Consider the following 129,986-nt stretch of genomic DNA (forward strand, 5'->3'; position numbering starts at 1 on the left):
TATCCATGTTCAGTAAAAGAACTTGAAATCCCAGGATTAGGGTTAAATAGTTTTGCCCAACCTCACAAGCAGAAATCACACTAAGACTCCTGTACCTTTCGTTTCTGAAGCTACTGAAGCCAGCTTGGGCTCCACCCTTCTTATTTCATTGATCTTGATCGGCTCTGTGCTGTCCCCACAAACCTAGCACATATTCTCTGTCCTTCCGCCATGCTCACTCTTTCATGTAGCTTTGAATGTGTCACTGCCCTGCTACACAGAGACTTGATTCCTGCCAGTGTGATAAAGGCTAGCCTGATGACTCATATGTATCTGAAGCAAAGGGTTTGCAAACACTCACCCCAGCCTGCCTTTGCAGTCATTTTCTAGCCTTCTATTTTGCTAGAGCTCTTAAGATTGTACAGGTTTACTTAGTATTTATAAATGAACTCTACTCTCGGGTTCCAACCAGTCTGTCCAAATCATTCATCTTAAGACCAAAGAAAGGCTGCATCCTCACCAACCCTTTCCCCAACCACTCTGCCTTAGGTGGGTGATTTCATCCTTCTGTAGTTAGGAGAGATGTTACTGGCTGTGGAATTAATGCGTCAATAATGGCATAGTCTTTTCTTATCTTCATTACTAAAATGATGTGTCCTTTCTTTCCATCTGATTGTAAAATCATTTCCATTTTACAGTTTAGATAGGTGAAGTGATGAGCTCATGGTTAAGCATCAAGGAAGTAGTAGAGCTGGAACTTGAGTTCAGGCATTCTGACATTAGAGCATGTGTTATTAAGCAGGATGCTGTACTGGTTGTACTTAGAGGAAGGTACAGTATTACTGTTTTATTATATTAATATCATTATTGAGATGGTACCTGAGTTTATGAATTGAATTATGAATTTAGTGTCATTTCTGGAGCCATATGGATGCTTTACCAATTCTAGAAAAACTAATAAATTTTGTCTCATATACCAGAACTTGCTTTTGTATGAAGCTTTTAAAAGTACAGGGGCCAACTTTTACAACTTAATAGTAAAAAGACAAATAATCGAATATACAAGTATATAATAGACATATCGGCAAAGGAAATATAGTGATAACCCATTAGTACAATATTGTTAACCATTAAGGAAATGCAAATAAAAACACAGTGAGATACTGGTTCACACTCTGAGGATATGCATAGATATTAAGTGTTGGCAAGGGTATGGAAATATTATAACATTCATACTTTGCTGGTTGTAATGTAAAATGGTGCAGCTGCTTTGGGAAAATAAGACTGGCAGTTCCTCAAATAGTTAAACATAGGGTTACCATGTGACACAGCAGTTCCACTCCTAGATTTGTACAAAAAAAGGAAAACATGTTCTCCCCAAAGCTTGTACATGAATGTTTATAGCAGCACAATTCATAATAGCCCCAAATGGGGAACAACCCAAGTATCCACTGATGAACAGATAAACAATAAGTACTGATATATGATACAACATGCATGAATCTTGCGAACACTGTACGAAATAAAAGAAGCCAGACACAAAGGTCACATGCTGTATGATTCTGTATATATGAAATATCCAGAATAGGCAAATCTGTATACAGAGACAGAAAATAGATTGTCTAGGTCTGGGCATTAGGGGAAAAAGATGAGGAACTGCTAATGGTATTGAGTTCCTTGTTGGACAATGAAAATGATCTAAATTTAGATTGGTGATGGTTGTACAACATTTTGGATATATTAAAAGCCACTGAACTGTATTCTTATGTAAGTTTTATTATATTTATATCAACAAAGCTGTTACAGAAAAATAAAGCACAGAGATTATTAGATTTTCCTCTCATTATACCATATTGGGATGGAGATATACAAGTTATTGACAACAAAAAACCAGTACTGAAAGCATGGTGTTAGTATCTTGGGGGCTTCTAATTCTCTAGAGTATTAACAAATACATGTGGCAGAGATAGATGAATTTGAGTGTTAGGATTTTAGATCAAGTTACATTGAGAAAGAGATGAATCATAGGATTTTCAGGCTTGCCCTAAGGCTTATTTTTATCTTAATTTTTCGATTTCTCTTAATTTTTTCCTTTTTTTTCCTGGTTTCTGGGCTGTGAACCCAGAAATATTTTACCACTGAGCCATTCCCAGCCCTTTTTGTAGATTATCTTGAGACAGGTTCTTGCTAAGTTGCTTAGGGCCTAAGATGATAAGACTAGCCTTGAACTTGTGATCCTCCTGCCCCAGCCTCCTAAATCACTGGGATTACAGGCATGCGCCATTACACCCAGCTTCCCTCTTGATTCTTAAAGGAGATTTCTAAAAACTATAAATTACAAAACCAGTTTTGATGATAACAGAGGACAAGATTTTGATTCTGACTGAAATTCTAAAAACAAGAATTTTGTTCATTTCTTTGTTTACATATCTTTGTATCAGCTTCCTTTTAAAAGGAAAATTTTTAAAAGTTGTATACATATAATTTGTCCTGGGTAAAAACATTCATTTCTATGCTAAAAATGTTTTGATGGCAAGAGGAATCACAAGCATTTTTTATTGACAAATCAGTTTTGTGATACTATCAGATTTGCTTATTTTGCTTTAGATGCTGTTAGAGAAATTTGTTGAAGAATGCAGGTTCCCTCCAGTGCCAGATGCTATTTGTTGCTATCAGAAGTGTCGTGGATATTCCAAAATCCAGATATACATAACTGATCCAGACTTTAAGGTAAAAAATGAAATATACAATGGAACATTAACTTGCAAATTCATGCCTTAAAAATGAATCCAGAATAAATTCTGTAATTGGAGGCACCCAAGTTGTCACCTTGCTTGCCCCTTACCCTGGACTTTTTTAGGTCATCTCACATGGGAAGCCAGGGACACTGAAATAAATGTTTGGGGCTGGTGTGGTGACCATAGATGACAGGCTAGCTAATTTTATTTCTTCCTCCAGCCATGTTTTATGTAACTGCTTCTTCCTTAGGAACATAGAAACAAAGTGAGATTGTTACCTCTAATTTGTTGGATTTCTAATGCCTTGTAAAAAATTGAGTCCAAGAATATAAAGGCCAGTGCAATCACTGAATTAAACCCAAAAACCTAATTTGTGCTTAATTAAGTGATTAACTTTTTGGTTTATTCAAGAAGATAACTGTCCTACTCTTAGATTAGTAGATCAGATGAAATGTTTGTTAAGATATTTGATATTCTGTAAAGGATAATGCAGATGTCAGCTGTGGAAATGAAGATTTTTGCCAAGTTCTGTATCTATAGAACTCAGCATTTTGTAATACAGAGTATTTTATCCCTCTTCAAGGAGATAGATTATGTAGTTATATCTGCCAAGTGAATGCAACAGTTCTTTTTATCTTAATATGTGTGCTATGAGGGAATGAGTAAGTGTATGTGCATAGACATCTTTAAAATGTGAATTAAAATGTTTTGAAATCCAAGGTTTTATACGAATCAGCTGTTGCCAGTATTGTAAAATAGAATTTCACATGAACTGCTGGAAGAAGTTTAAAACAACCACCTTTAATGATAATTGACAAGGTAAGCCACAATAAAGATTGTCTGGATTTTTAAAATATGTATATTGAATGTTTAAAAAAATTTAAAATGTCTTCAAGTGAATATAAATTCCTTCTTGAGGATTCTAAACTTCATTAGAAAGTTTTAAGTTATGATTTTAACAATAAAGTGGAAAATGTGTTTTTAAATTTTATACAAGTATGAAGGGAGTAACTGTAGAGGCCTTTAAAAATTATTTAACTAACTTTTGTATTGTGATGTTATAATCAGAAATAAAAATTTAATTTTTTCTTGTTTTAAAATACAGATCTTAAATTATGCACTGACAATTTAGCTCATCATAGATTGAAAGCGTTGATGTAGAATTAAGGTTCCAACATTTTAGTTTTTTACCAAAATTGGTTAAGGTAATTTGTCCTAAGAAATTAACTTAAATTTTATACTGCCATTTCTCAGGGGTTTATTCTTATTATCAATATAATGATTAGTTAATCCATTAGTTAGAATACTTTGGAAGAGGGCACAATTTTACAGTCTTATTTCTTTGTTACAATGTTTATTTCTGATATATATAATCTGTGGACTTAAAAAAAAGCCTTTTTTAATACTGTATAGCCCTATGCAAACCATTATCTCTAGTGGGAAAAATGTGATTATATTAGGTGTCTTTTAGCAGTTGGAATTATTTGTTTGGTAGAAACTAATTTTCACATAGATAGCTAGAGATATAACTGTAACCCTGGAGCCACTTCTACTGTCTTTTTACTTACATTGAGTTTTGTAAGCTATGTACTCTCCATTAGTTGTCTTAACCATTTCCAGAATTCTAAATACCTTCTATTAATTAGTCAGCTTTCACTATGATATGCTGAAATAATATACAACCTAAATATTATGACTAACAATGAGAGGGTCTTTTCTTGGTTATATTACTTGTCCTGAAGTTTTGTCGTTGTTGGCCAGGATTGAGCTGCAGCCGGGTCTATTCTCTGTGGCCATGTTCTTTATTTCCAAATCCAAGTTGTACTTTTTTTGGAACATGTTTCTTTAACAGAGGGAAAAGAACAATAGCCAGTTCACACTGTGTTTCCTAGAGTGCTCATTTAGACCTGGTGTATGCTATGGCAGTTTGACTTCCTTTACCACAAAGCAAGTCACAGGGACAGGTTTGCCCCATACATGTGGATACAGTCTTCCTATAAGAAGGCTCTGAAATAGCAGCAATCAGGCACTTTGGTTGCCTCCCTAAAGGAAATTTCATAGTATATTTTGAATGTACTTTCTGGTTAAAATAGTATATGTGTTGGGGCTGGGATTGTGCCTCAGTGGTAGAGCACTCACCTAGCAAATGTAAGACACTGGGTTCGATCCTCAGCACCACACAAAAATAAATAAATAAATAAAATAAAAGTATTGTGTCCATCTACAGCTAAAAAAGAAGTTTAAAAAATTGGTATACATGCATAGATTTATCCCTCCTACACATACCATTCTTCTTTTAAATCAAATAGGATTTTCTACAAGGAATTTGTCTTACCCCTGACTGTGAAGGTATCATTTCTAAGATTATCATCTTTAGCAGTGGTGGTCAAGTTAAATGTGAAGTAAGTATCTAATAAAGGAGAAACTTTATTAAATTTGTAACCAAAATGTTTACACCTGTTAAAATGTTTTAAGTTTGAGGAAGTTGTGTGATTTGAATCTTGTCTTTTGTAAGAAAAAAAAAAGTTATATCATTTTAGAAAATAAATATTAGGACATGCATTGCAGTGAAGCATTTTCACATTCTTTTATTTCCTCCTAGGAAAAGCATACTTTTTATATTTTGGTTTTACTCTTTTTGATAACTTCCATTTTATTAATACCCCAAAAGGGATAGTGGTGGAGGTGTGGGTTTTGGAGAAGGGGAAGAGTGCCTTGAGGGATTACCTTTAACATCACCATCTGAATGTGGCAGGAGTGGGTAATTATAATATATATAATTTATTGGATCTTCTGCTTACCCTTAATTATTTAAAGTTTCTTCATAAAGTGTGTCTACTCTCTTGTTCCTCTTTTCAGTAAATTATTTTGCTAAAGCTTTCTGGGCTTTTGTCTGGGTCAAAACATCATCACTGTTCTGTATCAGATTGAACATTGTGTGTGCTTCTGAAATATTTGTTACTTGTGGTTTTGTGCTTTATGTCATGGGAGTATGAGACAAATTTTGAATGTCTTTGTTTTATTTAAAGTTTGAACACAAGGTCATAAAAGAAAAGGTTCCTCCAAGACCTATTCTGAAACAGAAATGTTCTAGGTAAGATTTTTAACAATCAATCAGTAGTTTTTATATTGTCTCTTAGTATATAACTCTGTTAAATGCAGATTTCTAAATTGTGCTATTTTTTTAAAATTGGCTGTGTACACATATATAAATAAGTATTTTAAAAATTATTTTTATGGATATTTAAAACAGAACTAGCTTTAGAATGATTAAATACTGAAAATTTGAAAAAGTCACTATTTAGTGGTTGAACTTGTAAGTAAAATTATAACATTTCATGTTATGAAATTACTTATCAACAGATTTGGCATTCAACAAAAATTATATAGTTAGCTTTTGGCTTTTAATTTCAAAAGCATTTTTGCTTTTTTATGTTTCTCCACTTTAAACATTTTGAACCAATGACTTTCTTACCTTGAAATACTTAGTGTATTGTCAAAATTATTCACCTCTGTATCTTTCTGTTCAGATCAAATAATTCTAATCCTTTTTTCTTTTCTTTTCGGTCCTGCTTCTTGTTTTTCATCCTAAAAAGTGATTTTTTTTCTTATAATTTGTGACCAAGAAAAACCAAAAGAAAAGATGTATAGAATTATTTGTTGAAAAGGAATCAGTGTAACCAAATCAACCAAATTCCCATGTTGTTATTGGGTGAAAATAATATTTTATTATGGGATCTTGCTTGCAGAGTACATGTACTATTGTTATTTACCCTACACAGTAATTTATATATATTATGTACATGGAAATAACATCTATACAAATTATACATAGCTTTCTTAATTAAAAGTCACAGCCTATTGCTTGGAGAATGGTTTCTATAGTAGGCAACAGAAAGTAGTTCATTGAGCAATTAACAAAGGTAAATTGTCACTAATTGTAAATGTTTATCAGCCTAGAGAAGCTAAGACTGAAAGAAGACAGAAAATTGAAAAGAAAGATCCAAAAAGAAGCAAAAAAATTAGCACAAGAAAGAATGGAAGAGGACTTAAGAGAAAGTAATCCACCCAAAAACGAAGAACAGAAAGGTATGCAGAAGTCCAAACATGATAAGAATAGTATGCATTTGCTTAAACGTACAAATACAGAATTATGAGGCTCATATTATTATTTAATTGAAGTATAGATTTCAGTTAGTATTTTCATACTATCACTAAAATATAGAATTCAGTTAGTGCGGCGCTCCCAGGGTCCTCCGGGGCTCACAGGAAAGGCTGCACACACCCAGCGCGCGGGGCGGAGCCTCTTGCAGCCAGATGGGGGGCCAAGTGCCGGGCTTCTTAGTAGCCTTCAAGGCGAAGGGCCAACCGGAGGCGATGAGGACGCTTGTGCAGGAGCAGGACTTACAGCAGTGGGGCCTGACAGGTAAGTGGGCTGCAGGAGAAGGGCTGCCCAGACGCGCCACCTGGTGCACACCAGCTTTTGGGGAGCTGGGTCTCCAAGGAGGTTTTCCCCGTGGGCACCGGTAGGGGGTGGGTGGAGCTCTTCCTGGGGCACTTCCGGGTAGCCGGCCGTGGGCGAGGAAACGTGCCTGGTGGGGCACTAAGCCCCGGTCCAGGCGCTCCGGCTGTGCGGGTGGCGCTGCTGTCAGACTCAGAAGACGCACCGCCTCTTTGACTCTCCTGAAGGAGCCTGCGCGCCCCGCAGGTGGCTGGCCGCTGGGTGGTTGTCCTCCCTGCACGTTCGGAACACGCACGTTCGCGCCTTCTTGCGCGGTCAGTCGGGGTCCCGTCCTGCCCTGGGGAGCCACCGCAGTGACCCTCCCAGGCCTGGAGGGGGGGGCTGCGCGCCCGAGGTTCCCGCCAGGAGAGCAGCGCGTCTTGGTGGAGAGCGCTGGCCCGCCCCGGCGGTTCAGTGGCTCTCGGGAAAGGAGGCGCTGCAGGCTTCCCTCAGAGGGTGGTGGGCGGGTGGAGAGGGGCCTGTGTGCGAGGCTGGTCCGCAACAGTGACCCCGAGAGACTGCAGGGGACTACAGAGGTGGCAGGTCGCCGGGGAAGCCTTGGGAAGAGCAGTTGGGGTGTAAACTACCAGGCAGTGCAGGGAAGAGGGGGAACACTGGACATCCTGTTTGTTAAAGTAAATGGATATTTTGGGAAACTGTTTGTGAGCTAAGATTTCTCTTTTCCTGATTCCAGCAGTCGTGTGTGTTCTTTGTAAAACATTTGGGGAAATAGCCTATGCCTTTGGTGGGTTCCTGGATTCCTGGTCCTGGAGGTAGATACCATTGTCATGAGCCAGTTCTGTGATGGTTATCCAGCAGTTGTACCAGGAAGCTAAACCGGGGGCTGCTTTTCCAGCCCTTCCTACAAAAAATTTTATGGTGACCTAATTCCCTATATTAAATCCTTTTCTGTCTAACTTCTTTTTGGATAATTTTTTTTTTTACTTTTGCAGTCATCTTCTAAGTATTAAATATTGTAATCTTTGTATAGTTTCATATCATTTTAACTAAACATGTTATTATATACTAATTATAGATTCACATGCAGTTTTAAAAAAAGAGATCCCATGGAACCTTCCTCAGTTTCCCCAGTGATAATATCTTGCAAAACTTCTGTAGAATATCATAGTCCAGACATTGACTGGAGTTTTAGAACAGAGGCCTGACTCTGGAGAGCCAACAGATCATTTAGAACAAGAGGAAGCTTCAAACTGCAAGGCATCCTGATCTCACAAGAGGGGAAGGTTAATCATGGCAAGGTCTTTTGGGTGGGGGTACCTGGACTGCCTCATTATAGTCACCTCCTCCTAATCACATCTGGTAAAGGGTGAGTGATTAGATTGGGTAATCTAGGGTAACTCAGTATTGTCTCCCCACCTCCAGGCCCTCAACCTTAGTCAGGGCTGTGGAGTCCTTTTTGCCAAATAAGGTAACATTCACTCATTCTGAGGTCTGTGCATGAACTCTTTGAGGGTCACTCTTTATCCAACCACTTTAACCTTTTACTTTTTTAAATATATATCTTTATTTTTACTTATTATTTTATGAGGATCGAACCCAGGACCTCATATGTGTGACGCAAGTGCCCTTTCCACTGAGGTACATCCACATCCCATCAACCTTTTACTTTTGACTATTTTATAGATATAATTATAAATATATATAACAAATATTTATAGTGTCTTGCCATCCTTGTTCAGTTTTAAACACCCTTTATGTAGCAGCATCTCCATTCTTAACCCTGTATCTCTGTTGGCGCACAGTGTAGTCTTGTTTTCATTTTGTCCTTTAGCAGGAGCAGTCCACATCCCAGTTGTACTAGGTTGTGGGGAGGCCAAATAAGGTGCTGGAGACAGCATGGGAGACATGGTTTATCTGGGAAAGTTTCTAACAGATCAGTGATGGTTCCAGGAAGAGTTCTGTGGCAACAGACTGAACAGATAGCATCTGGGTCCCTGAAGGTGCTTCTCCAGGCAGTACCTCTCTTGCTCCTGGTGTTTTGCCTGGTGGCTGTGGCCAAACAAGTGATATGTATCCTTTCCACAGAGCCCTCAGTTCTCTGCCCAGCCCCATTCAGGGAGGAGGCTTACATGTTAGACTGAGGAAGCAGTGACATCAGCATTAGTTTGTGTGTATGACCAGCATACATGCAAGAAAGTAGTTTTTTACAGATAACACTAACTTGCCCTAGTGCCCAGTGTGCATAGAGAAAGCCAGTGTCCTTCAAGATGATATGTATCTGGACTTTCCAGCCTAGGCTTGATCTCATTGGTCCCTTAATTTTGCTAGGTTTTTGTAAACAGAAAGGGAGCATTCAGGATCATGATGTTTTACTGTCCCCCTTTTCTTTAAGGGACAATATAGCAGGAATGGCAGATTTAGATGAGTGCCATTAAGCAAGCATATGAACAGTCCATGTGTTGTTTGTCACATCACTTCCAGGAATACTTATTTCCAGAAAAGGACAGTGGCTTGAGACTGGGTATTATAGAACAAATCCCAGGCTGAGTTTCTCATCGATCAAGAAGATTATATAACAGTGACTGGCTATTTCAGGGCTTTGAATGGTAACCCAAGTCTGCCCAAAAAGAAATTTGGAAATCAACTAATGTTTGTATACATAGAACGTCCCAATAAAAGATAGAGCCAATAAAGTTTGACATTAAGGGAATGTAAGCCATGTTTTTCATTCAAAGCCTTAGAGCTTAGCCCACATATGTGCTGAAATGTCTGCTCTCTGGTTTTGCTCTCTTTTTTATTTCTAGGAGTTCATTTATGCCCTTATCAACTGAAGGGAGTCAACTAGCTAGCCCAGGGATTCCACTGTCAAAATGGCTGCATCCTGGGAGATGAGATGGGCCTTGGTAAGACCTGCCAGGTATGTTACTTTGAAGAAGCACTGTTTACCTACACCGAAACACCTCCTCATAACTCATTACCATATATATATTTGGTACCCCAGATTGAACTCAGGTGCACTTAAAAACTTAATCATACATCCAGCCCTTTTTTGTATTTTATTTGAAGACAATGTCTCACTTAGTTGCTTAGTGCCTCGCTAAATTGCTAAGATTGGCTTTGAACTCATGATCCTCCTGCCTTAGCCTCCGGAGCCAATGGGATTATAGGTATGTGCCACCACACCTGGCTTAATACCATCTTTAAGTGCTGTTATATATGTGTGTGTGTGAGGGTGTATGTGTGTGTGTATGTATATATATATACTAGAATGTGAAATGCTTAACTTTTAAGAGATCACAACCTTTGGATTGATTTTTCTAGTTGTAGGGGTAGTTATTAATTATGTCATTACCTTTATATGAGCATTGACATGTGTCTGTGAGAAAAGTTACTTGAGTTACAAGTGCAGTTAATGGGCCCAGGTTTAGGGCTTTTCTCTGTGTGAAGCATGTATACCTGCCCAAGGACCAAATTAACTGTGCTCCTTAGTAACACTATATGAAGTTAACTGTATTGCTTCTAATATTACTCTCTCTTTCTCAGTGGGGGTGGGTTGGGGTCGGGCTGCTATCCATTTTTCTACAGTGATAGAGAACTATGGAGGAAGTACCCTATGTTTTCCAAAATAAAACTTAGACTCTCTGACCTTAAAAGGGGAGAATGAGATGTGGCCCCCTCGGGCACTGATCTAGTGATTAATGGTGGAGTGTTGAAATTGATGCTTCTGCGAGAATAATAAGCAATACTGCCCTGGGTTGACACATGGCCTTGGATTAATGGAAAATTCAGTCACAACACCTCTTGGGTTAATCACATAAGGATTACTTATCTGAAGGATACAAAAGATATCCTGGTATAATCATGATATATGTCAGAGGCAGCTTGATCAGAAATCAGGAAGATAAAAACTTTTCAATCCCAGGAAAGTTTCACCAGTGGTCACTGGAGAGAATGAGCAAGGGTCTCATCATCCTTTTAGAAGTTCAACTGTCCCCTCCAATGCTCACTATATATATAAACTTTAAGCTGGAGCAGCGGTGCACATAGGCTAGTCTGATCATATGTTGAAGCCTCCTTTACTTAGGCCAGATGTACCTCATCAATCTTGGCATTATTCAGAAACAATGCAACCACTTATATAAGGTCCCCTGAGATTCATCACTTCTCTCTCTTGGGCAAACAAATCTGTTCCTGGTATATTCCTGAACGAGAAATATGAAACTAAAATCAGTTTCCTGGAGGTATCCTCCCTATAATCTCCTTTGTCTCAGTCATTGAAATTGTCCTACTGACTTCACAGAGAGCCAGCAAATTCCACTTGTCCTTTGCCTTTCCACCTCTACTTTAAATTCTCTAAAAATATACCAACTCCAAGTCTGTTTTGGTAAAAGAATGTTTAGAAATTTTGCATCTATATTATGAATGATATTGTTTTATGATATTCCTTTTTTATACTAATTTTGTCTGGTTTTAGTATTTGGGTAAAGCTGGCCTCATAGAATATATTGAAAAGTATTCCTCTTCAATTTTCAGCAAGAGTTTATGTAAATTTGTTCTCATTTCCATTTTAGATGTTTGATAAAATTCACTAGTGACTCTAAATTTATTTGGTAGACACTTCTGATTTGTGGTAATAAAAGACAAACTTTCTCTAAATTGCTTCTTCAGGGAGCACTCAACAGAATGGTTTTAATCCAGTTAAGCCGCTTATTAGAGGGATGCTCTGGGCACAATTTGGGCTGGGATAGTTAAATGAGAAAATCATTTCCTTTATAAGATTAATATGATTGTGTAAAAAAAAATGAACTGCCACTCTGTCATCACAGCACTCTAACCACAGCCATAAGCAACAAGGTATGTTTTACATCATTGAAGTTACAGTGCACGCCTAGCCTATATGGTTTCTATTCATTAATGTAACATTGGCACTGTAGTTTTGCATTTTATTATATTCACAATCATTCAACTGGCATCGAGAATTTATAATTTGCTTAAACGTCCTATTGATGAGGAATCATGAGTTCTCCCTTTTTGGGGTTACTTAAATTAATTTTGATGTGAACACCTTTGAGCCTATAGTTTTCTCAGGATTTTGAATTTGATCCTTAGGGCATATTTTTTCCTCAGAAATAGCACAGTATTTGGGGATGCAAGCTCTACACGTGTTTTTGTTTGTTGAGAGCAACTTTAGAGACATAAGTGTACTCAAACATGTCCTGAAGTATGCACATTTGGCTTTGCAAAGTTTCATTTCATACTCCTACTTCTTGTGATAATGATTTATTGTCTGTTTTCTGCATTTGAATATGTGTTGTAGATATATGCATGTATAACTATGGCATATGGATCTCGCTATACAGTATGATTATAATGCACCCATTATGAAAGACCAAAGGTTGTATCTGTTTTGTTCACATATAACTTGAGCTTAGAACTTGAGCCAGTAGAAGGCACCCTCTAAATGGTTATAGAAGGAGGGAGAAAGTTGGGGAAGAAGGAAAGCACTCTCATCAGAGCAGCCGAGCCAAGGGCCAAGGCTGTGATGTGCGGGTACTGTTTGCTGTCAGGTCTTAGCACTTCTGGCTTAATAGTTTCAAAGTACTCCTGCTGTTTTCCAACAGGTGTATTGGTTTCATTGATTTTTATTCTTTCCTGATGTTTTTCCCTTTGGTTCAGTTACATAAATATTGAGCCTCATTGCTCGTTAACTCTTGAAGTAATTGAACACCATCAATTTCCTTAGCAAAGACACTGAGCTTACCTGATGTCGTTCTAAGAACGTACTAGATTCCTAATATGTGGAAGATTGTATGGAATTTCTTTATAAAGCAAGTCATGTATAACAGTTTGTGTTCTCTGCCTATGGTTGTGGGAACTTTATGGTTGTGTCTCCTGGAAAGGTGATCAAAACTGCCTGCTTTGTTTCAGACGATTGCTCTCCTCATTTACTTGACGGGAAGGTTAAATGATGAAGGACCATTTCTGATTCTTAGCCATCTGTCTGTTTTGGACAACTGGAAAGAAGAAATGGAAAGGTACAGAGTAGATGTAGCTGAACTTGTATTGTTTATGTTAAGATATTTTTCTAGATGATGGATAAAAGATCATAAAGCAAAATCTTGTCATATTCAATGATTTTATTCCAGAAAGGTTGAACTGAAACAGTGTAGGCAAGACACAAGATCTGATAGGGGAGGATCCAGTGGGTGTTACTGTTACCCTTCTACAATTTAAAGGCTAGTACTTATTTTCAGTAAATTTTGCTGATGTAAAGGAGAAACTGTCCTACTCACAGTAACATAGGAAGTAACTAAAGTGAGAAACATCATTGCATTTTTAGTTAGCACAAGACCCTCTTAGACCTGATCCTTCTCCCTGATTAACACAGACCTTATCCTGGGGTTTAACCATTATTCTAGGTACAGTTCTGTGACCAGCACCTAATGAATGGCGTCTGCACACTGCAGTCCATCCATGACATGCACACACCATGTCATGGCTGTGGCATTTGTGTTCATCTGATTCTTTCCTTGGATTTAGATTTGCTCCAGGTCTTTCTTGTGTAACATATGCAGGGGACAAGGAGGAAAGAGCCCATCTTCAGCAAGACCTAAAACAGAAGTCACGTTTTCATGTGCTGCTGACTACTGATGAAGTATTCATTCGTTTCTCCTAACCTGGGTCCTTAGAAATTGTAGAACCCACTGAATTATATTGACTTTTTTTTTGAAAGCACACATTTTTCTAGGAAACATCCACCTTCATCACATTGTCAAAGAGGGACTGTGACCAAACGAAGTGCAGGATCACTGTGCTTCAAGGTAGCTAGACATATTTCCCTCTCTACTGGTGGATTAAGTGGAAAGCTTCCCAGAAAGTGGCACTTTAGCCCTCTTTGTTGATGAACAGGAGGAGTCAGGTAGCAGGGCAGAGGGTTTCATGTACAGAGGCATCATGTCTGATAACCGGGGGATAGGAATGCAGTATGCCTAGTTTCAGTCTTGTTTTAAATCCTTATCTAAGTAAGTCCTCCCCCCAGCTCTTCTTGGCTACTTAATATCCAACTTGCCTTGTTTTGAAGTCTCTACTTAACCATAACTTCTATCTGTTTGTGTGATAGTGCTACTTAGAAATTGTGCTTAGTTTTTAACTTAGTAAACAAGTTAAAGGCTTAGATCCTGTGGTTTAAGAGAGTTAACAAGAAATAATCAGAATTTATCAATACCAGTCTTTATTTTTTTAATTCTAACTTTTTTTATTTTGGTACCAAGGAATGAACCTAAGGGTACTTAACCACTGAGCCAATCCTCAGCCCTTTTTGTTTTTGAAGACAAAGTCTCAGTAAGTTGCTAAGGCTGGCTTTGAGCCTGCCACCTTTCTGCCTGAGTCTACAGAAGCTGCTGGGATTCAGGTGTGGGCCACCATGCCCAGCAATACCAGTCTTTTTAATGTGTCTTCCTTAATTTTTCAGATTTGCTTGAAAGATGCACCGTTTCTAAAATCGTGAGTATACTGTACCTTGTCAGAAACTGTGCTGAATGTGTGGAAGTCTTGTCTTTTCTTACATTTTTTTGATACTTGGCCTCTTTCCTGATATGTCTGGTCTGTCTTTGGGTCCTGTGGATGTACAGGCAGGCATGGTGGGAATTCTGTGATCTAACCTTTACTCATTAGCTCTGTGTTATTGGGATGGTTTCTTAATTTCCATCAACTTCAGTGTACTCATCTGTAAACTGGGGGTAGTTACCTTTTTTACTTTGGATGACTGTTGTGACAACTGAGATTAAATCTACATGGTTGATGTTTAGCAGATTACTAGAGATTTTTATTACTAGCAGATTTTTATCATTTTTTGGTTTTATTTTGGTACTGGGGATTGAACCCAGGAGTACTCTACCACTGAGCAACATCTCCAGTCCTTTTTATTTATTAATTTTTTAAATTTTGAGACAGGGTCTTTCTGAGTTGCCAAGGAAGGCCTTGAATTTGTAATCCTCATGCGTCAGCTCCCAGAGTCTCCAGGATTACAGGTGGACCACTGCATCCAGCCTGGAAACTGGATTCTTTACACTGTAACTTGCACAGACACTTTCTCAGGACTGCTGCTTGAGATTTCACTGTAGTATAGGAGCCTTTTCCTGGCAATTACCAAGCAGCAGTCAGTGCTGTAGAACTGACTATTTGGAAAAGAAGCTTGAAGTATACTTGTAATTTGTCCATTTAACTATGTCTTGGTACTGGGGATTGAACTCAGGGGCATTTACCACTGAGCTGCATGCCCAGTCCTTTTCATTGTTTATTTTGAGATAGTCTCACTAAGTCATTGGGATGGGACTCAAATTTGCAATCCTCCAGCTTCCCAAGTAGTTGTCATTGTAGGTGTGCCCCATTGTACCCTGTGTGCATCTTTCATACTCAGAAGGTTTTGTTCTCAAAGGGCCTTATCAATATTTTAAATATTTTTTTCTCATCTAGATTGTTGTGAATGAGTTTCTGTTTTACTCTTACTTTGATGACTGGGCCCAAGATTTTATGATTCCCTCCGGTATTTTGTTTTACTTAATTTACATTTAAATGAGCATATAATGTGTTCCCTCTTTTTCTTTCTTTTTACTTTATTTCATTTTATGTTGTGTCACGTTATTTCATGTCATTTCATTTTATGGTTCTGGGCATTGAGCTGAGAGCCTCCCAACTGCTCTTCCACTCAGTCCTTCCCCCAGCTCTTCTTGGCTACTTAATATCCAACTTGTCTTGTTTTGAAGTCTCTCCATGGAAAGGGAGAGTTACTGGTAATAACCAGGAAAGTAAATTATAGAGCTGCCCCATGGTCTGTACAATAGAGGGATGAGGAGTACAAAGATATCCATGAAACATGGTACTATCTGGCAGGTCTCAGAAGGTAATAAGATTGGGACATAAATGTTCTTGGGTACTTTATGTAAATTGTCCCATTTTGGTTTCATGAAAATCCTAGTAGGCAGAGATTATTATTCATTTTACAAATGAGGAAATTAAGAGATTAAGAATCCAAGTAAGGCAGAGCAGACATTCAAACCCAGCACTTGGTGCTTTGAGCCTCTTTTTTTAATGTTTATTTTTTAGTTGTAGTTGGACACAATACCTTTATTTTATTTATTTAGTTTTATGTAGTGCTGAGGATCAAAACGAGGGCCTCGCACATGCTAGGCAAGTGCTCTACTGATGAGCCACAGCCCCAGGCCCTGGACCGTGTTTTTAAGAGAGTGTCTCTAAGTAGGTAGAAGCATTGAAATGTCACCTTATTCAGTAGAAACACATTTTTACATTTCAGTCTGTTCTGAATGCATTTCTGGGTGGATTTAAGAGCCTTAGTAATAAAGAGACATTTATAATATTGACTCATATCAAGAATCCCAACAACATAGTTGTTTCTTTTAGTATGTTTGTTAATGTTATATTTCTCCATTGCTATATTTTACATTCTGAAAATAGGCAATGTGATAAAATCTGCACTCAAGAGGTTTATGAAGGCCATTTAAAGTTGTATGTTATCACCATGAAATATTGAAATCTTTTGGACAACAGACAGTAGACTTATAAAATCTTGGATCGAGAAGATCAGGAGTTCCCTTGTTGGACTCTCCATTCTTGTGTTGGAATTCCCTCTACTTTCATTTCTGGGAAACAATCTTTAATTTCCTTTGATGAGTGATTCAATCCACTTTCACTCATTGAACCAAAATCCACTTCACTTAGCCTTTTGCGTTAAATAAGCATTTTTAGATGTTTGTGTATACACATATCTGTGTCTAGTCCTTCCAAAGGAATAAGACCTAGTCTGTTTTGAGTGGAACTATACTGTGGACGCTCACCACCTATGTCATAACTACTATCCAACCTCATGGGGACCCTGTCTCCTTATAATCCTAAATATATCCCCTGCTTATTCTGCCCAGTACTCTCCTTGGACTTCCTGCCCTCTCTTTGGATCCCCAGTTCAGTCTTCTCCTACTCCACTCTCATTAGCTGAGTGTCTGTCTCTGGCTCTCTTCCTCTCAATTTTCTCAATTTTTCTTCCTCTGAGGAGGAAGGCTTCCTTTTTTTGTTGTTGTTTTTCTGCAAATATTTATTGAATCATGGTCCAGATGAGGCCATAGGGATAGAGAAGATTAAGACATTGACCTTGACTTTCAGGGGTGTGTAGTCTTGTAGCAGATGCAGACTAACAGAAACAAAGGCAAAAGTGTGGCATGTGCTCACCAGTAGGTAGAGTGCCAGTGTATTTATTAACCTGCCCACCGCCTATACTGTGAGCCTCTGTGATCAGATTTCCCACATTTAATTCCTTCCCTCCAAAATTCCTCTTACAGTGCTTGTGGGACACAAGAACTGTGTAAACATATTTATTAAATGGTTTAAATAAGAGGGAAAAATGGGAGATGCTTAAAAAAGAGTTGAGTAAAAGTGAGGAAGAAGATGATATTATTAACAGCTAGTACTTATTGAGATTTACTGCTATAGTTTGGATCCTATATATCTCGCAAAGGCTCATATGTTAAAGTCTTGGTCCCCAGCATGAAACTGGTGAGAGTGTGTGGAACCTTTGAAAGGTGAGCCCTCATGGGATGTCTTCTGGTCATTCATTTAGGGTGTGTCCTTGTAATGGGTAGCAGGGATCCAGCCTCTTCTTTGCTCTCTCTGTCCCAGCCTTGAGATAGCTGGCTTGCTCTGCCATGCCCTTCTGCCATGGTGTGCTTAACAGCAAGGGGTCCAGCTGATGGTGGACTGACCCTCCAAAATTGTGAGCCAGAGTAAAACTTTTCACTTTATAAACTCATTATCTCAGCTACTTGTCACAGTAGCAGAAAGCTGACCAACACATTCATTATGGGTTAATTATCTTTCTTTGTATTAGTTTTTTTATTTATGTATGAATACATATCACATATATAGAGCACGTTGTTTTCATATCTCTGGTTTTATACACAGTATATTCACTCCATTCATGTCTTCATACATGTACTTAGGATAATAGTGTCCATCACATTCTATCATCACTTCTAAACCCATGCCCCCTCCCTTCCCCTCCCACCCCTCTGCAATATCTAGAGTTTGTCTGTTCCTCCAATGCTCTCCCTCCCTACCCCACTAAGAATCAGCCTCCTTATATCAAAGAAAACATTCAGCATTTGGATTTTTGGGATTAGTTAACTTCACTTAGCATTATTCTCCAACTTCATCCATTTACCTGCAAATGCCATGATTTTATTCTCTTTTATTGCTGAGTAATATTTCATTGTGTATGTTTGCCACGGTTTTCAATCCATTCATCTACTGAAGGGCATCTAGGTTGGCTCCACAGTTTAGCTATTGTGAATTGTGCTGCTATAAACTTTGATGTGGCTGTGTTCCTGTAGTATGCTGTTTTTAAGTCCTTTGAGTATAGACCGAGGCGTGGGATAGCTGGGTCAGATGGTAGTTCCATTCCCAGCTTCCAAGGAATCTCCATACTGCTTTCCATATTGGCTACACCAATTGCAGTCCCACCAGCAGTGTATTTTCTCCCACATCCTCGCCAATACTTATTGTTGTTTGTGTCCATAATAGCTGCCATTCTGATTGGAGTGAGATGAAATCTTAGAGTACTTTTGATTTTTATGTCTCTAATTGCTAGCGTTGATGAACATTTTTTTTCATATATTTGTTGACTAATTGTATATCATCTTCTGAGAAGTGTCTGTTCAGGTCCTTGGCCCATTTATTGATTGGGTGGGTTGGTTGGTTGGTTGGTTATTTATTTATTTATTTATTTATTTATTTATTTATTTATTTATTTATCTATTTATCTATCTATCTATCTATCTATCTATCTATCTATCTATTTATTTATTTATTTATTTTAGTGTTTAGCTTTTTGAGTTCTTTATATACCCTAAAGATGAGTGCTCTGTCTGATATATGAGGGGTAAAGATTTGCTCCCAAGATGTACACTCTCACAAATTGTTTCTTTTGCTGAGAAGAAACTTTTTAGTTTGAATCTGTCCCATTTATTGATTCTTGATTTTAATTCTGGCACCAAAGGAGTCTTATTAAGGAAGTTGGGGGATAATCCCACATGATGGAGATCAGGGCCTACTTTTTCTTCTATTAGATGCAGGGTCTCTGGTTTTATTCCCAGGTCCTTGATCCATTTTGACTCGAGTTTTGTGCATGGCGAGAGATAGGGGTTTAATTTCATTTTGCACGTGGATTTTCAGTTTTACCAGCACCATTTGTTGAAGAGTTTATCTTTTCTCCAGTGTGTGTTTTTGGTACCTTTGTCTAATATAAGATAATTGCAATTTTTTGGGTTAGTCTCTGTGCCCTCTATTCTGTACCATTGGTCTACCAGTCTGTTTTGGTGCCAATACCATGCTGTTTTTGTTACTATTGCTCTGTAGTATGGTTTAAGGTCTGGTATAGTGATGCCCCCCTGCTTCACTCTTCCTGCTAAGGATTGCTTTAGCTATTCTGGGTCTCTTATCTTAGCAGATGAATTTCATGATTGCTTTTTCAGTTTTTATGAGGAATGCCATTGAGATTTTGATTGGAATTGCATTAAATCTGTAAACTGCTTTTGGTGGTATGGTCATTTTGATAAAAGATTAATTCTGCCTAACCTAGAGCGAGGTAGATCTTTCCATCTTCTAAGGCCTTCTTTGATTTCTTTCTTTAGGGTTCTATAATTTTCTTTATACAGATCTTTTACCTCTTTCCTTAAGTGGATTCCCAAGATTTTTGTGTGTGTTCTGGGGTTTTTGTTTTGTTTTTGGTTTTGTTTTTGTTTTATTTTTATTGTTGTTGTTTTGAGGTTATTGTGAACGAGATAGTTTTTCTCATTTCTTTCCAGAGGCTTTGACACTGATATACAGAAATGATTTTGACTTATGATGTTGATTTTATATCCTGCTACATTTCATTTATTTACTAGTTCTAGAAGTTATCTGGTGGAACTTTTAGGGTCTTCTAGGTGTAGAATCGTATCATCATCAAATAATGCCAATTTGAGTTCTTTTCCTATATGTATCCCTTTGATTTCTTTCGTCTAATTGTTGTGGCCAGTGTTTCATGTACTGTGTTAAGTAGAAGTGGTAAAAGAGGGCATCCCTGTCTTGTTCCAGTTTTTAGAGGGAATGCCTTCAATTTTTCTTCATTTAGAATGATGTTGGCCTGGGGCTTAGCGTAGAGAGCCTTTATGATGTTGAGATATGTTCCTGTTATCTTTAGTTTTTCTAGTGTTTTGAACATGAAGGAGTGCTGTATTTTGTCATATGCTTTTTCTGCATCTATTGAGATGATTACATGATTCTTAACTTTAATTCTATTGATGTGATGACTTACATTTATTGATTTCTGTTGAACCAACCTTGCATCCCTGGGATGAATCCCACTTGATCATGGTGCACAATCTTTTTGATGTTTTTCTATTCCATTTGCCAGAACTTTATGAGAATTTTTGTATCTTGTTCATTAGAGATACTGGTCTGAAGTTTTCTTTTTTTGATATGTCTTTGCCTGGTTTTGGAATCAGGGTGATATTGGCCTCATAAAATGAGTTTGGAAGTGCTCCCTCTTTTTCTATTTCCTGAAATTAATTAAGAGTATTGGTATTAGTTCTTCTTTAAAGGTCTTGTAGAACTCGGCTGTGTATCCATCCAGTCCTTGGCTTTTCTTGGTTGGTAGACTTCTGATAGTATCTTCTATTCCGTCATTTGAATTGTTTTTTTAAGAGAGAAAGAAAGAAAGAAAGAGAATTTTAATATTTATTTTTTAGTTCTCGACGGACACAACATCTTTGTATGTGGTGCTGAGGATCGAACCCAGGCCTCATGCAAGCCAGGCAAGCGTGCTACCACTTGAGCCACATCCCCAGCCCATCGTCATTTGAAATTTATCTGTTTAAATTGTGTATTTCATCCTGATTGAATTTAGGCAAATCATATGACTCTAGAAATTTGTCAATGCCTTTGAGGTTTTCTATTTTATTGGAGTACAAGTTTTCAACATCATTTCTGATTATCTTCCTGTTTGTCTGTAGTGTCTGTCGTGGTATTGGAAGGAAGGCTTCCTTTTTATAGGCCAGCCTTTACACAGACGTTTGTTTTAATTTTTCAGGTATTGTCCTTCCTTACCCACTTTTTGTTTGACACACTTAGTTTTACAAGTGCAAAAATAATGCAGTGGGATTCCATAATGTTTACCAATAAGATTAAAAACTTAAAAGTCTTATAACGCCCACTTTATTATCTTTTGCATGATTTTCACATTTTTAAAAGGATATTCAATATTTATACCTTTTTCATTATTGTATTTTGCAGCTACCATTTATCATTTTATCACCTATTATTAGATAGTTTATTTTCATTTTTTTGCTATTTTAAGTTAATGCATCTAGAATATCATCCAATCTTTTTCCATATTTTGGATTTTTTTAAACAGCTTTCCACCAGTAGCATCTGTTAAAAATATGATTCTAGTACTGAAACTTCTTGAGAAATTGCTCTCGTGACATACCATACTATAAACTTGCTGTGGCAGCAGCCCCCAGTGACCTCCACGTTAACAAGTCCAGTGGCTGCATCATCCTGGACATCTCCGTGATCCTGTTCACCACTCTCCCATTTTAAAGTCCTACTCCTTTAGCTGCTGTGACATCACTGTCTCCTGATTTTTCTTATGGGTTTGAATCTCTGCTATGCTCTTATGATCTTTACCTAGTTATCTAGCCTTTCAGAGTTTTAGTGTCCTTGTTGGCACGATTATGGTTACTTGTCTTATTCCTTGGATTAAATTGCACACAAAGCCACAAGCACAATGTCTGTTACAGAGTACAATATGATAAATGTATCCTTCCATTTCTGTCTCTGGCTCCTTACTTTCTGCATAGAGCTCTCTCATATGAGGGGAAAACAAAGCACATGGTTACCTTTCCAGATAGGAAGGTCATGATGCCAGGTATGCTTCTATCAGAGTGGGCTGTTAGTTTTTCTAACAAGTCATAATTGTATAGTAAGATGTGGTTGTGAAATATATTTGAGCTACACGAAGCTGAAAGTTTGGATTTTCTCTCACAGCTTCTCCTAGAGTGTTCTTGTTGTGGATGAAGCCCACAGATTGAAAAGCCAAAGCTCTCTGCTGCATAAGACACTCTCAGAGGTAAACTCAAAGGATAGTCTTAGTTTTTACACACCCTCCTTCCTTTTTTAATAGACTTTATTTTTTAGAGCAAGTTAGGATTACAACAAAATTGAATAGAAGGTAGAGAGTTCCCATATATCCCCTGCCCCTTTACAAGCCTAGCTTCCCCCATCTCAGCCTCTCCCTGAAGAGAGATGTTAAAACTAATGAAACTACATTGGCACCGCAGTGTCACCAGAGTCCGTAATGCTGGATTCACTCGCTGTTGCATGTCCTGTGAGTTTGAACAAACAGGTGATGGCATGTTTCCACCCTATAGTATCATGCAGAGCAGTTTCCTGGCTCAGAAATCCTATACCCATCTGTTCACCGTTCCTTCTCCCCTCTAACTCCCCTTTAAAACCACTTAGTTTAGTCTATACAGAGCCAACTAAATTGAAACTTTATTATTATTATTCTAATTTGTAATATATGATAGCAGAATGCATTACAATTCACATTACCCATATAGAGCACAATTGTTTATATCTCTGGTTGTACACAAGTAGAGTCACACCATTCGTGTCTTCATACATGTACTTCGGATAATAATGTCCATCTCATAGATTAAAACTTCTGTATTAAGACTTCTGTAGAGCTAAATAAACCTATTTTGGAGGGCAATGACAAAAGTAGTATTTAATATGGCTAATTACTATTCCTTTCTCTTTTATATAGAAGATAACATTTACTAAAATCTAGTTATCAAATGAGTCAGACCCTACCCCAATAAAATGCATTATATTTTTGGAGATGTTTCAACTCTCTTTTGAGTGCTTTTAATTTTTCTCTCTCTCTTTTTTTTTTTTTACAAATAAAGATCTTATACTCCTGTCTGCAGTTGTAGACTTATGCCTCCCCCAATTTACCTATTTAGAAACTTACCTTTCATGTGGAGTCATGAAGAGACCAATTTCTTACAGCATATTGCCTTCAGTCTCTCGTCTGTTGTATTTTTAGTATGATACACTTGATTGCATTCCCTTCTCTTGATCTCTTGTATCATTCAGCAAAGTAGATGAGAAAGATCATTGTGGCCTGGAGCTGCCCTTGTTTCTGAGAAGCCAATGAAATGTGAAGTACCTTGTTGACTTGAAAATTTGCTCATTCATGAGACCACACTTGTTAATTTCTGAGATAATCAAAATTTGGTCCTCATCCTATAATAAATCACTTAAATTTAGAGGTCATTTAGAAGAAAATCTTAGACCTGGATTATGTATTTTAATATTTATTGGCCTAAAAGTTGCAGTGTTTAGAGTTTTTACTGAAGATATCATCATTTTTATTAGTTTCAAATATTGTTATTTCCTGCCTGGTAGGGCATCCTCTATCTCTGCTGTCCTCTTTGCCTTTTTTTAGGGACCCTTGATTACATGTCCTTCCCAAGAGTTTGTACTCTATATTTAAAATAATACACATGCATAGGATGTGACTTTTCCACATTACTTAATTCTGCTGGTGTAAGTTCTTGTTAATGTCAGCTCAGAAGTTGACCTTGCTTGGCCTGATATCTGTTGTTACTGTTTTTCTTCCTTCATTAGTCTCTTATCCTCCGTGTTCCTATCTGTTTCTCCGTGTTTTTCCTTTTTCTCTTGGAAACGCTGGGGTTTGACCCAGGGCTTCATGCATGCTAGGCAAGCGTTCTGCTGGTGACCCACATTCCCAGCCCTGTTTCTCAAAAATTTACAAAATCCCTTTTTATATTGGACTGTCCATGGCTTACTATCCAGAAACATCTAGAAATCTTGATATCTTGACTCTGATATATTGCAAAGTTTATGAACAGACATTGTGTCAGTGTAAATCTTGCTGTTTGCTTGTAGCAGAGAGGCCTGATTCTATAAATAACTTTGGCTTCTTAAACTCTTTGAATGAATGTGTTTACTCAGATACTCCCATTAATTCCCCCATGTAGGTCATAACATAGATTGACTCCTCACATAGATTGCATTTAGTAACCCTAGTGAATACTCATGTAATACTCAAGAGTTTACAACTCGATGTCACTTACATGCTTACAAGAGTGTCTTCTTACAGATTATTATCCCCTCCTTATGGTCAAAAATGGAGAGGTATTGTTTCTCAATTAAATAGAGTGTACAACTTGAACCTGAGCCTTCTGATTTCATTTGCCTTGGTTCATTGTGTTATATCATGTCCCTCTGTGTTCAAATAAATGTTGTGATGGGTCACTTGGTTTTGCTTACCAGTGGTAGAGATTTTTAATTGTGTTAATTTACATATTCTAGTTCTCGGTGGTCTTCAGTCTCCTGTTGACTGGAACTCCTATCCAGAACAGCCTCCAAGAGCTCTACTCTCTCCTCAGTTTTGTGGAACCTGACCTGTTTTCCAAGGAACAGATGGAGGATTTTGTTGAACGTTACTGGGATATTGAAAAAGAGTCCAAATCAGGTTAATTCCCATTTAGGAAATTATCCCCAAGAGATCTTGACACAGAAACTTCCCTAATGCATAAGAGTTGTAGATTGAAAAGGAAGAGAATCAATAACTGGAGAATGCCTTCCAGGGAGAAAAACCACCACAGCTATAAGGCGTATGATGGTCCCTCATGTGGTATCCACTTGTTTGCTATCCATGGCTTTTACTTGTTTGTTACATGATTCTGCAGTGGGGCTTATTGGTTCACTTTTGGAAAAAGTAGAAAGTACCCACTGATATGTGTGCTTTTTTAAAAACCAACTTCTAATTTTTTTTCATTTTTTTTCTCTTTGTGGTATGGAGATTGAACCCAGGGGTGCTCTACCACAGGGATACATTCCCAGTCCTTCTGTAAAAAAATGGAGACAGGATCTTGCTCAGTTTCATAGGCTGGCCTTCAGCTTACCATCCTCATGCCTCAAGTTCATGTTACCATGCTGCTTCAACTTGTAATTTATAAAAATTATAGACTTTGTTAACTTTCCATGCCACTTGCCAGTGCAGAAAAGTAAGTGCATGCTATAGACTCAGACTACTGTTAAGAATTCTACAACACTGCTGTTTTTTTTTAACCAGAAGTTCGAGATGATTGGGATGTGGAAGGGAAAAGGGAAGCCTTCATTCGTATAACCGTAGCTTTTTCTTATACTTTTGCCACTCTGCCTTGTGGAACATTCCCATAATATCTGAATACCCTAGGATGATTGTCCAAAACAGATGGCAGGGGGCCTCCCAATGATTATGTGTGTGCTGGTTAAATATGAGTTGCAGAGGGTTCTTAGAGCAAAAATTCCCAAACCACAGGGTAAAGATGACCAGCAAACCTGCTCTGATTGATTACTCCCATGTTTAGAGTTGTCAGATATGGGACATCTAATTACAAATGACAAGGGACACACTGGTACTGAAGAGCTATGAATTGTTTATCTGAATTTCACATTTAACAGGTTGCTTGTATTTTTGTTTTCTGTTTCTGGGTTTCCTACATGATATATACTTCCAACTTAGTGTAGCTTTTGAAGTCTAAGATGCCTGTAAAAGAACAAGGGATTAGAAGTTTTTAAAAATCCACTTTTAATGCTCGCCATTTTCACATTCACCTGTGTGTTCATGGATAAGTGGTCTGATTTCTCTGAACCTCACTTAACTGTCATAAACATGGAGACAGTATTGCTCACCCTGCACTTCTACGCTGTATGCTGATCAGTGAGATGGAATGAAGAATACCCTGGAAAACAGTGTCTTGAAAATGAGATTATTCCTAAGAAGAATCCAGTTCTTTGAGTGTTGTAGTTTGGGTATTAAAAGCCAGTAACAAGTCCAGAAGGAATAGGAAGAAACCAGGAAAGGGAGAAATGATTGGTCCTCTAATTATGGTGGTTCAGCTTATAATTTTTTGACTTTACCACTTTACAAAAGCAACAACATTAAATAGAAACTGTACTTTTAATTTCAAATTTTTATTGGTGTACCTATTTGTATCTATGTTTGAGGTACATATTTATACCTGTTGATGTTTTGCATAGTGATCACTTAGGTCATTAGCATATCATATAGCAAAACCTTTATCATTTCTTTATGGTGAATATATTCAAAATTCTGGATTCTAACTAGTTTAAGATATAAAATGCATTATTGTTAGTTATATTAGAATGTTCAATATAATCATCAGGGAAATGCAAATCAGGAACATAATGGGAAACCTCCCCCCCCCCTTAGAATGGTTATTACAGACACCAAACGCTGGCAAGGCTGTGGTGGAAGTGGAACTCTGAGACACCCGGGTGGGAATGGAGATGGTATGGCCATCGTAAAAACCAGGATGGCGTTTCCTCAGAAAACTAAATAGAACTGCTGTACAATTCAGCAATCCCATACTGGGCATATAGTCGAAGAAGGGGATCGACATGTCAAGAGATGTCTGTGCTCCTGTGTTCATTGCAGCACTCTTAACAGTACCCAGAGTGTGGAGCTCACCTAGATGTCCATTAGCAGATAAAAAGGAAATGTGGTGTAGATACAGGATGGGATGCTCTTCAGCCATAAGAAGGCATGAGTTTCAGTCTTTTCCCAGGCTTGGGATAGGTTGTAAGGTACTGTCCTGTGAGGCGGGGTGGCAGCAGCGAGGCACCACTCCCCAATGACTCAGTGACCCTGAGGGTAAGTAACTGATACCACACAGTGCTCTGTGTTGTCAGTTGTTTAGTCACAGGCATTCAGCACATTACATGAAGTATTCACAGTTTTTCATAGAAGAGGCTTGGGTTAGATTATTTTGCTGAGTGGACTAATGTAAGTGCTGAGCACATTTGAGGTAGGGTGGGCTGAGCTGTGGTGTTTGGTATGTTAGGTCCGTTCAAGGCACTTTTTACATCTAAGATATTTTCAGTTTGTGATGGGTTTATAGGAATGTAATCCCTTTGTAAGTCCAGGAGCATCTGTAACTGAAAACTTACTGTACAGACTTAGAACGCAGAATTAGCATGAAAATGAGGAAAGTGAGTTGCTCCATGTTCTCTAGTAGTTCGGCGCCTCTGCTGTATTTTTGTACCACACTCTTTTATGTTGTTTCCTTCCACAGCAAGTAAACTTCACAACCTCTTGCAGCCGTTTCTGCTGAGGAAAGTGAAAGCAGTGGTAGCTAAAGAACTTCCCAAAAAGACAGAAGTAGTGATATACCATGGCATGTCAGCATTGCAGAAAAAATACTACAAGGCTATTTTGATGAAAGACCTAGGTATTCAGAGGACACTTGGTCCATTAAGAAACTAAATGGGGATGTGATTTTTGTGCAGGGAAATATTTATGATTACACTCACTTTGTGTAGCAAGAATATAAGGTAGAATTTTGTATTCTGAATGATATGCCAATCACCTGATGTGGAACAATAGCAGTGTTAAGTGTAGCTCAGACTTGGTTGTTGCATGATGGAATTTCTCTTTTTCCTCTTGCATGGTTTTTCTTACGCCTGCAATATAGCAAACACTTTTAAGTGTCTACTCATGATTTTTATCCTCTATTTGCTTTTTTTTCTCCCATCTTAAAACCACAATAGCAGTTAAAGAAGAAATTTTAGAAGTTTACAATTGTTTTAACAAAGCACTGCTAAGTTCACCTTGTAGACTTTCTTCTCAAAACAAAGTGAGGAGTAAGAAAATCCCATATGGATATGATTTTAATTCTCAGTGCAATTGATTGCCATTTGGGAGGGTAGTATAAACTTGAGGGAAATACTATGAAATGAGAAAGGTTATGTTTGTGTTTTGTTTGTGTTTTGATTTGTTAGTCCCTTTTCCTCTCTATCTTCAAAATTTCAGATGCATTTGAAAATGAGATGGCAAGGAAAGTTAAACTTCAGAATATCTTATCCCAGCTTCGAAAGTGCGTGGATCACCCGTATTTGTTTGATGGTGAGCCAGTGTCCTGTTTCCCCCCATTATTTTTCATTAGTAGTTCTGTAACCAAAATCATAGCCAGAGTCTTCAACAGAACTGCTGCATTTATGTGTCTACTCTGCTTCTTCTCATTTTCTGTATATTAATGATATCTCGTGTTATTCATACTGAAGATTTCTTCACATGTCCCGTAATATTCCTTAAGCTGCTTTCCTTTTTCTCTCTTAATGCAGGATCCATTGCATTTGCCTGGACTCTACTTTTCTGCAATCTAGAAATGTTTCTAAGATTTTTTGGAGGGCAGGGAGCTTTTCTTTCTTTCATGATAGTGACAGTTGTGGAGAGGAAAACTGTCAGCTTTACAGAATGGGTCATAATGGCGATTCATCTGACCCTTCTTTAGGATTGGATTTCCTTTCGTCTTGAGCCCTCTCGGTCACTACGCCCAGTTCTCTGTGTTCTCTGTGATGCCCAGGCATTGTCAGTTCACGTTTCGTTAACCTCTCAGATCCCTTGACACAGCAGATGGCTTCCTCCTTGGGATGCTCTTCACTCAGCTTCTGGGGTAGCAGTTTTTCCTGCCTTTCTTCTTGTCTGCATGCTCCTGCTCTGTGTCCTTTGCTCTCTCCTTTCATCCTAGTGACTTCTGTACATGTCCCTCTAAGCACTGCTCTTGTTGCCACAAATTTATGTGTAGTGTTTCATTTTCATTCCCATTGGGGTTTTTGGATGCACTCTGATGGCTGGCCCTGGAATTCCTTAGTGTAGAAAGATTGCAAAATGTCTGCTGTACTTGTTTTAAGGAGTCTGCCAAGTACCATTAGGAGCTGTTTAAAAGTTTAACAGAACTTTAATCAAGTGCACATTAGAACTTTTTTTTTAAGGGAGAAGGGCCATTAGGAACATAGATTTTGAAGGACATCTTCCAGAATATTCTGACTGCCGCCTGTACCTTGAGAATCACTTTTATACACACCTAAGCCTATTTCTTGATTTCTTATCTAGAGTGAGAGCCTTAGAATTTCCTTTGTGGATCTTCTTGATCTCTGGCATCTTCCTTTCCCTCAGTTTCCTAAAGAGTGAGTTTGTTTCTTAGATAAATATTTATTAGACTTTTTGGATGTGCCAGGCTCTGCAGTTGATATTAAGCAAATAATTAGAAAATGCCTCGAATAGGTGAGACTGAAGGGCCTACTGCATTAGAAACAGCTTGGGCTCTCTCTGTTGCCTACCTATTGGGTTTTCTACTTAAGAATTTTGCCCTGACTCAGGGCACACAATTAGGATTGGGCTCTCTGCTTTCCAGGTGTGGAGCCAGAGCCTTTTGAAGTTGGAGACCACCTGATTGAGGCTAGTGGGAAACTTTACCTGCTGGATAAGCTGCTGGCATTCCTGAATTCCAGGTAGGAATAGGTTGACATGTACTGCTCTTGGGGAGTGACTGGTTCAAACCTGAGTAATGAAGAACTTACTGATTCTTGAGACTGATTGAAGTTCCCTTTTTTAGAAGCCTGGAATTCAGGGCCTACTTTCTCTGCAACTGTACACCCACCCCATTCTATCTCATCCAACCCCACTCCTCCACCTTGATCCTTTCTTTCCTGAATTCATGCAGCATTTAGGATCCCAGTCCAGGACTTGGCAAGCCCTACCTTACTCTGCTACCTTGTTGATCAATGTATGTTCACCTCATCTGTCCAGCTATGTTGGTTGCATCCACAAGGATGAGTCAACATTGAGCATTTCTTTTAAAATTGCCTGCTGGTTCCTTGAATTGAACTGACACATAATAAAGGTTGAGTAAACATTGGTTCTTGTTAATCTTTGGGATTTGATTTAAACTCAAGGCGTAGTTGGGGAATACTCTTTCCCTGAAATGCAAGTTGGGTATCAGAAGATGACATTTGGTTAGTGTTCAGCAGCCTGGTATCCAGCATGTACATCTTCATCACCACAGGAAAGGGGGAGTCTAGGAAAAGACAAGAGACTCAAGAATTTCAGAATTGTGCCTTTAGGATGATTGCCCCAGGTGTGGCCTGAACTAACTTAAAACTTCAGATTTGTCAAAATTGCCCAGTCTTTTGCAAATTAAATAATTGCATGTCCTGGGGCTGGAGTTGTGGCTCAGTGGTCGAGTGCTTGCCTAGATAGCACATGTGAGGCCCTGGGTCCAATCCTCAGCACCACACAAAGATAAATAAATAGCTCAGTGACTAAGCACTCGCCTCACATGCGTGAGGCAGGAGATTCGATCTTCAGCACCATGTACAAAAATATAAATAAATAAAACAAAGTTATTGTGTCCATCTACAACTAAAGAAATTAAAAGAATAAAATAGATAAAGGTATTGTGTTCAACTATGACTAAAACGTAAATATGAAAAATTGTTAATAATCATAATTACATGTCTTACTGTATTTTATGGCCTTTGACGTATCTACCATAAGTGTGTGTATTAGAGATGGAGAAGAACCTATAGATACCTTCCATCCAAGTTTTTCATGACCTCGAAAGGTCACGCCCAATGTCATATAGGTAGTAAGTGGCAGAGAGAGATAAGAATCCAGGTACTCACCTTCAAACTCAGTGCTTTTTCCAACAATATGGGGCTAGAGTCTGGCCGATGTTCTCCCTAACTCTTGGTCTTACTCTCCTGGCAACATTAAGGTAAGTTCGTTTTCTTAGAAAAAATTTTTTTTGACAGCATTGTCCTTGTTTGTTCAGGCAAATTTAAAACAATGTCTGATGATAAGGGCTGTCACCCTGATTTTGTTTCTTCTACATTATTTTGAATTATCCTTTCCTTTATTCACACTCTATATGTAAGTTTCTTGTGTACCATGGGGGATTGCTTCTCTAACATGATGCTTTTCGACTTTTCTAGATGGTAATGACTTGTACCGCCAAGTGGGAATAGCAGTAGATAGCCTTCCATAGCTCTTCAGGACCTTGGGGAGTGGGTGCACACACATTTGTACCTTGCCTTTACTCTTCACATGTATATTTATTTTACTATTGAAATGAAACTTCTGTCTTCATTGAGTGAAGTGATATTCCGGAAAGAGGATCCTTAGTTACGACAGGGCTTCCACACTCCCTGGTGAATTGACAGGTGCCCTGGGACTGCTCTGAGGGATGCAGCTACATGTGGAGGAACTTTGTCTTTTTGTATAAAGTATTCAGAGTTTCTGAGAAAGTTACAGGACATTGATATTTCTACTTTAGCATTTCCCTTATGTGTAAAGTTATCCCCTTTGGTCATGTTGCCTGAGGGTCACTCCCCGTAAACACTACTAGAGTTGGCAGTTTCTCCTTTTCTTCTTCTTGCCAGGGGCCATTGCGTCTTACTCTTCTCTCAGATGACCCAGATGTTGGATATTCTCCAGGACTATATGGACTGCAAAGGTGACTCCCCTTGGCCACTACATCATCTGAGAGTCATAAGGGGTGTGGGAAGGTTACCGAGGAAAAAGTTAAAGACAAAGAAGGTGAAAAGGCTGAGGAGAGGGGACAGTGGTGTGTGAAGCAAGATCAACAGCAGGGTAGAGACGCATGGGCAGAAGTAACACCCACATTCTCACCAGGTGATGTAGGTGATGGGTATGGAGCAGACATTGTGAAAATGTTGAGTGGCTTCAAAAATGTGTGAGTCGAGTTTCAGCGACAAACACTTGCAGCGTCTCTCGACAGCTCAGCAGTTGTGTACTTATGCAGGATTAGTAAGAAAGGGAAGATAGATAGTATGGAGATCCCACAAATCAAGCAGAGGGAGGGTGAGAGCAGTTATTTCTGTGACAATAGGGGATGTAGGCAGTTACTTGAGAACTCTGCTTAATATATAATAAAATTGATGTGGGATAATGGGACAAAGCTTGAACAGGGATTGATTTTTGAGCCTGTGGGAGAGTATCAGCCGCAGAAATAACTGTTTTAAAGTTTAGTTGGGAGTGGTCTCTCAGATCTACTTGATGCCCCCCAAGTACTGCAGTAACTGGACACTTCAGCTACTGGCACATTGAGGAATCTCGAGTACCAAAACATGAATTGAGATTATAATTCCCCTTCCTGACCTGATGCATGGTGACAAGTGGAGAGCCCTAGAGCTTCACTAAAAAGCAGGTGCTGGGTCATCAGGCAGGCTCCCAAGCGCTTGTCTTACTGCTTGCCTAAGTCAGGATTGTGTCTCAGTAGTCACCAACTGCCAGTGTGTGGATATTTAGGGTGGCCTGGGAAGAGTCAAAACCAAATATTACCTATGCAAATGCCAAAGACTTTGGCTGCCTGTGGTTTTAAAACCCAGGATAGTGTGTTATGGTGATTTTTTTGGTGAAGTGATGAATTTTTTTTTATTGGTTGTTCACAACATTACAAAGCTCTTGACTGAAGTGATGAATTGTTCCCCTAAATTTAGATCTTTCAGACTGGGGTTGTGGCTCAGTGGTAGAGCCCTTACCTGGCATGTGAGAGACACTGGTTTGAATCCTCAGTACCACATAAAATAAGAAACAAGATCAAGTTATAAAACAATTGAGATTTTTCCTTTGGGCTTTATTGAAAGTAGGGCAGGCTTGGGTGTGGAAAGGACAAATAGGCATTGGCTTAGGAATGACTCGATTATTTTATTTCCTAAGAGTCCTTGCAAAGAGTAAGGACCTGTGTGTGGTTGTTGTCTTCTCTACGTAAAGGCTACAGCTATGAGCGTGTGGACAGTTCTGTGAGAGGCGAAGAGAGACACGTGGCCATCAAAAGCTTTGGACAGCAGCCGATCTTTGTTTTTCTCCTGAGCACCAGGGCAGGTAAGCCTATGGGTGTTGAGGAAGCAGACAGTCATCCCACCACTGGTACATTTTCCCCTAATTCTCTGAAAGGAGAGGTTCTTACCAAGGAGTATTGAAAAAGGAGAGAATCGAAGCACTTACATAGCCTAGTACTGGACTTCTCGTGTGGAGCTCTTTTCTGTTCAACCTGTGAAGCTGTGATCATGAGAAGGGAGGCTGAAACCTGGGCCTGTTGGAAAGTAATTCTAATCCACTTAGACCACTGACCAGGAACGTCCTGTTTTGTTTTGTTTTTAATTTGGGGGAAAGTTTTATTCACATTCATTCATTCTCCTTTCTAGCCATGAATTTGGAAAATAAGATAATCTCTTTTCTAGTTTCCCTTCCTCCAGGAGTACCTCTGAAAGAGTGTTATAAAGTTTAATAAAGATTTGTTTAAAATGTGACTAGAGTGAAACTGACAGCTATTTATAATTATTATGGTATTGTCCATATGACTTAATCATAAATAAATGACACTTGTGGTTTTGCCAGTTGCTTTCACATAGTATTAAATAATTTGAAATCGGTTTGGGGAAATGGAATTTTTCTTATATTCTGAATCAAAAAACCGTAAATTAATTTTGAATTCATAGTCTGAGTTTCATGATCTTATTTTTTTGATGGTAATCCTGATGGAATAGATATAGGAATACAAACAGGAATTGTGTCCTTGATGATAAAGAGATTAATGTCTTTATGGAATGAAAGGTCATCCTTATGTAGAAAGCACTTAGTAAGTGCTTTGTACTATATGGGTCTATAAAAGAAGTGTTAGATATGACCCTTGAGTATCAGGAGATCATTTCTCTAGTGTGTGTCTTAAAGCCAATAATAAGATACAATCAGATTCCTTTGGTCCAGTCTCTTCCCAGGTCATATACCACACCCTGTCATTCAGTCCTATTGTCTCATGATTAGTCTTTGGGGAAGCTCAAAGGATGTGGTCAAAGGCATGGTCAGTGTTGGGAGAGGAATTCCATTTATGTGTTTAAGATTTTTTTTTTAGAGGAAGAGAGAATTTTTTTAATATTTATTTTTTAGTTATCGGCAGATACAACATCGTTGTTTGTATGTGGTGCTGAGGATCGAACCCAGGCCACACGCATGCCAGGCGAGCACGCTACCGCTTGAGCCACATCCCCAGCCCCGCGTTTTAAGATTTTATTTTTCATATTTAGAGAGCAAATAATGTTTGAAACATCTAAAATTAGTTAATCTCCTTGGAGGCCTCAGAGTAGATTATCTAGAAGCTGAAGCAGTCCTGGACATTAGCCTTTTTCACGCACTAACTGTCATACGTGCCATCGTGTTGTAGCTATACCTGTGCCGCGTTTTCATTTAATGTTTCCTTCCAGCTTTCCACGAGGTTGTTACCACATATTGCCGGCAGATGGCAGCGATAGCTTAGGAATATGTCCCAAACAACTAAATGCAGCTTAAAATATCTTTGGTGAGGAAGGGCTGCACTAGCCACTATTAACTCAAGAGAAAGATAATTTTTTTTTAACTTTTTTAGTGATGACAAAGCAACTTTATTATTATTATTATTATTATTATTTTAGAGAGAGAGAGTGAGAATTATTTATTTTTTTTAGTTTTCGGCGAGCACAACATCTTTGTTTGTATGTGGTGCTGAGTATCGAACCTGAGCCACACGCATGCCAGGCGAGCATGCTACCGCTTGAGCCACATCTTCAGCCCAAGAAAGATAATTCTTATGGAACACAAACACATTTTCAAATGATATGACTGCCTTGATAATTAGCATACAGTGGACAAAAAGGTTCTGGAGCCTGGCACATTAGTGCATGCCTACAGTTCCAGCTACTCAGGAGGCTGAGGCAGGAGGATGGCTTGAGCCCAGGAGTTCAAGGCCGGCCTGGGCAACACTGTGAGACCCTGTCTCTGTCCCAGGAGTAATGACCTCAGATTCTGGAATATGGGATGGAATCCTGACTGTTTTATCTTCTAGTGGTGCAACTTCAAATAAATCCCTTAATGTAGCTGTTTCCATTTCAGCATCTGCAAAATGAGAATAGTGCTAGCAAGGACACAGGGTTGTTGTGAGGGTTAAAAGAGTCTACACATGTAAAGTGCTTGGCAGTAGTAAAATAGAAGTGTACCTCTTATTATTGGGTATAACTTAGCCTTTCTCTGTATTCAGTCATTAGTATTTCTTTATTCCAACTTTGATTTTATAGGAAGACTTCAATGAGAACGTTCCTGCCTGGCTTGTCTTACATCCAGCCAGGAGTTAGTAGTCCTGTAGAAAGGAACCCTTCATTCAGTTCTTGGAACAAGCCCTTTTAGGCCTGTTTTAGCAATGAGCTCCAACGACCCTGGCTAGAGTGTGTTCTGTACAGTTTCCACATTTATCAAAGAGAAGCCTGTGGTTTGCTTCTTAGTACTCTAAATTTCTGAACCCAAAGTGCTCTTTTGGCCTTTTCCTGCACCATTGGAGAAAGACCAGAGAGTTGTTGCATTGAGTGTTCTTGTCTTGAACTGATTTTACGACATCTTCTTTGATCAGTGTGGAAACCAGTACAGGAAGACACTCTCAGGTTTTCTCCACTCAGAGGCAGGTATCATCTGCTCTAATCATAGCTAGCGTCAGGTCTTCCTACCTTGTTGAAGCTGCAAGTGTGGTCATGTGTGTTTCTTACTGCCCACTGCAGACCTCTCGTTGTTTTAAGATACATTTTTAGTTGTAGATGGGCACTGTTTTAGTCAGCTTTTTCACCTCTGTGACCAGAACCAACTGCGGAGGAGGAATGTTTATTGGAGGGCTCATGGTTTCAGAGGTCTTAGTCCATAGAAGGCTGACTCCATTCCTTGGAGCTCCAGGGGAGGCAGCATCATGGCTGGAGAGTGTGACTGAGGGTAGCAGCTCACATCATGATCAGAAAGCAGAGAGAGAGAGACTCCACTGTCCAGATACAAAATATATACCCCTTATCCATGTGCCTGCTGAACCCCTTTTTCCAGCCACACCCACCTGCCCCAGTTACCACTCAGTTAATCCCATTAGCAATTCATTCACTGATTAGGTTAAAGCTATATCCCAGTCATTTCTCCTCCAAACCTTCTTGCATTGTCTCACATGTGAGCTTTTGGAGGACACCACATCTAAACCATAACAGATGATACCTTTATTTTATTTATTTTTATGTGGTGATGAGGAAGGAACCCAGTGCCTCACGTGTTCTATCACTTGTGTTTTATCACTGAGCTACAACTGCAGCCCCCAGACCTCTTATTTTTGTAGCTGTTTTCTGAAAGAACTTGTGTCCTTATTCACAGACTGTTTGAAGCAAAATCCAATCAAGGTTTTCAAACAAATATTAAATGTCTTTGTGCAATTAACTTAAGCATCCTTTTCTTCTGCTTACTTCTCATTCTGTTATATTTGATAATTAAATTTTCCCAGTTCACGCAATGAAAGGTGAGGTAGCACTTTTGACCACTGTAGGGTGGTCAAAACCTGAAGTTTGGGGCAGAAATTTCAGTTTGAAGGATGAAACCAGTCAGTTGGACTGATTTCAGATTTTCAGTAGGACCCAGTCCTGCCTTGTGTGTTTTCTAGTTCCTTATTTGTGTGTTGCTGATCATGCTCCTTTTTTGTATGGTTTTCAGGTGGAGTTGGCATGAACTTAAAAGCAGCAGATACTGTTATTTTTTCTGACAGTGATTTTAATCCTCAAAATGACTTGTGGGAAGCTGCCAGAGCTCACCGAATTGGCCAGAACAAGTGAGTGAGTTAGTCATTGGCACCTTTCTGCTCTGTTGGCTTGCAGCTGTGGATTGGGGAGGAAGGTGGACCATGTAGTCCTGACAACAGTGCCACGTTGGAGTTAGAGTCCACTGGGTTTGAACCCTGTTGTGCTGCTGGCTTGTAGAATCATGTTGGGGGATCAGTGGTCCCATGATCAGTTCAGACTCACTTTGTTGAAAAGAACAGTTAAATTCCAAAATGATTAGAAGAAACTTAGAATTTATTTAGTTCATGTTTCTCACGTTAGATCCTAATTCAGTTTAAAAATGAAGTTAAAGCCAGTGGGTGCACATGCCTGTAATCATTATCAGCATGGGAGACTCAAGCAGGAAGATCAAGTTTAAAGCCAACCTTGCAACTTACCTAAACCCTGTCTCAAAACTTTTTTTTAAGGCTAGGATTATAACTTCATGGTAAAGCTCTCCTAGGTTGGGTTCCCAGTATCACAAAGAGGAAACAAAGTTGTGTTCAGCTACCCTTTGACTTGAGGTAACATGCCTGCCAGGGGTTATCCTGGCTACAGATGAAGGCCCAATAATGGTCACTTCATCTTCCTTCCTCTTCCTCTTTTGGGGAAAAGTTCAGAAAGAAGTTGAGGCCAGATTTCTCTAACAAATGCTCAGGTCCCAATGAGCAGTGTCCTTTTCATTGTTCCCTGAATGTGTCGTTTGGTTTTGCTTTCTTTTGGGTGTATTTTCCTGGCATGCTTTTTTCCCCAGCTTTGCAGACTTCTAACACTGCTCTCATTTGACTCCCGTACAGGGCTGTGAAAGTGATCCAGCTGATTGGCCGAGACACTGTGGAAGAAATAGTTTATAGGAAAGCAGCCTCCAAACTGCAGCTCACCAACACAATCATAAAAAGAGACCATTTTACTCTGGGAGCCCAGAAACCTTTGGCTGATCCTGACCTCCAGGTAAAATGTGTTCTTTTTAGAGTCTCATGATTTATAACCAGTACTATCTTTGGATGAGAATGCAAATAAAAGATGAGAATAAAATAAAAGCATTAACCACCCATTGTTGCAAATTACACATTTTTTTCATTGGCCTAATTCTTACCCTCTCAGTACCTAACTACATGCAAGGTGCCATACAAGCTAAAAATTAGGGTGGCATTTAAAGGCAGAGAAAATAGAATAAAGAGAATGAGCTTTGAACCATCTAACTTGGATTGAAATTCACATCTTATCCCTTATTGGATGTATGACTTTGAGCATGTTACTGAACATCAAGAATCTAATCTCTTTATGGCTTCTAAAGATGAGTGTGCCACGAGTTACCTCAGAGAGAATTTGTTTAAGTTCTTTTTTTTTTCTTCCTTTTTTTTAAATCAGCCTAATCCCACATGATGGAGATTAGGGTCTACTTTTTTTTCTATTAAACGCAGAGTCTCTGGTTTTATTCCCAGGTCCTAGATACATTTTGACTCGAGTTTTGTGCATGGTGAGAGATAGGGGTTTAATTTCATTTTGTTGCATATGGATTTCCAGTTCTCCCAGCACCATTTGTTGAAGATGCAATCTTTTCTCTAGTGCATGTTTTTGGTACCTTTGTCTAATATAAGATAATTGTAGTTTTGTGGGTTAGTCTCTGTATCCTCTGTTCTGTACCATTGGTCTACCAGTCTGTTTTGGTGCCAATACCATGCTGTTTTTGTTACTGTTGCTCTGTAGTATAGTTTAAGGTCTGATATAGTGATGCCCCCTGCTTCACTCTTCTTGCTAAGGATTGCTTTAGCTATTCTGGGTCTCTTATTTTTCCAGATGAATTTCATGATTGTTTTTCTATTTCTATGAGGAATGTCATTGGGATTTTGATTGGAATTGCATTAAATCTGTATAGCGCTTTTGGAAGTATGGTCATTTTGATGATATTAATTCTGCCTATCCAAGAGCAAGGTAGATCTTTCTATCTTCTAAGGTCTTTTTTTGATTTCTTTCTTTAAGGTTCTGTAATTTTCATTATATAGATCTTTCACCCTTACTGAGATTCTTAATTCAAGAGTTCCTTCTAGCCTGGCACAGTGGTGCACACCTGTAATCCCGGTGACTCCAGAAGCTGAGGATCATGAGTTCAAAGCCAGCCTCAGCAAAAGCGAGGCACTCAGTGAGAACCTGTCTCTATTAAATACAAAATAGGGCTGGGGATGTGGCTCAGTGGTTCATACCCCTGAGTTCAATTCCCAGTACCTCCCTCCCCACCCCATCCCACCCACCACAAAAAAGAGTTCTTTCTCTCATCAATACAGAGAAGCACAGTGGCTTCAGTAGGGTGCTTCCTTTACTGGTAGGGAAAGGGCTGGGTGAGGCTTTTGGTTTTGTCCTTCTGAATTTTCTCCCATTGCTTCTCTCTTTCTCCCTGCCATAGACTGTCGAAGGCTGTCTGCATTACCCCTTTCTCACCCGAGGGCAGAGCGTCCTAGATGTCTGACGGCGTCTCCTTCCAGCCCTTCCTTTGAATTCCTAAGCAGCCACTGCTCTGAACTACCAATCTCAGTCATCCTGGGGTGACCTCATTCTGGAAGATGAACTTCATCTGTCTGGCACTGCTAGAGCCCCACTGTCCTGCTCCTGTGCAGTCTCTGTCTGCCTCCCCAGACCAGTGAGGGCTTCAGAGCTCAGCTGGTTTGGGATGTTCATTCTCTGTTTACCTCAAGTGGAAGTTTATAGTAGTTCCCGACTCCTAATTTTGTGGTAGGCTTAGATTAGGGGTGGTTTCATTATCCTTGTTGACTGGTGTGGTTTTTATGGAATATATGGAGAATTCAAAATCTCGGCAATTGGCATTATTTTACAGAACACAGTTCTTGGACTTTTCTTGTGTTTTATCTTTAAAATTTGTTATGATACTATCACATTTATATTCTTCAAGAACTCTTTCTTGTTCTCAGCTTGTTGTTTTAATCGTATCCTATTCCCATTTCAAGGATATAATATCCTCCCCGAGGACATTTATTATAGCTTTTTAAAATATATCTCAGGGAGGATATTTATTATATCTTTTCAGAAAGTATTACCCTGCCCACTGTATTATCTCTTTTTCCTCTATTTGCTTTTCCTTCTTCCTCCTCTTTTTAAAAGTTTTGTTTTGGAGTCTCTCGTTCTTGTTAGCAGTTTATCTGAAACATCTGGTGTCCTCTGATCATCGTGCTGGTGAAATTCCCCAAAGCTGACAGGCAGCTCTGTTGTGAACAGGTGGGTGGCCTTTGGGCCTCATGCCAACAGCACTGGTTGGCAAGCCAGCTCTTGCACTGGGGGAGTCAGATTTGAAGATTTCACTGGACAACTCATTGTATCCTAAGACGAGTCCTATACCATTACAGTGAAATTGGTGGTTTAAATTGGAAAGACAGGGAGCTGAGGGCACATGGTGCTCTTGGTGTTTGGTGTGCTGATCCTCTCAGTTCCTCCATACTGTGGTGCCTGTGCTTGTGCATCTGAGTTTTTGGAGGACTGAAAGGGTTTCAGTTCCTGCAGTCAGCCCCAGCTAGATACCAGTGTTTTGGTTCCACAGCTCTTTTGAATCTGTTGTCCTCTTCTTATCCACTTTTTATCTTCCAAAGAATTCGTGCACTGTTTCATCTACCATTGCCTCATATATCTTTTTAGAAATCTGTGTATTGTCCTTTAGCTGTGTCGGGTGAGAGAAAAAATAGATGTGTGTGGTCATATTTTTAAGTTGTATTTGGTTACCTTAGTACCAAGTTTCCACCCTTTTCTGTACTCATCTAGATTGACTTTATTTACTAGAACAAAATAAAATTGCAGTGTTTTCAGAAAGATAATTATGTATCTCAGTCTACCTACAAAAAAGTTACATTTTTGCAGACAGTTTAACTGTTGGATTCTCTACTTGGATAAAAATTTGGAATGTTGTCTTCGATGACTGTCTTGATTCTCTTTGTGGTAGATGGTTCCTCTGGCAGGACCCAGATGAGGGTCTAGACCTGTGGGCTCCAGCTGCCTCTTCGAAACAGAGTGAAGACATAAAGCATGGTTAAAAATAACAAATGAATATGAAAGAGGAGTAGTTAGAGCAGCCCATTCACAATTAAGTATAAAGTAAGGTTGCTTTATCTTTAATGCCAAGTTTTTTTAAAGAGCACAGTTATATGGTAAGCTGAGCATGCCCAGAAACCTGCCTTGGGAGCATGCACAAAACCTAGCCCCGCCCAACTCCTCCTTTGAAGGTGGAAATGGAGTTGCCCTCCCCTTGAGCCGGTACTAGTTAATGGAAGTGAACCAGGAACTGAAAATAGGCTACTGCCTTCCCATTTGTTTGGCCAGCGATTTACATCATTCTGTCTCATCCAGAAGGTGTAAGATTTCCATTGCAAATAGAGATTGTGGAGAGGGGTCAGCAGCTGGACTAGGGGAGTAAGATGTTACTTTTCCTTGTGGTCCTTTGGATTTTGCTTCGCTTTCCAACGCCCTGTGCAAACGGAAGCATGGCTGATGGTTCTTAGGAGAAAAATACATGAATAGTCTTTTAATTGGTTCCTTGATCATTCTTTTCTCTTTTATTACAATTTTAGCTTTTAAGTGACTCGGCTGCCTTCTCTACTATTTGGTCATGAATTTCTTTTTTTCCTTCTCAACAAGGATTGTTCTGGGGACCCAAGTGCTGTCAGCTTTTATAAGGAATGTTGATTACTTTATATGAAATAGGATGGAAGGAGGTTGATTAAACCCTGTGAAATGAGAGACAGTTGGGGAATTCTGGGAAAGATGGCAATGGACAAAGATTAGTGGGATCACAATGTACTTCTTCAATATTTGTGAGAGGGATGTGTGAGATAAGGATCAGATTTTTTTTTAATAGCATCAGGTATCACCAGCACTAATGAGTGAAAGCTAAAGGGAGGCAGCTTGAAAGTCTTTGCAAGAAAGGATTTTGTTCATAACTATGACTTCACAAATAATGACTCTCCCAGGATTCTCTGAATTTCCCCTCTGAGAGTGGACCATTTGAGTAGAACCAGAGTATCAAAGAAGAAATTTTAAAGTCTAGTAAAAATTTATATGTGGATTTTTTCAAAATGCTACAAATAGTTGATTCTTTGCTGTCTTTAAACAATATACAGTAATCACAAGAAAAGTTTCTTCTGTTCTTTGTGTCATTAGTTCTTGGCCTCACTCAAACCTAAGTGATGATGTGGAGGAAGAGAGCACACAAGATAACATGGCTATTAGCTTCCAGTTTAGAGGCTTGTCCTGGCGAACATTTCTTCTCTTTTCATGAGGTATAAAAATATAACCAAAACCCATCAGGACAGATTTTATATGGCTAAAAATTTATGCTTTCATGAAAATAGGAAAGAGTATTTCTGATTTTTCTTAAAGTTTTCAAATACATCTAAATAGTAGATAGAAAAGACAGTGGAATGAGATTACCATCATTACCCTAAGTACACATATAAAGACACAACTAGGGGCTGGGGATGTGGCTCAAGCAGTAGCGCGCTTGCCTGGCATGCATGCAGCCCGGGTTCGATGCTCAGCACCACATACAAAAAAAGATGTTGTGTCCGCCGAGAACTAAAAAATAAATATTTAAAAATCTCTCTCTCCCCTCCCTCCCTCCCTCCCTCCCTCTCTCTCTCTCTCTCTTAAAAAAAGACACAACTGATGTGACTCTGTATACAACCAGAGATATGAAAAATTGTGTACCATATGTGTAATATGAATTATAATGCATTCTGCTGTCATATATAACAAATTAGAATTAAAATAAATAAATTTTTAAAAAAGATTTTAAAAAGTGGGAAAATCAGAAACTAATATCGTTCCATGCTGTACATATCACTTCCCTTTCTCAAGTACAATCTGGCACAAAATGTGTTGAGAAGAGATTCCCCTCCAAAAAAAAAAAAAATCCACTGGGGCTGGGCATATAGCTTAGTTGGAAGAGTACTTGCCTCACATGCACAAGGCTCTGGGTTCAATCCCCAGCACCACCAAAAAAAACCCAAAATCTGATATTACATCCAATGGTATGAACAAGATTTAAAAAGCCACATAACCATAATGAGAGCACAAAGCACACAAAAGGCTTTCTAGATTCCAATCTAGAAAAAAAAAACATATCCCAAGGAAGGAGAACAATGTTCTTGCAATTACTTTTCTCTAAGGAGTGTCTTAGTATGGTGATGAATGACCTTTTTTAACCCCCAGCACTGAGGATTGAACTGAGGAGTCCTCTACCACTGAGCTACGTCTGCAGTCATTAATGTTTGTTTTGTTTTTATTTTTCTTGAGACAGAGTCTCACCAAGTTGCCCAGGCTCTCCTCAAACTTACCATTCTCCTACTTGTCAACCTCCTGAGTAGCTAGGATTATAGGCATGCACTATTGTACTGGCTACAAATTATGTTTTTAAATCAGGAAATTGTCATTTAGAGAATATTATTCCCATAAGTTCTTTCTATATAAATTATTATAGAGCAAGCTTCACACAACCAATTGAAGAGACATTATTGTTAATAGATTATCCTATATTGTAGTTAATTGTATGGAAAAGAAACAATGTAGCAAAAATGAAATCATAAAAACAAAGACATTTCACATAGTAATGTAGATTAAAATGTCATACAACTATAAATTCCCCCAAAATGCATGGACCAAGATCCTACCCAAGACTGAGACTTGAGGAAGGACTGACTGTATCCTTTAAAGGCACAAACTCATTTTTTCTTCTCTGTGGTACCCTGTACCACACTGTAAAGAAGCCCAGGCTATCTTGCTGGAGGGAGAGTCCATTTGAAGAAAGCCCCTGACATATGAAAGACCACATGGAAAGGGAGACTACAGAAAGCCAACAGTCAGCACCTTAGTTCCGGACATACAAAGCCATCTCAGACCTTGTAGTCTAAATCAGGCGTGTGCTGTATGGGTGAGCCTAGGTGACACTGGAGCAGAACCTTGGTTAAAGTCTTGACTTACAAAAGTATGAGAAATAAAATGGTTGTTTGTTTGGTAGTGGGGATTGAATTCAGAGGCTCTCGACCACTGAGCCACATCCCTAGCCCTATTTTGTATTTTATTTAGAGACAGGGTGTCACTGAGTTGCTTAGTGCCTCGCCATTACTGAGGCTGGCTTTGAACTCTCGATCCTCCAACCTCAGCCTCCTGAGCCACTGGAATTACAGGTGTGCACCACCACTCCCGGCAAATGGTTATTTTTTAAAGCCACTAAATTTTGGAATTTTTAAAAATATAACAATAGATAACTAAAACACTGTTTATTGATGATTTGTAGGGCTTTTATTTAATGACCAGTTTTATTAAAGAATACCCCATTTATTTCTACTGTGATCAGCAAACAAACTGAAATTCAATATTTAAAATTTTTTTGCCAGGAATATAACCTATCTTGCAAATTTCCATGAGGACTAGAAAAGAATATATATTCTGGAGTTGTTGGGCATTGTCAGTCAATGTCAATAAGGTTAAGGTGGTTGATAGTTTTGTTCAGACTCTTGTGTATCATTAGTGATTTTTTTATAGTGTTACTATCAGTTGTTAAAAGGGTGTTAAAAATTCAAAGTATAGATTTGTCTCTTCAGTTTTGTCAGCTTTCATATATTTGGGGCATATAAATGTTTGGTTGTATGGTGTCATGTTTCTGTGTTCTTAAAAACACATTATGGTATTATGAAATGTCTTTCTTATCTCTTATAAAACTCTTTATCTTGAATTAAATTCATCTGATGTTAGTATAGCCTCTGCATTCTTCTTGGCTTACTATTCATGATGTATTTTTATCTATTTCTTGTTTTCGTTCTATTCATATTTTTATTTAATGTAATTAAATAAAATTACATTAAATAAAAATTAAATTTTATTTAATTTATCCATTAGCTTTTAGCTTTATTGCTTTTCATTATTGTTTTAGCAATGTTTCCAGGAATTATGAAATGCATTCTTTAATTTATCACAGTTTTCATAATTTAAATTGTGTTACTTTCTCACATCTCCCCAAGTCCTTTGTGCTTTGTTGTCATACATATTACAGCTGTATACCCTATGTTTTTTACCTTAGTCATGTTTCCAAGAAATTAAAAGAATAAATATGTATACATATTGCCTTTTATATTTACCTACATTTTAGTATTTCTAGTACTTTTCATTTCTGTTTATGGTGCATTGTCTTTAAAAATATCTACTCCAAATTCTCCACATTCGTGTATCATGTTGCTTCTCTCATTATGAAGTAATATCTATTTTCCCACCTGCTGAGTCTGGGCTGGTCTTTTGTCTTGTTTTAATGAACAAAATATATTTTTGGTGAAAGTGATGCCATGCCAATCCTAGACCTAACACCTTGGGAAGGTGTATACCTTCTACTTTTATCCTCTAGAAATCTAATCAACAAATAAAAAATTTTAGAATGACTGAATGACTAAAAGCATTTGAGGAGATAAGCCTTACCCAACCAGTTGAGCTAGCAGACATGTAAACAAAGCTATTTTGTCAGTTCTACCTTTGGTTAAACAATCCCTGCTAAAGGAAACCACATAAGCACTAATAAATACCTAGAGCAAAGGACCCATCAGGTTATGTAAAGCCAAATCATAGAATAAGGAGAAATAACAAAGAATTTTTATTTTAAACCATTAAGTTTATTACACAGTGAACTAAAACACACAGTGCATCTGTTTGTACCTGATGGATCATCTCCTTTTATCCTGAAGAGGTTCTTTTAGCATTGTTAATAGTAGAGATCTATTGGTATTGAATTTTCTTACTTTTTATTTATTTGAAAATGTCTATTCTGCTTTCAGTTTTGAAGAGTATTTATCCTGGATTAGCAGTTTTTGTCTTCTAGCACCTTAAACCTTTCCGTTAACTTTAATCTCTCATTTCTGATAAGAAGTCAGCTATCATTTTAGTCATTTTTACCTATGTGTAACACACCACTTTTTTCTAATTGCCTTCAAGACCTTTTTCTTCCTAATTGATTATTTACAGTTGACTCTGATGCATCTAGATGTGATTTGCTTTGTAACTAACTTTAGTATTCACTGAGTTTCCTAAATCTGTTAACATCTTTTTTGTTAATTTGAGATAATTTTAGCCATCATTGTCTTAAATATTTTTTCTGTACAATTTATGCCTCTATTCTTCTAGAAATCTAATTATATGCATGTTAGGTCACTTTGTCCTGATAGTAACCAAGTCTCTATTTTTTTCTTTCTGATTTTTAGACCATATAATTTTTTTTGGTCTATCTCCAAGTTAACTTTTTGCTGTTTTTGCACTATATAATCTGATGATAGATTTGTTTCATGAATTTTTCATTTCAAATACTATACTCTTTATTTCTTTTAAAAGAAATTTTTCATTTATATGTCGACACCCATATCTACTTATTCATTATGATTAAGCTTTTCTTTAATTCCTTGAAATTAGTTATAAAAACTTTATAATTTTTTTTCTGCTAATCCTAACATCTGGGTCAGCTCACGGAACTTTTTTTATATGTGACATTTTCTCTCGTGGTTCTCATTTTTCTATCTTCTTTGCATTCTGGCAAAATTTAATGATATTCTACATGCCTATAATCCCATCGACTCAGGAGGCTAAGGCAGGAGGATCAAGAGTTCAAAGCTAATAAATTATGCATGGCACACATTGTTTAATTTCGCATGTAACTTCTTTTTAGTGCATCAATGAGGTTTTAGTGACATTGTCATCCAACACTTGGCCTTTGTTGTTCAGGGAATGCCTTCATGATTTTAATACTGGTTTTCCTATTCAGACTGTGGATTGGGTTTGAATATATTGTTATCAACCACCTGGTCTTTTAATTACTCATCCCAGTAAACTTATAGTTTGTGAAGCATTTGTTTCTCAGATTCATGACACTGTTAGAACCTGAAGTAGTAGCTGATGGGTATCTGTGAATTCTTTTTTTTTTTTTTTTTTTTTTTTACTTGTAGTAGATTGTCTGAAACAGGCATATTCTCCTCTGTGTTTATCCAAACCTCCCTGTCATGTGCACTACAAGTTACAATTTGGAAGTTACTGTATTAAAATTCTGTCTGTTCATGGTTCTAGAAGAGTGATGTTCTCTCCCAAACACTGGTTACTACAGCAGCATTTTTAATGTTGTAAAATAAGAATAAAGGCTCTGAAGGCCAAAGATTTTAAAAAGTCATTTTACAAATGTTACGTTAAATTAAAACTGAGCTTTGCTGTAATACTGTTTTCTCTTCAAAATGTGATGGTACAGGAAAGGTGTTATATGAAGGGGTGGTATTGCAGGGGAGCATTTTATATTGAAGAAGTAAAAAAGTTATAATATTTATAATTTTGATGAGTTTATTTTTATAGGGAAGATTTTTCTCCCCTGAAATTTTTTCTGGTATAGCAAAATGTTTCCATTATTAAAAATTGAAATTGTTAAAAAAAAAAGAGTTCAAAGCTAGCCTCAGCAACTAAGGGATGCACTTAGCAACTCAATGAGACCCTGTATCTAAATAAAATGCAAAAAAAGGGCTTAGGTTGTGGCTCAATGGTTAAGCACACCTGGGTTCAATCTATGGTACCAAAAAAAATTTTAAATTATATTCTGGTCATTTATAGATGATACATCATAGGAAGTCTGGATTATATTGTCTTTCTATAAAGGATATTCTGTTTTATGTGTCATGCAGGCTAATTACTGGTGAATTGTTTTGATCATATTAGATTTGGTATTATTATTATTATTATTATTATTATTATTATTATTATTATTATTATTATTTGGTACCAGAGATTGAACTCAGGGTACTCAATTACTGAGCCACATCCCCAGACCTGTTTTGTATTTTATTGAGAGACAGGGTCTTGCTGAGCTGCTTTAGCACCTCGATTTACTAAGGCTGGCTTTGAGCTCGTGATCCTCTTGCTTCATCCACCTGAGTCACTGGGATTATAAGCATATTCCACCTCGCCTCACTAGGTTTGGTATTTTTCTTTATTTCCATATTTCATGGTGCATTATACTTGTACATAATGGTGGGATTTGTTGTTATGTTTTCATACATATGTACAATATAGTGATAAAACTTAGCCAATATCATTCTCGAGTATTTCTCTTTTACCTGCTTTCCTCTCTCCCCTGATCCCTTTCCTCTATTCTACTGATCTCCCTTTGATTGTCATCAGATTCCTTTCACATACACACACACCTTTATTTTCTTTTTTCCTTTCTGGCTGCCACATACATTTTCAGCATGAATCAATTTTGATTTCAAACTTAGGTCTACCATTTTCCCTTTACTCTTTTGTGTGTGGTTCTTTTTGCTAAGGCTTATTCCTGAACTCTTAATTAAGTACCTGATATATTAGTGAAGCTGTTGCAACCTGACTCTGCTGGAAACCATTTCTTCCAACATTGCCATTTAGCATCATCTTCAGTCTCCTTTATAGCAGTCAAACTCTGCTAAGCCTTAAAGAGTCTCATCTGGTACATTCCTATCAAAAATGAATTTCCTCCAGGCTTTTAGAATTCTCTCTCTAACACACACATAATTACATTGCACCCACCATAAATAGCTCAGACATTCTTGTCCACAAAATTCCAACCACTATGATAATCTTGCACTTTGATAATTTTCTCCTTAACTCAGTATGACCACCATCTTACTTGAGCTTCATCTCCCTAATTGTGTTTTGTGCATCAGGCCTACAGTCATGTCTGAAATTAATACCTGAAAATGTTTAGTTTTTCCAGCTTTATACTCTTTTGTGTCAGGAAAACAAATCAAGTACATTAGATCTATAACAGTTTCAAGTAAAAATACTAACTTACTTATATCTTTGCCCATCAATAGTGGTAGAGACACTTAGGTCAACTTACATAGAAACTGCAACATCTTATATACTCAACAACAATTTCATTGTCCATGGAACGAAAAATTAATTGAAAGAGTAAACCCAAAATGGATATCTGAAAAATAAACTGGTCAAAATTAGTAAGGCAATCAGACTTAAATAATCATATATTTCACCAATAGCACTAGCTTAAAAGTATGAGTCTACAATAACTAGAAAAATACATGTTAATGGCTAGAGTCATAAAAGTTTCTATTATGATAGGCAGTCTCTTATGATGCTTTAATATTATATGATAGTTGTGAAATGATTACAAACTAATAATGAACATAATCTATTTGAAGATTAAAATGTTCTTCCCTGTATTATCTACAAAGTTTAGATAAACCTCAAAATGCCCTGGAAAAGAAATTTCTTAAGTCTCATCAAAATGAACTGCCAGGTTTTTTCCTACATTTGACATGACACAGTGCCAAGATTTCTAGTCCTGAATACACACTTTCTATAGGGAAGAGACTTTTATCTTGGCAATTAATAGATCATTTATCTCATTTCATACAGCCAATTTTAGTCGTAAGAAAAGAAATGTTTATGTATTTATTCTGCTGACTTTAATCTATAATCTAATCAGGGATCAACAAACTTTTCCTGAAAAGAGACTGATAATAAATATATTAGACTTTGTAGGCAAGTCTTCATTGCCACTCAAGTGCCAGTGTAGCACAAAACAGCCTAGACTGTGGGTAAATAATATAAGTTTCTGTGTTCTAATAAAACTTTGTTTACAAAAGCAAGTGTTATTGTTGGACATCGCGGTGTGCTCCAACAGTCACAACTACTCAGAAAGCTGAGGCAGGAAGATTACTTGAGCCTAGGAGTTTAGGCCAGCCTGGGAAATAAGAGAGGGGGGGGAGGGAGGGGAGAGAAGAGAGAGGAGAGAGAGGGAGGGAGAGAGAGAGAGAGGGGGGAAAGAAAGAAGGAAGGAAGGGAGGGAAAAAAGGAATAAAGAGAACAATTTAAAAAAAACAGTGTCAGGCTCATCACTGTTCCAGAGTATTAATGTTTATGCTCACAATAGATGTTTGGCTAGGCTGTATACATACATACATACATGCATACATGAAAGCAATTCTGTTCTTTTGTTTGCTTTCTTTTATTTTTTCCATTTTTTTGTTGATACATTATAGTTGTAAATCATGGCAGTATTTGTCGTTACATATTTCCACATGCACAATATAACACTCCAGTTTGGCCTATATCATTCCCCAGTATTTTCCCTTCACTCCTCCATCTCCTGGTCCCTTTCCTACACTCTACTGATCTCCTTTTGATATTCACTTTCTTTTCCTTTTTCCTCTCTTGCTTCCACATCCGAGAGAAAACATATGCTCCCTTGATCTTATGAGTTTAGCTTATTTTGTGTAACAGAATGTTCTCAAGTTTCATCCGTTTTCCAGCAAATGACATAATTCATCTTTATGACTGAATAAAGCTCCATTGTGTGTATATGCCACATTTTCTTTATTTATTCATCCTTGATAAGCACCTAGTTTGGTTCCATAGTTTGGCAACTGTGAATTGTGCTGCTATAAACATGGGTATGCATGTACTACTCTAGTATTATGACCTTAATTCTTTAGGATAAACATTGAGTAGTTGTATAGCTGGGTTATATGGTGGTTTCCTGCCTAGTCTTTTGAGGAACCTCCATACTGATTTCAATAGTGGTTATATTCATTTACAATCCTATCAACAGAGAAAAAAGTGTCCCTTCTCCACATTCTCTTTAGCATTTATTATTGTTCATATTCTTTTTTTTAAGTAGTTGGACACAATACCTTTATATTTATTTATTTATTTTTAATGTGGTGCTGAGGATCGAACCCAGGGCCTCGAACGTGCTAGACAAGCAATCTTTGTTTTAAATATTAAAAAATTGTCTCTCTCTCTTTTTTTAAAAAAAAGAGTAGTTAGCAAATATATTTTCTCCCATTCCGTAGGTTCTTTCTTCATGTTACTAATTGTTTCCTTTGCTGTGCAGAAGCTTTTTAATTTGATGCCATTCTGTTTATTAACTTTTGTCATTATTTTCTGAGCTTTAGGAGTTCTAATAAGAAAGTCATTGCCTGTACCTATATGCTGGAGTCTCAAACCTATATTTTCTTCCAAGGATTTGCATAGTTTCTGGTCTGATTCCTGGGCTTTTGATCTCTTTCAAGTTTGTACAGGGTCTAGTCTTATTTGTCTACATATAGATAACCAATTTTCCTGGCACCATTTGTTTAAAGCCTGTCTTTTCTCCCAATATATTTTTGGCATCTTTGTCAAGAATCAGATGACTGTTAACTATGTTGGATCTTTTTCTGTGTCTTCTCTTCTTTCCCATTGGTCTATGTATCTGGTTTTATGACAGAGCCATGCAGTGGTTATTTCAATAGCTTTGTACTATAATTTGAAGTCAGGTATTGTGATGATGCCTCCAGCTTGCTTATTGAATTAGAATTGTTTTGGCTATTCTGAATATTTTATTCTTCCAAATGGATTTCAGGACTGTTTTTTCTAGGTCTGGAAAAATGACATTTATTATTATTATTATTATTTTAAATTTATATATGACAACAGAATGCATTACAATTTATATTACATATATAGAGCACAATTTTTCATATTTCTCTTTGTATACAAAGTATATTCACACCAATTCGTGGGTATTTTGATGGGAATTGCATCAAATCTGTATGTTGCTCATAAAACCAATTTCAAACATATACAATCATATTAGTAGTGATTTTAGTGTCCAAAAAGAGATCTACTAAACAATAATTACTGGGCTGGTATGGTGACTTGTAGTCCTAACTACTCAGAAGGCCAAGCCAGGAGGATTGCTTGAGTCCAGGAGTTGGAGATCAGGTTAGGCAAAATAGCAAGACCCCCATCTTAAAAATAATAATAATTACTGATGTCAAAACACATCTCAATCATTATGATAGTCACTAACTCTTCATTGTTTTCCTTGAAACTCTAATATACAATTAGTGAATGTCAATTTAGGACTAATTGTGCTGTTTTATAGAGGAGAAAGCTGATTATAATAGTAAATGAAATCAGCTATCATGAACTGATTTGTGTTTATTTAATTACAATTATCATGCTGATGACTCTACATATTAAGTCTCCACCTATAGTCCCCTAGGTGCTAATTTTAAAGATATGAGTTTTCATTAAAAATAAGAAAAGAAACCCCTCCATATGCATTTCAATAATTCAAATTGTATTATAATTTGACTATTAACACAAGGGAAAATCAATGCAACTAATTCAGATTTAAATTCAAGATTACACAGTGCAAAAGAGGGAATAGTCTTGGAAAGGGAAGTAGAAAAATGTAAGATCCCTCTTAGAGGTCAGAAAAAATAAATTAAAAAATGTGATTTTTTTTTAAAGGTAGTGTTAACTTGAAGTGGAAAACAAAAAGCAAAAATCCTTTGAAGCAAAGTCAGTTGTGTTTACAAGGACCTTTGAGTTTCTTTGATGTTTTAGTGATTCTGGTTTTTAAAATGTTGATTTGTGGAGGATGGGCACAGGGTATTGAATCTAGGTGCTTAACCACTGATCCACATCACCAGCCCTTTTTTTACATTTTTCTTTATTTTGACGTAGGAAATCCATAAATTACTTAAGGCCTTGCTAAATTGCTGAGGGTGACTTTGAACTCAATATCCTCCTGCCTCAGCCTCCAGAGCCACTGGGATTACAGTGTGCATCATGAAGCCCGGCCTTAAATGTTGATTTTATAATCCTTTCTTTTTAGCTGATAAGAGAAATTACAAAATACAGAATACTTGCAAACTACAAAATATAGGATACTTACAACTAAAGGTGCTTTGTTAAATGATCAGAGTTTAACTAACTCTGCAAGTGACTCTCAAGCAGTGACTCTCAAACTGGGAGAGTAATAATAGTCTTATCAAGAGAAGTTTAGAAATGCCTGGGGGCATTTTGTTGTTGTTTCACCATCACTGAGGAAACTACTAACATTTTTTGGCCAGGCCCATAGATAGTATATAACCTTCAGCTAGTAGGAACAGTCCAAACCAAAGTACCAATAGAGTTCTATCAAGAAACCCTGGTGCAAAGAAGTAATCTACCAAGGAAAACACAGTTGCAGTTAAGTAAGAGAACAGAGCAGGTGCCGGGTGCAGTGCTGCATGCCTGTAATCCCAGTGGCTCTGGAGGCTGAGGCAGGAGGATCATGAGTTCAAAGCCAGCTTCAGCAAAAGTAAGGCCCTAAAAAATTCAGTGAGACCTTATCTCTAAATAAAATACAAAATAGGGCTGGAGATGTGACTCAGTGGTCTAGAGCCCTTGAGTTCAATCCCTGTTACCAAAGAAAAATAGACCACCCAGGTGACTTGTTTGTACCAGTAGGTCTACCTAAAATGAAAAGGGATTTTATGCAGTCAAATTTTTTTATTATCCATTTAAATATAATTCTTTATTTCTTTATGTTTGTCAGAAGTAAAAATATTTAAGATAACAATGAAAAATAATAAAAGAATGACAAGTATAGGAACCTAATGATGACTTACACTTTTTGATTATAGACTTGAGATTCATCTAAAATGACAATGCAATCCCTAGCTATTGCAACAGAAATCTTAACCTCTGAGTGAAAAAAAAAGAGGGATGTTGAGATACCTTCAATCATCTTTTCTCACTTCTGCGTAAGTACCAAGAGAGGTTGGCCAAAAATATTTTAAAACCTAAAACATACTATTAAACGTGGCTTTTCTTTAAAATAAGTGCAAGTATATGATATGGCCTGGTGTTAATTTACAATCCCTACTTTCTTATGCTGTGACTGTCTTTAAATGTGCCCAGTTTGAACTGAGATGTGCCATAAGTCAGATATCAAAGACTTATTATGAAGAATGTAAAATAACAGTTATATTTTTATTTTGATTACAAGTTAAAAGGATGACATTTTAAATATATTGAATTATGTAAAATGTGTTATTAAATGAAGCTCATCTGTCTTATTTTTTAAAATATGACTTCTAGAAAATTTAATTTACATGTAGAGTTAATATTATATTTCTATTGGTGGTTCTAAGGGATCAGTGAGAAATAAGAGAAAGATCATGTTCAGATTCTCTATTTCATCATTTGGGTTTGATGTCATTCACTGATCTTCTTATGTATTCCAAACTATTTCAAATTTCATGTGGATTTGGGTAAGACTGAGCTTTCATACTAATCACAGAGAACTTACTTTCTTATATGTTTACTTACTTATATGTTTGTTCAGTGTCCCCCACTGCGTATAGTCTTCATAATAGTGTTCATGGTCCTGTTTCTAATTTTATACTGCATGCATCAGTTAAAATGCTGAAGATTCAGGAGGGTTTGCTTTGCTTCGGTGTATGCTCTGGTAGACTATATGTTATCCCGAAGAACATATTTTCTCCTCCACTCTCCCTGTCTCCTCCAAGAGGTGCTTGTGATCTTCCAAGCACACTTTGGGAGGATGTTATCAGCCTTACTTTGTTTCAGTGAGAAGAGAACAGTTTCCAGAGTAGGAACTATCTAAAAATGTCTCCTTAGTAATGAAAGCATTTATTGCCAAGACTTTTGTTGCTTTGTCAATTGTCTATATTGGCTGTAACCGCCAGGATTTTGCTGTTTAATTATTTAAACAACATAAATGGGCAATCTTTCATATATTATCTCTATTTCTTCTTTAAAAATGAATTATAAAATTTTAACTTTGACCCATATTTGTATAGATGAAATATCTGAGACTCAGAAAAGTTAATGATTTGCCTATAGTCACACAATTAGACTTCTGACTACAATCCTTTTGTCTGTATTCCTTACTTCTGCTGTTGTTCTGGTAAGGAAGTAATTTATATTTCTGAAAACTAAATGGATAAAGCCCAACAGTGCACTGTGGAAATTGAGATGTGCAGGCCACAAGTCACCAATGTCTGTTCTGCATTTATTTCAACACACCAAATATTTGACCTCCGTGAAAAGAATGCCAAGGTAAATTAGGCAGAACCAGAAACAGGAACTCATATACATGTCATATATTAGTGGCAATTTCAGATGCTTGAGTTTCTTTCTTTGTACAGTTGAAAGTGGAATAATATTTGTCAGGGCTAGACAAACAGTAGGTGCTGGCAGAAGACCTTGCCTTATATATGACTCACTTCCATTAGTACAGTACAGTTCGACATGACTTTTTAATTGTGGGGAGTGCCTCAGCCCTACTCATCATGCCCAGCCTAAACCTCCATCTTCCCTGGATTTAAGGACAAGATACTTGTTTAAATTCCACTTAAGTTATATGATCCCTTTACTTAAAGTCTAATATTTTATGCATTTTTATTCTATTAAGTCTAAATCCTTATGCTTGATTTTCAAGGAATTTCATAATCTGACCTAAGCACACAAATATGTCATCCTTTATAGAATCCTTTCCTCTTAGCAAAATGAGGTGTCCTTACTGTCCTTTAAACATACTTCTTTCTGCTGAGTATTTTATGCTGTTTAATTCACTTGCCTTTTATTCTCTTTAGAATCTGAATCCTATGTACTTATCCAGGTCTAGCTCAAATCCCAAGACTCATCCCTTACTTTTAACTCTTTAATGTTTACAATTTGTACCAAAATACATTTTAGTATTTATTTTGTGGCAGGGTAGGGCCCTTGCCACCCTCCCACTACACTAACTTTTACCAAGGAGGAAACTGGTGTTACCAAGAAAGACCTGTTTATAATTTAGGAGTTCCCATTCTCGAGATTATAATGAGGATCTAGAGTCACCTCCACCCTTGGAGATAGATCCAAGATTGGGGTCCTTCGGCACAGGTGTAAAGGTTGATCCATTGCCTAAATCTCTTACATTGGCACAGAGGATGATGTACACACACACACACACATACACACACACGCCAAAACTCAGGAAGGAAGGAAGGAAGGAAGGAAGGAAGGAAGGAAGGAAAGAAGGAAGGGAGGGCGGGAAGGAAGGAAAGAAAGAAAGGTGGCCGGGCGGGGGGGAAAGAAGGAAGGAGACCCTTTGAAATCCATTGAGAAATGATACTGTTCTGGTCAACCTCACAGAAAATGGATATTTCTTGTCATTTTCTGACTTACCATATTGTGACCAAGCATAGTGCTATTATTTTATTTTTCTACTAAGACCTTTACTAGGATTCACCTGGTTTATAACTTTCTACCTTTAAATATAACTGAATCTGCTGGAAGGTGGTAGCAGAGTCTGTAATCCCAGATATTCAGGAGGCTGAGGCTGGAGGATCGCAAGTTTGAGGTAATCTTGGGGAACTGAGCCAGACTCTGTTTCAAAATAAAAACTAAACTGGGCATGGTGGCACACATCTGTAATCCCAGTGGCTCAGAATTGTGAAACAGGAGAATTGGGATTTCAAAGCCAACCTTAGCAACTTAATGAAGCCCTGAGTAACTCATTGGGACCTGTCTCTAAATAAAATACAAAAGAGGGCTGGGGATGTGGCTCAGTGGTTTAGTTCCCAAGAGTTTCATCTCTGATAGCAAAAAAAAAATTAATAATAAATGAACAAATAAAATAAAAAGGGCTGGGGATGTAGCTCAGCAGTAGAGCACCCCTGGATATTTGTACTAGAGAGTACAAAAAAAAAAAAAGAATTTTCAATACATATTACTTTTTGTCTAGTTTATTTCATTCAGAATCTCCCTGTTTTTGCTATTATCAATAGTTCTTTATTCTTGCTAAGTATGTTTCCAAAATTTATTATCTATTTTCCTATTGATATACATTGGGGATTTTTTTAAGTAAACCAGGTTATATTTATACAGTGGAAAATTATTAAGCAATGAAAATAAGAAGTACATTCACATTCAACAACTTGGATAAATCTTATAAAAATACATATGGAGCTAAAAAAGCCACATACCAAAGAACACATGTGTATGATTACACTGTATAAAGTAACAAAACAGCCAAAACTAATCCTTGTTATTAGAAGTTAAAATAGTGCCTAACTCTGGGGGAGTGGAGGGAATAATTAGGGGAGCAATGAGAAAGGGCTCATGAAAGTGCATTTGATGTCCAATTTCTTGACCTGGGTTAGGGTTCAGTGGATATGTTTACTTTGTGATAATTCATTGTGCTATACGTGATTTTCTTTTGTCTGTTATATTTAATAAAAGAGAAGCTCTATTAACAGTAAAAAAAATCAATCTCTACATTCATGTAATAGTTAGTAATCAAATGTCTACTATATGGTTAATATGAGTATAAGGGTTCTGAGGCATGTAAGACAGACATGTTCCCACAGTCCAACATTGGGGATTTTTTGACTATTACAAATAAAACCACCATGAATAGTTGTGCACAAGTCTCAGTGTGGATGTATGCTTTTATTTCTCTGGAGTAAATATCTCGACAGATGTGATTTAATTTTTAAAGCAACTGCCAAACAGTTTTCTAACAGTTTGTGCCATTGTTTATACTACATGTTATAGTCTGCAGTTCTAAGAGAGATACCATAGTCTTCATCTTTGTCAACATTTGTTATGATGAGTCTTAAATTTTGTCCATCCTACTGTATGTGTAATAACATTGCAGTTTTGATTTACATTTCAACTTATGTTGGATATCCTTTCATGTGCACATTCACCATATTTGTGTCTACTTTGGTGAAGAAAAAAAGTCTTCTGCCCATCTTTTCAAATTGGGTGATTTTTCTTATTAATAAGTTGTAAGAATCATTTGTATATCCTAGATATCATTCTCTTGAGAGAGATATGTTTTGCCAATACTTTTTCCTAGCCTGTCAGCTTACCTTTCCATTTCCATAACAATGAATATACAATAGACAAAGTTTGTTGTTGTTGTTGTTTTTGGTACTGGGGATTGAACTCAGGGTCATACCACCACTGAGCCACATCCCCAGTCCTATTTAGTATTTTATTTAGAGACAGGGTCTCACTGAGTTGCTTAGTGCCTCACTTTTGCTGAGGCTGGCTTTGAACTTGCAATCCCCCTGCCTCAGCCTTTTGAGCCACTGGTATTACAGGTATGCACCACCACGCCCAGCATGAGACAAAGTTTTTGAGGAGAGAGAGGAAAAAAGAGAGCATGAGGCAGAGAGAGCTAGTTAGTTTTAAAAGCCTCTGCCAAACAGCTTTTTATATTTTCTTCCAGAAGTTGTATAGGTTTAGCTGCTACATTTAGGTCTGTAGTCTATTCCTACCAGTAGTGTGTGAGGGCTCCCATTGATCCACATCCTTGCCAACTTATTATTATCTTTTTGATTATAAACATCTTGATAGATGTGAAGTAGTATCTCACTGAGGTTGTACATTTCCCTAATGGTGCTGGGTATACTTTCATTTGCTTATTTGCTTTTGAATATTTTCTTTGGAGAAATGTCTATTCTAATTTCTTGCCATTTGTCTTTTCATATTGAACAATAAGAATTGCTTGTATATTCTAGGTAGTTATATTCTAACTACATGAATTGTAAATGTTTTCTTCTATGATTGTGTTTTCACTTTCTTCGATGGTAGCCTTTAAAAGTTTTAAATTTGATGAAGTTCATTACTTTATTATTTTTTCTTTTGGTGCTTGGGCCTTTGGTGTCTTAAATACAAAGTCATTGTCTACCCCAAGACTTACCTATGCTTTCTTACATTTAGTTTTGGTTCTTACATATATATGTGTTGTCCATTTTGAATTCTTACATTTATGTCTGTGGTCCATTTTGAGGTAATTTTTATGTGGGGTAGGGCTTAACTTAATTCTTTTGCATTAAAGACTATATCATTTTGAAATATATTTTCATTTGGAATGCAATTCTAGGATATCAGTTTTTTTTCTTTCAGAACTTGAAAATGTTGATGTACTGTTTTCTGGTTTGCATGGTTCTTGAATGAATTTTGACATTTTACTTTCACTCCTTTGTACATAATGGTATCTGTTTTCTGTAGATGCTTTTCAATTTTTTTCTTAGCACTGGTTTTAAGCATTTAGTGTAAATTTGTGTCATCTTTATCATTTTTCTTATTCATTGAGCTTTTTGAATCTGAGTGTTCATCAGATATAGAACATTTTTATTTATTATTTCTTCAAATGTGTTTTTCCCACCTCTTTTAGGAACTACCGTAACATATATATTGGACTGGTTGAAGCTGTGCATACTGATGCTTTGTTCAATTCAGTCTCTTTCTCCGTGTTTGATTTTGGAGTCTTTATCACTGCATATTCAGTTTGCTGATATTGACGTCTTCAATGTTGAATCTGCTGTTAATCTCATTCAGTGTAATTTTCACCTTAGCCATTGTTTTATCTGATTTTATCTAATTTTATCTAATTCAGACATTTTTATATCTTCTTTTTCTCCTTTACATGCTTATGCTTTTCCATAGCATCTTGAACATATGGTATACAACTGTATTAATGTCCTTGTATAATAACTCTATCACAGTGTAATTAGTGATCATTTTTATTAATTTTCTTTTCAACATGGGTTATATTTTCCTCACTCTTTGCATGCCTCATACATTTTTATTGGATTCCAAACATTGTGAATTTACCTTGTTCAGTACTGGATATTTTGTATTCTTTTAAATATTCTTGAGCTGTGTACAGCTTTTTGCTGAACTATCTTGGAAACATTTTGTATTCTTTTAAATATTCTTGAGCTGTGTACAGCTTTTTTTCTGAACTATCTTGGAAACATTTTTATCTTTTTAAGATTCGGCTAGACAGGAGTTACCTTAAATCTTGGGCTATTTTGTCCCTTTTACTGACTATGTTACTTGATGCCCTTTTATTATAGATTTTCCATTCTAGCTGGTGATTACAAAAATTGATCTGCATGCCAACAATCACCACCACCTTCCATTCTGTTCCTTTCTGAAGGTTCTTTCTCTGGCCTTACATGTGAGCCCACTGTTACATAGCCGCAGACTTCAGGGGAACCCTCCATAGATGTCTAGAGAGCTAGTGCATGTACACACTCTCCCTGCCTCTGCAGTTCTCTACTGTTTCCTTTATTCTGCTCTGGGACTTCTAGCTGCATCAGTCTTTTCAGACTTTAAAATCCATCTTTTCAACTCAGGAGATTTTCTATTTGAGTTTCCCTTCTCTGGATGTGGCCTGAAAAATTCTTTCCAGGGAGTAAATTGGGATAATCCTAGCACTCATCTCTCATGCCTAACTTTATCTTAGAGGTCACTCTTATGCTGCTTATTATCTAATATCTGAGAACTGTTGTTTGTATTTTGTTCACTTTTTTTTCCAATGTTTCATATGCGAGGGTAAATCTGTTACCCCTCTTGGAGAGATTTAGTCTTCCATAAATGTTTAACACTATTCTCTGGCACATCATTTACAATAGATGAGGCTCTTCCTGGTAACAGCAGCGGTAGGCCTACTGAATGCTCCTAGGCAAGTGCCTTCACAAATTTCCAATGGTATATGTTATTATGCTGCCAATTATTTGTTTCAGATATGTTTTTCTTGTCTCATTTAGATTGTACTCTGACATTAGGAACCCTTCATATCTTAGAATTTTATGTCCCCTCCACCCAAACTCGTCACATTTATCTTTAACAATTACTCAACCCTTACCCCGTAAGAATTCCCTTTGAGGTATTAAAGAATAATTCACTTGAGATTATTTATCTCCATGCCAACAATCACCACCACATTCTATCCTGTTCCTTTTCTGAAGGTTTTTAATATAACCTTATATTAAACATGTTAAACATCAATGCCACATATTTAAATGCTATGAGTAAAAGTGAATGCTGATTCATCCACTAATTGTATGTATCCTGGTAGAAAGAACTACCACTACCTTATTGTGGCCAGTTGAGAAATTTTCTTCTCATTATCCACCAGACTAGTTAATATGTCTTTAAGGCAATAAGTTTAAAAAATAATACTGATAAATCAAAATATTGAAAACTCTACAAACTAAGCAGCTAGTTCTTCAGTAACTGGAAGCACTGACTATGCATATAAAAGTATATCTGATTATGAGTCAAAGTAAATATCAAGAAGGTAATATGCAATTAGATCATTTTGCTCTTCTGATTTTTCCACCAATGAATTATCATTAATTTCTATTCTACAATAAGAAAAAATCTAAAACATACCATATTCTATAATAAGAAAAATAAGAAAAAATTAAAACTAGTTTTAAAAGATCTACTTAAATATTCCAGTATCATGTAACCAAACAACTACTCTCCACACAAGTATGTTTTTATTCAACAAACACATTCAGGGGTACATTCCTGGAGTTGAGGATGCATGCTGCTGAGAGGTGGACCTTAAATGCCTTGTTCTCATAGCTTATTTCCTCTCAGTACTATTTATATATGGGGGCTTAATAGTTAATATATGTGTTTAGGTTAATAGTGTAGTATATTTATAATATTATTGGAACCATGAGTTTATCCAACAAATCATTTGTTAACTCTCTCATACATTCTAGGCATTTCCCTAGTCACTGATGTAACAGTAGTGAACAAAACAACTAATTTCCTGCTCCTGTTGGAAATTGTGTTTGAGGTTGGGTCAGAGCAGTCAAGTAGATAAACAAATGTAAGGCAAGTGGTAAGAGAAGTCTAAAGTGGTAAGGCAAGTCTGAAGAGAAAGAAAGGCAGGGTAATGGGCTTGATAGTCATGGCAAGAGGCTCTATTTTGTGTAGGATGGCCAGGAAAAGCCTTTATCACATGAAATGCCACTGTTACAGAGACATGATAAAGTGAGGGGGTAGTTAGCTAGTTAGATGATTTGAGCAGTTAAGGTTGAGGCAAAGTTGCAAGTGTAAATGCTCTGAATCAGGGGTGGGATTGGTGTATTTAAATGGAACTAACAGACAAGAGAAGAATGTTAGGAAATGGGGAGAAGAGGATGAGGGGAGTCGCATTGAATAAGAACAGTCCATAATAAGGCAGGGCAATCCATAATAAAGTCATGGCTTTTTTTTTCTTTTTTTTCCTGATACCAGAGATTGAACCCCCAGGGGCACTTAAACACTGAGCAACACCCACAGTCCTTTTAAAAATATTTTATTTAGAGATAGGGTCTCACTGAGTTGCTTAGGGACTCACTACATTTCTGAGGCTGGCTTTGAACTCAGGATCCTCCTGACAGCCTCCTGAGCTGCTGGGATTACAGATGAGTACGACCAGGCCTGGCTAAAGTCATTGCCTTTTATTTGGAAATGGGAAGCTATAGGAAGATTTTGAGCAGAGAGACACAATCAAATTTATATTTAAGAATATCACTCTAGTTGCCATCAGGACAATAGATATTGGGGAAAATGAGGGCAGAAGCAAGGACAAAAGAAGGCTATGGGAATCATTCAGGTGACTTATGATGTGGGTTTGGCCTGTATATTGGCTTAGCAGATGCAGAGGAGTGGTCAGATTCTGGGCATGTTTCAAATGCTTATTTGGAAAGAAGGAAGTCAGAAAAATAAATAAATAAAATGCTTTATAATTTATATCAAATTCTAGAAAATGCAAAACAATCTATGATGACAGGAGATGTTTGGAGACAGCCCAGAAAAGGAGAGGGGAGGGATTACAAAGAAGGATGAAATACTTTTTTGATTTTGGTGATAGTCTCATGGGTATATTCATGTCAAAACTTATCAAATCGTACACCTTAAATGTGCAATTTATTGTAGGTCAACTATATCTCAATAAAATTATAAAAATAAAGACATAATATTGTCTAATGGACTGGAGTTGGAATGTGAGAGAAAAGAGATCAAAGGTGGTTTGTAAGTTTTGGGCTTTGAGCACCTGGATAATGGGAATTAAATTGTCATTCTTATTTCTGAGATAGGGAAGACTGAAAGCAGATTTTGAGAGAAAAATGAGTTCAGTTTTCAACATGTTGTTAGAGATGCCTACTAGATACATTTTATAACATAATAAATACATGGTAGAAAAGAAATGAAGAATGACTCAGACAGTTTCTCTGTATGATCCACTGGTTCTCCAGAAAGCGCAGAAGTACACTGGACCAACGGGGACCTCTCATGGCCCTGTAGACAAATGTTTGTGCACACCTTTTTTTCCCATCGTTTTCTTTATTTAACATTATGAACATGGTAGACTACATTCTTTTCTCTAAGTTTTAAAGATTCAGTTAATTTGGAGAAACAACTGATGGGTTCATTGTTGGAGGTTGATGAATAACTTTAGCAGAGACTATAGTAACAAGCCCTTGGTCACAGACAAACGAGAATGGCTCCACCCAGGATGGGAGCATTGCAGACACTCTTCCTTGGGCTGGCTAGCTTGTGCCTTTCCCCCCCTAACTGTACATATCAGTAATTCAGCTATATTATGATTTAAATCAGATTTTGCTCCTCTTGTCAGAAAGTACAATTGCTTGTTAGTTGATAGGTTGTGATGAAAAGGAGTCTACTCCTTGGGCTTGATACTTATCTCCATTGCTCACTGGATGTGTGACTGCCTCAATTTACTCTAAAATAAGGATTGGAATAGGACCTACTACTACTGTAAGGTACTATTGTTATGAAGATTAAATGAATTGATATGTATAAAACCTTCAGAATAACAACTGGACATAAAGAAAGCATTCAAGAAATGTTAGCTACTAGCTTTCTTCTCTGACAATCGGTTTTGTCAGTTGGTTCCCACTAAGTTGTGGACTTTTTTGGACCAGGATCAGATATCTTGTCTTTTGATTTTCATCCATTCCCACACCATGCTAGGGCTTTGTCCAGCATCTGGCATGAATGGTAGCACAAAATGAGAGTTAAAAATATGCTTTTGAATTAAATAATTTCTTCCCTTACGGATAAAGATAAGAATCTCAAGATCTTAGCCTGAAGACTAATGTCCATCTCTCTGCCCCCACCTGTCCCCGCCTTAAAAAAAAGCAGGCCACTGTCTCCAGTTTACACCCTCACTCACAGTTCCATTCACCTTCCCCTTTCCTAATCAGAGGGATCTTGGGGTGGGGCTTCAAGGAACCTCTAGGAGTTTGAAGGGGAGGGAGCCTGGAACCCTAGACTAGCTGTGACAAGTCAGGGGTGGGATTTGGTAGTTCAGAAAAGGAGGTACCAGACCAGGAATGGGGGATGGGAGTGATGGTGGAGTGGGCTAGTTCAGGATGAACCAGAAATGAGACGTTGAGGAAAGCCAGAAAGGACCAGTTGGCGAGGGGGGGGGATGGGTGGGTGATGACTAGAATCATGTGGAGGGTCGCTTGTGAGGGCACAGAAGCAAAGGCAGGTGATTGGACGAGAAGGAGAGTCCTAGTTGCCAAGGCAGCGACTAGAGGAGAAGGTCTTCAGTGGAGGAGAAGGTCTGGACTAGAGAAGGACGAAGCTCCAGCTCCGTGCGTTCTCCAGTAGAGTCTGTGGATCGACCCCCAGATATCCCTGCTGAAGTGTCACCCCGGAAAGGCTTAAGCCTTCCCTGGTGCCACCCCTCTTCGCTTGGCTACCCACACGCCCCCTGAGCCCCATCTCCACAGACGCCCGCTGCAGCCTACTCCACCGGCTCACCCAGGTGACCACAACATGGCTGTGGCGCAGGTGCTGGTCTTCTGGCTGTTCATGGTGCTCTTTTGGCTGTTCGTGCTGCGGCCCAACTGGCGAGTGCCAGGCCAACCGGACCCGAACACCGGCCAGCGCTGGTCGAAACACAAACTCTGTGCAGACGACAAATGCAGCAGTGAGTGCGCAGGCGGGCGGGCAGCCCAGGGTCTCCACTGTGGCTCTTTGGGGCCGCATGGGGCTCCGATCTCCCGGTCCCCAGCCCCGAGGGCTGGGTGAGGGGGTCGCAGGATGACGGGTGGGGAGCAGGAGTGACAGAGCCTCGGGACCCTGCGTGTGTCCCCTCTGGCTCTGCTGGCGCCCTAGCCAGCCCGCTCGGGTTGTGGGGGGCTTCGACTCCCACTTGTTGCCAGCGTTTTATTTTTCTCTACTGACTGAGGCGGGGGTTGGGAAACACGATTCCCCAGGGACAGCTCTCAGTTTATTTCCTTCCAGGATTCGCCTAGGATCTCAGTGGGTGATGGGGTTGTGCCCACGCTGTAGCAGAGCGCTTTTCTGCCCCCTCTACAGGGACCTGGGCCGGTGCAGTATCAGGGCAGATGCTCTCCAGGGCTCGGTGGCCCTAATTCCCACGGCAGGTTGATGGTGGGGCTCCTTGGGAAAGGCTCACTGGCCCCTTCGTCCTTTTGCATCGTTAAAAGGCTGGTTTTGCCTTTTAACAGGGACTAGAGTTTAGACTTGGGAAGAGCACCGAGTCCAGGCACGCAATGTGTTCCGAGGTCTCGGCCCCGACTCTGCTTCAATCCTGTCATTTCTGTGCATAGAAGCCTCCCTTCATATTTGAGGTAGGGTAGCAGGTGGGCCAATAATATTTTGCTTTTGAAAGAGGCCAAGGATCTATCTGCACCAGCCACCTGGGAACTGCAGCCTCTTCTGTGCGCAGGAAGCGGACAGAATTCCTGGATTGGAGGTGGGCTGTGGGGAGGATGTAGCCATTCAGATTCAGTTGAAGAGGTTTGTTGCAATAACAATAATAAATACTCCAAGATTTTTATAAGCCAATTCAGTTTTAGACTCAGTCACTAGTGTTGTTGGAACCTCTTTCCTCTATATATTTACTGGCCCAGAATACTTCTTATGGACTCCCGCTTGGTTTCTAGTAACCTTGCAACTTGATGACCGTGTTGTCCATAAATTGTAAGCAGTACATATTTTAAAATATTCATGCTAAAAAGGCCAAGAAGTTTACCATTGAGCTCTTTATGTCTAAATTGGTGTTACCAAAACCAAATTTTGTAATTTGAATTGTTTGTTCCACTCCAATAAAGAAAAAAGATGTCTCCAATATATGTTAAGAAGTTCCTAGAGGTAACCCTAAGGCTGGAATAAATAAACACTCAGAGAAGCAAAGCAGCTGCCATGATATTTTCTTTCATTTTTGCTATTCTTTGCTATTGAGCGCTATCCTACATGGGATACCTGGACAATCTCATCACTGATGCTTCGTCAGTACTAAGACATGGTGTTGGTTAGGTTCAGTGGGGTAACATAACTTGAGAAATGGCCTGTGTCCAAACAGATGTGACCAAAAACAACAGGTGGGTCTGTGTTGCGTTGTAGGAAGTAGTGAGGTGTGTATGTAAGGTGTCCTTGTGTGCCTTCCAAATAAGTGCTCCAAAAAAAAAAAAGAACTAAATAGGTGCTCCATAGTATGCATTATGTTGTCACCTAATATATTACTGATTTATAAATCCTCTATGACCTAAGGGGGAACAAGAGAAACATTGCCATTTCCACTTGTGATGAGAATTCCCCACCTTAAAGTGTCTCTCACCTTCAACTTGGCCTCTTAATTATATATGAATTAGGATGCTGACAGTTCTGAAAATAGTCCTATTTTAGCTTCAAAAAAACAAGTTACCCTCTCCAAATCTGTGTTTGTTCCTCAGACATATATTTTTATAAAACAAACATTCTCGTGTATTTTACTGCTAATTGGCTTTTAGAAAAAGTGTTATTTCCATTTCTTTGTGCTTTTTACATACATCTATTGTCCATTTCATCTTAAATCAGAAACTGTCTATTTGGTCAACCAAAAGAAAAATGTTGCTTCTACCAGTTTCTAGATCAATTGTGATCCTAGTCCTGCATTTTAAGCATGAAGGTATTGCCTGACCTTTTCTCGTGGTTAAACTTGTTCCTTGTCAGATAGGATACCCACTTTTGATTTTGTTTATTAAAAAAAAAATACGAATGAGGATGTTTTGAAACAATCTTAATGTTGGATATAGTCAACAATATTTGCTCAGAGAAAATATATTTCCTGGTTATTTACCCAGATCCTGAACCCAGAGACAGCAACTCTGCTGCAAATGAAATTGACAGTGTTTACGGCTGCATGGTAGCACTTGCAGCCACTTAAAGGTAATGTCTTTTAGCAGTTAGTTCAAGTTAATTAACCCCTTGGGGGTTCCTGGATATTCTAACCTCTTCCCTATTACCTCTGCATGAAGCCATACTTAAGCCTGTCCATGTCTACACTTGGATTTACATATTTGCAAAATGAAGCTTTCTATGATTATGAAACAGAAAAAAATTGAGGAGGCCTGCAAGAACCAAGAGTTTCACTGAAACCAGCTATGGTTGGTGGTAGCCACTTTGCTTTTTATTTCTCAGCACAGAGAAAAATAGAGAAGCTTCCTTTTCCCTCGTCTAATTGCAGGGAATATTGTATTTTATAGCAATAAAATCTCTAAGGATTTTAGATACTTTGAGCAGGTGAATTAAAAGTGATTCCAGAGAGTACTGGAAAAACTTGATTTTTGTTCATAGTGGGATTCATATTTCCTGATGAGTCAATATGGACTGTGAAAAATCAAATCCTAATGTTTGTTTTTTTCTTTTTTCAATGTTTATATACAGTGTTAATGTATCGAGGTGAAGCTGTTGAAGATTTCACAGGACCAGATTGTCGTTTTGTAAATTTTAAAAAAGGTGACCCTGTATTTGTCTACTATAAACTTGCAGAGGTATCACCAGAACTTTGGGCCGGAAGTGTAAGTAAAAGTTTGACAGGTGTTATATTCTTACTTTTGATGGGTAGCAGTGTAGATTTAAATGACTGATTTCTTGGGGTCTTTGTAGAGTTAACCTGACCTCTTTGCCAGGCCCTGTGCTCCTAATACACCTAAGGCCTGGCACAGCATAGAAAGTCAGGAGACTTTCTGAAACAGAACTGAACTGGTTGTGGTTGCTACCCCTCACATCAAGTTCCAGAAGGCTCTACACATCATAAAGGTCGTCATGGTGAAAACATGACAATTCTTAGCTTTGCTGTTTCAAAAGGGAAGGATTCATGGACATTAGAGTTAATCCTGTAAATTAAGTCTGAGATAGTAACTCAGGCATGCATATTTAAAGTTGATTTTTTGTGTATTTTACCTAATCAATTGTGCTGTTTTTACTCTAAAAAAGCAGAATATTATGTCCATTGTGTGCTTTTTTTCCCCCCTTTTTTTTCTTTTTTGCAACTTCTGGGTCATCCATTTCCTGCTTTTCCTATATTCTATGCCTGAAGGTTCCCCCAGGGGTTCTACTTCCAGCCAGTTGTATGGATCTTCTGATGAAAGACATGACATTGTTTATATCATGCTTTGATATTTTAAATGGGGAGATTCACTAGGAGTGTCCTCCTAGTGGCTTATGAGTATTGTCCTTTTCATTTAAAAAAATGTGATATGTGGATTGTTTACGTAAAATAGTAGCAAGGGTCTTTGATGACTGTAGGAATGTTCCAGTTTAGAGACATTCCGGGTTGCATCCTTGAAAGTTCTGACCCTAAATAAAACACCACACAGCAGAAAATAAGACAGAAAATAAGAGTAATCCCTATGGAAAACTAGTTTCATTTTGTTGCCATTTCTGACTCTTAGGGAATGATCTTGAAACATGGTGCCTCTAGGTACAAACTTTATATTTAGACAGAGTCCCAGTTGCAGTACTCCATATAAAGAACCATCTATTGTTTCTTTCAAGTATACCAAATAGGATTGGTAACCTTTAAACTTGGAACTGTTTTTCCATGTACCTAAGTGGCATTTTTCATGTAGTAGTCGTCTTTCTTTCCTTCTTTGAGCTTTTGGATAAATGGGCTTGATTTGCATTTTCTCCTCTCACATTGTAGCCTGTTAACTCTGTTCATCCCTAGGACTCTTGCCATTCTGGGTGGCAGCACTCATCCTGTCTTCCTGAGGAGCCCTGCTTTCAGCACCTGACCAGAAAGGATCTTTGCCGACTGATGAGTGTTTGGGTGGCACCTTGTTTGCATTGCTCCTCTGGCATTCATTTGTCTTCTTTGCCTTCAGTCAGGTTGTGTTTTATCTTAGCTCCCTATAAAATGAAAAACTCAGTTAGGAAAGGACCCCTGTCTAATCCATCTTCCTTTTGAATATTTCCTTTCAGGGCAGTGGCACTTAAGTACATTTGTTCTGATAGTAGCTTATGCAGAATTTGTTCTCTTGTGGCAGTTCTTGGCTCCCCACCCACAAATCAAATCAACAGCACCTTAGCAGGGATGATGTATGGAAGCAAAATTAGATATAAAAATTATTTCCAGTCATGAGCCTCCATGATTCTGCATCATTTTTTTCATATCACAAGAAATGGGATACCACCCAGTGTGTAATTATGGAGCTTTATATAATCTATGGTCTCATTTGACACAGATTAAGAAGAGATAAATGTGTTCCCTTTCTCCATACATCTCTGGTTTCTTTCCCTTTTCCAAATTTAACCTTAATAGAATTTTCATCAGAAGGGAAAAGTGTATTTCCCCTCAGACTCGCCTCTCATGTCATAAGTATTATACTTAAGAAATTAAAAACTCTTTAGTTTTCAAAATGATTCTCCTTTTGAGTTTTCAGTTTTCATTCTGCAATGTTGTTGGTTTTCTAGAGTCTCAGACTTTATCTGCAGTGAAGAAACTTTTAATTGCTCTGTCTTATCTAATCTTCATGGCAGTATTCTACCACTAATACTGGCTCTCAGATGGTTTCTAGATATAACAAGAACATTCATGAATGGGGATATTTTAGAGGTAGTGATAAGATGCCTTTTTTAATTTTCTTTTTTGGGCATTTGATTTGCCTATCAGTTTCCTTTAATTATTGGCAAGAATCTTCTGTTGCTTTTAGTCAGTAGTTAGAAATAGGAGTGTCTTCCTCAAGGGGAACTTTATATACCTTTTGTATACTTTATGTAACTTCATATAATTTAACTGTTGGTGCTGAAAATAAATGGGGTTCTTTTATGCAGAGGATTTATTTTGGGTGAAACTGAAGCTTGATATGTGGTTTCATATGCATTATATTGTAATATTATTTTCTCCCCTGCTGAGGGCCATTGTCAAGTAGGAATGAAGCTTCAAAATTTCCTTGCCAGCGTACCCCATGTTAAATGGATTTCACTGTTGACATTGCATGTAAGGTGACCTTGCTCAAGGACCAAGGCAGATCCGGGTTTAGAGCTGATCAGGTTTGAGGAAGTATCCCACTCCTTAGGGTGTTCCCGGTTTAAGAAAAAAGGAGTTTTAGGGAAGTTGGAGGTTGAAGATTATTGCTGCTGGGAGTAGGGTGTGCCTGCAGCCTGAGTTCCCGCTGAGTTCTCCTGGAGAAAAAGTTTTTAGGAGGTGAATTGTTCGGGAGATTGGATTGCCCCCGAACCTGTGTGGAGGCGGTGTGATTCGGGAATAAAGAATAGCTGTTTGAATCTACAAGGCTGTGAGTGCCTCCTGATTCTGTGCCCAGCCAAGACTGCAGCATTAATTTTCTCCCCCCTTCTGATTAATTAAACAACAAGCAATGTGGCTAAAGGACCGTGCCTGGTAGGTTGTCCAATTCAACATATGGTTCTTACCCGTCATGGGAGAACTGACCTTTAGACGTCAGTTTCCTGTCTTGGGTTGAATCCACTGCAACCAGATCAACCCTTCACTGACTACCGGTCCAGCATTCAGCCATGCTTGTGGATAGGCCTAAGCACCAGTGTGGGTGGGTGAGGTTCTTGTCTCACCTCTGTTGGCCCCCAAATTTAACCTTGGTGCCAGTGGGGGGGGTGAGGTTCTTGCCTCACCTCTGTTGGCCCCCAAATTTTAGACCATCACTAGTAGAAGGGAGGAGGATACAGAAATGCCACGACACCAAGCCAATTGACGGCTCCTTTGGAAAAATTGTGTCACTGGTGACACCATCAGCAAAGATGCCAGCATTACCACAATTAACATGGGGTGCGCTGGCAAGGAAATTGCATCACTAGTGACACCATCAGCAAGGATATGCCAGCAGTACCACAATTCGCTGCACCAGACGATAGTTCACAATGCATGCAACTCATATATAGTCCAAGCAAGTTCTGCAAGCAGTTCAAATCGGAGGAGTCTATCGATATGTTCATTTCCTCCCAAAGTAAATCAAGTCCTTGATTGAGCATTACTTGTTGAGTTATATTCATTGATGCATCAGTTTATACAGTTTACTGTGATAGCTATCATAGAAGCTGTAGTTTGGTTTTCGTAGTCTTCACTGGCACTGGGATGGAGATGGGAATTCTGGCAATGATGTTAAAGAGACATTATCCTGAACAGAATTATTAAATATAATGAAAAGGAAAAGTGAAAGTAAACAAACAGATCTGTTAATCACCTTTAAAAACAATAGTAAGCAAACAGATCTGTTAACCACCTTTGAAAACAATCATTAACAGCTGTTTACCTAATTTAGATTAAACCACTTAAATCACGTGAATAAAAAAAAAGAAAATTCAGATCCATTTTTTCATGAGCCCTCCTCATATAAAAATATGGACATACACACATACTGACATGCAACACAAAACAGTGCACTCATAACATATAACACATAAGACAATAATAACAGCCTTCTAGCTTTACCTAGGTAAAATCTCCATTGCAATGTTTAAAAACTCCACAGTCAAAAAATAAAACACAGTCAAAAAACAAAGCTGATCAGAAAAACATTAACCTAGGTTTGTATGAGCTCAAAAAATAAAATAGAACTTTATGATGTGGGAAAAATGCAATAATAAAATAGATATTGAAAAAAGGCACCGTGGTTAATCACTGTCGCAGATGTAAGAATAGCCAAGCTGGAGCTCTGGATATCAGCTGTTATGGATTTGAGTCAAATTATCTTCTTTTTGGTCTGTAGAAATTGTTTTAGTTAGTGTCTCTGGAATCTAAATCGGCTGCTGTTCTCCCTGTGGAAACACAAAAACAGAACCCCGACTCCAGACAAACACTGGGTCAGGAGCTTTCCAATGTCCTGTTAGAATATCTTTCCAAAGTACCTTAGGCTTATATACATTTTTTGGATACATATGTCTTTCCGCAGCATTAAGTCCTGATGAATCCAAATTTTAAAAGTTTAGAGTAAAAAAAGGGTTATTTTAAGTTTATCTTTGGGGGATATATACCCCTTTAAGATCCTTTTAAATTTAAGTCTTTCAAAAGCATTTTGCCTTAGTTTTTAGAATTACTTTAGTCCTTTTAATTTTTAGATGTGGTTTGAAACCATAGTTGTCTTAGCCCTTTGTATTTTCTATCTGAAATACCTTTACTTGACATTTTTAACCATTTTCCATCTTATTTCTATCTTCTAGTTTTCTTCTAAGGTTTTTATATTTACCCTTAGTTGCTTTCTTCTCTCCTAGTTTTCTTTCATTTCCTATTTTGTGGGTATAAAATTCTTGTCTTTCTACATCTTTTTATCTTCCTATATCTTTATCTTTCTACATCTTCTCTCTTTTTTTTTTACCTTTTTGTACTTCTGTTTTTGAAGTTTTCCACTTCAAATTTTTAATCTTCTTTATCTAAATCTTTTATCTTATTATCTTCCCATTTTCATGGGTTATATTTTTTTTCCTCCATCGTGAAGGCATCTTAACCACCTTCAATTTAACCTTTTAAAGCTTTTTGCAATGTACTTAGACATTTTACAACTTTTTACTTTACCAAACAAAGATTATCTCATCTCCCTCTTTTTAGTTTAATAAGTACATTTTAATAGTTTGATGAGTAAAGCAATCTTCCTTCAATTTAACCATTTAAAGCATTTCATTTATCATCTATACTGTACTATTAAATGTACTTTTTCACCACCTACAGCTTCACTCTTTTAAACGAGGCTTAGATTTTGTTTAAATCGCTTAATATTAGTTTACATGGCTGCCCTTCAACCAAAGGCTCTTTTTTACTCCATTAAGAAGCTTTGTCTCAATCTGCCATGTACAAATACCTTTTTGTTCTTTCTACCTTTCTCAAGCTTTTAAATTAAATCTAGTTTCCTCAAAATCTTTTTAAATGGCATTTTACAAATTTTCACTTTACCACACAGAGATTATCTCAACTAGAAACATTTCTTTTTCCTTTAACCTTTTATATTAAAATATATTTCCACATCTTGAATCTTTTTATACCTCTTTTTTAACCATTAACCCTTTTTATAAATTCACATTCTAAAACAACCCTTATAAAATTACTCCACTTTAATAAGATGAAATACTTTCATGTTTTTTAAGGTACTGTTATACTGTAATTGAAACCCAGCTGAAACTTCTTATACTCTCTGTATATAAATTACACATGATAGAATCTTAACACTTAGTAACCTTGTTTCAGCAAAGACACAGACCAAAGCAATATTAAACATTTTTCCATTTGCCAATTTATGAAAACACACATAATGTTTAAATATATTACCTTATGGAACTTAATAAGTAAAGAGTACTTGATTTCATATTTAGTGGTTGATATTTTAACATTTTAGCTTTGTAAATGAATCAGCTGTCTGTAAAAACCAAGACAAGTATAGTGAACAGAACTAGTCATCTCTTTCTTGTTGAAGAAAAATCCTTCTACAGGATACCATAATGGTCCCATTGATATACTTAATAACTCATCTTTATAAAGCCATGGGCTACATTTTTGTATTGTATCAACATATGCCATAGTTTTTCTTGGTCTTACTGGGGTACCTCCTTCCTCTAACAATTTTTCTTCCTCGGAGGCGAACAACTTCAAACCTTGAGTCAACCATTTTCCTTAGTTTGCCTGAGAAAGTTCTAGGAACAGGCCACTTGAAATGAAAACAAAATAAATCAAAACAAGAACACATTGTTTTTTGAAATGGTCACCCATTTTTTTGCTCTCTTTCAGGAGCGAGCAAATTCACTTACCCCCAAGCTTCAGACATCCCACGTACGGGCCACCATAATGCCGCAGTCTTGGCTGGGCACAGAATCAGAAGGCACTCACAGCCTTGTAGATTCAAACAGCTATTCTTTATTCCTGACTCACACCACCTCCACACAGGTTCGGGGGCAATCCAATCTCCCGAACAATTCACCTCCTAAAAACTTTTTCTCCAGGAGAACTCAGCGGGAACTCAGGCTGCAGGCACGCCCTACTCCCAGCAGCAATAATCTTCAACCTCCAACTTCCCTAAAACTCCTTTTGTCTTAAACCGGGAACACCCTAAGGAGTGGGATACTTCCTCAAACCTGATCAGCTCTAAACCCGGATCTGCCTTGGTCCTTGAGCAAGGTCACCTTACATGCAATGTCAACAGTGAAATCCATTTAACATGGAGTACGCTGGCAAGGAAATTTTGAAGCTTCATTCCTACTTGACAATGGCCCTCAGCACTCCCCAAGTACTTGTAAAAGTAGATTTGGACAAAGCTAGGAAAGCATATACTATCAATACATCTGCTATAGTGGTAATACATTTTAGAGATTTTTGTATTGTTTTTACTTATTAATTTTTATGACTGTTGTGTATTGGTTAAGAAAGACATAAATATTGGTTTATGAGCAATGCTACAAAATGTACAGGTAAATTCTTGCTAGAGGTTATTTGGAATTGCATTTATAACCAGCTTTGATTTACATAGTTTTAACCATATAGTATCCAATAATCTTCTATGCAGATCTTTTATTTACTTCAGAAGTCTTAACTTTATATGCTCTGTGTTGAGAATTAAGCTAAATGTAAAAAAGAAAACTTCAGTGGTTGGAAATGTTGCTTTTTAATAGTTCTGTACTTAATTTTTATTTGGAATAATAATCTCAGTGTAATTGTTATAGCAACTTTCTTTCTTGGTAATACCATATACCTATCTATTATGTGTATATTTCCTGCCACTTCTGAGAAATCTCTTATTTATATTCCTTGTACAGAATTTATTTGATATTTGTCTCTTTTGCACTATAGGTTGGCCGTATGTTTGGATACTTTCCAAAAGATTTCATCAAGGTAGTTCGTGAATATACTAAAGAAGAGCTACAAATTCCAACAGATGTAAGTTATGGATTTCTTTTTTGTTCTCAATTGTAAACTGGCTTATAAATCCATCGGTTATATTCAGTTAACTGCTTCTGAATGTTTTATAATGTGTTTGGGGGGCAATCTAACATTTGTGTGTCAGATTTTCATTTGAAATCAGACTACCTGTAAAAAAAAAAGTTTGAAAGGCATTCAAGGGTGATTATATTATAATCTGAGAGTTGTCTAATATATTGAAACAGATATTCTAAGAGGCAAATAATTTCATTTTACAGGCAAAACTCATTGGATAGTTATTAGACATTTTAAGTATATTTAGGTTAAATTAATAAACTCTAACTTTTATACTAGGCTAGAAATATGTACTTACAAAGGTTTTCTTATTCTTAGTCATATACGGGATCATAGTCATGTTATAGATTTGGAAAAGGGGACCTGAGCATTTCAGGTGATGTTCAGTCTCAGATCTTTTAAGGCCCCAACTGCTTCCTTTATACAACATTCCTGTATGGTGCTCTGACTTAAATTGATTTTGTGACTGAAAGGATTTCGTGTTCTAGAATTCTCGCTTCAGCTGATTATTTTCTAGAGTTTTAAATTGTATAGTAATTGATGCCCACCAACACTGAAACATCTTTGGGCAGCTCTTTGTAGTGGCTGTAGAATACGCAAGCTGCTAGGCTAGGACAGTTCTTAGATTAGATGGACTGAATGGATAAAGTCATCCTGTTTGTTGTTGCTGTTCCTAAAATTTCTTTATAATCTCAGGGGCCATAAAATCACTTCTGTTGCTTGTTGGACTTCATTGTTGGTAAAGAGAGTTCTTGGGATTTAAGCTGTGACAGCAGTTCACTGATTACAGAGAACTCATTTGTTTTGAACTCTGCCTTCTCATTGTATTTCCCATTACATGCATCCCTCATGGCTTAGAAATGCATGTGATGAGGAGAGGAAATCACTCATCCGTACTACATTGAACTGCCTCCCCCACCCCCGGAACCCCCGCAGAATATTATGAATATTTAATTAGGAATGGAAATTTTTTAAAAACATGTCCATTCATACTATGGCTCCTTTTATATCAATTTGCTTACTAGTAGCAAGAAGGAAGACTAGATAATATACACATAATCCTGAGAGAGATCTTAGTGACTGTGAAACCCTGATGGAAGAGAAAGGTGTATACCTTGTTGAATCTTGTTTTCAGTTTGTTCTTGTGGTAATAATAATGTGAGGAGCCTCCTTAATATCATTCTTTATTCCATCCAATGTACTTGTATCTCAGTAAGATACTTTAAAACTGATTCATCTTTCTCAAGGCTGCAGGATCTTCCAGCTTCTCCTGAGCAAATGATTAAGAGTTAAATTTCTGAAACATAGGTGTAGATATTAAGAGCTGGAGGATCCTATAAGTGATACCTTGCCTTTCCCTACTTATGTTCAGAGCAAATTGAGAGAGACCCAAGAGTCAGGCAGTTGGAGATCAAATTGTCACCATTTTTACTCATTATGCTTTTTAAAGAATATGACCCATGTTAAAAAAAGAAAGAAAGAAAGAATAGACTTTCTAACACTGTAGTCTAGAAAAAGACAGATTTACTCAGCCATAGATGGAGTTAGGCAGTGGGGGTTGGAGGAGGGTAATCTGGTTGACCTCAAAGATTCTTTAGAACCAATCCTGAATTTGGGAGCGTGGATGAGTTTGCTTTTGTGATACTTTGTTATTGACACATTAATGGTTTTCTTTTCCTTACAGGAGACAGATTTTGTTTGTTTTGATGTTGGAGGAGACGATTTTGATAATTATAACGTAGAAGAACTTCTAGGATTTTGGTAATTGTATGATTCTGCATATGAAGATTCTGAGAAAGCTATAGAAAAAGTGGGACAATTTCCTGAAGTCTCCCAGGATGTTGAACCTGAACCTAAACCAGTAGTAGCAAACTCACAACAAATTGAAAGTGCATTCTCAGAAAACACTGTGGATCTTGAGGAACAATTTTTGGCTCAGAAGAACCATCCTCATGCAGATAGTCAAACAGATAATGCTCAGGGTGAACAAACTTCACTTGAAGTTTTTGAAGAAATACTACCAGATAAATTGAAAGTGCCAGAAAGTGAAAAAAACAAAACCAGCAACATTTCTCAGGTCTCAAACGAACAGGAGAAGACTGATGCTTATAAACTTTTGAAAAAAGAAATCAATCCTCATCTAGAAACCAAAGAAAACAAACAAGAAATGAGTATAATTTGGAAGATTTTAAAGAAAACTGAAACCACAGCCAAAAGGGTAGACATGATGGACAAGGAACGAGGTGATATGGAAATGGGAAAGGAGGAAAGTCCTCTGGCAGATGAGGCTTCTTTATAAATTTGACTGTATAGTTCAGTCATCCTTTAAATGGGATGAAAACAATTAACCCTCCCGTATCCTTGCCCAGTTGTTCTCATGGGCTCATGCCAGGACATGGAGGGCAGTGTTGTGGTATCTGGAACTGTGTGCTGAGGGGGAGTGCTGATCATTGGGCTTAAGTGGGGGTAGATAGTGTCATCCATCTGGCTCAATGCATTCTTCTCCCTTGTAGAGATGCAGCCACCCCATGAAGATGATTTTCCTAAAGAGAACACAAATCGTCTTAATAGAAATCTTCATGAAGAGCCAAACCTCCTGCGTCATCATTTTAATATGAACCATCCTGAAGAGCCCAGCCTCTTGAATCAACCTGTGACTGAGGACATGGGTGTTTCAGAAGTGTCTCAGATCCCAAATACTGAGAAAGTAGACCCAGGTAAAGCTTGCCAATTTTTCTCTACAAAGTAGAGTCATTACCATAATGAAGGCTTTCAAGGATATTTGTTGCCAAAGGTACGAAATAGAGCAGAGAGTGATATAGGTACATGTGAGTTCAAAAAAAAATATCTTAAGTGAGAGAAAAGCAAGAATAAAGATGACTAGAAATCAAAAATAGGCCAGAGACTGTAACTCACCTAAAAGCAAATGTTTAGGTATGACTAGCTTGTGTAAACCATTTACAACTAAAATATTTTTCTTCAAAGGCCTTATGCTCTAAAACTGTAGTTTTCAACCAGACCAACAGCACCAGAAACTCTAGGGGTGGGACCCACAATCTGTGTTTAGCAGGCCTTCCAGGAAAGTCTGGCCTAGTACAAGTTAGCTTGAATAATCACTGTTCATAGTCTCATAAATTCTGTGTTTTTCTTCCGTTTTCTTCTAAATGGAATATAATATAGCTCAAGTCCTGTTTTGACTTGCTTCCTGGACATGGTAATTAAACTTTTTCAAATGCAGTCAATGGTCCAGATCTTTATACTATATACTTACAGCAAACAGTACAGAACTGCAATCGATTTTAGATTGACACTTACGAATACTTCATCATAGTGCACAGTATCCAGTGGGAGATGAGAAACAATTTTTCAAAAAAATCCCCAATAATGGCATCAACAGCATTCTACTTTTGTGTTGCTCACTCTCATTTTATCAGTAAATTAGATGATGACTAATTGTTTATTTTAATCCATCCAGTATGGTGCTATGAAGCCATAATTACTGTATTTTGTGTTTTTAAAGGTTCTGGTCTGTAAGCATAGCTATAAGCATTATCCTGCACCAGTGCAGGGCTTGGCAGCACTGATCTGAACCTCCCCCCACCATCTGCACACACAGAGTGTAGGAGAACTCATAGCAAGGGGGGATTCAGTTAATTTGAGAAGGAATAACATATGAGTTCTCCCATTTTCCAGAAGACATTGCATCCATATATGAACACTACTGACTTCTGAACTGTCTTTAACTCTATAAGGTTATGAAAATGAATCACGCACCATTACGATTTGTTATTTTCATGCTCCAAAACTTTCAAGAATAGGGAAAACTTGACTTACAAAATTAAGAATGAATTATTTCCCTGGCCTTTTAAGTTCCACCACAAAATGATGTCAATGACCTTTAATAGGTAAAATCTTCCCAAATGTCATTTAATGTGTCTCAGGTGCTGAGATGCTGAGCCAATGGGGCAGACTTCACCAGCAGTCAAATTCATAGACCAATAGTGAATGGAGGGCCTGGGGTTGTAGCTCAGTGGTAGAGCACTTGTCTAACATATGAGGCACTGAGTTTGATTCTCAGCACTGCATACAAATAAATAAAATAAAAGTCCATCAAAAACTAAAAAAAAAATTAGGCAAAAGCTTAAAAAAATAGTAGTGAATAGAATCTCAGGGTTGAGAAAGACCTTAGAGGCAACTGGTCCAACTTCTTAATAACTGCATGCTGGACTCCTGCTGTTTAATCAAACATACCCCAGGCTCATGTAACTCATACTGAAATTCCACCCCTACAAGCTCTCAGGTCTAACTGGAATTCTACCTCATTCACAGAGCCTCAATGCAGGTCTGTACCCAATTCCCTTTAGTCTCTCTTGGTACTACTGTGTTCTTTTTAAATAGTTGTCATCTGTCCATTCAATAAATAATTGTTGAGTATCTCTGCCAGGTGCCAGATACTGTGTTAAGCCTTGGCCCATTCCACCTGCAAATCTGCAAACCAAGACTCCCTCTCTTTCAGCTTTCCTAAAATTTTAAACACAAAGTTTCACCAGCACTAAATCCATGTTTTTTGAATGTGACCCTGTCTATATATCTCTGGTTTTAAAAATTTTCCTTGAGTAAATATTGTTCTGGTAGCAGTTGTATGGCCATGGAAGTAGTGGAGAGTAGACTGGAGATTGTTCATTTTATAATTGAAGGGTTTGACAGTTCTAATTAGGATTTTGAAGTTTTCTTCTCTGTTGTGTTAATTGTCTTTAGGAGAGCCACATATTCCAGGCACTGTGACTCATATATTTAGTGAAACACTCGATGAATATTGAAACTGAAGAGAGACAATTCTTATTCTATAGCATAAAATAAAATAGCAATTTCCCCTTTCAATTTTAGAGCTACTTATAACAGAAGGTACTCCTGTTGATGCTGCTGATACAGAAAACCAACTAGAGATAAAGGTCGAAGAGCCAGCAGATGCCACCCTTTTGGACAACATACTTTTCTTGTTATATTCATTCTTGCTTTATTTGTCTAAGATGGTAAGTTTGACATAGTTTCTTCAATTAGAATGTTGATTATTTATTAGTTTTTAAGTGGCTTCTGGTCATGAAGTGAAAAACTTAAAATGTCTTTATGAAAATGACTCTTGACCCTTTGAGTAGATAGCTCCTGAAACAAAAGCCATAGGGGTGTGGCTTTAATGGCTACTTGGTTTAGCACATGAGGAAGATTTGCTGTCTACCAAGGCTAGACATTTGCACACCTGTAAAAACTTGGTTCTTCCCCTCAGAACCTTTCATTCTGGCAGGGAGATAACAGCATTCACTTGAAACACAGTAAGATAATGGCAGAAAGAGAGGTATTTATTCGATGGTAGAACATTATTGTCCATAAATGCATTTATTATGGTTGGAAGGGTGATCAGTAAGGTCAGAAAGTGGTTGAGATGTGATTGAAGCACAGGCAAAAGGCAAACAGGAGTCTGACATGTGGTTTGTTGTTGATTAGACAGGCTGGGGTGGTGGGGGAAGCTGGCAGTCAGAAGAAATGTGTTCAGAGAAATGGAAATATGAAGAAAGGATATTTGGGGAGGGCAGGAGAATGTGAATAGTTGGTGTTGTAAAGTGTGAAGTTGGAGGGGGATGGGCCTGTTGGAGAGGCCAGCAAATCTTAAAGGAAGTCATGAGCCAAAGTAGCATTAGACCATTAATAGTGGGGATCCTTAGAAAGTTTTAAGAATGAAAGGAATTAGGTTAGATCTGTTTCTTAGAAAGAGTCACTTAAGGCTGATCTTTCTAAAGAAAATCATGATCCAAACAAGACATTTAATCTGTCTAGAAGCTTATCTAAGCATTTTAGGACTTACCTCCCCCCTATTGGTATTTGTTGATATTTGACTTTTAGAGTTTAATTATAGGAATGAGAAAGCTTTTAGAGGTTGGAGGATAAGATGGTCCTAGTGCCATTGTGACAGTAATCCTCCTCAACTGAAGTTGTTTCCTGTAGGTTGTGTTATTTCAAGGCTTGTGTAAGAAAGATGATGTTGTTGTTTTCCTTGTAAAATGTGTAGATTTTGAAGCCAGGTAGATCTGGTTTCAAATCCCAAGGTTATCATTTAGACATTTGGGCAAATAACTAAACTTTTGAAAAAAGTTTTCCTCATCTGAAAAATGTAGATAATGCTTACTCCAATCATAAGAATTAAATGATTTGACAAGGTAAAATGTCTGGTGAGGTGTCTGGCATTTTGAAGGGTTTTACCCCTACACACGCCCTAATTCTCATGTAGACAGTCAGAAGGTGATATAAAGACAATGAATACCTGGGGAGGAAAGACCACCAGGGTGGAAAAGATGTGGTGGGGAGAAACAAATCATTTTTCAATTGGCTCCATGTTTGTTCATGATGGTGGCAGCCACCTGGGTAAGGGGTATGTACGAGCCAGGCAGTTAGAATAATTATATTTCCAGTGATTAAAGCAGTCTTCTACAGTCATAATTTGATTATCAGAATGAATCAGCATCACTTGGAAAGTTAACAGCCTCATGATATGGGAAGGATTTCTTTATTCATATTTTTTAGGTATGCACAGAGCCCTCCTCTAGGTCTAGGTCAGGGGACATGAATGTGGTGCAGGTATGGTCAGTGATTGTACGGTGATAGGTAAGACATAGACGTGAGTGGCAAAGAAGAGGCACAATGTTAGGAGACTGATTTGAAAGGAGATTTCAAAAAGGCATTTTGATGGCCCAGTATGTACAGGACATTGTGTGAGGACTAAAAGAGACTAACAGGTGTAAGGTATGATTGTGATTTTTGAAAGCCTTAAGAAAAGGACTTAACAAATATATGCAAAAATTATGAACAAGTCAATGTAAAATCTTAAACAAGTAGTATGATATCTGATAGGACTGGAGAGTAATAGGCTCTGATGTGTTTGGGAGATGTGCACCAATCAGATTCATTGATCAATGGAATCTTAGCAGAATCTTAGTGTTAGAAGAAACCTTGGAAGGCTGTTAGTCTAGTTTTTCACTCATTGCTGTTATTTTCTTTACTGTGGCCCTGACGAATAGTTATGAGGCCTGTACACCAGTATTTCCTAGCATGAGTCACTCTCTTACAAGGCTATATGTTCTTCTGTTGTCTAGTTCATCCTTGTATTGACTCCAAATTTTCCTCCACATGATTTCCTCTATAAAATTGAATTCTTTTCTACATAGAAATCCTTTAAATATTTGAAGTTATATCTTAATTTAAAAATTATTTTTAGTATTTTTATTATGGAAACTTTCAAATAAGAGCAGAGAGAATAGTAGGGAACTATAGGTAACCATAACATACTGTATATTTTAGAATACTAGAAGAAAAGATTGTGAAAGTTTTACCATAAAGAAATGATGTTTGAGGAGGTAGATATATTTAACTGATTTAAACGTTACATAGTGTATACATGCATCAAAATGTCATGTTACCTACTTCAATAATTATAATGTTTGTTTCTATGTACTAGTTAAAAAATAAATTTAATTAGAAAAGCTTTAAAGAAAAGCATAGAGAATAGTATAATGAACCCACGGGCCATCACACAACTTAACAGTAATTCCTTGATAGCCAATATCAGTGAGTTTTTAAAATTTGTTCTCATTGGTTATACATGATAGCAGAATGCATTTCAATTCATTGTATATAAATGGAACAAAACTTTTCCTAGTTGTACACAACACGTGTAGTCCTACATGTACCTCGGGTAATGTGGTTCATCTCATTCCACCATCTTTCCTATCCCTCTGCCCCCTCACCTGTCCTACCTCCCCTTTGCCCAAAGTTCCTCCATTCTTTCCATGCCCCTTACCACCCACCTCACCCCCATTATGGGTCAGCATCCACTTTCAGAGAGAACATACAGCTTTTGGTTTTGGGGATTGGCTTACTTCCCTTAACCTGATATTCCCATTCACCCGCAGATGCCATAATTTTTTTCTCTTTTAATGCTATAAGTAATATTCCATTTCATATATGTACCACAGTTTCTTTATCCATTCATCTGCTGAAGGGTTGGTTCCACAAAACTATGGAATACTTCACAAATGTGGGTGTCATCCTTGCTCGGGGACTATGCTGATTTTTTCTGTATTGTTCCAATTTTAGTATATGTGCTGCCAAAGCAAGCACACTCTGAGTTTTAACAAATGTAGATACCCATGTAAAAACTACCATAATAAAGATATAGAACAGTTTTTTTTTCACTAGAAAAGGGGTTTCCTTGGGATCCTTCCCAGTGAGTGCCTTCACCACCTGTTCCAGGCAACCATTGATAACTTTTTTTTTAAACTATAGATTCATTTTTCCTACAGTACTGTTTCATATATATGCCACTATAAGTGGACTCATATCTAGGAGTGCAATTGCCTCCTACATTTAATGTATGTTTTTGTCTTATGTGATACTGTCAAGCCATGCTAAAAAATGACCACAATCATTTTATACTTCCACCAGCAATTTAGGAGACTTCCACTTGACTTCATCTTCACTAGCACTTGGGCCATTTTAGTGGGTATGTCTTTGTGAGTTTATTTCCTGATAATTAATGAAATTGAGTGAACTTTTTTTTTCTTTTGAGATAGGGTCTCACTAACTTCCTTAGGCCCTTGATAAGTTGCCAGCCTCACACTTGGGATCTTCCTGCCTCAACCTGGGATTGATTGCTGGGATTACAGATATGTGCCATGATGCCAGGATCAAATACTTCTTCATGAGCTTGTTGACCATACTGTTTTTGTATGTCAACTCTCTCTGGCTAGCTGGAATCCAGACTTCTCCCAGCTCAGTGCCAACTGTGGAATTGGTTAGCTTATAGTTGTTCTTGGCCCTCACAGGTACTGCTTAGAATGTAGCCCCAAACTGAAGACCACCTCCATGCAGATTTCTGGAACTCTTTTTCTTTGTGGCTCCCATGTTTCTGGTAGTTTTCTCTACATATTTTTGGCTGCTTAATCTCCTGGAACTCTGGTCTCTCTCTCCTCAGTGAGACTGTTGTGCCCCATTTGTGTTCCCCTTTTCAAACTGAGGTCTAGAGGGTGCCTCCAGGTAGAATGCTCACCTATTTGTTCTCCTGCTCTTAGGGGTGACAGTTGCATGTTCCTTGTGGCTTTCTATCTGAAAATAGCTCTTTAAAAATCTTTTTTGACTGGGCATGATGGCACATGCCTTAATCCTAGTGGCTCGGGAGGCTGAGACAGGAGGATCACAAGTTCAAAGCCAAAAGTGAGGTGCTAAGTAACTCAGTGAGACCCTGTCTCTAAATAAAATACAAAATGGGGCTGAGACTGGGGATGTGGCTCAGTGATCAAGTGCTCCTGAGTTCAATCCCTGGTACCAATATATGTATTCCAACTTTCTGGTTGCTTTCAGTGGGAGAACAAGTCTCATATAAGTTACTCTCTATTGATTTCTCCTTTTGTTGTAACTTTTTGCAATAATTGAAAAAAAATATGTTTGTGGGACTTCTAGGATATATTGTAGTTTGGGTGAATAAATGACATCCCCCTGGTACAACAATTTAACCTGTTTTCTCTATTGCCCTTTTTTTTGGTGGTGCTGGGGATTGAACCTCGGGCTCCATGCATTCTAGGCAAGTGCTGAGCTAACAACCTCAGTCTCTCTCTGTTGCTTTATATTTCTTGGAAATTGGTAGTCAGGTTTAGGTTCAATTCTGTTTCTTATGAAAATTTAATAGGAAATATTGCATTGACATCTGCATGTCCTCTCCTTTGATGTTGACTACTAGTCAACAGTGACCTTGGTGAGATTTGCTAATATATTACAGGTTGCAAAATAGCAATGGTCTGAGTTGCTGGGATTTTTCTTTCTTCATTTAAAGGCTGGGATGCCTATACAAATAAAAATTTATGATTGATTATTCTTTCTTTTTTTTGGTACTGGGGATTAAACTCAGGGGCACTTGGCTAGTGAGCCATATCCTCAGCCCTATTTTGTATTTTATTTATATACAGGGTCTCACTGAGTTGCTTTAGCAATTCACTTTTGCTGAGGCTGACTTTGAACTTGCTATCTTCCCTCCTCAGCCTCCCAAGCTACTGGGATTGCAAGTGTGTGCCACAGCGCCTGGCTATGATTGATTATTCTTTACACAGATATTCAGTTTGTATAGTTAAGGCAGGAGATAAACATTTGATTCCTTTTCTTCATTTAAACACTTTTCAGAATAGTAAGGTATTATTCTAGCATTATCAAATGATACCCAAAGTGGCTTTTGAAATCTTTTTAACTTTTATTTAAGAGTCAATATGATGTCATGCATTTAAAAATATTTGGTGTGTTTAATCCAGTTAGGAATAGTAATTGTTCTTATCTGATGCTCAATTTCTCCCCCTTTTGCCTTGTAGAAGCCTCTTTATCTTGGCTCCTGGGACCCTTTGCCACCACCTAGTGGTCATTGTTACCTGTTTCCCTTGCTTTTGAACTATGAGATGTTCCAAGTTCATCTTAAACATTTCCTATCCAGACCTTGAAGGAACTATTTCTCTAAAAGAACTTTGGTTTCTTTCAATAGGAAATGATATTTAGAGGCGACCATTCCAAGTACTAGGATTGCTTATTGCTCAAATTGACTGTCATTTGTAAGCCATTTTAGTGAACAAAGCTCAGAAATATGTGGGGATTTTTGATCATGTCATTTAGATAATTCCCATGAAAATTCAGGATGTTAGAGAGATTTTACTTCACTTCATCTATCTTAGATTTGTGTTTTCTTTCTCTGATGTTGGAGTTCCAGTTTTCAATGACATAAATATAATTGTTTACAGTCTTGTGCCACTTAATGACGTTTTGGTCATTAGTGCATAATAATGGAGCTAAAAAATTCTTGACACCTAGTATTTTTAATCTTTTTTGTGTTTTGATATGTTTAGATATATAAACATTTACAATGTTACAATTGTCTACAGAATTCAGTATAATAATATCTTATAGGTTTTTATCCCCAAAGCGATGATATACCATATATGAATACCTACGTGTGGAAATGGCTATATTTTCTAGGTTTGTATAAGTATACTCAATGATGTTTACACACTGAAATTGCCTAAGATGTGTTTCTCAGAATTTATTCCCATTATTAAGCAACACACGACTATATTTATGTTGTTTAAAATACTTTCAGGAATGTATTCCTGAAATGAAATGAAATTCTCTTGTCTTTAAGCTATATCCCACTAAGGTATGTTTGAAATAATTCATTTCTGTGGTTTGTCACCAACATGATATCACAGGTTGTTTCATTTTTGCTTTCAATATTTAGGTGTTAATTTTTAAAGATTTTTTTATTTATTTTACAATTATTTAAATATTTAGAAGAGCCAAAGTTAATTTGTGAAAATAAGTTGTTTCTGTTTTCTGGTACTGGTGATTGAACCCAGGGCTCCTATCCACTGAGCCACATACCTAGGCTCTTTATTTTTTATTTAGAGATAGTTCTCACTAAGTTGCGTAGGGACTTGCTAAGTTGCTGAGGCTAGCTTTGAACTTGTGATTCTCCCGCCTGATTTTGAAAGAACTCTAGCTTTTGTCCCAGTTCTGTCTACCCTGATATTACTCTCTTTTATAGTTAACTTTTAAAATTTATTTCATTATGCATTCTGCTATTAAAAAAATAAGCAAATGAGAAAAGGGATATGCAGCTCAGTGGTAGAGCACTTGCCTACCACACAGGAGGCCATGTGTTCAATCCCCAGCACCATAAAAAGAAAAAGAAAAGCAAATGATTTTTACATCTAGCTATGATAGCTTTATATAGGTACTGGCTTCACCTTCCCAACTGAAACAACTAAAATAAATATGAAAAAAACCCCACAAACATATAAAATTTTAAGATCCAGTAACATTGAAGATCAAGCAACAAAGAATGATTCTGGAAACATAAAGAACAAATGCTATGAGCTCTTTAGTTGCCCCAGCTTTTACTATGTTAAGATTCCCAAGCCATGACAAAGAAGGGGAAGTCAGGCAGAACCAGAGGATACCATGAATTGAGAGATGGTGCTGAGATTCCAGGAAAACCAAAGTGACTAGAATTCACAGGGTGGAGTACCAAAAGAAGGTTGCTACATTGAGAGACAATTCTGGAAATCTGTGAACGGCTCTCTGAGTGTTCAGCAGGGTATTGATCTGCACATAAGTGTGATGAAACTGCTTAGCAAGTCAGAGAAAACATCTTAAGTGATTAGAAGGAACAGGTCTTAACACAGGGACCAGAATAGCACCTGGAAAAAACTATCTAAGGAAGTTGGGTAGAATAATCAGAAGGGTGTTACCTCGGACTGACTATTACAATTTATGTCATACCTAACAAATATTCAGACCCAAGAGAATCAAATTGTTTCCAGTAATTTAATTGTATACGAAATATTAAGAATAGTAATTCGTAATGTATGGCATCGAATCAAAGCTTACCAGGCATGCAAAGAAGCAAGAAAAATACAATCCACAATGATGAGGAGAAGAATCATCCAATCAAAGCCAACTGAGAACTATCGGAGATGTTAGAATGAGGTAATGGCATTTTTTAAAAAGTCATTACTACTATATTTCGTGTGTTAAAAAGGTAAAAAGAGATATAGAAGATATATTTTAAGAAAATCAGACTTCTAGAGTTGAAAATATATGATAAACACAGTGGATGGGATTAATGCCAGAATAAGCATTGTGATGAAATTATTAGTGAACTTGAGGACATAGCAGGAGAAGTACCCCAAATGAAACAGGGAAAATTTCTTCTGTTAAAGAAAAGTGAACCAGAGCATCAGTGAGCTGTGGGACAGTTTCAAGTTGAGCTATGAGAGGTATTCAGAAAAATATTTTAAGAAATGATGGCCAAAAATTTGTGAAAACTGTACATCTGCAGATCCAAGATATTAAATGGGACTACAGTACAAAAAGCATGAATAAAGCTATATCAAGGTATATTATATCATAAATAAATTGCTCAAAACCAGTGATAAAGAGCAATCTTAGCAGTTAGAGAAGACATTTATGTAGAGAAGAACTAAGGATGACATCAGATTTCTTGTCAGAAATTAGGCATAAGAGAATATAGTGGAGTGATACCTTTAATATATTTGAAGAGTAATAATGTTGGCTGATAATATCATGCCCAGTGAAATATCTTTCTAAAATGAAGACTTGTACTGACATACAAGCTGAAAGAATTCACCTACACTTGCACCAAGACAGCAGATGGAAATAATGGAATAAAGGAGTAAAGAACACTGAAAATGGTGACTGTGTGCATAAATATTTAAAATAATTTTTCTTATTTGAACATTTTAAAAAGTCATTGACTGTTTAAAGACAAATATCAGTGTAGTATGGGACTTAGAAAACATGTAAAGTAAAATACATGACAACAGTATAAATCTCAGAAGGGTAGTAACTATTGTAACGTTCTTATTGAATATGTGAAGTAATATACTATCATCTGAAGGTAGATTGTGACAAATTAAAGATGTATATTCTAAACCCTGAAGCACTAAGATTAGAAAACAGAGTTATAGCTTAATAAGCCAATAGAGGAATCACTAAAAATACCGATAGTGGTATTTCTGCAAAAGAAGACAGAAAGAAAAGAAAAAGAACAAAGAACAGAAGGAACAAATAGAAGATTATATTAAGCTTACACCTATGCACGGCAGTAATCCTATTAAGTGGAAAGTATCTAAATACATCAGTTAAAAACAGAGATTGTCACATTGCCTAAAGAAGCAAGACCCAAATAGATGTCTAAGGGAATAACACTGTAAATAGAAAGACACAAATAAGTCAAAATTAAAATGATTGAAAAAGGTATCTCATGTTAAACACTAGTCAAAGGAAATCTGGAGTAGCTACATTAAACCAAAAGAGGTTGTGGGGCAAAATATATCATCAGGACTAAAGAAAGTTATTTCCTAATGATAAACGAATCAGTCAAGATTATATAATAAACCTAAATGCTTGTACTTTTAATATTAGACCTTCAAAATACATGAAGTATCAAAATTGATAGAATTATGAGGAAAATGATGAATCCTATAGATTACATTTAGAGATTTCAATATCCTCTCCTCAGTAATTGGCAGAAAACGAAAAATAAAAGTAAGGTTGTAGAAAGTGTGAATGACATAATCAATCCATCCATTTGAAATTAATTGACATTTATAGAAAACCCCCAAGGAGCTTGGTGCACATGGAACATTTACCAAGATAAACTATATTCTGGATCTTAAAAAAATTATCAGTAAATATAAAAGTATTCAAAGTCAGGCAAAGCTTATTCTCTGAACACAATAAAATGAGAAATCAATAATGGAAAAATCTGGAAAATTCTCAAATATTTGAAAACTTAAGTGCCAGGCTGCTATCTGCTATCTATCTATATCTATATGTATATCTGTATCTATCTATCATATATATATATATATATATATATATATATATATATTTGGTATAAATGAACAACACAGTACATTTATTTTTATGTGGTGTTGGGGATCGAACCCAGTGCCTCACACATGTGAGGCAAGCACTTTACCACTGAGCTACAACCTTAGCCCCCACTGCTAAATAATTTTTGAGTCAAATAAATCAGAGAAGAAATTCATATTTTGAGTTGAATAAAACTGAAAACAATATATCCATTTGTGCAATGTCACTAAAGTGTTATTGGAAAACTTATAGCACTACCAGGCCCAAGATAGCTTTATTAAAAAATAAGTCTCCAGTCATTGACTTAGTTCCTACTATGAGAAACTAGAAAAGGAAAAATAAGTTAATCTCCAAGTAAGCAAGAAAAAAAGATATAATAAAGACCATAAGTCAGTAAAATTTTAAAAAAAGGAAAATAAGAGAAAATCAATGAAACCCAAAGCTAGTTCTTTAAGATGAATAAAATTGATCAACATCTAGTGAGGGAAATAAAAGAGGAGACACGGGTTACCAATATTCGCAATCAGAGAAGGGATATCACTACAGATTTCACAGATAATAGACTGATAATGGGGATATTATGAACAGTTTATGTTAATTAACTTGACAATTTAGATGAAATGAAGAAATTTTATTTAAGCCACAAATTGCAAAAGTTCACTCAAGAAAAATAGACAATTTCATAAACCTTGTTGACTATTAAAGAAATTGAAGGTATAGGTAAAAACCTTTCTTCAAAGAAAAAAATATAAGACCAAGATAGCTTTATTGGTGATCCAATTAAACCTGTAAGGAAGAAATGATACTAATTCCTAATAGTAGTAGTAATACTAAACCCTTGTAGAATATTAAAGCAAGGAAATAGTTCTCCTATGAATCCAGTGTTATCACTACACCAAACCAAGACAAAGATATAATAAGAAAACCACATACCTCTCATGGGATCTCCAATGAATCTGTACAGAAATTCTAAACAAAAATTTAAGTCAAATACAACAATATGTAAAAGGAAAATACATCATAGACAAAAACTAGACGGATGATGGGGATTTATGTCAAGAATCCAAAATTTATTTAACATTTGAAAATCAATTAAATTTACCACATTGATGTACCTAAAAGCACAATCTTTATGTTTAGCTCGAGAGATACAAAACAAGCATTTAAAAAATATAGCAGAGGGGGGAAATGTTGGGGAGTAATATTGGCCAAATTATATTGTTATTTTGTGTGCATGTACAAGTAGGTGACAATAAATCGCATCGACATGTAAAAAAAAATCAGCCCTGATTATTAATTAAAAAAATTTTTTAGATGTTGATTAACTTTTATTTTATTCACTTATTTATATGCGGTGCTGAGATTTGAACCCATTGCCTCACACATGCTAGGCAAGTGCTCTACCACTGAGTATCAACCCCAGCCCCTCAGCATTGATTATTCATGTAGAAAAACAAACAACAAACTAGGAATAGAAGGGAGCTTAAAACATCCTCTGAAAAAATGCAGCTAACCTCATACTTAATGGTTGATAATTGAATACTTTTCCCCAAGATCAGAAACCAAACAGAGATGTCTACTCTCATTACATCTATTCAGCATTGTACTGGGGTGCAGTAAGGAAATAGCTAGTATACTAAGGCAAGAAAAAGAAATAAAATGCACTCAGATTGGAAAGGAAGAAATAAAATTCTCTTTCTTTTCAGATAACATGAATATATATAGATACAATCTGGTATGATCTAGAAAAAAGCTATTGTAAGGTTGACAGATAAAATTTACATCTAAAAGCAATTATATTTTCTATATATTAACAATGAATAATTAGAAATTGAAATTTTAAAGATTTCCATGTACAATAGAATAAAAATATGAAGTATTTAAACATAAACGTGGCAAAAACTAAAATGTATATATTAAAAACTATAAAATATTGCTGATAGAATTTAAAGAGAACCTAAATGGAGAGATATACCTAATTTATGAGTCAGAAGACTAAGGTGTCCATTCATCCCAGTTTAATCACCAGAGTCAACATTATTCCAATCAAAATCCCTGCAGAGTTTTGTAGAAAATGACAAGCTGATTGCAACGTGGCTTCAAGACTTAATCTAGGGCTGGGGATGTAGCTCAGTGGTAGAGGACTTGCCTAGCATATGCAAGGTCCTGTGTTCAATCCCTAGTACCATACGAAGAGGAAAAAAAAATATTCTAAACCTACAGTAATCAGGATTGCAGACAAAACATATTGAAACAGAGCCAAGAATTCAGAGATAGATACACAATATATATGGCAACAGTCATTGACAAAGATGGAAAGACAAGTAGAGAATGGAAAGTTTTTTCAGCAAATGGTACTGAAATTACTGCATATTTATATGCAAAATATTGATCCATGCCTTGCATTAGACACCAGAATTAACTCACAAACTTAAATATTAAACTCAAAACTACAAAACCTCTAGGAAAAAAATAAGAGAAAAATTTTTGTTGAACTTAGGTTTGGCAAAGATTTCTTAAATTTGACAACAAAAGCATTAAAAAGGATTTGACAATGTGGGATTCATCAAACTAAAACCTCTGTAATTCAAAATACACTTTGAAGTCAATGAAATAGACAAAACACAAGCTGGGAGGAAATTACTGTAAAGCATTTATCAAGACTTGCATCAAGGATATATGAAGAACTCTTAGAACGCATTAGAAAAAAATATAGTCCTGTAAAATAACACTTCATCAAAGAAGATAAACAGATAGTAAATACATTAAAAATGCTTGACATAATTATCAGGGAAATGCAATTTTGAAGCATAAGAGTTACCACTACACACTTATTAAATATCTAATATTAAAGACAATTGTGCTGAGTGGTTGGAGAAGAGATGGAGGAACTGGATGGGTACACATCTGGTGGGGATATAAAGTGGTAGAATCACCTTCTTAAAAAGGTAAACATACACCAGTCATATCCAACCATTCTTTTCCAAAGAAAAGATAAGTTATATAGCAATAGGAGGAATTTTATATCAGTGTTCTTGGCTATTTTATTTGTAAAAGCCCCAAACTGGAAAAAAATCCAAATGTCTATCAATAGATGATAGAAAAATTGTGGTATGTACATGTAATGAAATGCTACTCAGCAATAAAAATAGATGATAGATAAACTGATGTAGATGAATCTCAAATTATGCTGAATAAGAGAAGCCATAGAAAATATAATATATTATCCCATACACATAAAACTTGAGGAAAACAAAGCAATCTATTAAGATAAGACATTTTGCTGGAGGAATGGGAAAGTGGGGGGCAAGAAAGAGGGGTGACAAAGGGCAAAATTACCTAGAGAATGAGAATATTTTTGGAAGTAAAGGATGTGTATATTATCTTGATTATAATGGTGATTTCATAATTTCATGTTAAAATTCATCAAATTGCACACTTTAAATACATGTAATTTATTGCATGTCAGTTTTACCTCAAAGCTATAAGAAATAATATATTCATCTTTTTTCACTTTCTAAGATACAAATAGTATTCTATAAATATTTTTCTCTACTTCATTTTTAAAAAATGTATTCCGGAAACCAGCTCTTAGCAGTATTTAAAATTATTTTCTTTCTTCTTTGGTTTATTCAACAACTTTCATTGATGACGGTTATTTCAGCCTTTTGTGACCATCTTGTATTGTTATAATTAATGCTTGAATAACATAGTTTTGTAAATACAAGTTTTAAACATTTGTTGTTGTATTCCCAGTATCTTTAGAAATTAGGGCTGGTGGACTATAGCTCAGCAGTAGAGCACTTGCCCAAGATACCCTTCCCCAGCACTGAAAAAGTTAAAAAAAAAAGTGGGATTGTTGAGTTAATAGGTAAATATATAAGCAGTTTTGGGAGATGTTGCCAAATCTCATTCATAAGGGTTGTATCATTTTGTATACTTATTAGCAGTGTCTGAGAATTTGTATTCCCCCACATTCTCTCACCTACTGAGTATGTTGTCAAACGTTTGGATCTTGCCAATGCAAGTGAGAAATGGTGTCTTGGTGTGGTTTAATTTGTATTTTGTTCATTATGAGCTAAGCAGAGCATGTTTCCATATGTTATAGCTATTTGCATTTCTTTTCCTGAGATCTGTTTATTTCTTCAGCCCATTTTTGTATAGGTTTGCTGGCCATTTTATTTATAATGTTCTTTATATTTCAGGAACATGATTCTTTGGACAATAATATGTTGCAAATATTTTTTCTCAGTTTGTCATTGTCAAACTGCGTGTGTGTGTGTGTGTGTGTGTGTGTGTGTGTGTGTGTGTAGCAGGTTTAGATACAGCCAGGAAAGATTTTTTCAATGAGGCAGGTTTTGCCCACTCATAATACATAGAAAATTTCACTTAATATTTTCTAGTACTTGTTTATTTTCTATTTTACATTCATGTTTCTTATCCATTTGTAGTTTATCTTTTGAATAAGTAGAGAAAAATCCAATTTTATAATTTTCCATGTGGTAACGCTACTTATTAGAAAGTCTATTTTCCCCAAACTAACTTTTATTGTACCCCAAATGTCCAGTTGGTTCTGTTTCTGGATTCTCTATTCTGTCCCACAATCTCTATGTATTCCTGGGCTTGGACGAGGGTACATGAATTAATTATATAGTCTGCCCTCCCTGTACCCTTCATTGCTCTTCTTTTTCAGTGCTTTCCTGCTTATTCTTGTTCTTTTGAATTGACTATATTCAACTTGACGACAGATTTTTAAAGATCCACAGATGTTCATTTCCTCCCCAAGTTAAATGTCCCCAGTTTCTTCAATTTTTAGCACGTGCTTTTCGGGCTATTCATGATTCTGTTCTTTTCCACAAGTCATGCAACCCTAAAATGTGGCATCCAGAAATGAAGCCACCGGCTTGGGGTGATAATGACATGATTCCTTAGGGTTAGGCTTTTTTAAAAAGAGTGTCATCCGCAATTGGAGAAAGTAACAGGACTAGAGTGAGCAGGGAAGGAAAGCCCAGCAGTAGTCTTTTAGAAGGGAGCAGGAGAAGCTTCTCCTCTTCTGTCTGCACTTTTGGGGCAGGTAGGTACCTGGTGTCTCAACACGTTGACAAAAGGGTTTTGCTCTGGGAGGGGCTGGGAGGCCTGACTTTCTCCTTTTTCCTAGTCTCTGCCTATAATCCCCTTCTGCTAGTTCCCTGGCTTCCTCCAGGGCCTTCTAAATCGCCGGTCCTCTCCTAGTTCTGGGGACAGGTGAGCCTCTTTCCTTCTGGAGTCCTTTCATTTGGACTCTTCCGCTTGGCTCTACTGGCGCTGTCCCCCGCCGGGCTCCGCAGTTGGTTCTTCCCGCTCCCCGCCACGCCCCTCAGCATCCTCTGTCTGCTCACTGCAGTCCACCCAGGGGCTTCCTCTGATGACGGGTTTCATGTGCCTTGGGCGGAAAGCGCCTGTGGTGGAGGAAGGCAAAGTTCACTCCCAGTACCTGCCCCCTGCGCTGGGTCCTACTGAAGTAGGAAACGGTGAAAGAGAGGGTCCTGTGCTGTTCTGCAGGGAAGCGTCGCTTCCACTCAGCTGTCCCTACACCATGGACTCAGTACCTGCCACTGTGCCTTCTGTCACTGTTTCCCTGGGGGACCCAGAGCTCCTGGGACCCCTGTCGGGTGGCTGAGTTCTGGCAGAGTGGGTGCACTGACTGTCGTGGCGACGGAGAAATGGAGTGTGTCAGGCCCAAGGCAGGCAGGACGTGACTGTATGGTTAAGCGAGGCCGGTGAGAGTGTACTTGAGCTTTCCCCACTTGCACTTTTTTTTTGACGGAATAGAGGTGACAACCTCATGGTATGTTCTGAAATGCAGCCAACAATCCAAACAGCTAATGTTACTACAGGTCTTTTCCCTAAGGAGACTGCTGGGGAATTGGGCCCAAGTGACAGTTATCTCCTATTAAGTGTAGAGGGCGGTGAAAACAGGGAAGAGTAGGCAGGTGTTTACTGCACTGCCTTTGAGCAACCATTTAAAATTAGGCTCTGAATTTTATAGAAGGATGTTAAATTCAGAGAAGTTTATCTAAGCCAGTTTTCAAGAGTTGTCTGAAATTACATGTCACGTATCTGTATATAAGAGTGGAATGGAAGTAAGATTTAAAATCTTATACATATATCGTCATTGTTTTTATTTGTTGCCATAAAATTAATTAGTTCTTTCATATATTTAAGTTTTGTCTTAAATGAATATTTTAAATTATAAAAACCAGGTTATCTAAGAGAAAAGAATGATCCAGAGGGATTCTAGCCAGGTGTTAGACAATGTGATGATATAGGGCCTGTTACAAACTGGAAATGTATGCTCAATTTAAAGTATTTAGATTCGGGCTGGGGTTGTGGTTCAGTAGAGCGCTTGCCTAGCATACATGAGGCACTGGGTTTGATCCTCAGCACCATATAAAAACAAAACAATGTGTCCACCCTAAAACTAAAGATACATAAATAAATATTTTTAAAAAGTATTTAGATTCATTATACTTGAAAACACTGGAAGCAAACAAAAAATATGAGACTGCCAGTATCCTCTCTCTTGAAGAAGCTATTGGAAAATATTGAGGAGGTGGATTTCTGATGAGGAAGTTGGTTTAGAATTGCCATGATTCTTTGTGACTGTTTTGTTATAAATTTAAGGTTTCCCATTTCTTCTAATTTGTCTGTTTAAGCTGTTTACTACATTGCCTGATGATACTCAACCTGGGCCTGATTTTTATGGACTACCATGGAAGCCTGTAGTATTCACTGTTTTCTTTGGGATTGTATCCTTTGTCATTTTCTCTTGGAGAACTGCTCTTGTGAGTAAATTAACTTACTTATACCTTAGCACATAAGCACAAGGATTATTTTATATAGTCACTGCCCCCCCCTTTTTTTCTTTTTCAATTGCTAAAACACAAAATAGTGGTTTAAGTCAAACTAACATTATAAAATAATTTAGTGTGGGTGCAGTTGGTAGAACTGGTAATTCTTACAGCCATCCTGACCAGTAGTTTCATATGTATCAGAAGTCTTAAAAGTGGGATAAAAGATGGGATAGGTTAGATAAATATCCTTTTATGTAGCATATATGTCTAGTAATCTATCTTAAAGAAATAACTATGCTTTGAAGATTTTGGTAATGTTTTTCAATGGAACAGTGTATTAGATTGAAGACTTAGCACAACATAATTCATTTAGGGGTTATTGTATGTTCGATTAGTGGAATAGTAGGCAGATTTATTTATTTCAAAGCTTTGAGGTACAGAAAATGCTCACAATTAAATGTGAAGTGGGGAAAAAAAGCAGAAACTAAGATTTAAATGTTGATGAACTGTATGTTAATATAAACATACAAACAGGGGGAAATGCTGCAAAGAAATACAGTAAAATGAGAAAAAGGAGATGATATAATTTTTCCAGTCTTTTATATAAATTTTTCCCAGATTTTATGATTTGATCATATGTACAGAAAATACCTTTTTATTTGGAAGTATAGATTATGTGTTGTCCAAAAATCCATTAAATGTTTTCTTCATTAAGGTTTTTTTTTTTTCCTGAGCAGAATTAGTCTATCTCTGTGTATGTGTGTACATATATGTATAAGTGTGTGTGTGTGTGTGTGTATATATATATATATGTGTGTGTGTATATATATATATACACACACATATATATATATGCATAAGTATAACATAAGTATAAACATACTTATGTTTGTACCTACAGTACAAACATAAGTATGTATAAGCGCATATATATATATATGTATACACACACACACATATATATATATGCGCTTATACATACTTATGTTTGTACTGTAGGTCATTCTGTTTCATAGTTATTTAACATAATTGGAAGAAAATTATTTTAGGTAAATGGACTTTGCATATGAAAAGCCTAACAGTTAAAGAGGCCAAAAACATTGGATACAAATCTTTTCAAATCTGAGTGTTCTTTTTCTGATTTCTTAATTATTTCAGACATATCATTGTTAAGATAAGTTTCCTCTCCTTGTACAATTGAGTGTAAAATCTCTTAAAAAGTATTCCCTTCTTAAATAGAAGAATTGTTTGCCTGGATTCCTGTGAGGAATTTTCTAATCTCATTGAACTTTTTCTCAGCTAAAAGTAAAAAGGAAATAGAAGGATAAAGAGAAGGGAAAAACATGAAAACATTTTATATTTCTCTCTCTTGTTTCTTTCATTTCAAGAACCCTGGTACCTGTTTCTCTTTTCACTAGGTTATGTGGGATGTGGTTCCTAGCTTGTTGCTCCTCAGTTTCAGCATTTGACTTTAAAACTTTAGTCTCCCTACCTTAGATGACTGCTTTTATGCTACTTCCCATTTTCCTCTGTTGTCATTTTGAGTAAAAGGTTAGCAAGGCTATGACATTAAAGAAATGTTCATTTTTTTCTGTGTTGGAGTTTTCTGAATGCAATTTCCTGTTACGAAGATCCCCTGGATGATCTGTGGACACATCTGAATATCCCATCACCATTTATAACATTTGAAAGGACAAGTAATATGCTAAGTTACAAAGAAATTTAGTGATGTTTTAAAAAAATTTCTGCTTAGGTTTTATTATCAGGTAGTTTATTGCTGTTTTTTGGAAACGATTGTTTTTGTCCTTTCCAGAATATGTTAATTGTCATTTTTCTTATTGCTTGTGCATTTTCTTCAAGCAGTCTTTCCTTTCAGATTTCTTGCTATATATTTAGTGGTTTGCAGAAATAAGATGATGTAGCCTCTTAGTTTCTAAATTCAGCCAATAGCCAAATTTAAATTGGAGTTCTAAGATGTTTTCTGGTGAGTGAAAGTGGCATATCTTAGTACAAAGATTATGCATTTAATATTGTTTCCTCAGATTTCTTTTGAATAGTCATTGTTTCTAGACTTTATCCTGGTTATTTAGAATTGTCAAGTAAATGATTTTGAGTATATACACACACACACACACACACACATACACACATCTTTGCTGTGAAATAAGGTACATATCTTAGTGTTTTTATGTCAGAGGCTATTTATGAAATATCACTACCAATTAAATTTAAAAGGCTTGTTAACCTTTACTTATTTTTAATCCTATAAATTATTATCCTGAACCAGAATGTTATTAAATTCTCACTTGGTTATGATTCTGACTGTTGTTTTAGGAATGCTGTTTCTATTGAGCAGATGTTTGACATCAAATTTAATCTTTTTTCTCTCTTCTAGGTAAAAGATAGAGTATATCAAGGTAAATTTTTAGGTTTCTTAAACTTGTAATAACCCTTTGTATTGGTGTTTGATGTGTGTTTTATGTATGTTAGAAGTAGATACAGTGACTTTTAATGTCTATTATCTTTTTTACCTCCTGAAAATTTTACTATTCCTAGGTTGCTAGCATGGATAATAGAGTAGATGATGATGGTTCCAACTCTGAGATAGGAGATAAAGAGGAGGAATAAATTGTGGATAGGGAGATGATGATAAGTTTTAATTTGGGGCAGATTAACTTTGAATATTGATGTAATGCAGATGTATTACATTTGAAGAGTATTTCTATGTTAATGATTTAATCATGAATTAAGTAATTGAGTAGATAATTTGAAGAATGGTAATGTGAATCAGTATGTTTTGATTTCTGTTTTTCTTTGCAAAGAATTAAATGATTCCATTTTCGGAAAAGAAAGTGTTTTGAGAAGGGGGGAATATCAAGCTACAACACTTTACTGTATTTCCCATCTGTGAAATAAGCTTAAATTTAAATATCATTTTGGATGGGAGGGGTTCCTGGGATTGAACTCTGGGGCACTCTACTGAGCCACATCACCAACCCCCTATATTTAGAGACCAAGTCTCACTTAGTTGCTTAGTGTCTCGCTCTTGCTGAGGCTGGCTTTGAACTTGGAATCCTTCTAGCTCAGCCTCCTGAGCCACTGGGATTACAGGTGTGCACCACTGCACCCAGAAAAATATCATTGTTCTTATATTTTTCTTAAATTCTAATAATTTTTATACTCTTATTGCTAATAAGCATAGATTACTTTTTAAAAGCATAATAGTTATGCTAAGAAGTATTTCCTCATAGTACCATATAACATGTCTTTGCTTTTAGTAGATTGAGTAATTGAATTTCATTTAGTGATTGTAATAATCTTGTGTATTTCCCCCTTTTAGTCAATGAACAGCAAATTTCCAAAAAGGTGAACAATTTCATGAAAGAAAATGAAGAACTAATGCAGAAATTGTCAAATTATGAACAGAAGGTATAATTATTTTTTTGTTTCTTTCTCCCTTGGTTCTAGCTTGAATCATTCCTACCTGTTTTAATTTAAAAATCATATTTTAAAATTTTTGTTTCATTATTTCCTACAAATCATCCAAATTCTAAACAGTCATATGTATTAAGTACTGCTTTCTTCTGGAAAGGGTCACTTGTCTGGAAGTAACTTGTATGGTAGCACTATAATTTGTGTATCTTAATTCTGAATGCTTTATTTACATAGATGAAGGAATCAAAGAAACAGGTCCAAGAGACCATGAAACAAAATATGATTCTTTCTGATGAAGCAACTAATTATAAGGTAAAAATCCCTTCTTTGGGGGGAATTACATTCTAAACTCAAAAGTAAATGTAATGAGTGAGTAATCTTGACACCTTTTTTTTCCAGGATAAAATGAAGCTTCTTGAAAAAGCTAAAGAACTTCTGGATGAGGGAGCTAAAAGTCTTCATGTTATGTTAGAATCTGAGAGAGAACAGAAAGCTAAGAATCAGGACTTGGTAAGAGTTTTGCTGCTAAGTATTACTGCAATTTGGCTTTTGAAATATTTTGTAAAATTGGTTAAGTTGAACTTAGTCCAGCTGTTAACTAAAGTAAGATTAGGAGTCAAGGAAGTTGAACCCACTTCTGCCCATTTTGTGGAACTTTTAAGTACTGATACAACAACTTAAAAAATTTTTACTTACATATTTCATTTTCAATTTCTATAAGTTTCTGTAATTACATAAAAGTTGCAAAAGATGGTAGAGAGTGTGTTCTGAAATATCCTACCCCCAAGTAAGCTTGATCACCTAGCTGAGGTAGTATTTATCAGATTTCTCCACTGTAAAAATTCTTTCCAATCCTTTTCATATTGTATTCTTTGGAAGTTACCATGCACAGCCCACAGTTAAAGTATGAAGAGTTACAAGCTCAGGATGCAGCTCATGGTAGAGCACTTGCCTAGCATGCATGAGGCCCAGGATTCAATCCCAGGCATTGCAAACAAAGATTGCAGATTTATGTCCACTTCCTTAAGGAGCAAGTATCTTTATAATTTTTTTTGGAATTCTTCTGTATGTGAGATTAGTCTATTCTTCCTTAAATTTTATCATTTTTTACTTATGATAAGAAAATTTTAAAAATGATCTTGGGAAATTTTTTTCTCTATCACTAGAAAAAAAATTACTAATTTGAACTGGTTTACTTGAAACAGTAATTAATTAGTTAATTTTCTATGCTTTAAAACATTTTATTTACTTATTGCATTATGATTTTCTATACTTTGAACTTTTTTCTGGTTATCTCATAAACAGTAAGATTGTGGATGCCATGAAATATTTATGACTTCATTTTCCCTCATCTCTTTCAGTTTTTGATTTTTTGCTTAGTCCAAAGCTGGATCCCCTGCATTTACCTGAAATGTAATGGGATGGCTTGACAAAAATTTTGTTGTGTTTATCTTTTTTAGTATATATATGTATGTGTACGTACACACACACACACACACACACACACACACACACACACACACACACACATATATATATCAGTATTTCTACTGAAATCCTAATGCATATTTTGTGTTCTGTTTTCACCTGGCAGATAATGGAAAATAAGAAATCTATAGAGAAGCTTAAAGATGTCATTTCAGTAAATACTTCTGAACTTTCAGAGGTAAAGCTGCCAACTATTGCTAACGGATATTAGTACTACATCTTAGTTTTGTTGCGGACCAAAAATTTGAGGTGTGATAAAATGTGCAAAAAATGAGAACTATATGATGTCTTGTTTGGGAAAGTATAACTTTGTTTCTTCTTTGGAATTAATTCACTAACTGTAGTGTTTTTCATTAGCTTCAAATTCTCCTTACTGAAGCTAAGCTTCGTGAAGAGAAGGTGAAGTTGAAATGCTGTCAGCTTCAGAAAGAAAATACCATGCTTAAGAAGGAGAAAGAGCAGGTAAAGAAAATTTGATGTCATACATAATGTAAACTAGAGAAGTGAATATCATTATCTTGTATCTTTCTTGGATCTGTTTCTGAGGTAAGGAATTTTCATGTAGGACCTTTTCTAGATATGCAAAGTTTAAACAATGCTCCCCAAATTGAGTGCATATATATGGTCTCCATCTGTTTTGGATTTTTGGATTATTGCTTTTCTTATCAAATGTCAATCAGTTATTAACTTGCATAGCCTCAAAGAAACTTTTTAAACCAGAAAATTAAGTATTTTATGATCCTCTTTTGAATAGTTACTGATTCACCGGCCAAGGGAAGATTACATGATAAGGAATCTAAATTTAGGAGACAGTCATATGTGCCCAGCCATTCCTCCTGGAGATAAATTATTTGAATTGGCAGCAATTTTCTGGGGAATGCAATAAACAGGCTCAACTTCCTGATAGCTCTGATGTTCTTACTGCAGCTGTGAGAGTTGGGGCCACTCTGCCCTCTTCCTTAACCAAGGTCTCAACCCCCTCGATTGAGGCAGGCCACCGAGGAGTATGGCTCTCTATTTCTTTGTCTAAGTCTTGTAGTCTTGATATATCCAGTGCAGAAACCCCTCCCTAACTCATAGGAATTCATGTGTTTTGACTTTTCAGTTGCAGCAGGAAGTAAAAGACTGGAGTACATCACACGCTGAGCTCAGTGAACAAATGAAATCATTTGAGAAGACCCAGAAAGATTTACAAGTAGCTCTTAGTCAAAAAGATGATACTATTAATGTAAGTTTATACTCCAAATACATGTTTCATCTCATGAATTCTCCTGAAATCTTCTGAATTAAAATCGAGAGTCTTCCAACCTTTTGCTTCTTTTCTAGGCTTTGACTAATCACATTACACAGTTGAATCGGTTTCAATGTGAATCTGAATCTGAGGATCAAAGTCGAGATGAGTCAGATGAATTAACCAATGGAGAGTTAGCAGGTAAGATCAGTCTCAGGGAGGTTGAATCCTTTTTTGCTTTCCTGTCTTTAATTAAGTATACAGATGCCACTTTTCAGCTGGCTTAATTTTTTCTTAAGCTTCAGGGTTGTAGACACATATCACTGGATCTATAGATATGTCTGTTGCATTGGCAGAGGTGGGTTGTTGGGGTATAATGTAGCAATAGGCATGTGAAGAACACTGACTTTTTCTATCCTATTGAAAACTAGTAAGTACACTGCAGCTACAATAGTCATATCCTATACCTCTAAGTATTGAACATTCTACAGTAAGAGAAATTTATTTCTTAACTTATGCAGATGATACTTGATTTTGATACTCATCATCTCTATGGCTCTGTGGTTTTAAGGTCCACAGTCAGTCCGGAGGCAGTTGGAACCATAAACTAAGGCTGTGAGAACAGAGGCTAGAGACTATCAGAAAGCTAGAGAGGGAGTGTAACAGTGTTTACTGATGAGGAAAATATTTCCAGATGTTTTCTCCCAAGTTGGATATTGCTTACATAGCAAGTATTTCAAACCACACCTGGTAGTAGATTCAGGGAGAAAATAGAGGATTGAATCTTTCTAAACAAGACACTTATTGCCCAGGTGAAGATAGATCTGAGAGAGAAGAAAAGCTTTTATCTTACAAGAATAGCATAGATAACATTTTAGTTGTGCAAACTAGAAATTCACCTTTTTTTTAAGACAGACACGGTACTTTTATTTATTTTTATGCTGAGGATCAAACTCAGTGCCTCACACATGCTAGGTGAGCACTCTACCACTGAGCCACAACCCCAGTCTGAAATTCACCTCTCTCTTTTTTTTTAAATCTAAGCTTGCAATTCTCTTAAAAGTCATTAGTCTAATCAGTATAATTATTTAATTGATTTTTTTCTTCCAGTGTTTGAACACAATCATTCTTTAGTTTAGGGAAGTTAGGAGAATATAGAGTTAAAGTAAGGAAAGAAAAAGCTAAAGTCTTTTGTTTTTTAGGTGATTGGAACGAGAAGATCAAAGATCAAATTAAGCAGATGATGGATGTCTCTCAGGTATAGTTCTTTCTAAGAGTCCCATAGTACCTGTGAATTCTTCCTGTGCCTCACTTTTAAGAATACCTCTCTTTTCTGCAATTTTTAGACAAAAACTACAATATCAGTAGTTGAAGAGGATCTAAAACTTTTACAACTTAAGCTAAGAGCCTCGATGTCCACAAAATGTAATCTAGAAGGTGGGTTCTTCTTGAGAAGAAATTGCCATGTTGGAAAGACTTAAAAATTTATTGGAAAGATAAAGAATGGCTTCTTGCTTTCATGCTTTTTACTTTTCTTGGCACTACTCCCTCAAACAAGTTCTTAAGTCCTTGTACACATATAGAGATAAGCTGTTTTATCCTTTACAGACCAAATAAAGAAATTAGAAAGTGACTGCAATTCACTACGGTCTTCTAAAGTTGGACTGGAAGAGGAATGCAAAACTCTTAGGCAGAAAGTGGAGATTTTAAATGAACTCTACCAGCAAAATGAGATGGCACTAAAAAAGTAAGATTTCCATTGTTTGTTATTGTTATCATTGTGTGAACTAACAGATAATTTTATCTAGTAGAGATTTGTCTTTTTTCCTTTGTGTTTTGTTTCCTATAAGTTGCATTTTTCTTTCCATCATCAGTCTTAAGAGTCCTGAGGTAGTTGGAACCATAAACTAAGGCTGTGAGGACATCGTAATCAATTGTCAAATTCATATGAAGGCAAGAAGTGGTAAACTGGTATTAACAGTCACTGATGTGGAAATACCTCTCAAAGATCTAGACCCTTTCTATGATCCCACTATTTATTTTAATTTCCTTTCATTGTGATCAGTTATGTAATTCTAATATTTTGAACTTGTATCTCTAACTCTGGACCTTTAAAAATACTGAGTGTTTTGGAATAACATGTTTTAGTAGAATAAAAACTTCAAAAAGGAATAATATTTACTTATTGATGGTACAAGTTTTGGACTTGAGTATCTCAGATGTTCACACTAAAAATTGAACTGTGGCAAGGATTTTAGGAGTTACGATTACAGAAGTACTTGTTTGTAGTATATATTTATATATTAATCTTCTCAGTGTGGAGCTAGTTATTTTTTGGAAGTTCATTTGAAGTTTTTAATCCACAAAAATACTTGAATTCTCTAAAAATAGTTTTTTTTGTGTCAGATTTTATTTGTTTGCACCTGATTTATTAACAAGATATATATATACACAGACCTTCTTATAGACCTAACTATTTTTAGGTATTTTGACTTCTGTTGCCTAATTAATGCATTAAATATTGAAACCTTTCCATTAACTTTTCTAAAATTCTGTGATCTCCAAGCGACCTTTTTAGAATCTCAAATTTTTGTTCAGGCCAGTTCTAAATGCCTGGCCTGTTTCAAAGAAACATTTCTCATTTTATCACTTTTTTTTTTCAAAAGAACACTTGTTTTCTCTGTCCCTACTAGTAATATGAATGACCTAAATGGCAATTAATTTTCTTTGTAATGCAGTTAAATTGTAGCACTATTTTCCTCAACTCCTCCAAAATTCATTCAGTCATCATCTGTGGTTTGTACTCTTTTTTTCTCATCCCCAGGTACTATGTTAGTTCATGCCTGTGTCATCTTTTCTGTTTCTAACCTAGGTCATCTGTCTTCATTCTCCATTATTTATATTTTTATATAATTTATTTCAAATTCTTAGTAATTTTCTCTATAGCCGCTTGAGTGGACTTTCTAAAATATAAGTCTGTCCATGTCAATATGTGCCTGTGGTTTATGAAGAATTTGCTTTCTATTTGATGACCTGTTCTTTTTTTCTTCCTTGTATCTTTTTAATAGTTTAAATATTTTTAATTATTTTCCTCATCACCTGTATAAGCTTGATGTAATCATAAATTATAATGGAATTATAATTATATAATTATAATTATAATTTTATTCATCTTCTCATAATTTAAAGGCCTTGGTATGTATTCTGGATTTAATAAAAACCTGACATAGATTAATAGGTTTATTACTTGTTTTTATGGGCTTTAAGTAGCTCCTGAATCAGATAACTGTTGTGGCATCGTATGTTAGTACTTCATATACTGTGAACTCCACAAGACATTCATTCAATTTATACACATATTTAAAGTTTCTGTAGTTCTGCATTCTACACTGTTGGTTTCTTATTTGAAATTATTTTCATTCTATTTGAACATTGTCCTTTAATGATAGATTTGATTAGTGTATCAAAGTAGTACAAGGATAAACAGAGAATAGTATTTTATCCACTAAATATTGCTACCTTTATAATCTGTATTAGGTTGACATGAACTTCATGATTAGAGTTAAAACCAGTTTCCATTTTTAAAGGATCTTTCTTTTGACTACTGAATTTTGACTGTTACTTAGTTTTAGCAATTTGAAAATATCCAATTAATTACCATCTGTTTTAATTTTTTTCTTTAAGGAGTCCATTATCATTGTTGTTTGGTCTTATCTCCCTCCCCTAGTTCCTGTAGTCATTTCTCTCTTTTTTTAACAGTTGTATTGGGAAGTGCCTAGGTGTAGTTTTCCCCACCCCACCCACTTTTTCCTCTTGCAGTTATGTTGCTTGGGACCATTAAACATTTCTTGAATTTTTGAGTCTTTTTCTAAATGTTGATTTTACCTCATTCTCTCTTCTGATTATAATAATGCATATTAGAATTTGATTTCCCCTGCCTCTTACATTCTGGATTTACTTCTTCTGGATATTTTCTTCTGACCTGTCTTAAAAGCGGTAGGATTTATTTTACTTCCCAAATCTGATGTTAAAATCATTCATTGAGTTTAGGATTTTAAAAAGTTCAGGGTTTAAAATATTATTTTAGTTGTAGATGGACATAATATTTTATTTTATTTTTTATAGGATTTTTTTAAGAGAGAGAGAAAGATAATTTTAATATTTATTTTTTAGTTTTTGGCGGACACAACATCTTTGTTTGTATGTGGTGCTGAGGATTGAACCCAGGCTGCACACATGCCAGACGAGCGCCTTACTGCTTGAGCCACATCCCCAGCCTGACACAATATTTTATTTATTTTATGTGGTGTTGAGGACTGATCCCAGTGCCCCACACATGTGGGGCACGTGCTTCACCACTGAGCCACAACCCCAGTCCTATTTCAGTACTACAGCTCAAACCCAGGACCTTGAGCCATGTGCTCTACTATTGAGCTACCTCCCCAGACTCCTTGCTCTTTCTCATAAGGGACTAGTGTCTTACTGCTTTCCAAGCTATCTTTAATCTCATCATTCTGCCTCTGCCTCCAAGTATCTTCGACTGTATGTAGGTCACCACACCCAACTATTTCTTGGTTTTATAGTTTCTAATCCTTTGACAAAATTCATAATCTTTTTTTTCCTCTTTTGTGGTGCTGGGGTTTGAACTCAGAGCCTTGTGCATGCAAGGCAGCACTCTACCAACTAAACTATATTCCCAGACCTGAAATTCATAATCTTGACTTTACTTTTTTGACTATATAAAGCACAGTGATTTTAAAACATGTGCGGTTAACCCCATTAGGTGGTTTCCTTTTCTGTGGGATTTTTTCTCACAGAATTTTGTCTTATGGAGTGCCTGGTCAGTTTTGATTGGCTAACATTGTTGTGATAATTATACATGAAATTTGAGGACTAAGATGAAGTTATCTTCTTATAGAAAAGTGTTGAGGTTACTTGAGTAAGATTGTCACTTCAAACTTAGTCAGCAATTAAGATAATTCAAAAATGACTTGTCTTTTCAATGTTTCAGTATTGTTACTTTTGGATTTTTTGCCTGTTCATCACTTAAGTGTGCAGTACTTTCTAATCTAAACTCAAAGGCTAGGGCTTTTATTAAGGGTCCCTTTATTTGTAGCCCCAAACACTTCTTTTTTCCTCTAAGCCCAGGAATTTGATGAAGGCTTAGTTCAGACTCATTATATCTTTGTGTTATCTTCAATATGTGGGTAAACCTAGGAGAAAAGTACCTTAAAGTGCCAGCTTTACTTGTAATTCTGAGATTCCTTTTTCTAATGGATCTTGGCCACATACATATATCTTCACTGCCTTTTTAGCTTGTATCCTTTCAAACACAATTTTATATTCTTATAAAGATGTTTTGATTGTTCTTAGTGCTCTCAGACTAACTCTTTGGTAATTGGAAACAAAATTCTCTCTGTCCTTCAAGATTCAGTTTTCTCCATATTCCTTCTTAAGCCAGTGGGGAAAATTATTATATTCCTTTAGGCATCATTTATACCTGAAACAGTGAGCTCTTTTATTCTTTAGCATCTTATAAGGTAACTAGTATATTATAGCCACTCATAAAATACTGGCTGAAGAATAAAATGAGAAGCTATATAAGAATATATAATCCCCTTTTTCTATTTGGTATCAATAATCCTTTTTTACTATAGTTCTTCTGATTTATGGAAAATTAAGTTTCAAGTTAATTATCTTTTGAATTGGAACTATGGCTAAAGTAGTACAAGGATAGCAGAAAATAGTATTTTTAAAATCATTAAATGTGGCTACCTTTGTCTCAGTAGATGAACATCTTGAGTTTCATGATCAGAGTTAAAACTTGTCAGTAGATAATACTCTGATCGTGGGTCAGTTTGGCTTCTTTTTCTGGTTGACAGACATTATCAAAACTCAGATTTGTCTTTTTGCTTAATTGCAATTCTTTTGAAATATATATCTAAAGTGTGAAAAATGTTCTGTGGCTAATTGCATAGCTAAAAGACATATTCTAGAAGATTTTTTCTTTGATTGACTATATCTTTATTATGGTACCAGTCTTGGATTGAGAAAAGAGTTCCTCCATGACAAAGATATACTTAGTGTCCTACCCATGGCAGAAACGAGAAAAGAATTATCCCTTGCTTTATCCTAATATGTTTAATTATGTTAGGTTTATCAGTCCTGATCTTCCACATTGAAGTAAAGTGAGTTTTTATTATCTTACACACAGGAGACTTGCCCTTGGGGCACATGTTGTTTTCAAATTTATTTTATTTACTGGTAAATAGAGAATTAAGAGGAAAAATTAGAAAATGTAAGTGATTTGCCAGAGTTGATTTACGAAATCGCAGGTTTGAATTCCTATTTTATGTGCCTAAGCATTTTATAGAATTGTGGGAAGTGATATTCACAGAGAGAAACTTTTGATTTGATAACTGGCTTTATTTTAGGAAAGTGAGCCAAGAAGAATATGAGAGACTAGAAAAAGAGCAGCAGCTGTCAGCTGCAGATGAAAAGGTGGTTTCCGCTGTACAGGAAGTTAAAAATTACAAGTGAGTTCAGTTTCTAAAGGAGGGTGTCAATGTCTAATAAACTAGTGGTGGCTTTCTTTTTTAATCTTTTTTTACATTATGTAGATAGAAGAAAATAGCATGGAAGTATAAATAACGAGAGGATATGAATACATTCAATTCACACAGGAGAAAAAATAAATTTCAACTTTACAAATGAAAAATGTTAACAAAAATTTACTTATACCCAATGGGCAAGACCATAGGGAACTTGGTCAATGCAAACAGTTCTGGGGGTTTTGTATGTTGTAGTAATTCTTTAAGAAATCAGTTTGCTGTGTGATGTATCAAGACCCACAAAAGTGTGGCATTTGATAGACCTTGGAAATCTTTTATGGATATAATTTGAAAAAAAGAAAAAAAGTTTTAAGGAGGAAGATATTTCTAGCAGAATTACTTGAGAAAACACTGATGAACAGTTAAGGAAATTATAATTTATCATTCAGAATCTCTAGCAATTAAATGATAAAGAAGTTATTAGTATTGGGTCTTTATTTCATTTTATTTATTTATTTATTTATTTATTTTTGGTGCTTTACTACTAAGCTACATCCTTAGACCTTTTATTTTTTTTTACTTTGAGACAGGGTCTCAGTTGCATAGGTTCCCACTTAATTGCTGAGACTGACCTCGAACTTGTGATCCTCCTGCCTCAGCTTCCCAATCATTGGGATTACTGGCATGTGGCATTGCACCTGGCCTGTAGTATTAGTTTTGATCACACTGGATTCATATAACTATAGAAATGTTTTTCTTATGTATGATAAAGTCTTTAAAAGTAAAGCTGATGGAATAAAGGGAAAATGGTCAGAAATGTTTCAAATGTTATTCAATTGTTGTAATTCTTAGGCGGAGAATTGAAGAGATGGAAGAAGCATTACAGAAAACCAAGCACTCGTTTAAAAACCAGGTAGTAATTAATACTGTCCTGTAGTTGCAGAATTTCTTGATATCTAATACAGACAATTATAGGCTATTATAATGAGTCCCTAAAAACATATTTTTTAATGTATTGTCTTTTTCAGATTGCTATGCATGAGAAGAAAGCTCATGATAATTGGGTAAGATTTTTTCCCCCTTTTCTTTATTTTGTGCATAGCCTACTGCAACTGAATTTGAATATTTTCTCTTTAATAGCTCAAAGCTCGTTCTGCAGAAAGAGCTATAGCTGAAGAGAAAAGGGAAGTTGCTAATTTGAGACAGAAGTATGTGATTTTGGTATCTTCCTATATGTTTTATAGTGTTTTAAGGTTATGCTAGATATTATCTATGAAGGAATAGATTGCTGTTTCATAATTCAGTCCATTCTTTCTCAATATTCAAGACTATTGGAAATGACCCAAAAGATCGCAGTGCGTCAAGATGAACCCGGGATTGTAAAACCTATGCTGGGAAGACCAGATTTACAAAATCCTCCTCAGAGAGGTAGGGGGCACTTTGTAAAAGGAGCTATTTTATTTCTTGGTGCAGAATGTATGTAAATTACTTTTTATTTCTGTGTGTAATGGTTATGAAATAATCTGAATGATTTGCTAAAGCAGGAGGTGAGGGTTGGTGTCAGGGAGAAGGCTGCCTTAAAGTAGTAAGGTCTTTAGGTCCACTGAGCCATAATGGCTCTTTTGGTCCATCCCCCATGAGTGGTGGAGAATGTTCCCCTCCACTGACAGCAGAGCCAGCTGGGAGACCTCCTTCTGCTACTCTTAATCAAAAAGATATGCCTAGAAACGGATTTGGTGAGCATTCACATGTTGCTTTATAGTAAACTACTTCATGGTTTTTTTTCCCCTTTTGAATATTCTAATGAAAACATTGAATTTGGGCCTGTACAATATATAGAAGATAATTTCTTACTTTATCTTAGTGAATGTTTTCTGGAAAATCTGTTCTAGAATAGAAAACATTTTTTTTTTCCTGGAGGTCCCTGTATTGTTTTTTTCTTTTAAATTTTACACTGCGAAGTGTAAACCTTTATCTTTAAATTAAATCTCTATGGTGTTCCTTTCCCAAATATTATAAAAGTAGCCTTAAACTTTATGTAGCATACATATTTCCAACATGAAATATTGAATCTTATTTCAAATTCTAAATAGGACTGTAGTCTTGGTAAGATTGGAAGTCAGGTTATACAGACTAAAGAAAAGCCAGCCTACACATACTTTAAGTCTATAGCTTAAAGTTTAGGACCAGTACTTATTAATCTCCTGTTCTATCAACCCAAGGCAGTTCTTTATTTTACTTAAGTCTCTTCATAAATTGTGATTTACGTATTGGGCAACCCATTTAAAAAATATTTTTAATTGTAGATGGACATGATATCTTTATTTATTTTTTAAATGTGTGCTGAGAATCAAACCCAGTTCCTCACACATGCTAGGCAAACACTCTACAACTGAGCTATGACACCAACCCCTGGGCAACCCATTTTTCATGTTGCTTTCTAGTTATTGTTGAACCCTGACCTGTCCACCAGTGGTTTATTTCTTCTGAAAAATACATACAAGGGCTCTGATCTTTCTTTCCCAAGGTCAATGGATGGACCTTTACCTCGTACTGGTCTTCTGAGGCATCTGGGAAACCCGTTGCCTCTGGTAAAGGGACCAAGTAATTTCAAAGAATCTGTAATTGTGGATGGAGGATTTTTATTCTTTTCATGTTAGAATAGTCTGAATCCATTCTTTGATCTCTAACAGACTCAGGATGTGGTCCAGCTCACATGAACAGCAGCTCCAGAAGTTCTTCTCCAGCTAAGGTGACGAATGAGGGCAAGGTAAGTTCTGTAGTTACTGTGAATCATGTGGTCATGCAGGAACATGTAGCTTTCCTACAGTACTTGCTCTTTGCTTTATCCTTCTTTGTGTTCTATTTGTACTATCCCATTTGTTTTTTAAAAAGCAAACTGTTCCCCAAGAACCTGAGACCCCCTCAGTCTCCACCCTTACTTCTTTGACTGAGCATCCAGTTGGAGTAAGTACTTAGAGGTTGAGAACTGAATTGGGTTTTATTCTGTGCATTTATGGGAAGGATATTCAGAGCATGACACTGATCTTGTTTGCTTTAAACTGCATGCAATATTGAGCTTACTTTTCTCTTTAACTTGGGAATGTTGCTTAAGTGTGTACAACTATAATGAACTACAGAATGTGAAAAGTTATCACTCTAACTTTATATGGTGTTTTGTGTTGAATGTTCTAAGGCAAAGTAAATTCATTATAAATTATATAATTCATCATTTTTATTTTTGTTTGGAAGAATGTTATTTAAGAATTCCTCCATTTGTGCAAACCCTATTTTGAGTGATTTGAATTAGATTGGTATCAGATTTTCTGTGAAACAATGATCATCTGAAATGACCTCTTGAGCCAGTCCCAAGAAATGGTCTCATTTGTTCACATAAGTGTATTCTCTTGTAACTGTGTTGCTATTATATCTAGTAGGTCTTCTGCAGCTCTATAATAAAATAAATTTTTAATTGTTTAGTTTCAAACCCACTACTCATAGGAAATGATAAATCAATATCTCAAATGGTGTACAGTAAATGAAAGTAAATATTAAAGGCTTGTCTTCCTAATTTGTGTATATAGCACTGTGATGGAAAATACTTCTCAAGTTCCAGTGTATATATATTCCAGGAATATACATCTCTGGAGAAATCTAAGGGCAGCTTAGATAAGACCCCAAACCCCTTTGTAGTAGAAGATTTAAAAGAGAGCAAAGACCCATTGTTAGAGAGGAGTAGAGGTGGAAAAAGCATGGCTTGGAGGCAAACCTGGGATTGAGTTCTTTAATATGCAGTGTGGCCTTCAACAAATTATGATATCCCATTTGCTTTTGTTCCCTCTTATTTAAAACAAGACAGTCTACTTAAAGATCTCAGAGGTTGAATAATATATGAAAGACTTACTGAAGATATAGTAGAATAGTAGCTATTATTACATGAGTAGAGAATTGATTTTTCATTTTATTCTGTTCATTCTTAATATGGAAGTAATGAGCTATTGTGATGAAAGGGAAGTGATGGGGATGGGGGGACTCCCTTTGAAATAGATTGTAGTGAATACAGCATGACATACTGGTCAGAAATCACCTCTGTTAATAACCCCTGCCAGTCCTCTTGCCTTTCCCTTTCCTGTGCAGATATAATCAGTAACAAACTGCTCCCTCTTGTGGCATCCTTCCAACTTCTGTAAGCTGTCAGTGGGAATACACAGGAGGGGTGGGTAGAGTTTTGTTGCACTGATGGTGTTCTCTGGACAGGTTTTGGGTTTTAGCTTTTATAGGTATTGGTACTTTGTCTTAATACATAGGAATTTTAAAACTTTTAACTGCTTTCAAATCTTAAATTGCAGGTTCATATGGCTATGAAAGGGCCCCCTCCTTTCTCAGGGGTACCCTTCATGGGACCCCCGATGGGACGGCCTCCACCACCTCCCATTTGGTATGGACCGCCACTTCAGCTCAGTGGGCCTTTTGGGCCTCGGCCAATTCCTCCACCATTTGGTATGATGATCTGAACAGTAGTGATTGACTTATAAATCACATTCATCTTCCACTTCTATTGCTTGCTAAAACAGTTGGTTGCTATCTCAGATCTTAACAATGAAAGGATAAAGCTGAGTACATTTTAACTTTTCCTCCAGTTTTCTGGGACATATGGGACACTACATAATCTTATACTGAGATAGGCAATAGCTATCTCTCATAGACAAGGATAAGGGGCTATATACAGAAAAGCCAGAAATATTACTTCTGCAGATGTTTGTTGAAAATCTGTTGATATGCACTGCAATAGATGGAAAGGTGGATGAGACGCATGCCATAACTTAAAATTTTGTCACAGATATGAAAATCCTATAACATAAAGTTTGTAATCACCCATAATGGAAGCATAAGCAGTAGGTTATAGAATATAGAAAAGGAAAAGTCAAACCCTCCTTACCTTGAAAAAAGTCAGAGGGAAGTGTTAAAGAGGATTTAACAGTGACCTAATAAATGTTCCTGGTTTAATTAGGTGGCTGTGGAAGGCCTTTTCCAGGAGGGCATGCGTGCACCTTGATTCTGATGGCATGTGTAAAGTCCATGCTGAAATACTTCATGAATTTTTAATGGATACAGTAATAGATAGTGAGATTTCCTTTTATCAAAATTTCTTTGATGTAGTAAAGTTCTTATTTCATAATCTATCATCTTGTCATGGTAATACTTCCAAATATAAATGGAGCTCTTGTGAGATAGAAATAATTCTGCAATTATATAGTAGGGAAAGAAAAAAGACAAGCCTGGAGCTAGGTAGAGCCATGTTAAATCCTTAATATGTTGCTTCATGGCTGGTTGGTCAAAGGCTATAACCTAAACTTGTTCCATCTCAGTTTGCCTCATCTGGCAAGTCAGGATGTTCACCAGCTGATGTTCTAGGCTTGGGAGAAATTAAAGACTATATTAACATACTTGAAATCACCCTAGTTCAGAAATTTCTGGTATTTACATAACTTCCTTTTTATTTTCCAGGTCCTGGTATGCGTCCACCAATAGGCTTCAGAGAATATGCACCAGGTGTTACACCTGGAAAATGGGATTTGCCTTTTGACCCTCGTGATTTTTTTCCAGGACCTGCACCAGCACCATTTAGACCTTTAGGCTCATTTGGCCCAAGAGAGTACTTCATTCCTGGTGCCCCATTACCACCTCCAACTCATGGTCCCCAAGACTATGGGCCACCACCTGCTGCAAAAGACTTAATGCCTTCAGGCTTTAAAGATGAAACTCCACCTAATTCTCAAGAGTAGTGAGGGCTGTTCACAGGCCTTAAAAACAGGGCCCATAAAATTAACCTCTGACACTTAGTCAGAGTTAAAGGATTATTGGCTTCAAAATATAAAAGTTTATTTTAAATGGTTTATGTTTTCAGAATGAAGCTGCCTTGGTGCAGTATACATTTTGAGCCAAAATATTTTCCCCCTAAATATCCCCCACTTAAGCTAGAGTATCCTTCCAATTTAAAAATGTGCAATAAGGAATGCCTTTGTTTTAGTTAATGTAGCATATACAATTGCTAAATGATTTAGAATGTCATAATTATGGACATTTCCTGTGGAAATGCTTTAAGAACATGTATTTCCATTATCCTATTATTAGTGTATTCCAGTTGATAACAGAGAAATGGTGTTTTATAAGCTTGATATTTTTTCTCTTTCAATATCTGGTCGCAGAGACTGTTGGGCTAAAAATGTTTACTCAAAGATCATAAACATCATTTTCCTTCTTGCTGAAGTTCTTTGTTGTAATAGTTCATAAAAATTGTTTATTAATATTTCCCAAGTGTCTGTTGATTCATTGGATCGTCATGAGATTTTGTGCCATTGGGGAAGCATGTAAACGCACTCTCAGAACTGAAGATAGTGACTTGGCAGCATATTCCCTGTTGCTCACTGTTAAGGAGGCTGGACCTTGGTCAACTGTGGACTTCTACAGAGGATTTCTTTTACTTGTGAGAAGTCTTGTGGCTCTATTTTTGTAGCACATTCATGTACTTTTTTCTAACCACTGTCCATGTGAGAATGCTTTTCTGAGAATGAGTTTACATTAGTAGCAAGAGTTACTGCTTTTGCCATTATTGCATTCTAACAGTAAAATATAAGGTGGTATGTTGTGTCTATAAAAAATAAGGAAATTTCTTTTTAAAAATGTACACAACACACTCTTCTCTTTTTCATACCTTCCCACTGATTTTCAAGGAATATGATAAAAAAATTAGAAAAGTATAATCCTCTAAGAATGAATGAAACTCTAAGGCTTATAATGTCTTTACTCAGCAACTACGGGCTGAATTAAATTCTTTTTTTTGATAGATACTCAAACATATTTTATTTAAAAAACAATTAAAGCAAGTCCTGGATCTGTAACTACTGTCTTTAAAACAATGTTTCTAAGAACTAGCTCTCCAGAACTGTAATTTTAATTACGGCAATTTTAACAGTACATTTTAAGAGGTTTAAGATTTAAATAAAATTATAAAAGCCTGATACTTTTGTTTACTGCTAGACCATATTCTTCCATTCTTTTAAATTCTAGAAAGTAATAGGATTGTTGAAACCTAGAACATAACATATCATTGTTTTTTTATGTCCCCTAAGTATTCTCAAAATAGGGGCAAAAGCTTCAGTGTGAAACAAAATCTCTGTGAAACAAAATCTCTAAACTACTGAAGATAACTCAGAATAAAAATGAATTCTTCCTAAAGGACTCAAATTCTATCTACATAACCTCCATTTAATATTAGAAGCAGCAGCTGTGTGTAAGAGGAAAACCATATAATAGCTTATGCCATTTTTAACCATGTAAAATAAAATTTAAGTCACAAACACATTTTGAATGTATCTTTCAATCTCTACAGGACACAAGGCAATGCTGAAGTTACTTAACTTCTAATTTTAAAATAGCATTTAAATAAAGGTGATGTCAGCTAGGAAGATAGATTTTCAAGAAAAGGCAGATTTATTATTTTATTCAAAGCAACAGTAGTTTTCCCTCTAAAGCCTTTTTTGTATTTATTCTATTAGTAAGTTATAATGCGTTCTACGTAGTTTATCTGAGCAGTTCTGAACCCACCCATAGTTGCCTCTCCTTACATCCATCTGATTGATTGGACCACTTCTGTAGCAAAGCCCAAGGTAGCTGCCCATATACAGGTTGTGTAGAGAATACTGTCCCTTGATTCAAGTATACTTTTGTATCTCAAAAGTTTTAGAAGTCCTCTCCAGCAAGTTGTGTTTGAATTTAGTTACTAAAATCATTTCATTTGTGAAGCAGTAGTGTTTCAACCTGAAAGTATTATTGCTATAGTTGTAATTATTGTCCAGTAACTCATCTCCTCCCACACTAGAAAGTAAATTTAAACAACTAATTTGTGAGATACAGATTGCTTTGTGTTAACTGCTTCAATATAAAATCACCTTTTTTTTTGGGGGGGGGAGGTTTGGTCATTCAGGTCTGAATTAAAGCTAAGCTGATGACAATGTTCAATTTAAGTTTGTTTAATGCTGATGAAAGACATTCATACAAAGCATCCTCTTTTTTTTTCATATAACCCCATTCTTTGGTGGAAGCTGGGGTTGTGGCTCAGTGGTAGAGTACTTGCCTAGCACAGGCAAGGCCCTGGGTTTAATCCTCAGCACCACATAAATAAATAGAGGTTTAAAAAAGCATTCTTATGTGAAGGATGCTAAATGTTTCTTCATATAAATTATCACTTTGAGGGGCTGGGGTTGCATGTGAGGCACTGGGTTTGATCCTCATCACCACATATAAATATAAAGGTACTGTGTCCATCTACAACCAAAAAAAAAAAAAGGTTTGTTTTTTTTAAATTATCACTTTGATATACATGTTTTATAGTATGAGAGAACAGAAAGAACAATGTATCCGTTTTGCTACATTTTAATAGCAGATTTTAAGGGAGCAACATCAAACATCAGTAACATCAAACAAAAAAGTACTGAGTACTCCACAGGGTACAGACTGCTGCCAAGCACCTTGGAAAGTTTACATGACATGGAGAAGATGAGGCCCTTCTCTTGAGAAGTTTACAGTCTGGAAATTTTGACTTCTCAGAGTTTCAGTTGAGTGAACATTTTATTAAGGCAAATTCTTCATTTCCTAGAACTACTGTAGACTGAACTATGTTTGCACTTGTGAAATTAACCCAATCCAGATGAAAGAAAAGATTAAATTTGGTTGATAATTCTTTCAGGCTCATATAGTTTTATGAGTCTAGTAAACAAAACTGACCTAACAGACAACTGAAGAATTAAAGACTAGATCTCTTGAAGTACAAGGGCTAAAACAACTGTTATTTGTTTTAAAAAGCAAATGGATGGTATGATTAGGGTTTACACTAGTTTAAAAATAGGCCAAGTATTGCATTCCCTTCATGCATTGTTCATTTAAAATAGTGAATATTAAAATATGTGGGTTCTACATGTAACCCACAAAAAAGCTCCTCACAAATCTTTATGTTCTGTGTATCAAATATGCACCTTGTGTACTATGAAAGTTTTATTTATGTCTCATCAAGTTAAAAGTAATGTAAATAGTGAAATTATAATAGGCTAATGACCTGCATATTTTTATATGAATGTCAATATATCTAAATAGGAAATAAATGGCAGTCATATCTACCTATATTAAAAAAAATAAAATATCTTTCCAGATTTTTCATACTTGCCGAAGTCTGGCTTGGCACAAATCAGGAGCCACTTGTCAAAAAGAAACTAACTTTATTTTTAGAACTACAAACGCCAAACAAAACAGCTCCTCAGGGAAAAAACCCTCAGAGCCCAACTGCCACCACCGGCTTCCACAAGCCTCTCACCCCCACACCAGCCTCTCAGCCTCCCACAATCCTCCTGCTCTTGAGGCCGATTGGCTAGGTTGCATGGGCAGAGCCAAAGAAGTCACCCAATGAGCAGCTCCGTGGAGGAGCCAATCAGCTAGATGTTGCTGGGGCCGCTGTGAGCCAATCATCAGCTGGCAGTCTGAAGGGCAGGGAAACAGCCCAATGAACATCACCATCACCGCAGAGGAGCCAATCAGCTAGATGTTGCTGGGGCCACTGTGAGCCAATCATCAGCTGGCAGTCTGAAGCTTGCTGGCAGCTGGAAGTTTGCTGGGGCCCCTTTGGCTGTGGCTCTCAACACATACTCATCACTTTATAAAGACAAGGTATGCAGGTTTTAAGGTTTCACAATCAGTTGTCAGAAAAACAGCAGTTGTTCCTAAAGTATCTCATTAGCATCTGACTCAATTTTTTAGATGACATGATTTAGAAGACGTAAACCCACCCCAAAATTTGTAATTATTCTGAGAGAGATGGTTTTAATGTTAACCCTAGAATCATTAATGTTAACCCTAGAAACAATAGCAATGTGATGTAGAACAACTAATCAACATGACTAAAAATGTGCTCACTTTCAGAAAAACAATCTGGTCATCTGGAAAAAAAAAATCACAGCTACAATCTGGGGAACACTCCCATATAGGATATTGATCTGATCAAGGCACACTATTTCTAAGTAGAACTATCAGATGAGGGTGAATTTAGGCCAGCTCTAAGGACAGCCTATAAGACAGACCATAACTAATCCAATTTCCTTTCAAAGCAATCTGGTGCTATCCTACCCACTTCAATTCAAAAGTTTGAAGTTAATTCAAATCAAAAGACCATATTGGAGCAAAAGTGAGCAAATGTGTAAATCCTAGAACATTCTTATTGCTGTATTAAGTTTGAAGATGAGCATACCTACCACAGCAGTATTGTTCCAGGAAGCAGGGTAGGAACAGTGGTAAATTAGGAAATAGACTATTAATTGCACAATTAATAGGAAAGTAAAAACAAGTTTCAAAATCTACAATAAACCTGTATCCAAAGGAGTCATAACAATGAGGTGCTGGACTTTAGTTCTGTGGTACAGCTTTGCAATGGACTCACTGGCCTATAGGTACGGCTCACTTCCTGCCTCCTGAAGGATGAATATGCTACACAGAGCTATGATGGTTTCTACTGAGTGGTAAAATCACAGAAATTAGACATTACTCATGTCAGAATCATTCCTTGTGCAAAGTTTGATGTAGATGAAGATAAAGTGGTTTCTTGGTCAATAACTGCAATTTCTTTTAAAGTCAGTGGGTTTCTTGTATCTGTAACCACAATAGATTTAAAATACTTTGATGATTGATCTACTCCAATGTTACATTCTCGATAAGAGGGACTAAGAAGAAACATGAACTAGTAACCATTAGAACAGTATGAATCCTATATGTATATCACTTACAGTTCTATTACAGTTGGCCCAGGTTTAATCTCATCCATCTCCATGAAAGCAAAACATTTGGTGCTGGTAAACCTTTTTGTAAGCTTGTAGTGTTTGAATTCAAAGAAGATAGCTGCACCTAAGGAATTAAAACAAACAACATAAGCCAGAGACCACACATTTCTTATGTGTCACCAGAAGCCTATGATTTTACAAAGTAACGTGTCAAACAGTCTGATGACACAACTGTTGATAACTCACTGTGGCTGTCACTCCAAGCTCTGGTACTAGCATGTCTGAGTGACATTTCTCCATATCATTTAATTCTACAAAGTACAACAAAATTGTATAGCAAGAATGTAAGTTATGTACACAGGTAGAATCATAAACTACCAAAGAATATAAAATATTAAATACCACAAGAAAAACAGAAGTTACTTAAGTATCAGCAGTACCTATAAAAATGGTTTCAATAAGCACCTATATTAGATAGAATAGAAATTTAAGAGTTCCTTTAAAAAAAATTCTACCTTATATCATTTCTCTCCCTCCTGAAACAACCACGCCCAGATTGTCCTTTCCATATTCTTAGAAACTAACTGCCAGTTATACTATCTTTTTACCCAATGCATCTTATTGAAAGAAAAAAAATAATTTAACTGTTAGAAAGTAATCATTAGGTTCCTAAAAGGTCTTAAGGTAATTATTAGGGAACCTGCTTCCTTAACTCTGTATTATGAGAAAAACTTCCCTATCAAATAATATTTAACCACATTATTACACAACTAGATAATGCAACTGCTAATTCTCATATTTTAAAAAAATTGATTTGACTTTAAGTCAATATTCATAACTATGTGACATAAGATCTTGTGTTAAGTACACTATGAACACAAACCCAGATAAGTACTGTGTCCTTAAGAAGTCAGTAACTGATAATTACAAACCTTTGGTTAATTTTTCAATATACTTCTGGAGCTCAATGTCCACATTAAAATGAACATATGTATCTTCTTTTCTTGAAGCCACAGGAGTATCTTGCACAGGAGTTAAATCTATGCCATTCAGATCTGGAGAAAATTTTCTGCTTATGAGCATTCACATATACAGACGGAAAATATAGAAACTGCAAATGTTACAGTTCCTAAAGAGGCATGGAAAGAGCTGAGAGGAGATTCTCAGGTCAAGAGATTCCTATTTGGTGTGAGCAAGTATGTGACAGTTGTTGAAGTTCATGGGGTATGTGGAGAGAAATGAATATAGACTGGATAGGAGACCTCATGAAGGGGACAAGGAAGCCTTTACATGGCCAAGTGGACAAAACTTGATCTTCATAGTGAAGTGGTAAAAAGAACAAACATGTTTTTCTTAGGGAATAGCCCACTATATTTTTCTATGCAAAAAAAAAATCTGGAGTATTTAATTTGCCACAATGGAGCTCTGCCACCAATTTCTAACTTTGATCAAGTATGACTTATTTAGAAAAGCCTTTAAACCTAACATTATCATAATTTCCCTGTTAAGAACCAAAAATGGATGAGAACAGCCAACAAAAACCCTTTTGTTAATGAATAATTTTTCATATATATTATCTAAATTCTGGTTATACTGTTTACAACATACCCTGAATTTACAACAACCAGATGGTACGTTATATATAGTTTTAATTTTCTGGTTTTTAAAATCTCAGTTTAGTCAAATGCAACATGGACTCATTTAATAACTCCTCAGTGTTTATGTGTTATTCATTTATGTGTCTCAAAAAGCTCAAAAACAATTTAGTACATTTAATAATTAAAAAATATTTACATAAAAATATTTCAGTTTAACATATGCAAAGGTAATTTAACATTTACAACATCATTAAATATTTTTGTGTTTTAAGTATACTTTCTGAATGAGTATGCAGTTTTACAAATGGCCTATCAAACAATGTAAATATTTTCCAGTATACTATATATTTGATAACAGGTAACATCGGAATTTAAAAGTGTACCAGTATTAGTGCTGTGGATTCTGTTCTTTAAATAAATGTTTTTCTTTGTGGTCAATTGATAAAAGTTCCTCCATTTAATTTCAGCACCAATCTGTTCCTTTAGTGCAAAACTATAGATTAAAATAAGCCGTTTGTACTAACTATAGTTATTTCTGTAAAATGGTATAATTTATTCCTTAATCACATCATCATCCCACGGGATTGCTTTCAGGGCATGGATGTTATGGACGCACCCTACTTCCCTGTCCCCTGATTTTCATCTGCCTCTGTAGGACTCACCTAAGTAGATACCTCAGTAGCACAGGAAGAAGAAGGGGTTGAAGCAGGAGAGATGGGAAAACAGGACATTGGGCTTTGTGGAGAGAAATGAATATAGACTGGGTAGGAGAAGGTGAGGGGTGCTATTGTTAATCTACATCCTGAAGGCTGTAGCTGCTTTTAAGGACAATGTGTATGTTTAGTCTGCACGTTAGATGGAATCTGAAGAGCAAAAATCTATACAAACTCAAAAGCAAAAGTGAGTGTATAAGTAGGAAATATTTTTTGTAAGTCTTTCGAACTATGTTCTGTTATGATCTCTTCTAGGATTTTGCCTCATTATAGAATGCATTAAAGTAAGTTGTCACATATACAAGATCATCCCCTGTCAAAAACTTTGTCCCAAAATAAACAAGGAGAGAAATGAATTACAGTAGATGGGGTAGAGAGAGAAGATGGGAGGGGAGGGGAGGGGGGATAGTAGGGGATAGGAAAGGTAGCAGAATACAACAATTACTAATTGGGCATTATGTAAAATTGTGGATGTGTAACCGACGTGATTCTGCAAACTGCATTTGGGGTAAAATTGGGAGTTCATAACCCACTTCAATCTAATGTATGAAATATGATATATCAAGAGCTTTGTAATGTTGTGAACAACCAATAAAAAATTAAAAAATTAAAAAAAAAAAAAAAAAAAAAAAAAAAACTTTGTCCCATATGAGAAAAAACATAATGCAATTTGCCAGTTATTTACCCTTTACACTAACTGTAATATAGGGACTGATGCACTGTCCAGCGTCTTTCAGACCAATTTTCTCAATCCTGATAGTGAGTAATGTCATTCCCGGTTCTGATGGCAACCTTGGTAATAAAGTACCTGGCAACAGAGAAACCTCAATAAAAGTTAGCTCCACCAATAATGCAGAGTAAATACTTTGACAAACAGAAGATATAGCCTACCTCTTAGGAACTAGCTAGGCATTATGTATTTTTATTTCCAAAATTCATGAACATCTGATGTTATACATTTTTAGAAAAATATTTAAATTTACACATAATATATCTGCATTTCCCAACCATACAATCACCTTTAAGCAGAAATAATAATTTCTATAATAATAGTATATAGTATGTATAATAAAAGTATGTTAAAAACATCACTTGAGGAAGCCCAATGATACCTAATAGTATAATATGCTCACATAATATTTATATTCAATATGTACTTCTATATTATATTCAGCATCTTAATATGAAGTGGTAGAACAAAGACAAGAAAAGCTTTTAAAATACTTGTTATACTGTTCTAAAGTCTGAGACATTTAATATCACAGTTGATCAATACATTCTTCTCTTTAGTTACTCCTAATAAAGAAAATAATTTACAATTTGATATTTATGTTTTAATTTAACTATATAGTCTAACTTCTATTCTTCATTCTATTTTGTATGATTTATTCCCTCAGAAATTAGTACTATACAGACTGACATATAAAATGGCCATTTGTATAACTGAACATTTTTTCCAAAACCAACTAAAATTTTTAAAACTAAAACCCACCCAGAACAACATGACAACATTCACCCACCAAGAACATATGAAGGAAGAAATCAACTGTTCAGTATGTTCCCTTTTTTGAAACTACCAATAGAGAACAGATGCAAATAAGCTGATTTTAATCAAGTATGTATACAGAACCTCAAAATACACTTAACAAAAGATTTTGGTTGATGTTTTTCAAGTTTCTATTCAACAATTTGTTATGCTACTTTTAATGATGTGTTATTTGAAATACATGAAGTAATCAACACACTACATTTGAAAATACACATTTGATTGATGGCAAATGTGGCTTGAGGAAATTTTGGGAGGTGATGGGAATGTTCTGAACTTGTATAGTGATGGCAGATGCAAAACTCTATAGAGGTGTCAAAAATCGATGAATTTTATACTTACAGAAGGGAAATAGTTATGAAATGCAAATTGTACCTCAACAGTGCTGTTAAAAATGTATTACTTTCTAATTTAAACAAATATGAAGACAATACAGACAAATGCAATAATAGGAAGGCCTGGAGGCTGCATTCCACTGTTGCATTAACAAACCTAAATGGGCTCAGGCTGATATCATTAAATATATACATAATACCTTTTATGCATCTTCTTTGATTGACAAATGAGGGTACTTTTAGAAGAGGTGCTTGTACCTGGACATCTGGGATGAACTTCAGAAAGTTAAGAAACACTTCTGAAATTTTATGAAAAATGTGAATATGTATACATTTATATTTATATATATACATACATATTCATATGTATGTATATCATATATGAATTTTTCTGCAGAAAAGTTCATTCTATTATGTAGTACATGGCTGTATAAATATGCTACAGTTTATGTACACATTCTTGTGTTGATAGACATTTGAATTACTTCAAGTGTTTGGATATAGTTAACAGGCTATTATAAATACTCTTCTAATATCTTCTAGTGCCCATAAGTACCCATTTCTGAAACAGGGGAATCACTAAATCACCTGGCATGTTACCTCCATACCTATTATGTAATGACAATCCATTTCCCAAGGTGGTTGTGCCAACTTTTATTCCTAGCCCAAGTGCAGTAGTGTTCCCATTGCTCCACATCCTCACTAGGTACTGTTTTCTCAGATTCTTCATGTTAGCCAATTTTGGTATAAAGAGATCAATCATTTTAATTTGCATTCCTCTGAAGATTAATAAGGTTGAGCACCTTTTAGAATAAATCAAATGTATGATTTCCTCTTTTCTGAAGTGTGTTCAATTATTTTGCTCGATTTTCTATTGAGATGTCTATCTTATTGAGCTGTAGGAGGTCTCTATTATTTTGCTGGACAAATGTTTTACAAATAGCTTCTTAGTAGTTTTCCTTTATAAAGACTTTTTGTTGAAGTAGAGCATATACATTTTAAAATGCACAAATTGTTAGTACAGTTTGCTGAACTTCCACAAAGTGAATACACCTGTATAACTAGTATCAGATCTAGGAAAGATATGATCAGCCTCCTGGGAGTGTCCTTCCCCCCACCCTATCCAATTCACTCTTCCAAAAGATAGCAACCATTGCTAACTTCTAACACCAAGTGTTAGTTTTGAATGTTAAGAATGACTTTTCTCTGCCATGGTGTCTTCTGATTATGATAAATACTTACTGCTAGTAATATTCAAATTTCTTAATATCTTCCTTTACAATCAGTGCTTTTTATGTCATATTTAAGAAAACTTACCCCACTCCAAAATCATAAAGGTATTATCTTGAAAGCATAGTTTTGCCATTCACACTTAATTCTATATGTCACACAGAATTATTGACTACGGTGTATAGTAGGAGCTTTAATTTCATTAAATTTCACATAAATACTCAATTGTCTCAGCACTACTCATTAAAAAGACTGACATTTTCCACCACTGATCTGCAGTCCCACCTCAATCATAAATCATGTGGCAATCACTTTCTGAGTTTTCTATTCTGTCTTACCGGACTGTTTATCCTCTTACCACTAATATAGTATCTTAATTCTATAGCTGTATAAAAGGTCCAGGAACTGCAATAAAAATTCAGATGAGTTTCAGAAAGAGTCTATCTTTATAAACTGCTTCTTCTAATTTATGAACTAGTATATATCTTTACATTTTAAAAATCATAACAATTATTTAATAGAATTTTATTTGACCTAAAAGCCTTCAGAAATAAAGACCTACAGATCCAGGGAAAACTCCTGTTTTTTTGTTTATGTTCCATGAAGAATGTATGGCCATGTAGAAATGACTGGAAAAGGGGGTGTGAGCTAATGGTAAAAGGCTGCCAGGGTCCCAGCAAGCCCTGTCTGGTCAGATTCTTCTTGGCCTCTCTGTATAGCTTTCTTTCCTACTGGACCTAAGGCAGGTCCTGTCTGGAATGAGGGTTTGTAAGGGAGGGGTAAGGGAGGGTAGGGGGACAGTTAAGGGAATAGCAGGGAGGGAAGGAAAGAGAAAGAGAAAGAGAGAGAGAGAGCTTTCTAGGTTTTATGACTGGCTTTGGGAGAGAAGGGTGAATGGACAGGAGGGCAGGAGGAGAGCAGAGGCTTTGCTGCTGAGGTTGCTTTTGGGATTCCAATCTCCTTCAGTTAGAAGTTCTCAGCAGGCCAAAACCTCACCCTTTGGGCTATCATATTCTGATCTGACCCTGCCCACCTTCCCCCTCTCTCTCTCCCTCCTCCTCCCTTTCTCCTTTTAAGAAGGGAATGTGTAGATCTTTCCATCTTCTAAGATCTTCTTTGATTTCTCTCTTTAGGGTTCTGTAGTTTTCATTGTATAGATCTTTGACTTCTTTCATTGATTCTCAAGTATCATTTTTTTTGAGGTTATTGTGAATGGAGTAGTTTTCCTCATTTCCTTCTCAGAGGCTTTGTCACTGATATACAGAAATGCCTTTGATTTATGGGTATTGATTTATATCCTGCTCCTTTGCTGAATTCATTTACTATTTCTGGAAAGATCGACCTTGCTCTTGGATAGGCAGAATTAATATTATCAAAATTACCATACTACCAAAAGTGCTATATAGATTTAATGCAATTCCAATCAAAATCTCAATGGCATTCCTCATAGAAATAGAAAAAGCAATCATGAAATTCATCTGGAAAAATAAGAGACCAAGAATAGCTAAAGAAATCCTTAGCAGGAAGAGTGAAGCAGGGAGTATTGCTATATGAGACCTTAAACTATACTACACAGAAATAGTAACAAAAACAGCATGGTTTCAGCACTAAAAAAGACTGGTAGGCCAATGGTACAGAATAGAGGACACAGAGACTAACCCACAAAATTACAATCATCTTATTTTAGACAAAGGTGCCAAAAACATGCACTGGAGAAAAGATAGCATTTTCAACAAATGGTGCTGGGAAAACTGGAAATCCATATGCAATAAAATGAAATTAAACTCATAACTCTCACCATACACAAAACTTAACTCAAAATGGATCAAGGACCTAGGAATTAAGCCAGAGACTCTTCGTCTAATAGAAGAAAAAAGTAGGCCCTAAACTTCATCATGTGGGTTAGACCACAACTTCCTTAATAAGACCCCTATGGCACAAGAATTAAAACCAGGAATCAATAAATGGGATGAATTCAAACTAAAAAGTTTTTTTGTCAGCAAAAGAAAACAATCCGTGAGGTGAACAGAGAGCCTACATCCTGGGAGAAAATTTTTACCCCTCACACATCAGATAGAGCACTAATCTCTAGGGTATATAAAGAACTCAAAAGCTAAGCACTGAAAAAACAAGTAACCCAATCAAAAAATGGGCCAAGGACTTGAACAAACACTTCTCAGAAGAGGATATACAATCAGTCAACAAATATATGAAAAAATTTTCAACATCTCTAGCAATCAGAGAAATGCAAATCAAAACTAAGATACAACTCCAGTCAGAATGGCAGCTATTATGAAGACAAACAACAATAAGTATTGGAGAGGATGTGGGGAAAAAGGCACACTCATACATTGCTGGTGGGACTGCAAATTGGTGCAGCCAATCTGGAAAGCAGTATGGAGATTCTTTGAAAATCTGGGAATGGAACCACCATTTGACCAAGCTATTCCTCTCCTTGGACTATACCCAAAGGACTTAAAAACAACATACTACAGGGACACAGCCACATCAATGTTTATAGCAGCACAATTCACAATAGCTAAACTGTGGAGCCAACCTACATGCCCTTAAGTGGATGAATGGATTTTAAAAAATGTGGCATATATACACTATGAACGTTTTTAAAAGAGAATAAAATCATGGCATTTGCAGGTAAATGGATGGCATTGGAGAAGATAATGCTAAGTGAAGTTAGTCAATCCCCCAAAAACAAATGCCAAATGTTTTCTCTGATATAAGGAGGCTGACTCATAATAGGGTAGGGAGGAGGAGCATGGGATGAATAGATGGATTCTAGATAGGGAAGAGGGGAGTGAGGGAAAGCAAGGAGGCAGGGGATTAGCCTCCTAATGAATGTGATGGACATCATTATCCAAAGAATATGTCTGAAGACACAAATTGGGTGTCAACCTACTTTATATAGAGAGATACGAAAAATTGTGGTATATATGTGTAATAAGAATTGTAATGCAAAAAAAACCAAGTACATGAATAACGTGAATTGGCGTGAACATACTTTATACAAAGATAAAAAAATTGTGCTCTATATGTGTAATAAGAATTGTCCATTGTCATGTATTAAAAAAAATAAAATCAATAAAAGAAAAAGAAGGGAATGGGGAGTGGGTAGGGAAAAACTGTGGAATGAACCCAAACTAACTTTCCAATGCACATATGTGAATACACTATAATGAAACTCATCATTTTGAATATCTATAAGATACTAATTTTAAAAAATGTAAATAAATAGATCAGTAAAGTGAATGAAAGGGAACAGTGGGAGGGAGGATGAGGAGGGTGAAGGGACTGAACTGGAGCAAATTATATTCCATGCATTTATAATTAGTCCAAATGAATCTAATGTCAAGAATAACGATTATGAACAAATGAAAAAAAGAATAATGACTTCACTGTTTTTATAAAATGCATTCTCATAAACAATTCAATTGAGAGAAATGAAAAAAGTAAAAGAGAATATATAATTCAACATCTCACAAACCATAACAATTATTAAGTCACTCTTCCATCTTTTTCTCTAATTTCAAGATGGCTCCAGTTTCATTTTCTTTTGATATTCTTTTATTTTTTCAACAAAGGTTTATTTTCTACATAAAATTCTTATATTTCTTTTGTTGAATTTATAATAAGGTCCTTGATATTATTTAATGCTACTATAAATATTATAATAGTTCATTTTCTAAGCAACTATTACTTGTTTGAGATAGAATTGATTTGTCTGTACAGATTTTATATCCAGGAACCGCATTATCTTATTAATGAGTTATGAATAGGTTTTTGCATATATTCTCTATATATTCATAAATATGCAAATAAAGAACATCCCCTCTTTTATATTTCATTTTCTTGTCCTAGTGCAGTAGCTAGGGCTTCCAAAACAATGCTGATGAAAAGAAGTAATAGATAATCTTGTTTTGTTCAAATTCATCATTAAATGATTTTGGGCTGTAAATGTCATGTAGCCATGTTTTATCAAGTTAAGGATGTTTTTCTGTTCTTTGCCAAGAATTGTTTAAAATCAAGGCTGTATTTCAAATTTAACTGAAAACTTTTTCTGCATTGTTGACAACTTTATGAAATCTTTCCCCTTAATCTGCTAATGTGAACTACCTTGATAAATTCTGCTAACAATAATTTGAAAAATCACTCATTAGTTCAGGGAGATTTTCTGAATTATTTTCCACAGCATCCTATGTTTATTCAGTCAATCTTCATTTGGCAGTTACATTATTTCTATTTTTTTATCATTATAAAAAACACCTAAACAGAGAATCTTGTGTATATGCATATGTTTTCCCCTCTTTTTCCTGTATTTTGGGGGTGCATCTTCAGAGTAAATTCTCAGGAATGGGATTGCTAAGGAAAAAATATGTACTTATATGTTGTTAGAGAATGCTCAATTCCCCTCCAAAGGAACTGTACCATTTTTCTATTCCCACCAGTGATTAATAAGTATCTATTTCCCCTAAGACTCTCCAACAGTAGCTTTAATTTATGTTTTTATTAAAAATAAAGTTGAGTATCTTTTTATATGTTTAACGGGTATTTTTAAAATGTGTGTGTGTGTGTATGTGTGTGTGTGTGTGTGTGCACGCTCACGCGCTTGCTCATATTGTCTGTTCCTCTCATGTATTCTGCTTTGGTTATTACAATTAAAATTTTTCTTTATACATTAAGAATGTTGGGTTGGGATGTAGCTCAGTGGCAAAGTGTCTGCCTTGCATTTGCAAAATCCTGGAATCGAACCCCAGTTCTAAAAAAGACAAAAAAGAACCCACCCCACCCCACCCCCAAAAACCCCCAAGAATGTTACCTCTTTTATGTATTACCTCTTTACTACCTGTTTTGACATTCAAAAGATGATTGCTTTACAACTTTCAAAAAGTCTTTTTGATGTTAAGATTATTTTTTGCCAAGTTGATATTAAACTTGTTGTTACTTTGGGGTGAGTCAATTTTATAAGCTGTCATTATCTAGATCTTTCAGTTGAAATGGTAGGGCTGATGCTACATTCCTTACCAACAATCTTTTTGCCTGAGACTACACAGTAAGGTTTAATGTAATCATTATGCTTCAGATAA

At 36.5% G+C, this 129,986-nt stretch overlaps 1 protein-coding gene, 1 non-coding gene and 1 pseudogene across 2 annotated transcripts; 2 read left to right on the plus strand and 1 right to left on the minus strand.

Moving 5' to 3' along the window:
* Nucleotides 1-14,597: 14,597 nt before the first annotated feature.
* Nucleotides 14,598-114,955, plus strand: LOC144374762 (transport and Golgi organization protein 1 homolog; annotated as a pseudogene).
* LOC144374763 (chromodomain-helicase-DNA-binding protein 1-like) lies at nucleotides 26,985-32,287 on the plus strand. The gene is made up of 5 exons (XM_078037502.1): nucleotides 26,985-27,557; nucleotides 28,139-28,231; nucleotides 29,523-29,619; nucleotides 31,549-31,622; nucleotides 32,198-32,287. The coding sequence occupies exons 1-5, from the start codon at nucleotides 27,383-27,385 to the stop codon at nucleotides 32,206-32,208; spliced, it is 450 nt and encodes a 149-aa protein (XP_077893628.1). The 5' UTR covers nucleotides 26,985-27,382; the 3' UTR covers nucleotides 32,209-32,287.
* LOC144374772 (U6 spliceosomal RNA) lies at nucleotides 82,689-82,795 on the minus strand. The gene has a single exon (XR_013434079.1). It is a non-coding gene; the product is annotated as a U6 spliceosomal RNA (small nuclear RNA).
* Nucleotides 114,956-129,986: the final 15,031 nt, after the last annotated feature.

The sequence above is a fragment of the Ictidomys tridecemlineatus genome, unplaced genomic scaffold (assembly GCF_052094955.1).
Source record: "Ictidomys tridecemlineatus isolate mIctTri1 unplaced genomic scaffold, mIctTri1.hap1 Scaffold_87, whole genome shotgun sequence".
Taxonomy (NCBI): domain Eukaryota; kingdom Metazoa; phylum Chordata; class Mammalia; order Rodentia; family Sciuridae; genus Ictidomys; species Ictidomys tridecemlineatus.

Bases quoted from the DNA above. Each gene is read 5' to 3' on its own strand.
- LOC144374763 (XM_078037502.1), top strand. From the start codon at position 27,383: ATGTTGTTTCCTTCCACAGCAAGTAAACTTCACAACCTCTTGCAGCCG. The intron at 28,232-29,522 runs GTGAGCCAGTGT...TCTGCTTTCCAG, and splicing joins TCACCCGTATTTGTTTGATG to GTGTGGAGCCAGAGCCTTTT. The intron at 29,620-31,548 runs GTAGGAATAGGT...TCTTCTTGCCAG, and splicing joins CTGGCATTCCTGAATTCCAG to GGGCCATTGCGTCTTACTCT.